Genomic DNA, 144,179 nt, shown 5'->3' on the forward strand with positions numbered 1-144,179 from the left:
TGACCGATTTTCAAGTATGATTTGTTGATGAAAACATCTCACTGAGCTCTACAACATACTAAAATTTCAGATCTCTAGCTTTAAGGGAACTGATCGACGGTATTTCAAAATGGCGGACGGCGGCCATCTTGGATTTTGAAAATGCGAAAAAATGAAATTTTACACCCACATTTCTATAGAAAACTTCAAACCGGAAGTCTCTATCGGTTACCGCTCTTGAGTTATAAGGCAAAATGTGGAGTCCGGGCCGGCAGGCCGGCCGGATCAAAAATTTTCCACCACCATTTTCGTAATGTGGGATGTCTAAAACGTGCTCATACCAAGTTTGAGCCCGATCTTAGGGGGTCGGTTTTTCCGACGATTACAATACTTGGTATGCCACGATTGTGGTATACCAACTAATTTGCTTTTCAAAAATTTCTGTAACAATTACAAAGAAATTTTTATTTAATTAAAAACCAATTTCCCTTGTAAAATAGAAAAATAAAAGTTCAAAGTAATTAAAGCATATTATATACGAAAAAAGCTTTTTTTTTGTTACAAATTCCACTGAGAGGACTTTGAATTTATGCCTGATTTGCACATTGAAACACAAATACTACTGCATGGCAGAATATTTAAATAAAAAAAGTTCTATAATTAAATTCGTAGCTGCGTTAGAGGTGTTGAATGATAGAGCTGACAAAATGAGTTTAAATAAAATGGTTTGACTTTTAGAACTTTGTGTGCCATTCCCATTGCAAATTACATGTCAATTCGGTACCAATTCCTGTGGTTTCTGCATCACTGCATATTTGTACTTTCATTGAGCGCACGGTGAAAAGTTCATTATGCATACACTCTGAAATTTCAATTAAAAAAAATTAAAATATTCACTTTGCAGCTGAAAACAAAGTTTACAGAAGGAGGTTATTCATTTTGTGCTTGTCGAGGCTTTATGAAATGATAATTGAACGTTAAAAAACGTCGAACGTTAGAAAAGGGAATGTCAAATGTTTTCTAACGTCAAAAGTTGAAAAATATGTTAAACAAATGTCAAGTGTTAGAAAAAAGTCTGTTTTGAAAAAATATAAAATGTTAGAAAAAGAACGCCAAATTAAAGATTAAAAAATGTCAAATAATAGCAAAAAACGTCAAACGTGAAAGAATAAACGTAAACGTAAGAAAAGGAACGTCAATCTAAGAAAAAAAACACCAATAATTTGAAAAACAAATAGTCGTTAGAATATCACAAACTGTCAAAAGAAACGTCAAACATTAAGACGAATTCGTTAAAATCAAATTTGGAAATTAAAAAAAATTCTAACGTTAAAAGCTAAAACATTGAAGAGAACGCTTGAAAAATAATGTCGAACGTTAGAAAAGAAACGTCAAACGTCAGAAAAAGAATATCAATCGTTAGAATTTCACAATTAAATTGCCATAAACTGACCATTTGAATGAAATTTGATACACATCTATGAATAGATATTTGACTACGCCTCTGAATTGAAAGAAAAGAAAATATTCTTTAAAAAAAATTACCCCAAATAGTCAAATTTCTTCCAGACCCACAAAAAGCTTTGACAATTGAATCAAACTTTAAAGCTTGACTTTAGAATTCGACTCAATACAACAACAAAAAAGAGCTTTAAGTGAATTTTGCATTGATTTTTTTTTGGAGGAAGAAACTGCTTGAAAAGAACATCCTCTCGTGAAATTCTTTAACAATTTTTGTGTGTGTGGGAGGGAATAGTGGAGAAGAAATCTTGCAAGCAATACCACCCACTTTCCCGAAACCTCCCTGAAGGATATGGGCGTATACCAAAATGACACAAAAAGGCAAAACCAAAAGATGAGAAAAAAAATCCGGTGAGAACCTCCGGATTGTACAATTCATGAATTCACATCGTGCTTCAGTTGCTGAGGAAATGCAATTTCAGCAGCCACACAAAGAATTGTCGTATATCATTATTTGTGGCTGGGAGCTTTCCGGGTGGGGCTCACAGTGGTGCTTGTATGTGGTGGATGTTATGGAAGGAAAATCCTCGCAATGATCCCACAGATCGTATAAAGGATTCTCCACATCTTTTGTTGAGGGGTTTGGGTTGAGTTTTTTTTTTATCTGTGCGCCCCCTCTGTCGTTGTGGGTGGACTCTCCCCGCCCCACATCATCCATAGGGGGCACTTTAGCTCCCAGCAAACAGTGTGCGAGAGAGAGAGAGAGAGACGGAATGACTTTTAATTCAATTGTAGAGACAAAAGGGAATATATATTGAGAAGAGCTCTTACTCAATAAGTGTCACCAACGATTTTCGACGAATGTAATCTATTTCCACGCTACTTCACCTAATCCGATTTTCAAACGCATTCAACTCGACTTGTCCATGTAAATGTAATTTCATTAGAATTGCATCCGATTGGGATATTGTATGCATTTGTTCTCATTGCAAATTGAAGGAGTTTAAGTGAAGGGGTTAAGTATAGGAAAAGAACCACCTATTTAGTATTTAAAAGAACTGTGCAGAAAGGCTCCACCCTTTTATCAGTAAATTGTGGGTGGAGCTTAGTTCATTGACTGACCAATTAAATCGCCCCATTTACTTCTTGAAGTATAAATAAATAAGAAGAAGAATTAGGAGCTTTTCTGATTGGTTTATAAACAAGAGAACAGCTTTCATTGGCTAAGATCGGTTCGCATTTCCATCTTCCTCAGGTCTTCATAAATATATTTACAATCTGGTATTGGATAACGTCGCATGGGATATACTCTTTCCACTCATTATTATTAATGGGTAAGAAGAGTATATCCCATGCGACGTTAACCAATACCTGACTGTAAACGAAACATTTTAGAAAAAAAAATATTGTAAAATTTTCGAAAGTTCTAACAAGAAAAATAATTGACGAGAAAATAAAGTTAAAGAAAATCTCTAAATTGAAATTTCAAAGACAATTCCACCTGCACAACATTTCAGAACAAAATAAAATAACTCACAAATGAGCAAACAAATCCACTTCTACCCTTTATCATAGGAACTAACTAAAAATCCTCATAGGAAGTTTATCGACTTTTCTTAGAGAGACACACAGAGAAATAATCCAAAGGAATGCCAATTTGTAAGGAGTTGTTTGTCCTTTTTTTGTGCGAGAGAGATTTACAATTTATTTCACAGACTTCTCTTTGTATCAACGAGACAAGCACCCCTACCCCTCCCTCCCCATCTCAGTATGTAATCTGATTGAAAAGGAGTGCACAGGCGTGGGTGCAGGATGAATGTCGAGAAGAAAAAAAGAAAGTTGGCAGCATTGAAAAAGCTCAGCATGTGCGAATTTTTCCACAACCGTGACATAGTTCGTACTATGAAATGAGATGACACAACCGAGGAAATAAATATTCATAAAACGCATTCTTCCCATGCTCAAGTGAAGTAGTTCGTCCTCTTCCACCATTTCCTGGGCATTTGTTGTGCTTTCTCTCGGTGCATCTCATGAATGTCAAATGAAGTCCCAAATGCAATTTTTGTGTGACATTTTTTTGACCCATTTTTCAACATAAGTAATGAAAGGAAATATATAATTTTAGGAAAATTTGCAGCAATTTTTTCATAATCCTTCGTAATGTTGTTTAAGTGTAAAAAGAAATATCTGTTGTCTGGCTTTTTTTTTAAATTAATAAAGGACTTAAAAATCTAGGTTCAGAAAAAAAGAGGACTCAGTTATCTTAACCGGAAGCTGGCACCATGGATGGAGAGCTCTGATGAAGGAGGCGGGAATACCTTAATGATACGTAAAACTGAATTAATAATAATAATAATAAATCTTTATTGCCCCAGATAACACAAAGATTACATAAAGAGGGACTATACAGTAGATTTTACATTAAATAGCCAGAAAATTAAAAAAACGCGGATACAATAGCAAAGTGAGAGAGAAAAATTCACGAGAGACGGGATTACAATTTACGTTATTTTAAGAATTCGTTCTTCAGTGCTGTTTCCTTCAATACTTGTTTAAATTTAACAAAATTAACATTATTAACATCGGGATTTACAGACATAAAACTATTATACAATTTGATAGATGTGTATCTTAGGCTGTGGAGCCCGTATTTAGTACTTTTGGGTTTTATGTTTGCTATTGCCTGTGATTGCCTAGTGCTCTTGTGCCCTGTCTGTCTTGCTAAGTGTAAATTGGAGTGAGACAAATTGTGTATGACTTTGTGGATATGTGTGATCTTTTGGGAAACTATGAGATTTTCAAATCTGACTACATCCATGTCCCCATATATCAGGCCCGTGCTGCAACGGGCGTCAAGGTTCCTTATGATCCGCAGGAATCTGTTCTGGGCGATCTGCACCTTTTGCCTCAAGTCCTTCTTTGTCGAGCCCCACACCATAGCCGCATAGCTCATAATGGATTCGAAGAGCCCACTATAGATTTTCATCCTAACGGGGAGAGACGAGTGACGGTTATGATCACGGCGCATCACCCCCGTTAAAGCCGACAGCCTTCCGATGAGGTACTCAACATGAAGACCGAAACTCAGAGCATCATCAATGATGACACCCAAATATCGGAACTCTGTCACCCGCTCCAGGGAGACGCTGCTTAGGGCCAGACTGAAGCCAAAGTTGCCACCACCGAAGACCATGAACTTGGTTTTGGAGGCATTCACCGTCACCTTACTGTTCAGAGCCCAGCGATGCACCCTTGAGAGATCCCTGACTGCGGCAGATTGTATGCTTTCCACATCCTCAGCAGCATAGATGAGGCACAGATCATCAGCGTACATAAAGAGCCGACCTTCCAAGCCAATTTCTTCAATGTCATTAATAAAAAGGACAAAGAGAATTGGCCCGAGACGACTTCCTTGCGGGACTCCTGCCTCGCATGAGGCGATGGCTGATTGGTGATCACCATGTGCAACCATCTGAGTCCGCCCGCTGAGATAATCCGCCAACCAGTCCCTGGATGCGCCCAGAAATCCGTAGCGGCCCAGCTTGTGGATTAGTATGCTGTGATCAACAGCATCGAATGCTTTCTTCAAATCAATGAAGATAGCCAGAGCTGACTGTCGTGCATCTCGTGCCATTTGTATAGTGTCGATCACATCAAACAAAGCAGATGATGTGGAGGAGCGAGGTCTGAAACCATACTGTGAGGTGGACAGCACATTGTTCCTTTCAACGAACCGCATGATCTGATTGACTGCCGCTGCCTCGAAGATCTTGCCAAGGGTCGGAAGCACGCTGATGGGCCTGTAGTTGGAGAGATTTTTCTTGTCTCCAGATTTAAAGATGGGTGTGATCCTCGCAAGCTTCAGTGAGTCTGGGAATTTCCCTTCCCTGAAGCTGCTGTTCACAAGTCCGGCCACGGGCTGACAAAGATGCTCCGCACACATCTTAAAATGATTAATCCACGTATTGAACGAGATTTAAGTCATGAAAGAAAAAGAAGAATAAAAAAAAGACTCAATTAGAATTTTATTGCACACTTAAACAATAAATGAAGAAGATACATAGCTCTAACATAAAAAAAATATTCCTTACATAATTAATGTTGTTCATAATAGATTTTATGAACAAACGGTTTTAACAAAATTTCTTCTGTTGTGGAAGCAAGTCCTAATTTTAGTAAGGGTCTGTTTAGGTCTGCAGTCATATCAAACTTGCAAAAGTCTTAGGTTTTTAAACCAAATGTCTTAACCAAACTTAATGGTTTTTTAGGTAAAAATTTTTTATGTTAGTCAAGACTTAAACCCTTAGTCTTAATAGATTGCAACTTCTCTAGATTTTTTCAAATGTACTCTGTTCAAGCTAAGCCTGAGCAGTTCTAAAACTTCAAGTATCTTTACTATATCTTTTTCTTATGCAGTATAATAATACGTAAAAGTAAGTAAGATATAATGTAAGACGAGACTGAAGTTGTTAGTCATTAACAAACTAACTGCCCTAATTTATTCAGACGTAGCCTGTTAATTTCAAGCCAGTTTAAACTAACTAAGACTGTTTAGTCCTAAAGACTTAAGTTTATCCATTTTTTTTCATTCTTATGCGTTTAGTCATGTTAGAAGAGAATGAAGCGGTAAGATTTAACAGGCTAGGTTATAAATTATCTAGTCTATACAAACGTAGGGTGAAATTCACAAATCAAATAGATTTTCTTTGTTTTTCCTGTCGTCGCCAGGGGTAGAAAATTTCGTCCAAATGAAAGACGTACTTCCCAAAACTTTCAACTCCTATCCGGGCCTTCCTCAGTGGCTGAAACTTAATAGACTTAAGATAGATAGACTTAAGATTTCTTGAGGAAAACATATGTTTTCTTAAGATTTTTGAAGTTTTCTCAAGATTCTTTAAACTTTCTTAAGAATGTTTAATTTTGTAGGATTTCTTAAAATTCATTAAGAAAAAACTTAAAATCTCAGAAGAAAAATTTAAGATTCTTAAACTTTTTTAAGCGAAATTTAAGATTTCTTTATTAAATTGAGCAAAATGTAATTTTTTGATGATTTTTACGAATTTAGTTACCCGAAAGAGATGATAATTTTTTTGGAATAATGTGCATTTAGTTCGATTCAGTCTGATTAAAGAAATCTAAAGTTTTACTTAAAAAAATTGTGAATCTAAAATATTTCTTAGGAAATTTTAAGGTTTTTCACAAAGAATCTTAAGAAATCTTATTAAAATTTAAGACATTGGGCTTTATTCAGCAGCCAAGAAACCCTTGAAATTTGCTTGAAATCTTGTTTCATTGCAGTATTCAAAGATTTAAAGGGTTTCTTCGTTGCTGAATAAGGCCCATTGTTAAAAAAATTTAAAGAATCTTAAGAAATCTTAAGTCTGTCTGACTAGTGAATTTAATCCATATAGTCTTTATTTCTGGCCTATAGTCTGAAATCTTAATCTTAATCTTAGCTTAGACACACTAGAACTTCTCAGTCAGAAGAGTAAGGCTTTACCCTATTGTAAGAATTAAAACGAATAACTGCCAATAAGAGCTTTCTTCACTTGCTTTGCTCGCTATCGAATCCAAATTAAACAATTCCCTCCCAATACTTCATTCAATTTGGGATTCGACTGAATTCCTCAAGAGTCTCCTATAACCTACTTAATACTAAAAAAACAAATCTATAAGACGGAGCAAAGAGGAAAGCTCTCTCTGAGATTCTTCAGCTACGCATAGCAACCAATTGCAAATATTTGGTGGTATCGACGTGCATTGGAAGAAGCTTGTAAATTGGAATAAATGTAAATAACGTTCTGTTTAACTTTTGTGGCTCTTGCTATGTGTTTATGCACTCAATGCATTTTCCGTGGATTAGGCGTGGGTGTGAGAAAAGCTTCTCGAAGCTTTTGCCACACCACACTGATTGAGTCTTCAAGATACAGAGTGGTTTCCTGTTTGGGGGTTGGGGTGTCATATTCAAACATGTAGTGAATTTTTATTCCCTCAGCCCTTTTCCATGAAGAGAGAGAGGAAAGCCTCAACTGTATACGTGGAGGATTTCTTGGCAAACACTCCGAAAGCCCGGAAGCTCTTAGGGACATGTCTTTGCGGGGTTGCATTTTGCTGCCATTACCACCTGAGGGTTGGTGTGTGTGGGGCGTTCTGGGGCAGGCGATTGACACACGGAAGGGGTTGGGGATTTGAGGATGGCAAATTGATTGTTTATTGACGCGTTGTGGGGCGGGGGTGATGGGAAAAGTAATCGACAAAAGAGGGTGGAAAAAGGGTTGGGAATTGCCAATGCAAATTGCTATTACGGCTAACCCACCTTTGATTGGCAATCTCAATGTTCTCACGCACGCAATTCTCTGTCCAAAGGATGAAGCATGCGGGGGCGTATCGTATGAGGGAGGCTTGTTTGACGAAGGGTGATGGGGAGGAAAAGAATAGGAAAATAAGTGAGTGAGAGAGGCGAATGAGGGAAAATTGGAAAAGGGGCAAAAAGACAAACAAGTGTCTTATATTGTTGTTTGCTGATGTTCAAAGCATAAATTTTCACCCATCCACAGAGCTCTCATGAGAATGGTGAGTAAATAGAGAAAGAGAGAGAGGAGTACACCTCTGCCCAAATGACTAAACCCCCGGCGCAGTGAACTTAGGGATTCAGGGCATGATTGATGGCTCGTTGTCAAAATATGTTGTCCAATTATTAGTTTACCTTCTATGGCTCTCACCCACACAACACCCAACCCACCCCCGAAATATTCATTATTCCAGCGTGGAGTGGCTTTTTTTCGCGCGCTTCGGCCACTTCCGGTGTGGGTGGTTGTAAAAGTTCACCCCACACGCGACGTGGCTTGGATGGGAAAATTAATTGTCCTAATTAAAATTGACTAAGAGGCTCTCCGCGGGGAGAGATTAAGTGTTTGAGATGATAAAAATCCCCTCCATAATACGATCATCAATCAATTTTTCCGGAGGGCTTCATGCGGGAGGATGCGAAAGGGATTTCCTAAACGCACTTCAGCTATCTCCGCTTCCATCTCTCATCCACTAAATGTCGAATTGAGGGTTGCAGAGAAGAAAAAAAAATGTTGAAACGGAAAATCCGTCTCAATAGCGAAGTATCAGAGCATAAAATTTCATGACCATTCAGTGGAACAGGTGCACGTTTACTATTCTCACGATGAGCTGCTACTTTCATCCCCTATATCCTGCGCAACTCAATACTTCCCCATTTTTCCCCATTTTGTGAAGAAAACTCTCAGAGAAGCAACAAATTTCCCCGTTTTTCCCCTAAAGCTATGCTACAGAAGATGGAGCTTTTGCCTCAAATAAACTTCCAATGAAGGAAGAGGAAAAACAACAATCTTGGTATTCCATTGATGTAAATTCAGATCATTCCCTTCAGCATAAATACATAGAAAACATCAAGAACCATTCAATTTAAGTGAATTGTGGTGGTTCTTTCATTCACAAGACTTGGACACTGTTGATTAACCTTGCAGAAAGAATTTTCTCAATTTGAAATTTTACTTTAAACTACGAGAAAATATATTCATTTTTAAAATAAATGAAAGAATGGGGGCTATTTAAATCATTATTGAGTAAAATATTTTAAAAGTAGGAAAAATTTACATAATAAATCATATTTTGATGAAAAATTCCTTGCCTATAATTCTCTCAGAACATTTTTCTCAATCTCAATGAGAAATGTAATTTTTGAGCCTTGTCTGACCCTTATTTATTGCAGTTTAATAAAACAATCATGGGGCAAAATGAATCACTAGGGGCCGTAACTAAAATAAATGGATTAGAATTATATATCGAGGAAAATTTCTTCCTTTTTGGAAATCTTTGAGATTGAGCTTTATGCAAATTAACTTAAATAACCCTAAATTATTATTAACTTAATTATTAAGTTAAATAACCGTTTTTGAGACCGAAAATCCGACTTATGAGAAGCCCATTCATCGCCTACGGTCGTCCCTTTACTTGTTAAATAGTCCACGTCTCCCCTACTCGATTTATTTTTCATTAAAAAAGAATATTTCCTAGCAATTTTTCAAGAACAATGAAAATCATGACAAGAAAAATCAGGAAAGTATTAAAAATTCGTTATAAATTTTTAAATCCATTTTTAGGCACTTTTTTTATGGAAAATCTAACAAGGGCACAATACATTTTGTCCAGAAAGGGGGAGTTCATCGCTTTTTAAAACACTTTCTTAAAAATATAGAATGAATTTTGCACAATATTAAGAATTAGAATTTTACAATGAAATCTGTTAAATATGAACCCTATTCGTACAAGGCAAAATGTAACGAGCCCTTGTAAGATTTTGTAAGATTAGAATTTTATTTTAAATCCTTGACGATGCATAAAACCGCCATAAAATTCCTTTTAATGCATTTTCTTTGAATTTTGCCCAACTGCACAACACCCCTGCCCAAGACAGAACGTTTAGAACGTTAACGTTTAGAGTAGAGTAAAGGCCCCCAATTATTTTAACTGGTTTGTATAAATACTTAAGCAAAATTATTCTTTAACATTAAATTTTCCAAAGTTTTTTTTTCTTCCCTTTAACCTCTATTTAAATCCCTTAATATGTTTTTTTTTTGCTCTCTGGTGAAAGGTTAAAATAATCGGGTAAAATTGTAATGAATTTAACTTGAGTAAAAATCTATAAAATAAAACATAAAAGTTAGGTTTATAGCCATTTGGGTCCATCGAAATGTTTTGTGAGTTGAAATGACTCGGAATGACCTTCTTTTCTCCAATCCACTGAGCATACAAAAGGCGACCAAAACAGCCGGAAAATCTCAATGAAAATTCAATGGGGGTGACTTTTTGTTCACCCCCGGAAGGAATTGAAGAATTCAGGGGGGAGGGGTGCTTTGGATGGGAAGAAAAGTGTCTGGATACGGATGCGCCAAAGGAGTGTGCGGGGATGGAGTGAAAGGTACAAAAAAAAATAACTCCCATGATAAAAGAAAAATTCCATTGAGGCACAAATGTGCATATTTGTCGATAGAATGCCCATGGGGGGTAGGTGGTAGTGCAAAATTCCTCTCACAGGTAGATATCTTTTGATATTGATGCATCAAAGAACCCAAAATATGCATATAGTTCTCAATGCTGAAATATGGTTTCGACAATTTCACCATTTGTTTGGTTCCCTCGTGCATTGAACGAGGGAAGAGAGAGTTGTTTCCGTATTGCCCCATTGTCAATGGGTGAGGAATTTCAGCCATGTGGGTGGAAAATTTTTTAATCCACACCCTTTTGGAAAACCAAAAGCGATTTCACTTTGGAAACGAGAGAGAATTCTCGTGGGGATGGGGGCAGAAATGTTATATCTATTGCAACAGAATGGATTTGATATTTCATTCTTCTCTCCATTGCATTGTTCAGGAGGTTCGCCTTTCTGTTCCACCATCCTTCCTGTGTGACTGACTCGTGATTCCTCGAGGTTCTTCCTTTTCATCCTCAAACACACTCACAAAACGTTTAGTTGTTGCAAAAGCTGACCGCACGGAGTGATAGACAATTTATTGATTCACTGAACTCATCCAAAAAAAACTTACTTAAAGTTCAATAGAGAATTTTTATGTTTGAAAGAAATTTAATTTTTTACCTAAAATTCGATTTGAATTATTTTTTAAAACATTTAGAACACTACCCCTCGCATATATTTTATTGTAAATAACGCCCTTTTCCATATAACTACACATAAGTCAGTCGAAAGAATAAAATAATGATTACTATCAAAAAGCTTTCTTTGCGAAAACTTTTGCATATAACTTGTCAATAAATAAAATCCACTGTTGCGGAAAAAAGGTAGAGAAATTCAAAAAAAAAAAAATACAAATCTTCAGCAGGAAAAAGAGGAAGAAAATGGTCCAATCGTTTATTTCCTACATTTTTCTATCTCCCGGGAAGATCAGGAAAGCTTTACGGGGAGAAAAATCCGTCGTATTGAGCTTTTATTTGAGCGCAACAAATTCAACACCCCATAAGGCATCAAATGATACCATCGCGACCCTTCTACCCTTTACCTTTTTCTTATGCCCCACCCCCTGGTGCCAAAGAAGGAGATTAATGTGCAACAGAAGAGGCCTCCGACTGTATGAAAATATCTACATGCGGGGGCGTATGGCAAAGAGAAAGAAAAAAACGATAGGAAGAGGCAGCTCAATTGGATGATTTTTCAAAGTAAAAAGCTTTCCCATGTTGAGCTTAATTCCCTCATGATTTCTCATAGATCGGACTTTGGTTATATAGCCTCTCTGTGACTCGCTCTATCTCTCCTGTGGGATATCTATTCAAAATGTCAACGAATTAATGAGGCCATTCGATATTCAGGAAGATTGTTAGTTGTATCTGTTGGGGGTGGATAGGGGAAGATTGTCTCAATATGACCTTTATGTAGTCAAAATTTAATTAATTTTTTAAAAGTTGTTTAAAAGTTCTAAATCAATAAATTCAGTTAATAGATTATTTATTTAAAGAATTTTCCTTCATAAGATTTTTTTAAATTAAACAAAATTGCGAATTTTAATTATTTAATTTTTTCTATTTCCATTGACGTTTCGAACATTATATGAACTTCATCAGGGGCTCTATGCATGTCATAATATTTCTCCAAAAGAGTACAAAATCTCTTGTTTTTTTACTTAAAGGAATAAAGAATTCTTCCAAAAAATTCTTTAAACCAGAAAAATATTCAACAGGGTTATATTTGGACTACTCTCTCCTATTTTTCATTGCTCCTTCTTTACTCTTTATCCAGCTGTCTGAAACTTTAGGAGAAATTAATATCATCATGCCAATCTCAGATATCCCTCTTCAAAGTATAAATTCCCACCCATTTAGCTCTTTTTTTATCATTTCGTTTTATGTTAAATCCACCTAAAAAGCCAACCCTTTGCACTCCAAAGCAATCTCTACAGTGAAAAGGGGCAAAGAGAGAAAGCTCACCTGTTTGCTGAAAATTTCTTTTATGCAAATAAAAAGGGATAATTTAAATAAGTAGAAATGATTTTATCATGTTTTTATTACCAGTTCTCTTTGCAATTTATTCCCAACTTAGTAATGCTGGAAATTACAGAAATATCCCAAAATTACCTTCATTGCTTTAATAAATTTTATTACATTTTTGAAGATCCTTTAAGCCTTTATATTCTTAAGTTCCTGATCTTATTTTCTCCACTTGAATCTTGATAAATCAAAAAGCAAAAGATTGTTTATTAGGGAAATTCTTTATCAAATTAATTGATTAATTGATTGATTTCAGCCCAAGAGATACAAAATGATATTCTTCATTTAAACAAACATCTCATTTTACAAGTTTTATTCAAAATTCCACAGAAAATCCTCTAAATCAAACTCCAAAAGAATTCCTTTTGGATGAATGGAGATTTCTTAAAGTTAAAATAAAAAAGCTCAACCGGAGTACTAAACATGGTAGAATATGTCTTTCTTATGGCATTATATGAGGGGGTAGACAGACTTAAAAGCGGGCAGAGAAGAAAGGTATATGAAAGAGGATAAAGTTGCGGTGGCTTCTGCAGAAATGGAATCGCAGGTTGAAAGTTTTTTTTTTACCTTTTTTTGGTAACTTTATGTGGGATTAGTTGGTTCGCTGAATTGGAAGAATTCGATTTTGAAATGCTATTCTTGGCTTCTGTGTGAGATGAATCTCGTTTATTTCTCCATGGAAAGGGGTGAGCAACTCTCATGCCACTCAAGATCTAGTCTAGGAGCGAGATATGGGGACCAATCACCCCTTGTTGGCTTCAACCCCTTGGCTCAATAGAATGAGCGCCGTTCTTGAAGAAGCAGCAGCAGAAAAGCTCTCAAGGAGGAATGCAGCGATGCGATGGTTAGACGAAGCAGGGAGAATTTACTCAAGAAAGGTCAATTGTTAAACCACACACAGACCACAAGATGGGTTGTTGTAGTGCTTCGGTATGAAAGTTGCACAGGGCTATTTACACTCCAATAAATTAATATTATGTGCAATTTAGTTGGAAAATACACAACACCGCGAGGTTTGTGGGAGATGATATTCACTCCGTTGAATTGCTGCAAGTTCACCCTACGTGTGTGTGTGTGGGTACACATAGGGGTGGGTTCTATATCACAATGAATCATTTGAATTGTTCTGCTGTGCCCAGCAGATCCACCAAACCCCCATTTCCCCGCACTATAGATATGCGACAGAGTTGCAAATCACACGAGATTCCGTTTTGCAATTTGCACATTTCAGCGATTTTAATGCCGAAAATCATCCCCCAAATGTGAAAATTAATTTTATGAAATTATCACAAAATTGTCCAGATATAAATTCAATTCATTATAAATTTTTGTTTTTTGCTGATGCACGTGATTTACGATGGAGGGATGAAAAGGGTATGCGCAGGGGGTGAATTGGGTCACTTTTCATTAATGAAATATAACGAAAAAGAGTCTAATAAATTCCTGTAAAATATGGAATAGTGTCTGATGTCATGCTGATTTCAACCAAAAAAAAAACGAGCCAAAATGCGATTTAAAAATTGGGGTGATATTCATGACTTCTTTATGAGAATAAAGAAGCTTTAGAAATCAAAATTTAAGTATCTAGAACATTTTTAGACACGGAGTTATTAAAATCGTGCAAATTAAGAGAATTTTCTTAGATCTTTACTCCCTGAAAAAAAGCTTAGAAATTATTTTCTTTGATATTTCCTTTTGAAAATTCTGCAATATATTTTTTTTAATTTATTTTCTACGTAGAAAAATATTTGATATCATGCTGATTTCGATCAACAAAAATAAATCAAAATGCAATTTTAAAACTTTAACAATAATCACGATTTATATAAGAGAATGAAAGCAGTATTTGGTAATTTGGTATTTAGGAGTATCAATTTTTTATTAATAATAAATAATTTACCAAATGTACCAAATAACTCTATGAGCAGGTTAACATTCACTGGATAATTATTCAAAGGACTATATATCTACTTTTGGCTGTAAGAAATTGTCCTTTCAATTTATATGAATAAAAATATAAGGAAATATTATTTTTCTACGTCAAAAAATTTCTGATGTCGTGCTGATTTCGACGAAAAAAATCGTCTTAAATGAAAAATCTGAGTTTGTAGATCTGTCTATATTTTTGATGATTTCAAGAAAACAAATAATTTTTATCAATCATCTCTTCTAAAAAAAAATCATCAAAAATATCAACCAGAAATCTATGACCCAATGAACCTGAAAGGGTTAACAAAGGCTCGATTTTGAAAATGTTTCATTTTGTATAGTTATTTTATGAATATTGACTCCAAATTAGTACAAGACTTATATATTTTCAATTCTGACATCCCCAAGGACTCACAGGATCAGGAAGGACGAAAAACCGTAAATTTTTGATTTTGGATTATTTGCCAAAAATGTCTTATTTGAGCTCTAAGGAACCCATAAAAATTATTATTAGTTCAATCAGCTCGCTAGATTGATCGCGGACCTGAAAGGGTTAAAAAGGACTTTATGCACTCTAACGTCAAATTCTTTTTAAAAAAAATCTAGTAAATTCGTCAACTCTGCTACATTGTGTAGCATCCGAAAATGGGTGAATTTAGTTGGTGGTTTGAGAAGGTAGCGCACAATGATGTGGTGGGTTTTCGTTGTTTGTATTTATATCATGGAGATGAATTGAAATTGTCCATATTTTAGTAAATTACGGGGAAAACACTTCTCAACAACACACTCCTCATGCCATTTTCGCAATTGTGTTGGTACCGAAATGATAACAATACTGCGGCTGGGAAGTGATACCAGAGGAAAATATTCTCTCGCCAATTGCTTGTTTGTTTGAAACATTTTCCTCTCCATTCTCGCATCTACCACCAAAAATGCACCACGTTTAAAGCTTCTTTTCATTGTGTGTGCAACGAATACCATCATCCCCCAAAAGCTCCCACACACACTGCCTGCATGGGATTCATTAAAACAAGTGCACAGCAGTGTGGTATCTAAATGAAAAATTCACAATGATAGAGCTATTAAGTATGCCGAAAAGCTCTTGATTTATTTCTTTTTCTCGCTCTGAAAATTTTCATTTGAGAATTTTCTCATTTTGGTGATTTGTGAAAAACTTGATGTATTTTGATGTGAAAGCTTTCGTGCAATTGTTTCAAAATTTTCGCCTGCATTTTATATATAGTTCATCACATACATATGTCGTGTATAGGTATATCTTTCGATGATGTATCGTTGCTGATGGGTGAAAAGGAATGAGAAGGAGGAGGTAAAAGTTGCAGTAACGAGACACAATTACTTTCCCACACAAATTGCACAGATCGTCAATCAATGTCTGATTCGTGCAGGACTCCTTCAGGAACTTTTGATCAGGATTCTGTTGTGTGGAAAGCTGTGGGGAGTTGAATGTCCCAGATGGGGCTTCTCTTTGCAACCCTCAACATGGTATTCAATTGAAAAATACAAGAAGTGCTCTGATTGATTTTGTCTCGTTGGATTTTTGTGTATGTAGACAAATATTTACTTCATTTTATACTTCAGTATGGTTTCTTTTCAATTCTATGTTACAACGTTCAATATACCTACATAGGTTATTGAGTTCGAAATAATTGGGGAACACTCCATTGGAATTCTAAAGGGGATTGCGTAAGGATTAAGCGTAAGTTGTAAAATTTCTCTTACAATTTATAGGAATAAAAAGGACAAAAAAATTAATTTTACAACTGTTTGATTATTTTTTAGTGAAAGTTTTGAGAAAGGAGTTTATACACAAATATGTGGAAAAATTTTCACACAAGGAATTATTTGGGAAAAGGTTAATTTTATGGAAAATCAAAGAAGAACAAGAAACGACCAAAAAACTTTCCATTTTCCATTAAAATTCTCAACAAAGGTCGAAAAAAATAACGCGATTTTTTCTGTCGATTTCTTATACGTTTTTTTTGTAGGGGAGGGCGGGGCTAATAAAGTCACTTAAGGGTTTAGGAAAAGCCTAAAATATCATATTTCCTAGCTAGATAGAACAAAATGGTCTGAGAAAGAGTTGTAGGGCAGTAAATTTCCTAAAGAAATGAGCAATACATTTCGCTTGATTTATTTGGGAAATATGATATTTTGAGCTTTTTCTAAACCCTTGAGTGACTTTTTTAACCCCGCTCTCCCCTATTCCTTATAAAATTAACACATTTCCTGATTGTTCCCTTGAATGAGAAATTTTCTCATACAACAGTAACTAAACTCCTTTAGAAGTTCAATTGATAAACCCTTTACGCTTGTCTTTAAACTTTGCGATATATTTTAATAGTTTTTCCATTTTTCTCTTTTTTTTAAATTATAGTTAACTTTTCTTTCTTTTTTTATATATGTAATTTGGAATGTACAGAAAGTTTTGCTATAAATTTTTTAAAGCTTGAGCTTTAAAACTTAATTTAATTGAATTTATGACTATAAAAAGGTTTTAAAAGATGTTTTGTTGTATGTCTAACGTTTAACGTTTCTTGACGTACATTCTTTTCTTCTAACGTTTTATGTTTCTCTTCTTCTAACGTTTTAAGTTTCTTTTCTTCAAACGTTTGATGTTTCTTTTCTTCTATCATTTTATCTTTCTCTTCTTCTAACGTCTGATGTTTCTTTTCTTCCAACGTTTTATGTTTCTCCTAACATTTTAAGTTTCTTTTCTTCTAACGTTTTATGCTTCTTTTTTTCTAACGTTTGATGTTTCTTTTCTACCAACGTCTGATGTTTCTGTTCTTCTAACGTTTTAAGTTTCTTTTCTTCTAACGCTTTATGTTTCTCTTCTTCTAACGTTTGATCAAAGTTTTGAATTTTGATAAACTTAAGGAGACAACAAAATAATTATTTTACAAATTGAAATTGATTCACCTTGCCCGAATCTCCCCTAATTTCACCACTCAATACGTCGCGTGTGAGCTACTAAAATGTGCGACACTGAAAATGCAAATCGAGGAAGCAACAAATAAAATGCGTTCATGGCATGAGGAGAATATATATCTCATACCTGGCGTGTTGCTATATACATACGTATGCACCTATGTACATAAAAAAGCATGTCCCCTCGCGAGAAGGTAGCCGACCTTCAGTGACCGTGTCAGAGGGGGGTTCAAATGATACTCATTCTGCGGGGATTGGGGTAGAAATGTGTGGGAAATCACCCACTTTCCGACGCTCGGTTCCCGCGTGCTCAGCCATACGGAACGCCGGGTCCATCAGTGCGTGTCGTCATTCACGAGGGCCACCATCTGGTGTGCGATAGAAATGTGTGCGAGTGGTGTCTGCAGAGACGGAGAATGAGAGAATGCGAGAGAATGGAAACTCCGGGGAATGTGCGCGAATGTAACCCACCGTGAGATGTTTTGGGCTTCGAGAAGGGGCACAGCACGACCAAGTAGTTCAGTTCACGCGCGACCGTCCATCGAATCGGGCATAAATTTTAAAGCATCAAGGGACACGTTTTGAGTCTCTGTGAGAAAGTCTCATCTCCTGGCCACAGGATATTCTTAACAATTTTTCCGTTGTGTTTGATTCCGGCGACAGGTGGTGGGAATTTTGAATTTATTTTATTTTTTTCTTGCGAGAAAAGGCGAGTTTTTGGGGACAAAAGGTGTGTGGTGTTGAAGACAATTCTTCAGAGTGTTTGGTGGTGATTAAGATTGCAAAATTTTCGTGTTTTTCTTGGCAAAGAAATAAAGCCATTCATTTGGTGGATTAAAAAGAGCAACATTCTGCCCATATCCTGGATTAAGACCCACCCCCAACCCCCATCAACCCTTTCTTCTGGGACAACGGATGGGGATTCCATTGCGGTTGGATTTAAATTGAATGTGGTAAAGTGTCCTCCACATCCTTTTCTATATTATTTTACATGTAAAATGGTTATTTTTTCGTGCGTTTACCACCCCCGCATTTAAATGCCTCTCTGTGTGGTTTTTTCAACGTGAAATGGCCCCTTTTGTGTGACTATCGGGGGTTGAATTTTAATTTAGTCTCTCAGAGAATGGTACAAACAAGCTGCGGGAGGATTAATGAAGACACTATAAGTGCTTTTTTCACGCATGTTCTGCCCTCTGCCACCCTCCTGCCCAGTAAAAGCATATAAAACATGTGAACGATACAAAACCAGGGAGAGAGAGCTTTTGGTGTTCTGTGCAAAAGGTTCATGTTGGTAAATCCTAAAATAATCCCTTAGACAGCAACATCCAACTAAGTCGGTGGAGGTGGTTGTGTGCGGTGTGTTTGTGAAATGCCACTTGTAAATCGAGAAGACACCTTAATGTGATTACAAATGAGTGCTTCTGACTATCTCTCCTCCTCCGACTACGACGATCCTCCTACACAATCCCGGATGACCACACTGATGCTATCCACACAGTTGGACATCATTCCTCAACCCCCAGTGCTTGCTATATACAAACACACACGTCCTTCGTGCTTTCAACCCCAAACAACTGGGGATGTCCTCACTCATCTTTTTTTTTTCACCTGGTGGTTCCAACACTTTCCAAGAATTTCCGCTGATTCAATGAAAGTTAACTCCACCATTGCGAGGGATTTGCACCTCAACACTTCGTAGCAATGCTGGCTATGCTCGAGTAAAGCGAGTAATGTGAAAATTGCAAAATGCTACAAGAAGTGGTTGAGGGAGATTTTGTATTTGTCCATCCAACCCTTCTCGTTGAGATTCACAGATTATTTACACCAACGGAATTTTCATCAAACACCCACGTATGTGGATATAGGAACGTTTAACGCGAGTTCTCTGCCTATATTTTCAAGGAAAAAAAAAGTTAAATTTCTCACAAACTAGGGAGAATTGTTAGCTCTTTAAAATTAATGGAAAGTAATATTAACGGCCGTAGGTGTTTGTGGGAAGAATTTCCGGGAAAAAGGAGCAAGAAGGGTGCAGGAAAAATGTATCGTTTTGTGCTATTAGCTACAACCGAAGAAATATTTTAGAAATAAGAAATTTTGTGAGTTTTTTTTTATCATTTGGACTAGAGCTCCGTAAAATCAAACTTTTCGAAGCTTCGAATTGTTAGGGAAAAAATTGAAGTACTGCTGAAGATCTGCTTCGTTTTTAAAATGCTTCGATTATTCGAAAAATCGAATAAGATTCGAATAAGATAATTTTTATAAGAAAACTTCTTCAAGCTATGCAATTTCACAAAAATAAGCATAGCACAATTGCGCATTTTTTTAAACGGGTTGTCCATCCGCTTCGAATAATCATTAAATGCTTTGAATACCTAAGAAAGCTTTGAAAATTATTCGAATAATCGAAGTATTTTAAAAACAAAGCAGTACTTTTGCAATGCTTCGAACATGCTTCGATGCCTCGAAGCAGCGAAGCTTCGATGTTCGGTTCGAGAGTCCGAGCCCTTATTTGGACATTATTTTCTAACGATAATTGTCCGTTTAGAGCACGTTAGACACTTCTTAAAATATTCTAATTTACCGACGTAAGATAATACAATTTTTTTCCGCGTTTTCCATCAGTTAAAAATTAAATTCTCCCCCAGAAAAACTCACATTTTCCCATGTTGTGAGTTATTTTCAAAGGGTTTTTATCTGAATAAAAATATTAAGAGACGAACGTTTCTTTTTTTAGTCCTTAATCGGTATAGACTGAGGAGCAAAAGCTTAAATAGTACTAAATTCAAGTCGAAGAAGTAAAATTCAATTTAGTACTTTATAGGCTTAAATTTTGTACCTTTTCCCATTATATTCAACAAGAATTTACTATATATACTTTTGAATTAAATTTAGTGCTTTTAATTATTGAAGTTAGTATGGAATTATAACTGGATAAATTCCTCTGATCTGAAGTTAGTACATTTTCGGTTTGAATTTACTATTGCTTCGGCTAGATTTTAATACTTTTCAAAATTCAATGTTAATAAGTAAATTCAATAATTAAAAGCACTAAATTCTAATCGAAAACATACTAGATTCCAGCCAAAGAATAGTAAATTCTAACAGAAAAAGTTCTCAATTTAATAAGAAAAATTACTAATTTTAAGCTGAATAAGTACTAAATTTAAGTCTAAAAAGTACTAAATTTAATCTTAAAAAGTACTAAAAAAGTAAATTCTAACCCAGGACGTAGTAAATTCATGCTGGAGAAGTACTCAATTCTAGCTGAAAATGAAAATATTCAAATCTTCGGAAATATTGTGATTATTCGACAAAATAGTCCAAATATTTAGCAGATAAACACCTCTTGGTTTTTTTATTTCCAACCGACGAAAAACCCTGAAGAAAATTATTTAAAAATTCTTATGCTTGAGATTTAATGATAACAGGGTAGATTCTAATAAAAATCTTTTCTATTCTTTTCTTACAATTCATCAGTTATAAGATTGTTTGTATTCTTGGAAAAATCTTATACGATTTTGATATTTTTTTATACCTTTAATCGTATTTTTGAAGGAAAATTACTTTCCCAACCAAGCCTTTGGAGAGAGCTTTCTGACTATTTTCCTGAACAACAAATTTTTTGTTTTCCTTTTCTAGAACAACAAGAGAACGATTTGAAAACTCCATCTGTTTAAATCTTACAAAGATTTTTATCAGAGTTTTCCCCTACGTTTGATTTTTATTTAGGTACTTCTTTCTAATAAATTTTATTCTATAATTTCTTAGCCTTTGATGATCCGTAAATAGATAAAAATAAAGACAAATCACGATCTAATATTCGATCCTATTCCACTGATCAAGAAATCTTCAAAAATTCAAGAATTTCTTCTGAAATTTCAATTAATTCAAGGATGTCTTAGTCGCAGAATAGGGCTGATTATTACAATTTTTTTTTGCAAAATAAAGAAATATTAATTTGTGGTTTCTTACATCATCTTCTTTCCCCTCTCTCTACCTTAGATGTAAAGCAAATATATATGCTAAATCAACAAGAAAATCGATGATTTAAAACCAAGTTTCATAGAGTTGTGGTTCCGAACACGGTTCCGAGTCATTTGCATACGTAAATTGCTCCGTACACCTTTAGAAACATTGTATACCTATGTACATAGCATTGTGGTACATATAATAGTTATGGCTAGACTGAGGGTACATGGGCATTGAATGTTTATGAATTGCAATGTAAAATGAGTTTATTAACATAGTTATTTTATAAAATATATATGTACCTACTTACTTACTTATATGTAGTTCTGAATTTTAATTAGAAAAATATTCGATTTTTATAAATTTCCTTCTCATTTTTTTTCTTAAGGATTTTCCTTAAAGTCTAAGAAGAAAAATGAAAAATTTCTGCGCTCAAAAAAATTTGTAAAATTAATTTAACAAAATGAAATATAATTTTTATCACGTCTTAAGCTGGTAATCAGACATTTTCTCATTTTTTTGCTCTGTGTAGTGTCCCTCATTCAGCACAAGTTGAGATTAACGTGAAGTTTTCCTCAAAAAAAAAAACGTGCCCCAGACTCTTGATGGAGGGTTTGGGGGGTAATAAATGAGGTGGGTGGACCTGTGGCGAGTTGGAAGTTCTTTCTTTTTTTCTGCACCTTCCGTCACCACAACGTAGGGCGGGCGGGGGTGAGGTGAGGGGGCCTTGTGAAGGTACGACGAATTACGGGAAAAGTGTAACAATGTGCAAATGGGAGTTTCGTAGAAGAAAAATGAGACACGCACTGTGTACGACGTGTTTGTTGTCCGGAAAAGGTAAAAAAAAAAAAGCCGAGAACACCCCCCCTTGGAAAATTCAGCAGAAGATGGTGAACATATGAACAAATTGTGTACAAAGCTCATCTGCTGGAAGCTTTTGTGGGGTGACGAGGGAGGGCAGAGGGGTGTTGTGTGTGGCTCACATGATTTATGGGGTGTCTCTGTTGTCAAAAATATGTTGTCAATTTCAATGTTGTCTGCACTTTCTCACCCCCCGGAGGGCTCATCCCCCGCGCCAATTCGCAAGTTCTTCTTTTGTCGGGAGGACGCGCTTTCATGTCATCATCCTTCTTCACCATCATTCGTTTTCTTTTTTGCCTCCTCCAAAGCTCTCTCTCTCTTCTGCTGTGACGCGTTCTTTTCTCAATGAACCCATCCACCCCTATATTGTTCGCACACACCCCCTCGTGAATTTCAACACGTGAATAGAGGTGCGATATGTCCACACAAGGGGTGTAGGTGGTATACATATTTTGAATTTTTTTTTCACCCCCCCCCCCCTGTGTTTGGGGAAACTCAATTCTAACTCACGCGCGTACTGAACCGCTCTTTGCCAGAAGAGAGAAAAAAATGAAGCTTTTCATCCCATTCGCATCACTTTTTTTTCCCTCTTCGACGTCAATACACTTTATGTGGTTCATGGAGACAGCAGAAAAAATCATTCAATTGACGAGGTGAGTCCCAGTCAAAGGGAGGGGATGGGAAAAGTCAATATACTTCCGCGAGATGCGATAGACATTGTTGTAAACACCTTTCCCACGTTCCAATGTGAACTTTTTTCTGCAGAATAATCAGCATTTTTTCTCTCTAACCCAAAAGTGTATTCATCACCATAAACTCTCTTCTCTATGCTGCCTCTTTTATGTACCCAAAGGCAGACTCAAAAGGACTTAAGTCCCGTGAAATAAGTTCACTCATTTAGTCCATTTAAATCTGTATATAGGAAAGTCCTTTGTAGCAAAGGAGATTATTCATTTTAGGAGGCTTTTATGTGGTGACATTCGAAGTAGCTTAAAGCTCTTCAGGCTAAACGAGCTACATCAATAGATTTTTTATTGTGCACTGCAAACAGCAGGAGGAATTATAAAAAGAAATTGCACAAAGAATTCAAAAAGCCACGCCCCTATTGTTTCTCACATTTTGTATTTTAATCCATAAAGCATATGCATTTGTGCATGATGACCTTTATTTTTTAAAATAATTCTAAAAAATCATTAACTAAGCTATTGACACACATTTTACGTATCTGATGAAAAAATATTGTAAAGTGCGGGTGTGGCTTAAGGAAATAAGGAAATTTTTTTTCTTGCTGATATTAACGAGAAAATCAGCTAAATGGCATTAGGGAAATTTTAATGATTTTCTTTGTTTAATTTCATCAGAAATTATGCTGATTTCAATTTAAAACAATTAATAAAAAATCAGAAACAAAAATGTTAATAATTTCCAGTAAATTTTGTGTCTGATATTTGGCTAATTTCGACGCAAAAATTCATCCAAATGTAAGAGAAATCATTTAATAATTTAATCTACAATTTACCACATTTCCTTATTCAAATTTCTTGCAATTAAAATTATGTCATGTAAACCGAGGAAATTCTTTCATTTGGAAAACTTGACAAAGTATTTAAAAACTTTTCTCATTTTACCCTGATTTTATAGTCTTGAAATACTCGTATTTTTTTACCAAAACGAAAAAAAAAGAATCAGTTGGCAAAAACCATAATGATTTTTATGCAAAAGCACGCGATAATGCTCTTTTTTGTGCATCCCCCCATTGGGGAGATAATGTGAGAAGTTTTTTTCGTAGTTGAATTAATTTTCTTTCTTCTTTCGCATTTTCATGAAAAAAATATTACACTGATTTTCCAACATGAGTGGGGAGAATAATTTTGCTCCATTGTTGCAAATTAAAATGAAATTTTATTCACTACCATTGGCCATTGATTATTATGGGTGTCCATACTGCAAATTAAATTAATTACTTTTCAATCAATCACCACCTAAACAAATTATTTCATTGCTGTGAATTCATAGTAACAGTTTGTCATAAATTTTTCGTGTAAAGGAGTTTATGCACGGAATAGTGAATGAGGAAAAGTTTTTTGTTAATTTTCTTTAAGGATCTGATGAATGAGTCGTAAAAAATACGAACTGTTTGATGAGAAGTATTGGAAAATCTTGAAATATTATTTAACACTTGGAGGACTACCAAATTCTAGCAGTTTTTTACATAAATAAAATATCAGTAAAAAACTATAAATATTCAGCAACAGTCCCAAAAGATTAAAAGTCTATATTCTGTACAAAATCTTTCTTTTTGAACTGTCTTTAGTTAATGAGATTTATTCAAATATTTTAATTTCTCGAAGTGTGTCTTGGCTCAAATGTCAAAAATATCTGATTATCTGTCAAATATTTTTCTTCTTATTCAATTACAATGAATTTTTTAAAAAAATCATTTTTGGAATTGAGAGACATGACTGTCGTAAACTATTTAATCTTGAGGATTTTTTACAGAATTGATGCTTAAATTATAGTTAACACAGCCAAGACACATTTTGTACTATAAAAATATTAGGTATGTGTTAGATGGACGGCACAGAGGCCTGCGCCGCCCCTAACAGTTTTAATAGTAGATCAAAAAGAAACATTTGAACTTCATTTATATCAAAAGAACTAAAATAATTTATCAAGTTTTAATTTAGGAATTAATTAAAATCTGTTAAAATATTTATAAATCAAGCGAACCTACTGATTTTATAGCATGTGTCTACGCAGCTATAAAAAACAATAATGCATGGAAAAATGCAAAATATACCAGGGATCATTTAAATATAAAGAAGAATGCAAAAGATAATATTTTCTATAAAATCAAAACTAAAGTTTTATTTTGCAAAAAAAGAAAAATAATTTTCACAGCTTTTTATAGGAAAAAATCTACTTTTAATTAAGGCTTCACTGTGTCTACTCGGTATCCTTTTTCCAGCTTATTCATGAGCTTTTCAATTGTTTCAAAAATAGTTTCAATTTACCCCGAAATTTATTCAATATGTGGTGCATAATGTCCTTTTTCTGGAACCTTAGTTCAAATTGAATACTAATAATTTTTCAATAGAAATCAAATATAAAATATAATTTTGATAGACATGTGAAGTGTTGTGTAAATTTTGGGGAGAAAATTCGGATATTATAAATCAAAATGATTTGTTTTCTGGGTGGTAGATGGGGGAGGTTTTGTCTCACTCATGTTTGTATATTATAAATGTATTATGTATAACCTCTTTTATGTGTATATTTAACCCTTTCACAATACAGACACCCCAACATTTCACCCCAATTAATTATTCATCAAAGTGCCGATAATCTCCATTAATATGACATTTAAAATTTAAATTGAATAAACCATTATTCTCTCCCACATATATAGCACTTTTAGGTGGGAAAAACGTTACAATTTACTGCGGGATGTAATTTTAGTGTGACATTAACTATCCCGCAGAGGAATTTTTTTCTCTCTTACGCTGAATACTCCATGTTTTAGAGAAACAAAAATGTCTCTTCTTTGTGCTAAAAAAAACAAAAATGTCTCTTAAAGAAGAGACAGCACAAAGGTGCTAAAAAAAAAGTATTTTGAATTATTCATTAGAACATTTTGGGAGGCATGTACGCGTAGTCGCGGGAAGACCTTGTGAAAATTAACTATCTTAGCGAAAAGCGACGCGCAAAGTGAATTTTCCACGAGACACCATCACGTCTATGTTTAGATTTTGGATGTGATTTAAATATCAACAGAAAATTACTCATTTTCCGTTGCAAAAATTTTTCTCATCCACATTTATTTACATTTCAGCTCAAATTTGTTGATTTTTCCCAAAACTCACAGTGTTTTTGCGCTCTCTCTCTCTATTGTTATCACGAGGAGTTCTTTGTTGTGGGAAAACAGACTGAGGAGTGAGAGGGAGGATTTTCCAACACTTTCCGTGTGAAAGAAAAAAGAAGAAGAAAAAATGGGGTTTTGTGTTTATTTTGAAAACTCCATCATAAATTAAGATTTTTCAGATGAAAAGCAAATTTTCCGCAATCTGTGCATTTGTGTTGATATTTTCAGAATATAAAGGAAATTTTCAGAGGAAGAAATTTTGCATTATTTTTGCAAAGAAATAATGACAATTTTGACTAAATTTTATTATTTTATTTTTATTATGAAAGAAAATTGATAAATTGAACATTCGAAGGAATCTCTTGAAATTAGGGGAACGTGGCTTAATTCGGACCTCTTAAGGCCTTTTTCAATCCGCTATTACTTAAAACTGATAAAACTTTAAATGTAGAAAGTTATGGGAGTTAAAAGAGCATTAAATGGGCTTTAAAATGATACCAAATTTATGAATATTGCTTTTTATTTCAAACCATTTTTGCTAATTTTATGCAGACCTGTGGAGATACATATTGGGCCACGTTCCCCTAAAAAATAAAGGACTTCACGTTGAAACGATAATTTTTAAGCCATAAAAAACGACGTTAGAAGACAAATTAAACGTTCATAATAAATTAAATTAGGCATAAAAAATAAAATAAGTTGTAAACGTAAGAAATAAGATCTTGTTCTATCCGTATATTGATTATCAGATATATTTAATTTACTTCTGAACACTAAAACGTGTAGAAAATGTAGTTTGTAATTTAATTACACGAAAACATCGTGTAAGCTTTTGAGGAAAAGCTCCCTGAACCATGTCCGTGTTTTTTAGTTTTTTCATGCCAAAGTTGGAATTATGCAGATGAATTCCCAACACGAACATGATGCGAATGGGTGAGGTTTATAGGAAATTTGTGATGAAAATTCAAGATGAAGCTACACACAATTTTAGCGACAAAGTTAAATGCACTTAGTGGTGTCTTAATTGAAAATCCTTGAGAAATTCTCTCTGTGGTGAGGGAGCAGTGTCTCATTCAGTGACTTGTAAATCAATTCCAAACAGCAAGTGGGTCTTGCCGAGGAATGGCAAATGTCAGGAGAATTTGCATAAATTTCCATTGGGGTAGAACGGTTAGGAAAAGCTCTTCGGGGCGGAAGGAGGAGAAGATGGGAAAAAGCGTAAGAAGATTTTCTTTGGGGAGAAATACGAGAATCATATGGCAATTGTCTGTGATTTGGCAATCTCACTTGCAAGATTTCTCCTTTTTGCACAGAGAAAGGTGGATGGAAAATGCTAAGAAAAGCCAGAAGGGGCGGGGGGGGATTCCTCGTGAGAATTGTGCTTCTGTTTCTGTGTCTGTGGGTTAAGGAGTATGTTGTATTTTATTGTGTATAGAGAAGTAGCAACACTAAAAGATGTGCGGATTCTCTAACTTTATATACCTCAATGTTTGTCCGGTTGCCAAGAGTTGGATAAATTTACTTTATGGTTTATTGTAAAACAACCAGAAAGACCCCCCCCCCTCCTTCCCCACAAAACATTCTCCTGACTTTTCCCAGAGTGAGCATTGCTTGAGAAAATCAACACAGAAAGTTGTGGTGTGGCCCCTGAAAAGGGGTGGGTAAATGGTAGGGAAATTCCTGCCAAAATGGATTTTCTTCATTTTATTTATTTGATAAAACCATCGATATATTTTGCTCTGTGTGTGTACTAAAATGCAGAGAAAACTCCTCTAAAATGCCTCTTCAAATAAATTTAAAAAAAATTAAAGAATTTTCCCAACATTTTACTCTGGGAGAAAATTGCGCGAGCTATGCGTGTGTGGAGACATGAAAATTGTCAGAGTGTTGAGATATTTTTAGAGGATGAATAAATTCAATGTGTAATACACCCATCGTGATCTTCGTCACTTGGATAAAATTTCAATTTCTCAGCTCTCTCTCTCTGCCCCAACGTTCACATTTAATTTTCATCAAACACCACGTGATGGAAGGGGCGTAGGGGGGGGTATGATGAAATCAATTTGAATTAACCCCCACGCACAATTTTCCCGCATTTTCTTCACTTTTCTTCTTTCCCGTCACAGTAGAACTGCAAAAGCGTCACATGAAAATGACTTACGGCAGCTTTTAACTCTGATCTTTCGAGGGGCTTTTAAAGGTACTTTATGCTCTTTATTACCCTCCCTTTTCTCTTCTTTTTCTTCACCATCATCCTCTTGGAAGACATTCCAGACTAAACAAGAAAAAGAGCATGAGCAAAAAAGCTTTCATTATTCCCCCCATTTTATAAGGAATTCAATCAATTTCTCATTATTAAATTAAATTTTATTGATAATCCAGACACAATTGAAATTTTTGTGTCAAAGAAAGAATTCGTCAATTTAACAGAAGAAATAATTTAAATTTTCATTTTAACATAGAAATTATGTATGGAGCTTATTTTGTGCTTTATGATATTTTTGTTCATAATTAGCATTTAGTTGTTATTCATTAATTTTATTAATTAGTTGAAAATGTTGTATTTGCTATGTATACATGTAATTTTCAATAATTTTCCAATTTTAATTGATACGTTTAAAATCGATTATGCGTAAATAAATTGTTTTTTACGTGACGCGTAATAAAATGTCAGTGTTGTAGAAAAAGTTTACCCGGCTGGTCTTATAGTCTGCTTCTTTCATTACATTATAACGTTACATTTTTCTATTCAATATTTGTCAGTTAAAACTTAAAACTTGTGAATAAGACTGACAAAAAAATTGTCTATAACTAAATAATGTCTTCTGACAGCCCAATATTGATTTTGAATTATTTAAACGTTTAAAATTTTTAATTGCAAAATTTATTTAAAGATTTTAAAAATCATTTTAGTGCTAAAAACGATATAAATGAAAATTTAACAGTCTTAGAAGTACATAAATAAAGTTTCTTTTTTCTATTTTTTTACATTCTTATTATTGCGCCTTAAAAAAATTGCTAAATCGTGCCAGCCGGGTGATTGTAAAATGACCGCCGTGTAGTAATTTATTACAGTAGCGTAAAAAACTGTTAAAAGATTCCAGCTGTCTATTAGGAACCGATTAATTGAAAAAAAATTACCCAACTAGTCAGTCCTGTAGAAAAATCAACCCGGCTGGTCAACAAATCGCCTTCTTTTCACTTTAAATTTACAAAATTTCCTTCAATTAAAAAAATATGTTTTTAGTGAACATACAAGAAGAGATAAAATAGTTCTTCCCCCAAAGGGGTTAAGCAAATTGCAGTAGAGTTATACTCCCTGTACGCTCTTATGTAAAATGAAAAGTACTTTAGGAGTCAATTAAATAAATTACCTGTGTGGATTTTGGGGTAGAGAATGGGGGGCTCTTTTGGCTGCATCGAGAAGGGTTTTTGTGGGAAAATCTGCAGAATTTATATCATGCAGATACATTTTGGGGAAATTCATTTTCTTCTCTTTGCACATAAAGAATCATATTTTTAACGATGGCGCCCAAGACTTTTCCACAAAATCAGGCCATGTAAAAAAATATATAAAGGAAAAAGGGGCAGAGATGAGAATATTGTGGAGATGTGATCGCTATCTGGGAGGAAAATGCGTCCTTCGTGGGGTAACAAAAAAGCGCGAGGGGTTGAAAATTGTAACATTAAAAAAGAGGAAGTTTATTCATCTCATGAATCAACAAACTTTTTTTTTTCTTTGCTCAACTCTTCAATCGATTTGATAATATTTGTTGATTCTCAACTCCACACACACACACACCCTCCCACCAACCCCTTTGGGCCAAAACACATAATTCTTTTTTTTTGCCCTTCTTCTCACAATAAAATAGAAATTTAAACATGACGAAACGTTTTTTTTTGTTCTATGAAAGAGCAAAACGAATAAAATATCATTCCAGGCAGTTTAGCATTTTTATTTTAACGTGGGCGTATACACCATTTTCACAGCAAAGTGCTTTTGTCTGAGTGAGTAAATAAAAGTCTTGTTTAATCTCCCCAAAAAGGGTTGTACTCTGCACAAAAAAAATAACGCAAGGGGGTGGGAATTGATGGAAATGCTATAAATTTCAAAATACATATTTTAATGACAAATTCCATTAATGAAATGTTTAAATTACTCCCACCCCACCCCCACGCCTCCTGTACAGGGGCACACTGTAGGGCACTGATTGCAATGTCAACAGAATGGTATGCATTTATTATTTATGATTTACTCTTTTTTTTAGCAATTCTGAAAAATAAATAATCGCTTTATTTATTGGCCATTTGCCTTTTTTTCTGCCTCAGGATGTGTACCATGTATTTTTTTTTCGTTACAAATGGATGTACTTATGTTGTAAAAATGCGTGTAAATATTGAAAATATTTTTGGTTTATTCATGTGCTTTTTTGTGCTTTTCAATTATTCATATAATAAAACTAAAAACCATCAAAGTTAAATATTTCGATTTGCAGCATGAAAGAGCTTTATGTGATTTTAGTATTAATTTTTTGACTGAAACAGTGTAATGATATTTATTTTATATACAAAAAGAGATGTAGATTAATGTGTATTTTATATACAAATTTTTTACGGGGAATAAAGGGGTGATTTATAGTTATTACTTTCACATTTAAATGATTTTCTTTTACAAAAAACTGAATTGAATTTCATAAAAGATTTTCTAAGCCTTTTCCGGCCAGCTGGACGCTTCTAGCATCCATTTATTATATCCTTACAGAAATTGCGATATAAGTTTCATTTTCCCGGCTGGCAGAGCATTTTCGATTCTATAGGTCAGCTGGGTAAATTTTCTACTACATTAAATGGTCAATTTATTACACATTCGATGAAAAATAATTTATTATATTTTTTTAAACAGACTGATGGAGCCATTTAATACACTTCCAATTATTTTCTACGCCGTTTAACCGGCTGTCAAAAACTTTATAATTATTATTAGTTGGTATTTTTACATTTTTAAATTCAATTTTAATTTCTTATTTAATTTTGTTATTATTCAATTATAAAGATTTAAGATAGTTTCCAATAGAGAATAAGAATGATAACAACTGACTACAGGCCAGCCGGGTAAATTACCTCAACAAATTTGTCAATTTATTACACGACGCGCTGTTAATTTAATTACACCCTGAAAAAAATACGGTAATCCAAAAATAATGAAATACTTTGAAGTATTTTAATAGAAAACCCTTTAATGACTGCGTGTTAATTATTCCTGAGAACCTTTCAGTATTAAATCAATTTAAGTGAGTTAAAATAGGACCTTTGTTTGTTGAATAGCGACGTCTTGGAATTTTTTTTTAAGATATTCCGTGAAATTCTACGTAAATGACAAGACAAGACAACAAGGCAAAATAGCAAAGAAACATATTTTATTTGTAAAAAAAAGACTTCTCCATATAATTGTGCATAACCACCTTTCTCAAGGGATTCTCACTATTCAATTTTCTACACCTTATGACTCACATTTAGAGCAACTTTTTGAATGAATCACACCAAGTGCATGGCAATTTTGCTAAAATTAGATCAAACGTGGAAGAATTCATCGTGCGTCTCGCACTCTAGCCTAGAGAGCTCAATGATGCGTCGAAGGAATTTCTACGGGGAAGAGTTTTCTTCTATTCCCTTTGTTTTTCTATAAAATGATCTTAAATTTTATTTTTTTTCTCCTCACAGCATAAATGGGGGCGGGAATGAGGGGGTGTGTGTACGAGGAGTTTTTGAGCGATAAAGGGGCCATGAAGAATGGCAAATAGATCCATAAGATCGCCACAAAATTGGACAATTTTCCATTATTTTTACGACAATCGCACGACCTCGGGACGGGAAGAAAATATTTCCAACAAAATATTTGCATAACCACTCGCCCTCTTGTGTATGTGAAACACCACAAATCACAATAAATACGGTTTCCACGATACTCTCTTATACCCTTCATGGTGTACCCTCGTCCGGGGTTTTCTGCTTTCTTTTTTTATTCCTGCCGTAAAATTCTCCTCTTTCAACTCCAATAAATTCTCGTCACGTTGCAGTGATCATCTTTAAAAATTTTCTCCACAAACTCTAGCCCAATTCTATCTGTTTTTTGTTGTTGGTGTTGTCGCCCAACCACCCCCTGTGGCTCCCCCATTTTTGGTTGTCATTCTCTCCCACTTTATTGATTTGTTTCATGGCCCATGCATCCACCCAAAAGGGGGTGGTGGTTGAGCTTTCTCGACCCATCCGTACTATATGGAAATTCTAGTCCATATTCTTATGCTTTTTTTTAGTAGACTATGTATGTACATTGTACATACTTTTATCCATAAATTAACTCAATATTTTTGGCTTTGGCAAAATGTGTCTGCCTCTGGGGGGAGGAAGGCAGTAAGAAGTGCCATAAAAAATGAAGAAAAAGAAGAAAAAAGTTGTGGCAATAATTTACAGTGAATTGACTTGAAATTAAATTATTTCACTCTCCTTCATCTTGTCGCACATTTTCCATCGTTGCCGGCGAGAGAGAGAGAGTGTAAAGCTCCCGCAATGGAGGCGCCAAGTGGTGTACGTTGTACAAACTCACACCACCCGGCGCCTCCGCTGCAACTACACCACCCAATATAAATAGATTTTGCAAATGTTCGTTGTAAAATGAAATTTCACTTAATCCCTCGCGGTTCTGGCGCATACACATAAATACCCACGATGATGGAGGATGGCAAGACACTCCTCAGAGATAGAGAGAGAGAGAGAGAGGGAGACGGAGGGGGAGGGTGGAGAAAATCCACAAACAAATTGGGTGTCTTGGTGGAAGTTCACCAAAAGAAAATCATTTCTGCCCCACTTCCAACGAGCTCTCGCAGCACAAAATAACAACGATGGGAGAGAGTGAGGGGGTGGAAAAGAAAATTATTATTAACACAATAATAATGTATGAGGGATGTGCGGTGATTTAAATAATAAGAAAAGGGATGTTGGAGGAAGAAAAATGGAAGCAAAAAAAGACATTTGGAGCTGCCAAGGATGGAAAATTCGGCATTTCGCGCATCCAAAAATCTTCCTCCGCACCATCGTCCTTTTCTCACAGGGAAAACACCCAAAGAAACGATGCAGAAAGTTAGTCTGTGAATCAAATTTAAATAATTCATTCTTAAGTTCTTCAATGTTTTGTTTTTTCGCATTTTGTTGTTTTTTTCTCCTTTTAGCTGTAAATTCCATGTAAAAGCAAGAAAATCTGACTACCAATTCTCAGCCCTAAAAAGGAATTATTTTAATTTGTACAAATATTTATTTATTTTAATCTTCATTTGCATTAATTGCCTTAATTTATTTTATACTCTCCCGGAGCTTTAAAGAGAAAGCACTGAGAGGTGGAAAAAATGGTTTAAATTTTAATAAAAAACAAATATTTCTTGGATTTATTTTCAAACAATTGCTTGGCTTGAATGGAAGGAAATCAAGTGAATAAATTCCTGATTTCTTAGCAGAATTTGCAAATATTTTTTTTGAGTATTGGATTAAGGGATATTGGGGCTAATCAAGCCAGTCAAAGATTCAGTAAAAGCTCAGATAGACAAGATCAAAGAAAAAAATTGCTAAGAAACTTCTTTCTAAGTCTCTCCAAGGGGTGTTTATCTGAAAGATTTTCGAAAATAATTCGCAAAAAGGAATCAAAATATTCAGCTGATAAACATCCTTTATTTTTTAGTCATAAAAGACGCTGATTAAGGAGCAAGTGCTTTCAAAGTACTAAATTCAAGCTTAAAAAAGTTTTTTGCATTTTAGTCCTAAAGAGGCTGAGATTAAGTAGAAAAAGCTTTAAAATGTTATTTAATTTAACGCTTAAATGAGTGGAAAACTATCTTGTTTTTGTAGAAAATGTTTGTTAATAAATTCCTTCTTTCTGTAGCCACTGAAGAAAGCTCCGAACGGAGCTGAAAGCTCTAGAAAACGCGAGTTTTTCTGAGTGAGAAACCCTCATTTAGCCGACGAAAAACCTGGAAAATCATTATTAATTTAATTTAAGTCTAAAAAGAATTAAATTCAAACCGATAAACAGTTTTTCAATCTTCAATCCTAAAGAGCTACAGATTAAAGAAAAAAGCGTTAAGAAAGCTTTTAATTCAAGCTTGAAAATTACTAAATTCAAGCCTAAAATGAACAAATGAAAGAATTTCTTTAATGAAGAAAATATTAGGATTTGACAATCTTCGGATGATTCGCCAAGAAAGTCAAAACTTTGAGCTTTTCCAAAAGCTTTTTTAGGCTTTTTATGATTTTATCAACCTCGCGGTATCCCCTATCAAACTAACTAACCCTAATTTTCATATAAAAGAAAATATATGTAATATTTTCCAAAAATTATAAATTAAATAAAAAGTAGGAGTGGTTTGGTCTGTCCATTTCCTCGCAAATATGAAAATTTTACGTCTCCTGTGATGTATGATTATATATAATTACAATGTAGGTATCTACGTTATATATACATATATTAAGAAAACATATACATATGGTTATGCTACGATATATTTGCATGGCCAAAGCCCATAAAAAATTTCATCCAGAGCCAACCAATTAAATTCTTTTTTTTAGCTTTTGGGGAATGTAAATGAGTGGTGCGTGGGGAATTTTTCCTCCCAACTAGGGAAGGGAAGAAATTTTGAGGGTGGAAAAAAAAACAGAAGACTTTTCATTCTTTTGACTGTTTTTTAAGAAAAACAACAAAAAGAAAAAAAGCAAAACAAAGAAAACAATTTGATATCATCGAAGCGGCGAAAAGTACCCTCCATGATGGGAACATTATCTTATACAAGTGGGTGGAAATAAAAGAAAAGGCCACGCAAGAATCATGAAAAGTTTTGCATTTGGGGGGTGGGGGAAACACTGCGCGTCTAAACACCCCCTGCGTGGAGAAAAAAAATCCAATCGAGTGAATGTTAATTGTTTGTTAATTAAAGAGGAAGAGCTCTTTTTCCGGCAATTCCACGCTCTACTATTTTACTCCTTTTTTTCCTCCTTTTTTTTCCACCCACCCCCAGCTAGTGCTTTGGGAAATTATACGTTGTATGCGGGGGTGGTGAATGTGAATTGTAGTTGCAAATGCTTGAGAATGTTTTACGTGAAAAATCCACGTTGACAAAGAACCGAAAAAGAACCCCATAAGCTCAACAAAACATACATTTTCCTCCCCAACGGTGGTCTTTTTTTTCTCACACTGTGTGTGGGCTTATCAAGGGGTGTTTATCTGGTGAATATTTTGGCTTTTCAAGCGGATCAACCGAATATTTCCAAAGATTTGAATATTTGACTCTTCATGAACATTTTTTTGCTAAAACACGAACAACTCAAAACCGAAAAAATCATTCAAAAACTTAATTAGGACTTTTTGGTTTGAATTTGGACTTTTCGGGTTAATTTTACTACTTTTCAGCTTAAATTTACAATTTTTCGGTTTGAATTTAGTCCTTTTTTTTAGGCTTTAATGATTTTTTTTAAATAAAGTTTTGTTCCTCAATCTGTGCTGTTTTGGGAATGAAAATCCAAATATTTATCGGCTTGAATTTAGTCTTTTTTTGGGTTGAATTTACTACTTTTTAGCTTGAATTTAAAACTCTTCAGCTTGAATTAACACTTGGAGGATCGAAGTTTCTAACCTCAAAACTTTCACCTTAATTTTCTTTGATAAAGAAAATATTTTTCTAAGTTTTCTTTCGACGATCTTGAAGTAATTGAAATTTTTTATCTACACGGAATGTTCAATAGATTTTAGTTCTGTGGTGAATGAAAAAAAAATTAAATTGGCCACGGTGTCCAGCAAAATTCTTCAAGGGTTAACAACTTTTTAGGCTTCAATTTTAGTCTTTCTTGACTATAATATCTTTTAAAGCTTTTTGAGATTGGAGACTGTCTTTTTTTAGGGTTGAATCAAGCATGTTTTGGGTTAAATTTACTACTTTTTGTTCTTTCTATTTCTAAATTAAATATTTTTAAGCTTTTGTTCCTTAATCACTGCATTTTTAGGACTAAAAAAATATTTTCATGCTTAAATTGAATATTTTTCAGGCTTGAATTTAGCATGATTAGGGGTGAAATTACTATTCGGTTTAAATTTAAACTTTTTGAGGCTTGATTTAACTATTTTTTTAAGCTTCTGCTTCTCAATTTAAGCCACCTTGAGGCTAAAAGCCAATATTTTGATTTCTTTGGCAATTAATCCGAATATTAGCGAATAATTCGAATATTTCTGAAGATATACGAATAATTTTGTCCAGATAAACTCCTCTTGGGGCTTATGGTGTTCTACAACCCTCCCGACACGTCTTATTTACCAGCAGCAGCAGCAAGGAGCTCCCTTCATCCGTGTTAGTGGGTGGACGTGGGCGAGAGAATTTTTTTTTCGGGGGGTATTTTCTGGAGCGCCTTCATTTACATTTGGGCAAACGTACGAGTGCCAAAACGGAAGAATATTGAAAAGTGTGGTTTTTCTTGGGTAATTTAGCCCAACCAACAAATTTACGATCTGTCGTGATTTCCCGTTATAAAGCCACTCTCCATTTTCACATTTTCCTGGGAGCTTTCACTCCCCCCTCCTCTCTTGGCCCATTTTCATCCCCGGCAAACGACGGCAGAGAAGGAGGAAGAATTTGTAGAGGATGGGATATAAAATAATTTTTCCGGCTCTCGTATCACGTCGGTGTCCTGTTTATTTGGTCCCCTCCTGCGTACTTTTCTCATCACATCGGGTGAGTCCTGTGTGGGTGTGTGTGTATACCCACCCTACACCCCCGCACCACCTCATTCAACGAGAGAGAGAAAAAAACAGAGACCATCATACAGAGGCGAGTCTCTCTGCGATAATCCCAAAATTTCCCTCAAACACAAGCTTTTTGCGGGGACTGTTGCGAGATATGGCTTCAATTTTCCACTTTTTTTTCCAACCCCCATCCCCCACTTCAGGGTCCTAACACAACATGAGCACGCGGGGGTGGTGAGAGACCAAAAAAAAAGTGGGACAAAGAAGGGTGAAAATGCAGTAAAAGTTTAATGATCCATTTTACATGATATTCACCCCTTTCGCATCACCCTCAACGCGACGGAAGAGCTTCCTCCCTCAACAGGAGCTACCTACCTACAAAAAAAGCTCCATGTGTGTGTCACTTCATTTCCTGGTTTGGGGGCTGAGACGGAGGCTCTTTTATTCATGTGAAGGGTTGCGGAGCAGTAGATAAAATTACCCAAATATGTCTTGTTGCTTTTCCATCAAAGCTGAGCTTTTCCGCCTCAGCCGTTATCCCTCTCTCGCCGGGGAAAAAAACTCACCATGGAGTCTACCAGAGGAAAAAAAATTGAATAAATTCCTTTGCCTAGAGATTGAATTGTGTGAGAATTTTTGAAGCTAACTTACTTTATGTATCAGAACAAATTGAATAAGGTGTGGTGCGGTACATTCCAACAATCCACATGTGGGAGGTCTTATAGAATTCCACGAAAATGTAACTATTCAAGGATTCCTTCGTAGAATGGAAAAGCCTTTAATAGAGATTTTTTTGGGGGTATTTTCAAAGAAAATTCATTACAGGGCCATTGAAAATGGGAATAGGGTATTTTTTCTTGAAGAAAAACGAGGAAAACTTGTATGAAAAGGAACAAGTTTTGATTCAAAAATAGGACAGAATTGATAAATTATGAAAACGAACTTTAAGCTTTGAAATTGAATTGTAATTGCCTTAAGTTTTAATTAAAAAATTACTTTTTTCCAAAATTTTTGATATTTCCGATATTTTTGCAGATTTATTACAAAATATTTATTCACTAAAGAGCTTTTATTTTTTTTTCTCAAATACACGCCAATTAAAACCCTTATTTAACTTAGGTATTAGTTATTTTCTACGTCAAAAATTGACTGATGTACTATTGATGTCGGCGAACAAAATCAGCGAAATTGCAACTTTAACACTTCTACGGTGTTGCTAAGCTTTCTAACTGAAATTTGAGCAAGAGGTGTTTAATATCTAAATTAAAATATTCGGATTATTCGGCAAAAAATCTCAATATTCAGTAGATAATTCTAATCTTATAAAGGTTTAAATTAAGAAAGAAACGCCTAAAAAAATTAATCTGTTAGGCTAGTAATACTAAATTTAAGCCTAAAAAATTATTCGGTTTTAGTCCCTAAAAGGTTCCGATTAAGAAAGAAAAGCTAAAAAAGAAATACTAAAATCTGAAAAGAGTTTTTCGGTTTATGTTCTTAAAAGATTCAGATTAAGAAAGAAAAGCTTAATAAGTACTAAATCTAAGCCAAAAAGGTAGTAAATCTAAACCTAAATATAGTAATTAAAGCCTAAAAAGTACTAACTTCAAGTTGGAAAAAATAATTCACTTCTAAGCTGAAAGCTTTTACCTGAATGAAAGTATTCGGATCTTCGGATATATTTGGATTTATTCACCAATTTTCAATTAGCCAAAAAGTTCACAATATTGGGCAGATAAACACCTCTTGATTTTAAGCTTTAAAAGTTGCAATTTCAGTGAACTATAACACCCTGTTGAAACCTACACAGAGCAAGGAACTTTAAATGAAACATCAAAGTTCAGATCAATTTTGGTTTTATAAATAATTTTTCTTTTTTCTTTCTTTTCATTTCAGATACTTTTATGGCATTTCGGTGACTTCAGTAAATAATGAAAAACCTCCCACATAGTGTCATGAAACGTCGAATGAATGCATAGAGAGGGAGAGAGAGAGAGCTTGAAGCAATGGAAGCATAATTCATGCTATTCAGTGTCCGGATAAAAAGGCCACAATTATAGAGTTTCCGTCGTCGTCGTGGCTTTCGTGCTAAACGCGTGGGAGACATACTATCGATTGCAAATAGTGATTAAAGGTCTCGTGGCTTTTGTGAAGACTAGGGGAGAACACTCTCTGTGTAGCTAAAATACCAAAGAAAAGTTTCCCTTCAAGTCTCCTGTATAGGGGTTGAATTTTCAATGTAAAAATATCTCAAAGTTGCATTTCACTTTTCCACCACCACCCTCCCCAACCCTTTGCTCTTTCACTCTACTATATATAGCACAAAACTTCCCTTTAGAGCTTCGATAAATTGATAAATCTTCTAAACTTTCTCCCAACTTCTCCCAGGGACAGAGTTGAGAACAGATGCACAAAGGGGTAAATAAAAATACAAATAGAAATAAACTTCAAAGTGATGTGAAGTGAAAATGGGAAACGTATTCTGGGAAAAGTGGGTGTGAAAATGTCCATGTGGTATACAGATAAAATAAAATCAAAACAGTGATGCTATTTAGTTAATACTCTCTCTCTGGTCAATTGATCCCCAAAGAAAGGCAAAAGAGGTTTGCAAATCCATTAAAAAAGAGTGTTGCGTATCAGGTGAGAAAAGCATTTTGAATTTTCTCTCCACGTGAATCGGAACGAAGAGAAGATAAGAAAAGTAGAAAAAAAAATAGTTGTGTACTTAAAGATTTGAAAATATGCACGTGCGACGAATTAATTGGAGTGAAAACAGCTTCAGGTGGATTTTTTTCGCACTTACAATCATCAGCTTTTGGTGTGGAACAGAATGTGAAGGTATGTGACACCCTTTTTGTACCTCATTGCAATTTTCTCTCTGTACTCTACCTTCTCTTATTAACACGATCAATGGCCTTGCATTGAGGGGAATGTCATTAGATTCATTTAATTTAATGATTTGTTGGAGAAACTTTGGAGTCAATTTTACAAAAAAATTATAGAATTGTAAGATTTTATAGGAAAAAAATTTAGTACAACTTTTAGACCATTTTAGCTCTGACGCATTTTAGATTTAACAAAAAAAAAACATTAATTATTTCGCCTTGCAAGACAGGAAAAAAATATTTGAAGTTCAGTTATAACATTGATTCAATTAAAAATATTTTTAGTACATTAATAAAATAAAAATTCATTGTTTAGTACACGCCTTTTCAATAAACTAAGAGTTTTTAATATCATTTGTTTTTGTAATTTAATTCCTTTAATTTAATGACTTTGTAGTCGAGTTTGTAAAATTAATTAATAAAATTAAACAGATATAAAAATTTAGTACAAGTTTTAGACCATCTCAGCTCAGATGCATTTTTCATTTAACAATAAAAGACTTTATATTTTTTCCTTGTTAGACAGAAAGGACAAAAATAATTTTAAGTCAAGCTATGGTGTTGTTTTAGTTGAAAATATTTTTAGTACAGATTTTGAGCCAAAACACATTGCAAACTATAAATGTTTTAGTAGTTTAATTGTTAATTTTTTTATTCTAAGAAAGGTATTTTGAAGAATAATTTCAAACCAGAATGAAACTTTAAAATCAGGAGAAATAGATTTAGATTTAGATTAGATTTTAGATTTTAGATACAGATTTTAGATGTGTCGTGGCTAAATTTGTACTAAAAATAATTTTTATTCGAATCCATCCCACAGTTTGACAAAGAAGTCAATTCTGTACAAAATATTTGTTTTAAACGATCATGAAATTTTTTTTAAAGATCTATGCACAGCCATTTTATCATATTTTGAACGGTCAAAATATGCGGCATTTTTTAAATGTTCTTAATCTTCCGGACAAACCTTCCGGAAAATACATATTTACTCCTCTAAGGAACTTTTGAGAAATATTTCTTCTTGACATTTTGAATACTCCAAATGACTAAATAATAAAGAACAACGTTTCATTCAGAAAATACTGAAAATCTTTAAAAAGTTCTCTGTACTTTAGCTTCCGGAAAGTACTATAAGAAAACTTCCGGAAAAACCGAACTGATCAAAAAGTGGGTAAAATCGAATGAATTTTCTAGTGTATCTTTTTCTTTTGATTGAACGTAAATTTTTACTAAATGTATATAACTCAGGGAGCCAAAGAACTAATAAATCATAAAGCACAGAAATTGTTAGCCCCTAAAGCTTCATTTAATAAATAAATAGATAAATAATTTGTAACTTCAAAATTATTTTCTTTTGCAAACTATTCCAATAAATCAATATTAAAAATTGATTAAAACTTTAAAAATTATTATTTAAATAAAAACACAAAACTCCTGAACTTGACAGCCCCTAAATACGACGAGTATTCATTGAGATAAATTGGTTAGAATGATAGAAAATGTCTGTGTGGGTATATTCCCTTTGTCCTTCTGCTTTTTTAACTAAATCACGTGGAAAATTGGAAAAAGGTAGCCACACCTAAAAGGTTTTTCCCTCCCCCCACACCCTTTACCCCCTGTGGAGATGATTCCTCGTGGAAAATTTTCACAAATGAAATTAATTACACCCTCGTCGTTTTTTTTCTCTCATCCTCCTTCAACCATCTCAAAGAATTAAGTCAACATTTACAAGAGTGATTTGCATTTAGAGTCCTCGGAAGAAAGGAGGGAAATTTGAAGATTATCATCCGCAAAAAGGAGAGAGTGCCATAAAATTAACTTAATCCTTCGTGCTTTGGCCCTTTGCGTACGAAAGGAAGTTTTCTCATTGCGCGAAAAGCGAGAAAAGGCGCGCATTTGGGGGGTAAGGCACGGGCATTTGGATGTGGCCATTAAAAAGAAATTGTGGAATTCTCATTACACATTGCAAATGGAAAAGATGATGAGGAAGGTCAAAAAGACAGCCCCCCGGAGATTATGTGGTGGGGGTGGGACTGAGCTACCATACTTGACTGGGGGAATGAGAGCCGGATGAAAAAAGATAGTCCTACCTGGCCTCGGTAATTCAAGAGCATCTTCCTGGGATTTTTTTCACTTCTCTTCTTGTACGTTGAAGTCAGTGTCGTATTTCATCATAATTCTCGGCGAATGGCTTTTATGTACTCCGGGGCTGGCTCGTAATTTGATCATTTTATTGCTGAAGAATTTCCCAAACGCATGGCAGCATCAACGGGATGTAATTTAACCCCATCTCCCGGTGTCATATCAACATTTACTAATGACTCTCCTTGGTTGTGCCTTTTTGCCCCATTTGCACAGCCTCTCTCTCACTCACTTACTCACTCTCTGCTTCTAAAGGTTGCATAAAACACCTTCGTAATGTTTTTTATTGGAATCTTCTTTAATAAATTCGTTAATTAATGATAATTTTTAAAATAATTAAAGTTTTGCAATAAAACAGAGGAATCTATTATTTAAAAAGGACTCCATTCACTTTTATTTATTTCATGACTTACAAGGGCACGTTAAATTTTGTCGAGAATTCATTGGATTCATTCTTGTATTATTTTCTTAAAAAAAAATAAAAAGAATTTTGCCAAAAATATTAGAAACAGGACTACACATAGAAATATTTAAAAATAATTATTTATATTTATACCCGAGTTATAGCGTGTAAACTGAAAAATACTCATGGCAAGGTTGTGTATTTTTTTGAAATTTCCCCTCCTTGGTGTATTTTCTCAAAATTAATATTTTAACACTTTTTTCTCACAATTTCGGTCCAAATAGGTAATAGAACTTTCCTAGAACCGATTTCAGACCGACTTTGTGAAAAATTAAAAAGCCAAGGAGGAAGGCCTAAAAAGTACTAAATTTTAGCCTAAAAATACTAGGCTCGAAGCCTAGTAAATGCTGAATTCAAGCCGAAAAAAAGTTAATCTGATTTAATGAAATGTTAGATTGAGGAGTAAAACCTTAAAAAAAATACTCAATTTAAGCTTGGAAAAAATTTAAATCAGTAGTAAAAAATAGTAAATTCAAGATTTAAAAAAAAGTTGTTCGGTTTTCAGTATTAAGATGATTCGCTAAAAATATCAAAATATTCGTCAGATAAACGACACCATTGTTTCCCGAACTTGGCTGTTGTTTTATTTAAAATTATTTTTTTTACAGTAAAATTTTTCGAAAATAATACCTACTTTTTTCAATAATATTTTTGAAAAAATCTTGGTTGAGGGCCTTGGTTTGATCAAAACTTACCGTCACTTTTGCCAAAACTACCAACAAAAAGAAGTATTCCTTTAATAAAATATTTTTCGAGATTTCTTAATTATTTCAATTTTTTAAAATTATTTTTTATTTTTGTTTTTTTTTTTAATTTTTTATTTTTAAATTTACTTTTTCCTATTCAAAAGATATTTTATAATTATTTTTTCTCTTTATTTTCCTTTTATCAATACCTGATTTTCTGCTAACGATAGAACGCCTGCGAAAATCTCAAAATATATAACTTCTCTTAAATTATTCAGCATCATTTTCTTAGGAAAATGTTTCAAAAAAAAAAAAAAAAACAAACGAGAGATGAAAATGTTTTTATTTGGAAAATTTTCACAATGCCCTAAACCAGAATTTTAATAATAAAGTTCCCATAAAGCCCATGATGATGCTTTGGCAAAGTTAAAAATAACTCCACCCAATGTCTTCCAGTGTGGATTATATGGAACAATTCTCAAAGGAATGAGATATTCTGACAAAAATGCCCAAGGGTGCAAAATTATGTAGATATGTTCCGATATAAAGGGACCTTTAAATATTTATAAACAAGTCCATTTCCTCAAATTAGCCATTGTGTATTAGAATTTGAGTTTGTTGCTACGTTATTTGAGGGAGGCTCCTAAGAAGGAGCTCTCTACCATTTCCTCTCTCTCTCTCTCCCTCTATTATGTATGTACATAGTAGGGCTTTCCTCGGGGGAATATGAGCCCGGAGAAGGATGAGTGGTAATAGTGGTGCACAAGAGAAGCATTTCTCAAGTGTTCTTCGGTAGAGGGACAAATTGAGGTATATTGTGACAGAGTTTTGTCCCTCCTTCAACACAAAATACCATCGTACGGCAAAATGTATTCTTCTCCATTCCCGAAGAAGAAGAAAAAAATAAGAAAGAAGAATAAAAAGGGGGAGAGATCATCCCATTTTGGAAAGACACTCAGCAACGGAAAAGAAGTCTCAGAAGAATTGAGCGGAAGTGAACGAAACGGTTCGCTGCAAATCCAACATTTTTCATTCTCATTTCTCGCACACAGTTCTTCCTTTCGAAGTATATTGTTCATCCACTCTGAGGGTTACATTGTTGTATGCAGAAGAGACATGATCTTCCTCCTTTCCCGAAGAAAAAAAAATGTCTGCTATATTGGTTCAGAAGCCACGAAAAGTTCTTGAAGAAGTTCTTTGTGGGCCACAAAATTATGGGAAGTACTCAGAGAAAAATAAATCCAGTGAATTCAAGTCCTTAAGTGGATTTTTATAATGCTGATATTTTCATTCTTTATCTAAAGAATATTTCAAAATTATTATTCTTTCTTTGGATTTACAATTCTCTTCACTTTCTCAAGAAGAAATTATTAAAAGAACTCCAAATCCAATCAAAGTTTGAATTTTAACGAGTCAAGTCCTTCACGTTTGAAAAATCCGAATAATTTTTCTGTGTGTAGTGACGGTATTAGATTTAAAAATAACATTAAGAATCCCTTTGAATCACTCTCACACACACGGAGAAATCCTTCCCCAGAAAGGAAGACGACGACGGGCTGAAAACTTTCTCTCACACGGAACTTTATTGCACTCAACCCCCTTCCAACCCCATGACGTCACTTTATTTATTGTTCAGCAAACTTGAGGAATTTTTATTTGGTGTGATTAAATCTATTTCGAGTGATTCTTCTCTCTCCTCCGGTGAGCACAACCGGAAAGTTGATCTGCATTTTCGAGAAGAACTTCCCACGATTCCCCCACAAAAAAGAAACAAAACATGCACATACTTTGGACTTATAAATATTCCACATCTTATGTATTTTTCATATGTATATATAGTGCATAAACATACATATATAGTGTAGGTAAGTTCTTTTAGCAAAACTCCTTGTCCGTGGGATACTTCAAAAACTCCCTCAACTGTGACACACACAGCACACATCATGGTGATAAATTACGCGTAGAATTTATGAGAAAACATAGTCATGTAATTACATGCAAAAGTCCAATTAAGCAGCATTAGCAGATCATTAGTGAGATGGTTGATTTTCTCCTTTGAAATACGTTTAAGAAGAATTTTTTGGGGCTTTTCTTTGTAAGTGAAAGGATTCAGTAAAGTTAGTAAATTAGTTTGGCTAACTTGTGATCATCATTGAATTTATATATCTAATTTAGACATTTGTGCAAATTCCTAAATGAATAAATTACTTTTAAAAAATTCGCAAGACAGAAGAAAACAATAAAGTGTCATTAACTCACTAATGATTTTCATTTGCAAAAACATAAAGCATCAAGGAGATTAATTTTTTTAAGGATCTTTTTTCTTATTTATTTAAATAAAATGAGTTGAATTAGTAAGTGATGGTACATACTGAATTTCATCTTTTTCTGCAATGCATTAGCTCCAGTAAAAGCTTGAAAAGTTGTTGTTTTCTTCAAGATGACAGAGTTTTTAGACAGGAAATATTCTGATTCTGAGGCGATTCAAATATCCATGGAAACTTTTTGTATACCTTTATTCAAATCATCATTTAAAAAAATTATCTATTTTACATTGAACTACATCGAATTATCGTAAGCTTTTAGCTTTTTCGTGGGAGTTATCTCCAGTCTTTTTGACACGATTAACTACGGATTCCTCCGTGGCGGCTTTTGGGTCGAACACCCATCCCATTTTAAGGCAGAAATCAATGACATTTGCTGTAAAATTGAATGGTGTCCCTAGTTCTGCTGTTCGGTAGTCCCATGGAAAAGCATGATGGTAGTTGTGCCATCCTTCACCAATTACGAAAAAGCTGAGAAGCTTATTCTGAACTGGAAGGATAGTTCTATCGTAGGGCTTGGTGCCGTACGTATGAGCTAAGCTATTAACGAAGCACGTAAAGTTCAGTGAGAGACACGTACGGGCGCTATAACAGACAAGGAAGGATTTCAAGGGATCTTCATTCCATAAAACAACAGGGATAATGCAAGGAATGAGCATGGCGACAAGAACGTAGGCTTGACGATAATATCTGTAAAAGGAAGAAAGGTTTTCCTCAGAGCTTCTTAAGAAACTTCTTAAGACATTCCTGTCTTACTTCTTCTGCAACATCACCCAGTAGTTAGCTTCCATGTCAGCCATATTAATCCTCTTGCCGTACTCAATAACATTGGGATGCTTTTGAGTCATTCGCCACCCCAAGTGTGAGAAGAAGAATCCCCTTCGAGCATTATGTGGATCAGCGTCTGTGTCTGAATATCTGTGATGCTGCCGATGATCTTTGACCCATTCCCAGAGAGAATTCTGACCGCTCATTGTGAAGAAAATCACAAGGATCAGCTGTAGGGTGGGTGTTGCTTTGAAAGCTCGATGCGTGAAGTATCTATGAGCTCCCATTGTTATCCCCAGTTGTGCCAATAAGAAAATCATAAAAGCTGTTGCGAAAGAAAGATTGAGAAGTAGTAGGGGGCTCTCATTAACTACAACATAAGGGCCTTAGTATGATCAATAGTTTATTAATCAGTTAAAACAAAACTTGAAAACTATTTGAAAACAATGAAAATTTCTATATTGCAATGAAAAATTCAATTTTACTCACCGTGAATGACCGTTAAAAATTTAATTTGAAAAGTAACGACGAGAAAAAGGCCTATAAGGCCTGTTAGGTGATATCCCACAAAAATAATCACATTTTTCCACACAATTTTATGCTTAAACGTGAAATCTGTTCCAATATCCGTCGTTGATGATATATCCTTAAGATCCTTCCCAATCAGCACGTTAGAATTCTTTTCAATTAAGAATTTTTCAGTCTTGTCAATTTGATTATCACTCAAAATCATTTTCACTTTATCACGATTACTTTATCCTTCAATTCCACACAAATGACTGAGAGATTATTCTCTTTATTCTTGGTTTTATATGCACGTTCTGCTTATTTTATGCTTGATTTTATGGTAGAAAAAGTAGAAAATAAAAGTATTTAAATTACATTAATTGCAAGAAATAAAAAGATCCATTTAATTAAACTTCTTTGGAGACTTTAATTGTCTAAAAAGATCCATTACCTCCCGTACACGTGTTATTCATGCTTTTTTTTCATTAAGCAACCTAATTTACTAAGCATATATACAGCTTAGTAAATCACGGACATTATGATATAGGAGAGTTTCGGACGATTTTATTCAATTAGATTTGAAATTAAATTAAAATTAGAGAACAGAGTGAGAAAAGCGAATGTAGGTAGAAAATACTTCCTAAAAAATTTAAACAAAAAAAATAATAAATAAATTTAAAAAAATAAATAAAAATTTTAAATATAAAATAAATAAAATTACGTAATAAACTATTTACATATTTATTAATTTATTAAAATTTTTCCATAATTCAATAAGTTCCAAAAGTGCCGTCATGGTCACAAAGCAGTCACAATTAAGTTGAAAAATAGTTAAACTTAATTAGTAAAATGGTTATACTTAACCTATAAGTTCAAAGAAGTAAAATTAAACCGCTTTTTAACGAAATTTTCAAAAATTTGTATTGCTTTCAAGAAAAAATTAAAAATTAATTCAGGTCTCCTATTCTGTAACCATTACCTTACTTTTTACCTATTACTATAACTTTATTCATAAATCAGCAGGTGTAGATTATTTTTTTATTTCCTTTTGTAACTTTTATTTCATGTTAATGTTTCAATAAAAAAAGTTTCTTTTAATAAAATTTTATTTTTAATAAAAAAAATTATTTGAATAAGTCTCTTTAACATTCAGCTGTCCTCTTAACTTACTTCTGGACATGAAAGAATAAAAAAAGAAACGTATAAATCGAAACCCTCATCCGTGGAAATTGTTCAATGGGATTTTAGATAAGCTATATTCCTTACGTTAAAGTATATCTCCTAGGGGATAGAAGTAAAACTTCTTGACACAAATCCCCTGTGAAAGTTTAAGTGGAATGAAAAAGAAAAAAAAAGCTCTCTCTCCTCTCTCCGTTTTACTCTTTTGGAGAGTGAAAAGGCAGTGTGAGAAGGAAGTCAATTTTAAAAGCGTTTGTGTGTGTGATGTTTAAGTGAAGGGATCACTTTTATTTCGTCAGAGAAGAGGTCAAATTGTGGTAATATCTACACACATATTGTAGGTCTCTTTAAGGGAGCTTTTCAGAGTGCTATTTGAGAGCTTTTGTGCCCTTTTTTTTTCAGCTTTGCATGAGTCTCTTTTTAACCCAATATTGTGGAAATAAAATGATATATTGAGTCACACTGACCATTGGGACGTTTAAAGCTCATTCATAACATGCTCCAAAATTACAAAATATGTAATTATGAGAAGCTAGTTTATGGTGCGAGAGGCGCGAGAGCTTTTTTTTTTTTGAGGGCGTCCTTTCCGCCTGAACATCCCTTGTCACGCCAGAGTGGTCAGTGGGTGGTACGCCATTCACCAAATGTGTATTTCACGAAAACACCATAAATTACTGAATAATTTACTACTTTTTCCACACCGGAAAAACACTGCAACATATGAAAACACGCACCACCCACCACAAAAGCTCACACCTTCCCCAAGCTCTCCCTCCCTGTTGACGTACCACAAAGACACAAGATTGATGAAAACCTCTCGAAATTCGTATATATCCTTTAATGAATTCCAATTGACAATGCTTCTTCTCGCATTGAGTGGTGTCTCCAGTAGTAAACAATATTCCATTCTAAAGGCACGTCCACAACTTCACTTGAATGTCATTAATTTCAATTGGAGTACATACAGATCAACTGCCATACAATCTCTGAATTCAAATTAAATTTCCACACACTTAATCACATTATGTACATCACTTTCTTCAAGAATCCTTCAAGTCTGTATGCAGACAATCTATTGAGAATTTAAGGAGGTTTCTTCAAAATTCAATATGGAGGTAAGATCTCATTCGAGGAAACAATTGGGTCAAAAGGATCAAAAAAGAATAAGAAATCAACAAAAAAAAAAAAAATTTTTCAGTTCCACTGTGAAATGAGTTGGGAATAGACGTTAAATTTTACTCAAAAATGTAAATAATGACATCATAATTGTATTTTTTGTCTCTTTTTTGCATGAAACATTTATGTTATGCAATATTTCGTCGGTGAGTTTTAAAAGAAATTTATTTATTCATCATGCATTTAGAGGAACAATAAGTTCATTTATTTTTATAAACAATTTGAAAAAAAAATTAATTAAATAAACTTAAAATTAAAAATTGAAAAAGCTTACTAGTGACGTCATTGCTATTTAAAAAAATTGCGATTTTCTCAACAAAATTTTGGAATGAATAGTGAGAAGTGTTATAGGTGATTTCTGAATATTTTATATCCAAATCTACAATGAAATGTTTTTCCCTTCAGCAACGAATAAACTCCTTTGAAAAATTTGATTAACCCTAATAATTCTTGGCACATTCGGATTCATCTAAAAGAAAATTCCTTTAAAAGTCAAAAGCTCCCAACTTATTCGTAAAAAATGTGAGCTTTTCCACAGATAAAAGCACAGAAAGTTTACAATTAAATTATTATTTAATTGAGCAAAGAGAAAATAGTTAGCAAAGTTATTTCATAAAATGCAATGGCATAGAGTTGTGAAGCTTTGCTCTCTCTTTTGACATCAAAAGATGCGTATTTGTTGGGAAAACTTTTAAACCTTTATGAAGGATTTTTCCTTTTCAAGGGGAAAAGCTTCCTGCATATACACATAACATACAATATTTAGAACATATTTGAGGTTAAAAAAATTCATTTAAACCTCATGCAAGCTCCAGCTTTGTGAAATAGAGTGTAAAGTCACCCTGATAACAATACCCATTTATACATTCAAGAATAAAATAGTTAAATGACGTATTAAAATGGAATTTTCCAAACGTATAATTTCCAATTTATTTAAATCTCCTTCTTTGCACTCTCTACCCCCCCCCTCCCTATGCACTTATGCAATATATGGGGGCATATACCATTATAGAATTTCTTCTCATGTAAAGAAGATAAGACTTTTTGATGAGCTCTGAGCAGGAAAATTCCACTTTCAGAATGAAATTCAGATTGAAATCATAAAAAGGATATTGCGCGTCTTCGACGTCTTACGATGGGGGTGGATTCGATGTGTGTGTGTGTGTGTATTGAAGAAAAGAATATTGAAAATTGCACGTAATGGGTAATTTGGTGGATAATCCCTCAATAAAGATCATTTGAAAATCCAGCGTGGAAATATTGAAAAGTTCATGCCGATGAGGAAATCGTAAAGTCAAACATAAATGTGGAAAAGTTTAGTGTCATTCAGCGTAGCCGGGGGGTGGTTTGCAAAGAAAGCTCATTATATTGAACTTATCACGATGTTCAAACCATGAAAATTATTTTTAAGATGTTTGAAAATCTCTTATGACCTTTTGGCTAAAACTTTTTAGTATTCCAAGAGGAGTTTATTCATTTTTGTATAAGAAAACTTTTCGGTTGAGAAATTGCCTCATTTCCTAACGTTTGACGTTTATTTTTTAAGTGAATAAGAACTTTTTAAAAACTTTTAAAGTATATTTTCTCACGTTTGACGTTTCGTTTTCAAAATGATTGACATTTATTTTTGAATATTAACGTTTTACAATTCTTTTTAATGCTTGACATTTCTTTTGCAACACAAGACATCTGTTTTAACGTCTGACATTTATTTAATGTAAATCAACATATTTGATAACGTTTGACGTTCTTTTTCAAATTGTTAACAATTCTTTTTTTGAAACCTAACGTTTCCTTACGTCTGACGTTTTGTTTTAAAATGATTGACATTTATTTTTGACTGTTTAACGTTTTTCTTTCAAAATATTAACATTTCTTTTCTTACGTTTGTTTTTTTTAGTCTTTATTTTCTCTGACTTTTCTATTTGAACGTTTAACGTTTCTTTTTCAAATAATTGACGTTTCTTTTCAAATTTTTAACGTTTCTTTTCTCACGTTTGACGTTTCGTTTTAAAGTGATTGACAATTATTTTTTAATGCTTCACATTTTATGATTCTTTTTCATGTTTGACGTTTTATTTTAAAAAATTAACATTTTTTTTACGTTTAAAGTTTTTTCTGTCAGAATTTTCTTCCACAAATAAATGACGTTTCTACTCTAACTTTTCTGGTTGAATGTTTTACGGTTTTTTCAAATAATTGACGTTTCTTTTCTCTCGTTTGACCTTTATTTATCAATGAATTTGACATTTATTTCAAACGTTTTACTTTTCTTTTTAAGCATTTTCTGTTTTGTTTTCAAATAATTGTTATTCCTTTTCAAACGTTTAACTTTTCTTTTCTACAAATTGACATTTAATTTTACGTTTTAAGTTTCTTTCGCAAAAATCTGTGTTGTAGTGATTGTGATTATTATGCGTTGTAATTTACTTATTGTATATTGAATGTAAAAGTGGACAGATTGTAAAAAAAGGGTAAAGGGTTAGGATTTTATGGGGCTTTTTATTCAATATCGCCCGCAGTTTTTGTGTGGAGTGAAGTTCTATTGAACTCACTTTGATTTTGTGTGATTGTTTTTTGTGCGATTTTATTTTTTGTGTGTGTGCACTTCTCTGTGCACACATTATTTTGTGCGAAAGAGAGGAATGGGAAGGAAACCGGTATTAGGAAACGCTTGGCCAAGGAAAGGTAGAAAATCTACCCAGCAGGGAATCGAACCCGCTTCGTAGCGATATTGGGTGTGATCAAATCGGAGCGTTAACCGATTGACCTACCGCCACCCTGGACAGATTGTAAATAAAGGCTGTAAGGCAGTAAAATAAAAGTTTCTTTTCTAACGCTGAAAAAACTTCATTTAAAAATTATTTTGAGCCTGAAAATATTTTTATTTAAACCCTTTTAGCGAAAAAAACCTAAAATACCTGATTTTTTTCGCCATAGGACCCAAACGATCGCGGAATAATTAAATCAGTTAGAATTAGACAAAATTTAACGTCTTCAAAAGACATTTTAAGTATACGTTTAAGGAATCAATTTATCGCCAAATGTGACAGAGAGCCAAATCCCTTTTCTTTACCATTTTATCCCATATCTGTGTGCTTTCGACATGTCAAACTATTACGCTCTGGTGACTGCTATACCCTCTGCTAACCCCATAACCCCTCAGTACAACCCCCAAAAATTTCCCACGCAAAAGTACTCACAGAGAAGGGTGAAAATCTCAAGAGCTTTTCTAAACTCTTCTCCACCCCCGCTCATGTGTGTTTGCCAGAGTGATAATAAATTTTCACAGAGTGAGAGTTGGAGGAAATTTCTTTGGCAATAATGTATGCTAATTATTTCTCCGTATCACATGTTTATTCTGCTACAAATCCAGAAGTAGAAGTATATATCAGTCTTTTGCCACTGCTGCCTGATTTGCGATTCAAAGGGAAAATCAGAGACAACTTTTAGCACAACCTCCCCACACCCCCCGAAAGATTAATTTGCCATCATTGAAAGCAAGCCAACCCTCCTTTTACGAAAGGAGAGATAAATATTTCATCTAAAAGTCCCACGTCTATGTATATTTGAGATAATGTATGGAAAGTCAATGCATTTCGTATAAATAGACAAGTTTAATGAGAAAGTTTTGCATTTTAACTTTAAATTGCCATATATAGGGGAGAAGTTAGCTTTATATATATTACGAACTTTTTGCTATGTATAAGATAATTTTCAACTATAAGTCCTTCATTGCGAAACAGAGAGTGAAGGAGGTTAGGCTGCATCCTTCATGCTTAATTCCTCTGACACCCCCTGGTGTATATTGCAATTAAAATTAGAGGATGGGCCACTCTCAAAGAACACTCGCACCCCCAGGAGTGAGAAAATCCTCTCCCCTTTGGGAAAACATGGTGAAAGCTCTCTCGGTGCTTTGTACAATTTTATTATTAAATTTATTTCAAGAGGAAATTTAAATTAAAAAAAAAACGGCAACATAGCAGTGAAAAGGGACTGTCAGAGGAAAAGTATGAAATTTAATTTCCTTTCTGGTACTATGTGCTGTTGGTATTAATTGAATTTGGGTGAGTTGTGTCTGAGAATTACTAAACTGGAACTAGCAGCAGCTTGATTAAATAGACATCACACACAGAGGGCGGCAAAGGACTAATAAATAGAAATTAAATTTGTGAAGAAAATGAACAAAAATTGCACACTAAATGATTTTATCACACACAGAGCAATTTCTAAAGGTATTTTCTCATTTAAAATTAACCCCAAAAGTCATTGGAGTTGTTAACACGTTTGCCGCAACACCTTCACACATAAAACCACAAAATAGCCCCACACAGAATGATTGTCGTCGTCACATCGAAAAGACAAACCACACAGAGGAGGAAGAAGACCCATTTTGGAATCAACATGCGGCGTGATTTGTGGGAGAAAATTGCCCAATAATTGAGATGACAGAATTCATGTGAAATGGGACGAGATAATCATGCTGCTGCTTCTTCATTATTTTACCTTCAAAAAGGGGAAATTTCCAGAAGCAACCCAACACCAACATGATGATTTAATTTAGAAGTAGGTAAAGAAGATAGTTTGTTGACAATGACTTGATTACTTTTTTGGGATGATCTCGTGGGAAATTCTTGGAGAGGATTGTAAATAATAATTTACCCTTTCTGCTAAAGGAAATGAGTACACAGAGAGAGAGAAACTTATCCCTCACAAGCGGTGTTTATCTGAAAAATATTTTGGTATTTTAAGCAAATTGTCCGAATATTTGCGTTTGCTAAAAATAGAATAACTCAAAACCGGAAAAAAACCAAAAACGTATTTAGGAAATTTTGGTTTGAATTTAGACTTTTTTTTCTGGGTTGAATTAACTACTTTTTAGCAATGATTTACTACTTTTAGATATGAATTTAGTCATTTTTTTTAGGCTTTAATGATTTTTTTAAGTTTTGTTCTCCAATCTGTACAGTTTTGAGATTGAAAAGCAAATTTCTATCGTCTTGTTTTTTTTTGCGTTGAATTTAGAACTCTTAGGCTTGAATTTATTACCCTTCGGATTGATTTAAGTGTTTTAATGCTTGAATTTAATATTTTTGGGCTTTTACTTATTCCTTGGCGAATCATTCGAATATTAGCGAATAATCCGAATGTTACCGAAGATCCGAATAATTTCTTCCAGATAATTCCCTCATTGATCCCTTATTTACGTCAACAAAAATTGTTTTGATTGCACCTTTGCAATATTTTTATTCTCTTCTCTTTTGTACAAATTTTCCCAGGTACTCCTAAAAATGAATAAACTCCTTTCAAATATTTTTCCTTATTCTTACAAAACCTAAAAAAAATCAATTTATGCATTTATAAAGTGATGAAATAAATTTAAAAAAAAAAATTGTAAAAAGCATGTGTGGGTAGTTAAAAGGTTTCAACATTTTTCCCATGATGGCCCTTCTGAGATGGAGATTTCATTTCTTTCTTCACTCCTCGTGACAAAGAATTAAAGTGTCATTTAGGTGGGATGGATAGAAAAGAAAACGCAAAAGAAGAAAAAATGTATAAAAATGCTTTTTAATCTACCAATTTGCGTTGACAAAACTTTTCGATTTAGCGTTCAATGGGCGAAAGGAGCCTCAATCCGCCCTTTGACCCTTTTTTCCAACCCCTATTGGTACGTTCCTCTCTCACACTCTATTGAGAAATCCAACTCCTTTCCCAACATTGAAAGAGCTTGTACGTTGGGAAATCGATACGGGGAAAATAGGAAAAGTTTTGTGTTATAGAGTTGCTTTTTTCCACCCCCCACCCACCGTAAAGAGTGCAGAGAGTGCTTCCCCCAACCCATGCGAAGATTTACATTTTGATTAAATTACCATGCTTTTCAATGAGACGACGACGAAGTGGTTTGAAGGCGATGTATCTTTAGATTTATTATTAGATTTTAAAAAAAAAAATTGGAAAAAGGAAATGAAAATCTCATGATTATTTATTGTGAAAATGGACTCAATGTTCTCCTTTTTTTTTTGCCACCCGCTATACAATGTGCAAGAAGTAGGTGCGCATTCGGTACAATCATTCAGTAAATGGTGGCAGTCTCGGGTGTAATTAAGTTAATATCAATTCTTGTGAACATATAGAGAAGTTCTTTTGTTTTATTTCTTGTATTTATTCTTCGGTCTCGACACAAATCCAATAAATTCTCACACAGCCAAGTGCTCTGGTGCAGTACAACAGCCATTCTTCCCAATTCCAGGTGTATTAATTCAATTAAATTGCAACAAATACACCAAGACTTCTTTTGCTCATTCACTATTCACCTGATATTTTTCTACCTTGTTCACACAATTCTCCCCCTTCTCCCACTTCTGACGTAGACACCTACACTACCCGCAAAAATTTCCAAAAGAGTAAAAAAGGTGAATTTTTTAAGACAAATTTTATGTGATTATATTTTCGGCTGTGGTTAACCGATTTTCAAAAATTTACCATTTTTAGAAAAGTACATTTCTCACCTTTCCAAAGCTGGTAGATTTTTGAAAATCAGTCAAGCCGTTATGTTTTGGCAGTCATTTTAGTAAACCTTCGTGAAATAAATTGTTTTATAAATTTTAACTTTAGCTTCTTCTAAATCCGTCACTAGTGGACCGATTTTGATAATTCTCTTTCAAAATATGGTATTTGAAAATCGGTTAAGCGGTTCAGACGTGGAACACATTTTTCTGAACTCATAGTACACACTAAAATAATTTTAGTTAATTTGCTGGTAAATTCACCATAAATGTACATTTACGGGAAATTTTCTCTTTTTTAAACATTAAAGCAAACAATTTCCTAAAAAATAGTAAAATAAAATAATTTCCTTACTCTTTTTTTTACAATCATTTCGTAGAAAAGTCAAATTTAACAAAATTTTAGTCTTTTTGAACATAAACTTGGGAAATAGAGAAAATAGTTTATTTTCACTGTAAAAAGTACGAAAGCAAATTAAAAATTTATTTAAAGAAATTTTTAATAGGAAATTTAGTAAAAAAAAACAAAATTTAGTAAAAATTGACGGTGAACTCATATAGAAAAAAATTTACTGAAATTTCCTAAAAAAAGTAAAACAATTTAGGTTTGTAATCTTCAGTAAAATTCATTTAATTAAAATTTTAGAAAAAGAAAAAAAATAAGACGTTTACAGATAAAAACCGTAGAATGCCTATTCCGTAAAATTTACGGTGAAAATTTTTAGTGTGTAAATAGTTTGATTTTTGTGAATATTTCAGGTTGTGGTTGACCGATTTAAGCAAACTCAGATTAAAATAGTCGTTAAACATAGATACCATCTAACTTTTAAAATAAAAATTGGACAAATATATTAAACTGTCTCCTTGTTATGAATTATTTTGTGAAGCTATGATCGTTTTGTTTTGCATGAAAATTTGCCTTAAAAAACAAAACTTTTACTCATTCTGAAACTTTTTGAGGGCAGTGTATGGCAGGTTTAAATGTATTTCATGCCCACCTCCTTCAGCAAGTAGCTCCCTTTTGTCTCCTCCACATAGCACGGTGTTGTATATATTGGAAACTTATAGCCATTAAATATTTAAAAAGAGAAGAAGGGGAATCTCAGAGAATTCTCAAGTGTCGGTCGTTGTCATGATTTTTTACACGGCGCGTTGCTTTTTCTGCGGCTCTTTCTTCTCTCAATACCAAATTGTACATAATATGCATGCTATGTATGTATGTAATACTCACGGGTTTTTTTGCAAGAAGGAGGTGAATTGTGTAATAAAAAAAAACAAACACACACAGACATTCATTGGAAGTTGAAGAACAATTTATATATTATTCATTTCCACAATTTCAGCCATGCGTGAAGTTCCCACGTCTAATTTAATGCATTAGGTGATTGGTGGTGGAAAAATTTACCCACAACATTATACACGACGAATGGTAGGTTGGCCCCTGTGTCTGCCAGCTGAGAGAGCAAAAGAAACAGCAACAAAAACAATTTATTCTCTGGTGAGACAATTGAGGTGTGTAGGAGAAGTTTGTTGCGGAAGAAGCAAAAAAAACGGTCCATGAAAATTATGATCTTTCTACCAACACAGAGAATTTTCTTTCTCTCTCAAGAATTTAGAGATTTAATGTGAAGTTCATTTCCGGTAAGAAACACCTCGAATGAAGAAATCCTCCAAGGAACCACCTGTTCCACCCACACACCTTTGTGGTTTTTGCTGCATTCCCAAGAATCGATTTTCTGCGGTTCACCTTCAAATGTGCTCATTTTCAACCCCACCCACCCCCCTAACTGATTTTCCAATCAACTCTTCCCGCCCAAAAAGCTTCCCAAATATGCATTCCTCACCCGCCCAAGGAAAAGCTTCCACAGAGGCCAAAAACACGAAGGAGGGGGGGGGAATTATATGTCTAAAAAACATAAAAATTCCACATTGCACTTGGCCACAGAAAAGCAATTCGAAGCTTCTCTTGAGTACCTTCTGCGATGGTCTACAGTCTCTCTTAAATTGTTAATGCAGAGCACTCTCGAGACGTCCCATCCCATCTTGCATTGCCGCCTAGAGAAATGCTACATTCTAGATTTTTATGGGACACCCCCCAATGGGGGACAGGCGTTCTCAGCATACATCTGAAGGGGGAAAGGAGAATCATACTTTGCATTAAAATTGAATAACATTGAAGGAGATTCATAGAATAGGAAATTTTATCCATCCAGATGAGAACTTGGGAATTAGGAGGAAATTTTTGATGAATATGAAAGATGATTTGAGGATTTTTTTTATTACAATCACGTAGAGCTATATGTGGGGTAAATGAAAGAGTAACCATATTACCGTATGTCGGGGTTATTTTTGAAATTTTGAGGCACTAATTTGTATGAAAGGTTGTAAAATATTTTTTAAGGCTCTTAATTGAGCCAATAATTAAATGTTTTTATAGGCAAGGATAGGTATCTACAAAATATTCTCTAATTGGCTGATTAACCCTTTCACGATAAAATAAACCATAGGAAATATTAAATAAATCATTTTAGATAGAAATATAGAAGTAAATGCACAACAAAAATCCGGCTTAGTCGGCTTAATTCGTTTTTAAAGCAAACTTTATTTTTTTAAGGCTGTTCTTATGTTTTTTAAGGTCAGACCTCTAAGTTTAGGACAGTCTGAATCGGGACCAACTGCACTAACTATTCGTCAATTTTAATGTCCAAAACTGATTAGAATATTTACCTGACCGCCTTTGGGCATCGAAATTCATAAAAATCATCCAAAAATAAATGCAGTCCCGATTAAACTTGACCTAGCTTTAAAGCATCAAAAATCCTACATTAAAAACTAAAATCCTAAGCTTAGATCTGGTTTAAGAATCTAGACCAAGCTCTAGAAACTTAAGAATTTGGAAAACTTAGGAGAGTCTTAAATACCTTAGGCTGGACTTAGAAATCAGTTCCACTAAATTCTTTAATAGGATATTTTTCACCTTTAATCACTAAGTTAGGAACACTAATAACGTAGATTAGTTTTATTAAAAAAAATTGCAATTTAACAAAATGACTGTTAATAAGTATTCAATTCACCCCATTGTACAGTACAGAAATATTCAAAGAATAGTTTTTCATCTTTTTAAAATTATTAATTGAACTTCCAACGATATTTTTAATCAGAAGAATCTTATCTTTCTCGTTTCTCTTGCTTAACCCTTTAACGTCCAACGTGAAACATAAAAACATTGAAACATGCGCTCTTTTATCGCGATTTTTATTCTATGATTTTTTTTAGAGGACTTTTCTCACTCAGAACGTCTTCTTTGACCCCTTATGCGTGAATTTGATTCATTTGTAACAAGGAAAAACAATTACATTCATAAATAATTGAAAAAATAAAATGTTTCACGTTTGGGTCAGCGTATGACCCAAAAAACCTTAAAGGGTTAATTCTGAACCAAAATAAATTAACTAATATTTTTTTTACTAGAAACTAGAGCTCGTGGAAATTGAAACTCCTCAAACTATTTAAATTGAAATATTTCCGTCATAAACCCCGTGTGTGGTTTGCTAGACTATCTAGAGTCTGAATTGGAGTTTGCAATTTTAAGTAATACTTCTGCCATATTTTTTTTCTCACCGAAAGCATCTCTTTTCCCACTAGAATAAATAGAGGAAAGAGGAAAGCGAGGAAAATTCAGGAGAAAAGTCTAAAAAAATATATTATACCAATAAAGGCAAATTCTCATTTGGAAATAATTGAGAGTTTCCGGTGGTGGGTGCTTTGGATTAGGCTGTGTACAGTTGAATGGCTCAAAGAAAGTTTCAACCATCACATAAATATCTTTGATAGGAAACAATTTTTGCAATAAAAGGTGAAAAATTTCCCTTTTTTTCTCCGCTTCTTTGGGGGTTCTCACACACTCACAAAATGAAATCAGATGGGAAAATCTTGTTCAAAACATTCTTTTTTTGGGAAAATAAATAAATAAACACAAACTTTTGCAAAAGATTGCCAAACACGTGGAAAGTCAATAGAAAAAGTTAAAGGAAGAAGATGTAAAAAAAAACTTTTAAATTGCTCAAATTGTATTCTATATAGTAGAGATACTGTTGAAACTTTCACTCTATTGGGTTACTTTTAGCTTTTGGCGCTTTACTCACGTGAATTTTTTTTGTGGAAATTAGGAAGTGGGAAAAATTGTGGAAGAGCATGGAGTGTGTGTGATTTAGGTGTAAATGGGTGGATAAAGTTCATGCGGAGATTCCAAAATATCATCACAAATGTTATCAAGAAATTCTATGCGAATGGAGCATTGCAAGGGGGGCAATGGGGAGATCCTTTGCGGCTGTTGGGCCATGATCCAATAATTATTGACTTTCTGTCGTCGTCGTAAAACATGTGGGCCGAACTTTTTCCACTCCACTTGGAACATGGCCAGAATTCTCATCTCAAGACGTTCTCTGTTATGTGAGTTTTATGGATATTGCTTGAGGTGGCTGCCACTGTGGGGCTCACAGAGACGCCGGAGAAGGGGACAATTTACAGTCAGACACTGCATGGGAGGAGGAGGTTGCTGTAAACCAACATTATATGTAGCATATAGCATGGGATTCATACAAATTCTTCACAATCAATTCGGCATTATATATATCGAAACATATCGCGCATACTGTGCTACATATCAAACACCCAATAATGCTTTTCCACACAAAATTTTCCAATCTATCGATGATGAAGTGAAGCTTTTTCTTCTCTCACTTTCTGTTTTACTCTCTCGCCTAGAAATTTTCATCCAACAGATGGTATAAACACGCAACCGAAAAATCATCTGCAAGGTTAATAATTTTTTTTTCAGAGCGCAATCATGCTATAAATATTGTGTGTGCGGCGGAAATAATAAATCCCATCTCCGGGATAATAAAATTATTGCGTACGTTCGATTGGCTTTTCCTCCTCCATCCCAAAAATGTGCCCACCACAAGCCCTCCTCATCCTCATAGAGCGTTGCCGTTCCACGCAAAATATGATAATGAGATTATTGGTGGAGGCGAATTCTTCTTGAAATTCCGCACCGAAGATGACACTCTAATTTACAATTTTCCCCATTTATTGAGACTGGGTGAGAGCACTTGCGGTGAAGTGGTGTACCTCTGTAAATTAATCTGCAATAGCTAAAACTTTTTCAATCACAAGGGGTGTTAATCTGCCGAATATTTCGATTATTTTCTCGAATCATCCGAATTTTAGCAAAGAGAAGAATCATGTAGAATACATAATCCGAAACTTAACGAATAATTCTAATTTTGACGAATAGTTATAATGTTGACAAACATTAATTGTTAAAAATTAATTGAATTTTTTTTAAATTAATTGTTAGAAACTTCTGGACAAATAGTTCTAATCTGTTAGACCAATAATCTGAATTTTGGCAGGGTTCTAATCATGACAAATAATTCGAATCTTAATGATTAGTCCGAAACTTGACGAATAATCCGATTCTTGACAAATAATCAAAATTTTAGGGAACAGTCCAATTTTCTTGACAAATAATCCGAAACTTGACGAATAATCAGAATATTTACGATTATTTTGAATCTTCTCAACGATTAATCCGAATCTTGGTGAATAGTCCGACTTTTCCGTGTGAATTATCCGATTCCTAATGAAAAATCCGAAGATTCTCATTCAGATAATCACCCCTTGTTCAATCATTTTATTTTTTCAATTTATTTTCTTACAATCGGGATTTTCCATTGTTGGATAATCCAAGAATCCAGAAATGTTTAGAACTTATTTGAACGATTATTGAGTTAGTTTTAAGACTAAAAAAATTTTTTTTGTAATTCCCTTTATGATCTATTTCATTTAAAATTATCAATATATTCTTCAGTCAACTTGCTTATTTTTTTAAGCTAAGACCAAGAAAATTTTCACAAAGGCCATTCTAAGAATATTGTCCGATTATCTGTCTTTGTAATTTTTATGTATTAAAATTAAAGTTCATTAATCAATTATAAAATTCACTAAAAACTATTGGTTAGTCCGTATGTTAAGCTTGACCTAACATATGGATTAAGCAAGACTAAAATCTTGAATCCAAATTTTAGTTTTTTTACGAGATTTGTTTATAATAATTTTATGGTCAGACTTTTATAATTTTAAGTTTAGATTTTTAGGTTAGGATAGACTGAATTGAGACTGAAAGAATTTTATGATTAAGCTTAAATTTAATTTAAACTTATTTTATCTAAACTATTGACCTAAAATACTCTGGCATAAACATAGGCCTAGCTTAAAAAACCTTAACATTACTTTAAGAACTTCGGCCTGGTTTAAAAAAAAACTAAGCGAGGGTTACATTGTAAAAACGTCAAAGTCGGTTCGAAGCTCATACAAAGATAGCCGGTTTTGCAATGTAGCCCTAGCTTAATTTGTCTTAAGGAACTTAGAGCTAGTATATTAAACTCAGGCTTAGCTTTAAAACCTTAAGCCTAGATTTAAAAACTGAAGTCTGATTGGAGAAATATTAGGCTCAATTTAAAATGTACTGGTAAGCTGACCAAGCTTACGGGAGCTGTATTTCTTTCAGTGTATCAATTTTGTGAGAGCAAACTAGAACGCGAATTAATTTAAATACGCGCAAAGTCGGGAAAAGTTGAAAAGTCATACCCTAAGAAATGTTTGGAAGGCCATATCTCGAGAACGGATCCATAGATTTTCATAAATTTTTTTTTGTTTGAAAGGTCTTGAAGTCAGCTATAACATATCGAAAAATGAAAAAAATTTATGTCGCCATTTTCGAAAAATTCGAGTTCGAAATTTTCGAAAACTTTGTTTTTGACTTTAGCGCCTCTTGCGGTCATTTCTCGAAGTTGCAATGTTCTAGACATTTGTAGGGTTTCTCGAAACCTTTCATTTGCGCTTGAGTTGATCCAGATCGGACTTGTAGAACCCGAGATATGACATGCCAACTTTGGAAGGCTATATCTCGAGAACGGATCCATAGATTTTCTTCATTTTTGGCATGCAGCTAGATAATATAGTCAGCTACAACATATCAAAAAATGAAAAAAATTTATGTCTCCGTTTTCGAGATATTCATCGAAAACTCATCGAAAATTTTGTTTTTGATTTTTGGCCCCCTAGCGGCCACTTTTGAAACTTCGGATGTTCTAGAGAGTTGTAGGGTTTGTTGAGATCTTTCATTTGACCCCGGGTTGATCGAAATCGGTCAAGCCGTTTTCGAGTTATGGTCGATTTTCGATGAAAAATTGTGGCGGCCATATTGACTAAACGGCTTGACCGATTTTCGAAAATGAGGTATCGTTGGAAAGGTCTTGATGGCCCCTACAACATACTAAAATTTCAGATTTTTAGCTATTACAGGGACTGAGATATTGGCAAAACAAAATTTTGGGGTTATTCAAAATGGCGGACGGAGGGGTGGGGGGTAAAATTTGACGTCATAATCGGACGTCTTCCAGTCGACTTTTAAACTTTGCCGTTTACCGCAAGTCTCTATCTATTACCGTTCTCTTGCAATTTATGGTTGAACTACGGAAGGACGGCCGGCCGGCCGGCCGGCCGGACGGCCGGAAAAATTTTTTTTTGGCGCATACGTTTTTTGGAATGTGGGGACCCTAATTCGTGCTCATCCCAAGTTTGAGCCCGATCTGACGACTTTCGATTTTGCTCGGTACACAAAAGCTGTGTCTGAAAGAAACACAGCTAACACCTAAACCGGACTTAATAGAGAATTTCTCGTTAAGAATCAATTGAGTTATAGAAATCAAAATCATGCAACAAATATCTAAAATATTTTGTCTTAAAAATTTCATTAAAAACTAGAAAAATTAATTCATGAAATTTCTTTAAAAAAAATAAGTAGAAAAAATAACTATTATACAGTACACCAACAAAGGATTTGTTTTTGATAGTTTCTTCACCTTGTTACCGGCAAATTGCGTCCTGTGAAGAAAGTCCCATTGGCGCATATAAGCTAAGAAAGTTGGAGAAATGGTGAAAGAGGGTCTCTTCTGGCACAATTCGCGTCAGTGAATTTTGTATAAATAGCAAATTCATTTTATAAATATCTCCTCACACACATTCGCGTAGCCAAAAGTCCCCCAAAAATACATATGCTGTGCATAAGTGGAGGAGCGAATGTTAAGAGGATGAGGCTGGGAAAATTGGAGGCAAATAGCCGTGTTGATGCTATTTTTACCCACTCACATTTCCCACACCCGCACTTTTTTCTCCTTCCTTCATCATCTTCTTCTTCCGTTGTTGGAGAGAGCGGTGGAGACACAACGAGCCAGAGAGAGCAATGTGTCTGCATGGGATTGTTGCGCCAAATGAGTTTTCCGAGGCAATTTGCCCCACAAAAACCACCAAGGATGCCTTTGGGAGTGTTTTTCAAGTGTGTGGAGCTCTGTTTGGTGTGGAATATTTGGGTTAAACACTCAACTTTAGGCCAGGCCAGGAGAGACCCCAACATTCGCCCCAGCATCAAGAATATAACAGTAGAGTGATCAATTTTCCAAGATTGTCGTCAAGGGGTCAATTTACTCACCCCTCATGTCTTCTGTTTGTAAAATGTTTTCACTCTAAAGTTGGTAGAACCACTAAAAAAAATAAGAAGAAGAAAGCAATTGGCCATTTGTTGTAAGATTCCTTCGAGAAGGGAATTTTGCTTTCTCGACAAAATTTATTGTTTCCCAGGGAAATGAAGGAATTAATTTGAAAAATCATACTTATTTATGCTGCTTTAGGTTATTTTATTTAAATTCTTAAATGTTCTTAAGAAATGAAGAAATTCTTTCGAATTCTAAGAAGAAATAAATGGAAGACGAACGGTCAAAAATTAAGTTTCAATCATTTTACTAAAATTATCTAAATTATAAAAGCTTTAACGCTGGCAATTATGTAAAATAATTTGAATTTAATTTTTAACCGAAAGTCTGCCTTTCATTCATTTCATATGCAAAAGGAAGCTATTTTAGGGATTTTTGTGTTAAAATATTTCATTTTAAACATATTTTTTTACCCACTGCATTGTTATTTTAAATGAATCACATTTTGGTGAATATTTTGAAAAACATTTCTTTATATTTCCCCCAAATATAATACTAAAGAATTGATTATTTTACGTCAAATGTAATAAATTATCACACGTGTCGAAAAATGTTACCCGGCTGACCCTTAATGTGCTTACCGCCGCCATTTTGAATTCTTTTTTCCCCTATAACGGGAAACTATGATAAGAGCACTAACCATACTTTTCCTTGGGAGCGGTGATTTTTATTCAATAATAAATTATTAATTTTTATATTTACGCAGAATTTTAAATTCAAAAATCCACATGAAAAATCTGAAATGTATGAAAAAGCAGTCTGCGTAAATATAAGATGACCCAATATTTTTCCACCATCAAATATACAGCAGTCATCTTGAAAAGTAATTTATTAATTTTTCCCTCAATATCTTGATTTTTTAAAAGAGCCGCAAAACTGAAATTTTGATATTGTGACTCAATAATCAATCAAACAATTTATACTGCCATAGGCAAAAATGTAAGAAAGTAATTTAGAAAGCTTAATGGATGTAAAAGAATTATCTTATTGACTTCCAACGTTTCCTGATTTTCCTCTGCTGGCCCCACATTAAAACTTTCTCTTCCATCCTGCGGCAACTGCCACCTGTGCCGAGTAAATGTTCTCATTTTTCTTTCTTCTCATTTTTCCACAGATGAATCCATTTCGTCCCTTCGTGGCCATTCTGTGGTTCTCACGTGCCCCATGGACGTCAGTTCCTGCGGCGACTTGCATTCAGTCAAGTGGTTTAAGGGTAGCGATCGAATTGCCGTGGTATCCGGTAATGGTGAGGTGGTCAACATCTTTTCGGATTACAACAGCAGGTGAGTTGGTGGATCTTCTTCTTCCTTTTTTTCTCTCCCTTTGGCTTCCTCTTCTTCCCATTTTTTTTACTCTTTATCTGAGTTTTTTTTTTCCTCTTTTTTTGGCGAAGCAGCGAAAGAAGACCCATTTTGTGGCTGATCGATTGAGTTAATTAATTTAGTGTCATTCGCAGGCAAAGGTCACGCCCCCTGCTATATAATTATTTTCCCACCTTTAACGACTTTTTGCCCCGTCGTGTTCTACCATCGCTCCAACCCATCAATAATGCTTTGAAATAATATAACATTTTTTTTGTCATTCCTCGAGGGTAAATTCCACCCACACACCGTTGAAGAAACATTTTCCATATAAATTTTCAATTTTATCTATCTTCAGCAGTTTAAGGAAAGATGAAATTTCAATTTATCTGCCTATAGCAGAAAATAAACGAACCCCATCTCGTCTTGGGTGAAAGTAAAAATATTTACTAATGGAATGAATATCTTTCTCAGAAAAAAAAAAATAAAATGAATTCTCGCTGTGAAAGAATTCTTCGCATCGCGGCATAGATATATATAGGAATTTCCATTCAAGTGGAAAGTCAAATTTCATCCTCAGTCGATCCATCGAAGAATAAAAATTGCTATGTACATACATATTAGAGAGAAGAAAAGCTCGATATGGAATAGATAAAAGAAAACAACCCCCAAATGGATTTTCAAGGAACAAAAAAAATATACATACGATTGTGATAATTTTTTTTGTTTGTTGTTCTTTGAAGAGGCATTAAATTGCACGGCATATGAGGGGGGGGGGGGGGGGAGAGCTAAGGAGAAGTCTGAAGGAAAATTGTGCAAAAAAGTTTCCATTATTTTCTTTAATGATTTTGGTTAATTTTATAAATTTAAGAAAATGAAAGAAGATTTTTCATTCATTTTTGGTCCTGCAAGGTAGAAATTTTCTTATACTGAAGTAATTAAATTCTTTTACTCAAGATTTTCAAAAATCCAATTTCGTTTAAAAGTTCTGATTGCGCAAAAGGGTTAAACTTTTAACGAATAATAAAAACAGTTTTCTTCACAGAATTTTTCTTTCTTTCTGAAAGAATTAAAGGGTTATAAGATTTTTGGTATTCTGGGAAAAATCTTATAAGATTTTGACAATTTCTTTCTTTCTTTAATCGGATTTTGGAGGGAAAATTACTTTTCCAGGGCTATTTAATGGTTTCTCAGGATGTTTTCTAGAATAACAAATTCATAATTTTTCTTTTATAGAACGACAACAGATTGATTTAAGAACTCTATCTGTCAATATCTTAGATATCTTATAACAAACTTTTAAATTGGTAGAGAAGAAAGTTAAAACAAGAAACTATTTTTCAATTGTTCCTAAAACTTTTCCAACCACTTAAGAACGTTTTTTAAGAGTTAAAAAAGCAAAGAACAAAAGACAAAAAAAATTTAAATCAAGGAGGGTTTATCTAGACGAAACTATTATGATCTTCGGAAATATTCGGATTATTCGCTAATATTCGGTTGATTCACAAAGGAAATACAAATATAAGTCTAAGCCTGAAAATGCTCAATTAAAGCATAAAAAGACTTAGAACAAACCGAAAAGTAGTAATTTCAACCTGAAAAGTTGTTAATTTAAGCCAAACAGAACCTGAAGAAGGCCCAAAACGTTGGCCGAAACGTTGTTATGTGATAAATAAACAACACCTGAAAACTGAAGACTGCGTTCGAATTTCTTTGCATATTGCATACAAAAAGTAGTAAATTCAACTCAAAAAAGACTAAATTCAAGCCGATAAATATATGGTTTTCAGTCTCTAAACTCCATAGATTGAGGAACAAAACTTAAAAAAATCATCATTTAGATTTTAAAAAGGACTAAATCCAAACCAAAAATTCCTAAATACGTTTTTGAATTTTTTCCGGTTTTGAGTTATTCCGTTTTTAGCAAAAGATGTTCATGTAAAGTCAAATATTCAGATCTTCGGAAATATTCGGATAATTCGCTTAAAAAACTAAAATATTCGTCAGATAAATACCCCTTGAATTAAATAGTAAATAACTTTGATAAAATTCAACTCATTGAATTGAATACGTTGAGGTTCTTAAAGGGTAAAAGAAACAGGGTCAATACCTGCAGGAATGCACTCCCCAACAATGAAATCAATTTGAGAAATCTCTTCTTATGGTGGACATTCCATAAATTCCTCAGAGAAGATCCTCATATATGGAAAAATTCATTGCTAATAGATTTTCTTCGGGATGTGCGTGTGGACAATGAAGTTGAATTTCTTCCTTCGAATATAGAGAAAATTCCTTGCATTTGCCCAAGATCTCTTCTCTTGTGTGTGTCCCCTTTGTGGGAGGAGGGGGGGTGGGGTGATAAGGAGGTAAAGGAAAAGAAATCCCTTCAGTGTGGGGTCACGTATCCTCCATCATTGTTCGATGAAAGTATTTTCATCTGCGAATGAGGGCGTGTGTCGGCGAGAAAATGGAATATTGAGATGAAATTGAATGACTCCTTTCTTCCTCTCTTTAGGGAGGGGTACGGAGGAGGGGTAGAGGGAGCTTTTGGAGCTCTTTTGCTCCTCATGAGCCACACATACATACATATGTACGCACACCCATAAGATCAGTTTTCCGTTTATCCCCAAAATCTCGTCATTCCCATCATGACAACCTCATAGCAAAGGATTTGACTTGAGGATGGGTGGATAGGATGGGGTGGGAGAAAGCTCCCAACCACCCACCGTCGTACACAGCCCCATGCTCCGTGCGGAAAATATATATGTGCCGAATCTAATGAACTTTACGATGTTGACACAATAATGCGATGAATCCAAATTGTGTTACTCGTACATATAATACGAACAAATATTGGGTGCCATACACACGTCCAACATTTCTGATTGGGAAGTAAATTTGGTGTGTGTGTGATTTATTGACAAAATTGCTTGTCAATAAATTATAGAGAGCATGTTTCCACGATATATACATACTTTCGACGTATATATACAAGAAAATTATGTATACGCATGGCATAGTGAGATGTTATTATTTATGCAATCATAACTTCTCTCCAACCACACTCTTTCACCTCACCGCATGTTAGTTAATTCACCCAATGCGCGTATATTCCCACCGTACACAGTTTGTTGCGATACATCCACAAGCAATGGGCTTGAGGAGGGGGAGTGGGTTGGAAAATATACTTTGGGAATATGACAAAGTTGGATGAATAACAGAGACATTGTTGGGGGGAGAGAGGGCAGAATGACATGGGAACGACAACACTGCGAGATGACAAGTGAATTTTAATTCTAAAATAACAAAATACTTTGCCAGGAAGCTTCAAACTCCAGCAGAACCATTTAGAATTTCCCCATAAGAGAAGCTGGGGGTTGTTTTTGATATATGCTATAATAACTTTTTCCACCCTTAACACCACCCCTGAGGAGGATTAATGCACTCCTTGTACTTTCCGAATTCCTCCATTGTGTGTATAATGTACTGAAGGATTAAACATAATTATGGGGATTCACAATGAAAATTTAATATATAGAAAAATTTAGGGTAGATCTAACCGAGATCAAACCATGTATGGTGTAAATTATTAAGGTTTCCTTGCTTTCAGTTAATTTGCAAGGGGTGATTAAGTGTTGAATATTTTGTTTTTTAGGCGAATAATTCGAAGATTGGGGAATAATTCAAATAGGGTGGCCAGGAAATTAGGGCATGATTTTAACCGAGAATAACTTTTGATTGGATTGAGATATCTCAAAACTTCTGTCACCAAAAGGTGCGTAAACTCAAAAAGTTTTATTTGCATTTTATTTCAAGTCGATATCTTAAAAATTGGAGCCGCTAGAGCAAAAAATGTAAAAGTTATCATTTCTATAGATTTTCTCAAAATCCATTAAAAAGTTCCAAAGATCGTTAAACAATTGAATATTTGACTAAATTTGAATAAAAGAAGCCTTTCCTGACTCTATGCGACCAAATATTCAAACATTTTAAGAATTCTTTTGAGTTAAAGCAGATATTGTCATTTATTGCTAAAAACCGAATAGCTCTTTTAAGCTTGAATTTAGTATCGTTTAGGTTTGAATTAAATTCTCGTTAGACTTGAAATCACTAGCCGAGAATTAAGTTCTTATTTTAGGCTCTTTTATCTCAATCTACAGTTCCTCGACTAAAATAAAGCAAAGGCCTTCAGTAAAAATATTTTGTCCGAAAAAGTAGGAAAATATTTTTTTCTCGGCAAAATTTTTCTCATCAATTTTTTTCTTGAAAGCTACATTCATCCCCTTTCCAAATCTGCCAGGGTGACCAAAATCTTAAGGGTTGATTGAAGAGAAAATTGTACTTTTTGCAAGGTTCTACTGGATCGACCGCCAAAAATCAGCCCTTTGACCGATTTTGATCATCTTGGATTCTTTGGAAAGAGGAAAAGTGCAGCTTTCAGAGTTTTTTTTTATTTGTCAAAATCGGTTGGCGAGAAAGGAAGTTAGACAAACTTTTTTTGAATATTTTCCTAATTTTTCAGATAAAATATTTTTATTGAAGGCCTTTGCATTATTTCTGACAAGGGACTGTAAGCCTTTGTAGCCAAAAACCCTTTTTCAACTAGAATTTAGTTCTTTTCAGGTTTTTGCTCCTCAATTTAAACCATTCTTGAGCTAAAAGCAAAAAGGTGGTCATCTGCTAAATATTTCGATTTCTTTGGACATTGTTTCGCAAATTGTGTTAAAATATTTAAAAGAAATTAGAACCAATTTAATTTGTAGGGTTCTCTTCAATGTATGTCTCAGAAATTAATGAATCAAATAAAAAAAATTCGTCCCTTCCCCTAAATCACTCTCCTACAAATAAGCTATTAACTGCAGGATAAATATAATTTTCCTGTAAATGGATATTTTTTCAAAATGAATTTAATAAAAACTTCCCATTATCCTCTCAATTTAATTTAAAAAAAAAAAGCTATAAAATAATACATTAGCGAGTGAATAAAATATAACTATATGTATGTTAAAAAATACATAATATACTACATACATACATATGTATACATAGGCAAAAAACAGCGATACAAATTGAAGTGTCAGAAACATGCAAAAAAAAGAATTTGAATGAATAAATCTAACTGACTTGAATTATGTGAGTTAAATTTAATATTTAATGCGACGTTATCGGAAATGTTGCTGAAAATTTTAAATATATTTTTTGCATGACATTTTTAATGCATTTCATGAATTTTTTGTCTCTTTTATTTTTGGTTTACCATCCACTGAAATCCCCCGCATAACATATTTTTTTTTTTAAATCAATTTGCGGGCATCTCTGCAAATTATTACTATTCATACCTATGTGAATTTTTCCCAATGATTTTTCCATTCCCCTCTCCTCGGAAAAATTGTAAAATATCTGCTATGAAAGGGAGCTTTCTGTGCTCGTTATCGGTGCATGGTGATTTTTTTTTATATTTAATAAAATCAATTATGCATTACTCATTAAGCCCCAGCTCTATTTATCACCATTGATATTGCATGAATTTTTAATGGGAAGGCCTCCACTACACGATATTTTCCAACAATGAAATATTTTCTTTCACATTGCTGAATTTCAATTAATTTGGCCGAGGATTGTAAATAAAATAATTATTTTCATGAAATATGACTATTATTTTGCATATTAAATTCATTAATGAGGCATAAAGAGGAGTCAGCAGAAAATTATTTTGCAGCGCAATATTCAAATGTAATTTTTCGGAAGGAGTTATTAATTAAATTTATTTTATAATTTTTGAAATATAGATTTTTGCGGGAAATTCCTCACACTCTGAGTGGATGAAACTTTTTTAATGTCCTCCACACAAATTATTCGTGCTAAAAGTTAAATTCTCTGCTCATTTAGAAAGTTTCTCATGTGAAATTTTTCATTGTCCCAATGATGGGTTAATTGCAATCAAACAGCTTCTTTCTCCTCACCCCCCATCCACACACTGAATAATTTAGGTGACATTCTATTTCCCCGAATTAAGGGGATGTAATTGCCAAGGAAAAGTTCATTTCGTTTATCTGCAAGTCATGTCCTTTGGATTTAATTGAAAAGTCATTTTGAAACTTTAATGACTTTCAATGAGCTCCATGAATTACCATAGATAATTTTTTAAAGCTCCACATATAAAGGCTTTTTATAATGCTTTAAATTGGAGTTGTAAAATAATAAATTTGTGCCGTTAAAAGAGTCTTTGAGAAGCATAATAATGAGCTCTTCGTCATTTTTCAATTTTTAAATATTTTAGAAAAATTAGAGTTTAAGATAATTCATAAAAAAGAAAAGTCAGAACGTCGCTTGAAAGGAAAAAAATGCTTCCTCTTCAAGTGTATCTGTTTCTAATAAATATGAATAAGATTTCTTCAATCAACGCTTTTTTTTTAATTAAAAAAAATTAAATTTTTGATTTAAAAAAATTAGTCTGAATAAAAAAAAATTAAAGAATCGCTTGAAAAGAAAAAAAATCTGTTTAAAAAAAAATAAAATTTTGTTCAATCCACGTTTATTTATGTAAGTAAATTTTATTTTCTGTTTTCTTTTTCTTATAATAAAATTGAAACCTTAACATTAAAAAAAATCATTGAAGCGTCGCTGCAAAACAAAAATGTGTATCTTTTCCAAGGGGTGATTATCTGAATGAAATTATTTGTATTATCGCAAATATTCGGATTATTCGTTAATATTCGTATAATGCGCCAAAGAAATCAAAATATTTGATTTTAGTCTTAAAACGGCAAAGATTGAAGAGCATCAGTCTTAAAATTATTTAATTCAATCCTAAAAAGGATTAAAATCAAGCCGAAAATAGTAAATTCAACCCAAAGCGTGCTAAATTCAAGCCTACTAATGACTAAATCACAGCCTAAAGGTTTTCATTTCTGCACTAAAAAGGTAGAGATTGAAGATCAAAAAGCTTAGAAAAGATAAAAAGTAGTCAATTGAAACTGAAAAGTAGTAAATTCAACCTGAAACGTGTTAAATTTAAACATAAAAGTATTATTTGGTTTTCAAACCTAAAAAGACAGAATCTTCAATCATAATACTAGTTTTTTAATTAGGGTCTAAAAAGGACTAAAATTAAAGCCTAAATAGTAGTAAATTCAAGCCTAAAAGGGCTAACTTTTATTTCAATTTTTTTAAATTTTTTTTTTTAAATATTCAAATCTTCGTAAATATTCGGTTGATTCATCATAAAAACTAAAATATTCGTCAGATAAACATCCCTTGATCTTTTCTCATTATGTGTGTCATTAAAAAATAGATTGTGATTATTTTTCGATCTACGAATACTTCCAAAATACAATTTCAAGTAAATTTCCTTAAAACTGAAACCTTAAAAAAAAAGAAAATTCCAATCCGTCGCCTGAAAGCATAAAAGCTCACCTTTCTCAATCAATGAATTCCTCAACAAAAAATCCTATTCTGTTAAATAATTTATCAAAGCTAATTCCTTAAATTTCTAATGATTCAGGAGAATTTGTTCTAATTAGAATTTCTATTTATTCTTTTAGAATATCAATCGATCACTCACCACATGGACCTGCCACAAGACTCCACCTAAAGTCAGTTCAGGTGTCAGATGAGGGTACTTATGTGTGCGAAAGTACGTTCTTGGAACCACTTGAGACATGCAAGAATCTCGGAGCTTACAGCATAGACTTTAAAGTTTTAGGTGAGTATAATTTTATTTATTTTTTTTCTTTTTTTTACGTCATTTTTATGCTTCTTAATGATTTGTTAAATTTTATTATTTGAAATTTACCTACATAAAATGATTAAGTTAATCGAAATAAAGTTTATTTTGCAACTGGAAATAAAATTCGCCATAAAAGGGGCTTTGAAAAGTGTTAAGAACTTTACGAGATACTTCCCTAGAGAGAAATGAAAACTCTGCATTTCATCCATCTTTTAGTATTTGATTGAGTACTGGAGATAAATCCATGTGATTGGCAATAATTCAGTGTCTTTTTCTCGCGCAATTTATACTCAACAGTTCCACCATCGGCAATACTTATCCTGGATGAGGAGGGTAATCAGCTGAAAAATTCCACTACGTTAGGTCCTTTGCGCGAGGGCCACACATTGGGGGGCACGTGCGAGGTCCGTGGAGCTCGTCCAGCTCCAGTTGTTGGATGGTATCGATCGGGAAAGAGGCTCACAGGTGAGTTTGATTCTTAATAAAATAGCGCGCTAAATTTTAAAGTTTAAATTTCTCCCGTTAAAATAACCAAAATCCTTTCAAATAAATTTAGATACCGTGACAATTGATGAAAGCAATGGACTCTTCTTGGTCAAATCAACATTGTCCCTTGTGCTGTCACGGCAGGAATTGGCCTCCATCATTGAATGTCGCGTGGAGACACCAGCCCTTGAGCACATTGTTAGCAATCAATTGGTGCTAGATCTACAAGGTAAGGCAAAACTCCCCAATCTAGATGGACTAAATTCAATCTAAATTTAGGCTTTGCCACTTCCTCACACGCAGAGAAAATCCCACAAAGAATGAAATATTACAACGTTTTGAGCTTCTCAATTTGTTGACTGTGTGATTTATGAGGAAGTTGCAAATACTCATTTTACACAAAATTCCACAAGATGAAAGCGGAAACCCACAAAGGGGGTCAATTTACAACGACTTTTCCTTCCTTTTCCCACCTTTATCTCCATAGAAAATGAATGAAAGAATGTTTAGGATATTTTATAAATAAAATTTTGAGACTTCCTACACACTTATCAGTTTCAGATCAATAGAAATTTTTTTTTGGTTGCAAAAAACGACTTTACAAAAGGAGATTATTCATTTTTATGTTATCAAGTTCTTGATAAAATTTCAGGAATTTCATGATAAATAATTTAAAGATTTATTTCAAAATTACGACTAAAGCTAGAGGCAAAAAAAGCTAATGAGAAATTTATTCTTTAATTGGAATCAATAGATAACGAATATTACCAAGAATGAACCGAATATTTCTGAAAAGTTCCCGTTTCGAAATATTTTAATTCACAAAAACTCGAGAAAGGATTTATTTAAAAAGTCAAAAAGCCATCACAATACACTTAAACGTTGATTTTTGTATAAAACAAGGCACGAAGCATATGCGCTATTGCTTCATTAGATATATTTTATGAAAAGGTTTTTTTTCAGTCAGTCACAGAAGACACATGTCCATTGTTGTACAATTACTTAAACTACGAAGTTAAGAGGCAAAAAGCATATGCAGCATTGCTGCAGTTGTTGATCTGTGCAAAAGAGAACTGGGTTTTGAACAAAACAAACTTAGGGGCAGGAATGAAACTCATTTATTATTTCTTCTATAAATTAAACTGTTATGATAAAAGGCAAAAAGCATATGTAGCATTGCTACAGTTGTATATCTGTGTTAAAAGAAAACTCGGCTTTGAACAAAACGAACTTTCAGTGGGAGAAAAGATAGTCATCCATTATTTTTTTTTTCAATTTATTTAACTGCAATGTTAAAAGCAAAGAAGCATAGGTATGCAATGATTTTATGCCTTATTTGGCTTTCATAATGCATCCAGAAAATCAAATGAAAGAAGATCTCCTTTGTGTCTTTCACCGAGATTTCTGCATTGTTTTTCCATAGAGCTTATGCATCATTAGAGATACTATTGAGGGCGGGGTTAACGCGTTTTAGAGTCATTTGTTGTGTTTTTTTTCGTCAATTTCACCTAAAAGGAACCGAAAATAGTATAATTCTTAAATATTTTTTGTGGTTTGTTTATTGCAACAATGCCACTAAAAAATCTAAATATGCATAAACTCCTTTTTCTTCAACTATAACTACTGATAAACCTTTCCTTTTAATTTTCCGAAAATCTTCACAATAATCTCTCCTTTTCTTTTCATTTAAAAAACATCTGAGAAGTATTTTCTTATAGTTAGGATTTTCTGCAGATTTTGATTCTTCCTCCTATTCTAATTAATTCTTCCTTCAATCGATATATTGCTTTTTCGTTAATAACTAAAATATCCCAACGTAAGAAAACTACTTGGAGGGTTTTCGATTGCAATTTACAAATTAAAGCTCCAATTTCACTTGAGAAAACTTTCCAATTTACTAATGAAAATCTACTTCTGGAGCTTTTTTTGATACACCACACGGAAAGACTATATTCGCAAGAACTTTCTTAAACCAAAACTGGCTGCAACTTTAATCATCTTTATACGAAAATCTCGTAAAACTTTTCAATATCTCCCAATTATTTGGTGAGAAAAGTTTTTTGTAAAAGAGCTTCCAGGATAAAACCCATAAACTTTGTTGGAAAACTTTCACAGAGATGAAAACTATTCCATGAGCTGAGAATCCTCATTAAAATATTTGACTAATTGAATTTACATGTAGCTGGGGGGGGCGTAGCGGGGAGTTTTTTGAGGGGAAAAATCTTCAACAAGTCAAAAATCTTTAACAAGATAAAAAGAAACTTTAAACAATTTGAAGAAGATCTTCCATAAATTCAGTTTCTTGCAGTTTTGTTTAACTTATTCGATGTGGTGAATGTTTGAGGAAAAGTTTTCTGTAGGGGAGAATGGTGCAAATTGGACGTTTAACATTGCTTTTTGTTATTTAATTTATTTTTTTGGGAAAAATATTTTATTAATTAAAAGATGTTTACAACAATTTTTTTATTAAAAAAAATCATTTCGACGAGAAAAGAATGACAAATGATAAAAGAAAGAAGACATAATGCTAGAGAAAGAACAAGAAATTTTAGAAAAGAGACGTCAATACAAATGTCAACTATTACAACAGAAACGTCAAATCCTAAAAAGATACATCAAATAAATTAAATGTCAAACATTAAAATGAAAGTTCAAACTTTGAAATAAATGTCAACTGAGACAAAATAATTTTCAAACGTTAAAATTAACGTCAATCGTTATTAAAAAATGTCAAATGTTGAAACAAAAATCTCAGGTGTTAGAAAAAAAAACGTTAAATTTTCAGAAAAATAAGAATTAAGTATTGAAGAAAGCGAAAACGCCAAACGTTATGAATAAGAACGTCAAATGTTCTGAGAGACATCTAACGTTAGATTGAGAAACGTCTAACATTTATAAATGAAACTGTCAAACGTTAGAAAAGAAACATCAAACATTGGGCCTAATTCAGCGACCAAGAAAACCTTGAAATACGCTTGAAATCTTGAAATTTCAGTAAAAAATTCAAAGATTTCAAGGGTTTCTTGGTCGCTGACTTAGACCCATTAGAAGATAAATGTAAAATGTTGAAATAAACGTCGAACGTTATAATAAGGAACGTCAAACGTTAAAAAAATGTCAAAATTCCATTCCATTCCTAAGCTGTTTTTAGCTGTGATTCTTTTCTTCAAATCTTTATAAAATTTTCAGAATTATTTAAATTGAGAAAAAAATGTTTTCCTAAACTCCTCCTTGACTGGGTTTTTCTGATTTTCAAACTGATCGAGCGTAATTTACGCCAATCTCCCCTATGCAATAAAAATTGAGAAAAATTAAAACAACTCATGTTCTTTTTTCCATCCTTCTCTTTCAGTTCGTCCAACAAAAATAAGCCTCTCGGGGGTTAAGCATCACACTGTTCAGGGTACAAAGGTTCTACTGCAGTGTCAGGTAAGTGCCTCTGGTGGGAAGATTTTTGAGGTAATTACAGTATAAAACAACTGAGGATTTTCCTCCCACTCTCTCTCTCTCTCTTGTTTTCCCCTGAATGAACCTTAATTTAGGTATTTGGTGCCCGACCAGCCGCCAATGTGACGTGGTACAATTCAACACGAGCCCTCAATCCCGACCACGAGCCTCTGAGTACCATCAGTACGAAAACGGTATGATGTGTTGGTCAGAATAACCACCACTCCCGCCCCCCCCCCCCGCAAGTACAATAAATTTTCCTCACCAATTTTCCTTTCTCTTCCCACCCGCAATATAATGAGAATTTTGGGGGATGCGCGGGTGTGTTGAAATTTAATTGAAATTCCGGAAATACTCACACAACCATTTTCTCCTTTTGTCTCAAACATTTCCACACCACCCTCAACAGTATTTGCAGAACGATGGCACTTTTGAGACAGTCAGTCAGTTGATTTTCACAGCGACACGCTATGAGAATGGAGCAGCAATCCGATGCGAGGGTGACAACATTGTGATGAGGGATGATCTTGAGAAACCCATTCATGAGACGCTCGTGTTGGAAGTTATGTGTAAGTTTTTGCATATATATAAGTTTCCTCTATGCTTCCTATATGCAGCAACATTGAGCCAACATTGAGCCAACATTGAGCCAACATTTTTTTTTTAACTAAAAAAGGAAATCATCTGAATCCTGAATCTAAATTAAAGATTTTCCGTTGCTCTGGCCACCTGAGATAAGATTTTTTTTTCTTTCTTTTAGAGAAGAAAATTCAAAGAAAACCTAAAGGAAATTTTTTTGATTTTTCTTTAATTTTATACTTAAAGGAATATTGTATTTTTTGGGATCAAATTTAGTACTTTTTTTTTTAAGCTTTATCTCTTTAATCTGACTGAGCTTTTATGGAACTAAATTCGAATATTTTTTAGGGTTGAACTTACTACTTTTAAGATTAGAATTTAGTATCGTTTAGGCTTGAATTTAGAACATTGTAAAGCATTTCCTCCTTAATCTGAGCTTTATGAGTTTACTTTTCAGTTTTACTTTTAGTCTTGAATCAAGTACTTTTTAAGCTCCTTATTTCTTTATCAAAACTTTTTCTTTATTAATTTGTACAATTAACTAGTCAGAAAGTCTTAAGATTAGGTTGTCTTTATATTTTTCAAGAATACCTTAAGTCTTCTTAAGAAAAACTTACGATTTCTTATTAAGAAATTCTTAAATCAGGCTAAATCAAGCTTAATGCATATTTATTGATAAATTTAACGAATATCGATGACAAATAACGATCAGAAAAATTTTTAGAAATTTATGCATTCAGCCTGATTCAGTCTTTTTTAAGAAAACTTAAGTCTCGCGTAAGAAAACTTAAAAAATAATAAGCTTTGTTTAAGAAAATGAAAGAAATGTCAATCATAACGCGTCCAGTTATAAGAGTTGGTGTCCCACAACGTGTATAAGTTTGTTTATGCGTTGTAATACTATTTTTGAGCAGAATTAGTAGGCAAATTTAATTTTTTTTGTAAAATTCGGCAATTTGATGGATAAAAATGGTCATATCTTTGGTTCTATAAGACCTACAGAAATTTCTTGACTAGTTTTGGAAAGATATTAAATCAGGCTATAAATTGACATAAATTTCAATAATTTTCAAGGTCATCTCTAGAACACAAAATGGCGGCTTTTTGTTTTACTAAAACAGTTTTTGGCATTTTTTGTCTCGAAGAAGTGGTTCTAGAGGGTTCTGATGTTCTAGAAAGTTGTAGAGAATTGCAAAACCTTTAATTTGATACTAAGATGAGCAAAATCGATCAAGCAGTGCAGGAGATATGGCTCTTAGAACTTTTCAAATTCAAGAATTTTTCAAATGGCCATATCTTCTAAACGGCGACATAGAATTTCTTCATTTTCGGACTGGTGAAAGATATTGAGTCAGGCTACAACATATCAAAATTTAAAAGATTTGCCTAATGGGGATTCGGAGATATTGCCCCTTAAAGTTAGGCAATTTTTGTTTTAGAATTTAGCGCCTCTTGCGGATGTTTTTGAAACTTGAAATGTTCTAGACAGTTGTAGGGCTTATCGAAACCTTTCATATGATACCAAGATGGTCAAAATCGGTCAAGCCGTTCTCGAGATATATCGAAAAAACACTTTTTGCTTTAGGCCGCCATATTTGCTAAACCGCTAGACCGATTTTCAAGTATGAATTATTGATGAAAACGTCTCACTGAGCTCTACAACATACTGAAATTTCAGACCTCTAGCTATAAGGGAAGTGGTTGACAGTAGTTCAAAATGGCGGACGGCGGCCATCTTGGATTTTGAAAATGCGAAAAAATGAAATTTTACACCCACATTTCTATAGAAAACTTCAAACCGGAAGTCTCTATCTGTTACCGTTCTCAAGCTATAAGGGAAAGTTTGGCGCACCGGCAGGCCGGCCGGCCGGATCAAAAATTTTCCACCACCATTTTTGGAATGTGGGTTGTCTGAAACGTGCTCATACCAAGTTTGAGCCCGATCTGAGGTGGTCGGAAAATCCGACGATTACAATACTTGGTGTTGGCCACGAAGTGGAACACCAACTAAATGAAGATTTTATTAAGAAAACTTAAGTCTTTCTTAATAAATCTTTAAACTGCTTGACTGGTTAATTTCACCCATTAGTACCTATCGAATATTTTGATTTTTTGCCGAATATCATCCTTTTTTTTCATTCAGATAAACAACCTTGTCTAAAAACGTAAAAAGGGGTGTTTATCTAGCGAATATTTTGGTTTATTAAGCGAATCGTCCGAATATTTTCGAAGATCTGAATATTTATCTTCACATGAATATCTTTTGCTGAAAACCGAAAAACTCAAAACCGAATAAAATTCAAAAACGTATTTAGGACTTTTTGGCTTCAATTTAGAACTCTTCGGTTTGAATTTACTACTTTTAGGATTAATTTAAGTGTTTTTATGCTTCAATTTAGCATTTTTAGGCTTAGACTTATATTTCCGAATAATTTCGTCCAGATAAATTCTCTTTGGTTAAGAAAGGATTACGTATTTTAAAGACAATAATTGCTGAGTTTCTCAAAGAAACTCCATTTCGAACCTTCTTAAATGCAGCTAATGGGCTTGATTCAGCGACCAAGAAACCCTTGAAATCTTTGAATTTTGTACTGAAATTTTAAGATTTCAAGGGAATTTCAAAGGTTTCTTGGTCGCTGAATAAGGCCCAATAAATCAATTTACAGCGCAAAGACAAAGTCTATCAACTAACTTCTTTCTTTTTTAATGTAAATTCACTCCACAGATCCACCTGTCGTGACGGTAAAACCGGACAACATAACCATCAATGAGACTGAGGATTTCCTTCTATTTTGCGAATACGAAGCAAATCCCGCGAGCCTGGAGAGTGTTCGGTGGAAGCAAAATGGAAAGGTGCTACGTGTTGGGCAGATGAGTCGCTATGAAGGAGGCAATCCTGAGCAGACGGCACTTCTCGTGAAGAATGCCTCCCGCACAGATATTGGCTCCTACACGTGCGAACTCTCCAACGCCATTGGCAATGACACGTCCGACAACGACATCAGCGTGGATGTACAATGTAAGCTTCCTTGTAGCTGAGAAGAGCTTATCTCTCCTCCACGATATACTCGAGATTGTCGCGTCCTATTATCCTCCATTGACTTTCCCTTTGGAGGAGCTTCATTGTTGAAGAGGGACTCTCCTTCTCCGTTCACCGTTCTACTTATATTCAACCCTCGCTACACATAGTACATATAATGCCACCCCCCTGTTTTCCTCACCCTCTTTTGTCCCACACAATGTCTGTGAGAGATTTTAAAGTCTTTTTCCTTCAGGGATTTCCCGCATTTTCCAAAAGCAATTCAATTATGGCGTTACAAGAAAAGGAAATGCTATTGATTGGGAAAGTTTGTTGTGTTGCAGCAGGGAGAAATATATGTACATATATATAGGGGAATGTGGCCCAATTTTGGACCTGTAAGATTTATTTTTTAATTCACTAAAACTTGAAATTTATGAGACATTAAAAGTAGAAAGTTAGTGAAATAAAAAAGAGCATTAAAAGGACCTTTAAAGTGACACCAAAATTATGGAATATTGATTTTTTTTTTATCTTCCTCTCTTTGTGTATCTTTGGAGGTCCGAATCAGGCAACGTTCCCCTATATATAGTACTAAATTCCTCTTTTTATAATCCTTTCTTCTTGCATAGATTGCCAATAGATTGTTGACAAAAAGGAATTAAATTTTAAATTAAATAAATTAAATAGAGAAATATTTGTTCTCTAAAGATTTTTTTTATTGTTTAAAAAAAACGTTTGAGGAAAGTTTGGGGATATTTAAACATTAATTTAAAAAAAATTTCATGCAACCTATTCATGGGAAATCTTTAAGAAATTCCTTAAAATATCTCTTTAAAAAATTCAGTAACCAAGAAACCCTTGAAATCTTTGAAATTTGTATTGAAATTTCAAAATTTCAAGTGAATTTCAAGGGTTTCTTGGATGCTGAATAAGGCCCGAGATATTCGAAATATTTTTCAACTATCACGAATATACGATTCTAAGGAGTATTTAAAAATTTGAAATAATTTTATCAAGGATATTAAAAATTAATCCAGAATATTTAGAAGAAAATATTAAAAATTATTTCGAATTAATTTGATGAGTTGAATTAAAATAAATTCGGAATATTTTAAAGAAAATGTTAAATTAAATTTAGAACAACTCTAATTAAAAAAAATCAAACATTTGGTTCTATTCAACGACCGAGGAGTTATTGAAATTTAAAGAATTTGTTCTAGAATTTTAAAGACTTCAAGGATTTCTTGGACCCATTTGAGACAATTTTTCAATAATCGTCAATTTTTTTTTTAATTTTTTTTTAATATCCTGTTAATCCGCTACGAATGCCAAAACAAGTTTAGAACCTTCGAATATTTCAAATTATTATTCCAATAATCGAAGCATTTTGAGAACGAAGCAATTTTTTGCAATGTTTCGATTTTTCCTACACTATTCGAAGCTTCAAAAAGTTTCATTTTGCAGAGCCCTAATTCTTAAGAATATTCTTTTATGTTTTTTTTTTCAAGATAAGTATTTAACAAATATTTCAATTTTAGGGAATATTTTTTTTTTAATATTTAGCGAATATTCCTAATATATTTTTTAAAAATTATTTAGCAAATATTCCCAATATTTTGCGAATCTTTGTAAAGCTTTGCTAATATTTTTTTTTCATAAACTTTCCAAAAATTTTTGAAAAAAAGATTCTAATTTTTCCATGATTTTTATGTTTCTTTTCCATTTTGAATTCTTATATGAATATCATGAATACCCCTAAAAAAATATCCCGAATATTTATCTTTTAAATTCAATTCAAATAACTTAAAATTCCTCTGAACACATCAACAGCTATCATTGCACTTCTAAATAGAATATAATCCCTATTGAACAACCAACGAATATTTGGAAAATCCTTTTCTTTTGGAAAATTCTGTTCCACTAAACCCCTTTGAAAAAAAAAAGCAGCTTCACAGCAATTTTGCTGATGCTGTGGCTGATGCTGACATTTTGCAGATATGTCTGTATATATAGCAATGTATGTATATAAAATTTATGCCCCCGTTTTATGCTCGAAAAGACTCACATCTGAAAAATTATTCTGCATCGTATCGAAATCAGGTGAAATGGTTTAAAACCACCCCATATTGACCTAATTTAATGGCTCAAAGTGGGAGGCTGGGGGGGGGGGAGCTGGAGCATATCATGTTCACTCCAATTCCCGCATGGTGAGCATATCGATTTATCCTCCGAAAAGAGCGATGCATAGATTCACTGGGAGAGATTTATTGCAAAAACTCGTGCAGAGACTCCACTCCTCCGTGTACCCTGCAGAGGTGCATTGAAAGTGACTCATTGTGCCCCACCCCCCCTCACCACCCTGTTCCCTTCTCCATTCGACAGATGTGCCCACCGTGGAATTGGACATGGATCCCGAGTCGCCCATTATTGAGAACAATGAGTCAAATGTGACGCTGTACTGCAATGTGGCACAGGGCAATCCGACGCAATTGCTCAAAGTACGTTGGTACCTCGATGGGCAGCTGCTGAAAGAGCTCCCGGAGTGCATGTCGGCAACACAACAGGACGCAAATGGCGATGATGATGATCTGTGTGGCATTGATCCGAGTAAAATGTTGCTGCAGAATGTTGGGCGTGATTTCCTTGGGAATTACTCCTGCGAAGGACTCAATGCTGCCGGTTGGGGGCAGCGGAGTCACGAGGAGGAGCTCATTGTCTACTACGAGCCAGGGAATGCCACAATAATGCACCACCCGCATATTCCCGTGAAGCGGAAAAGTGTCACGCTGTCGTGCACGGTGGACGATGGGGGGAATCCCAATGCCACGCGCTATCGGTGGTTGCGTGGCGATAAGTCCGTGATGGACGTCGTGACGCCCATGTGGACAGTGGATCCCGTCGGATTGGATTCACGCACAAATTTCTCCTGCTACGCCTACAACGAAGGTGGCGAAGGGAACCCAGCTACGGTTCAGCTGGATGTCCACGCGCCACCGGCATTCATCCAGAAGCTCCCACCCTACACAGGGGCGCTCTTTTCCACGCCCGGAATTTCCCTTTCGTGCCGCGTTGAATGTGTCCCCCGGTGCAATATATCGTGGTTCAAGGATGGAATGGGAATTGAGGAATTCAGCGAGAGGTACTACGTGAAGGATTCCTACCTACCAGCTGATCCGTCCACGGGGGATTTTGAGAGCACGCTCTCCATTTTGGTGAGTAGACAAACCAATTTTTCTTTCTATTTATATTTAAATAAAGGGCGAAATTCACCATTCAGACAGTCTTAAGTTTTCTTAAGAATTTTTAAGTCAGACTGAATTACGCTAAATGTAATATTTTTATTTTATGATTCCTAAGATTTTCGATGTTTAAGAGCATTTTTTTAAACTTAATTCTGAAGGATTTTCCGCGCTTGTTTTGGGGAAAATCACTCAGGAACATATTTTTCCAATTTTTTCCATCAGTTTATTAAAATTCTTGCTGGAAAATTGGCGGTTTTTTCACGAAAAAAAACGAGAAAATTAGCTTTTAAGCAAGTCATCATGCACTGATGCCAGTCTTAAGATACCTTAAGAATTCTTAAGACTAGCTTAATGCTTCTCAGGGATTTTTCGGGGTGTGTTGAGGAAAATCACTCAGGAAAATATTTTGGGAAAATTATTATATTTTTAGCCGTGCTTTTGAGTGCCTGATGTCAGCTCAATTCTTTAGCGGAAAAAATGTTATAAAAATGAAAGAATAACACCTTACTACACTTGAATTTGTCTTGTAAAGTAGCATTTTTTCTGTGTTTTAAATTGATAAATACAATTTTCTATTTCTTAAGTTAAAAAAAATGCTCTTGATCATCTTAAGACATCGAAAATCTTCAAAATTATCAAAAAATATTACATTTAGCCTAATTCAGTCTGACTTTAGAAATCTTAAGTTTCTTTAAAAAAAAACTTTAAAAATCCTAAGTTTTTTTTAAACTTTTCTTAAGAATTTTTAAGAAAACTTAAGACTGAACGGTGAATTTCATCCAAAGTTTGTCCTAAAGCCCCGCCTTTGAGTTTAACTTCGTTAAAATTATGTTGTTTTCAATGAAGCTTAAAAGCTCTCTGTTTGAAAATTGAAAGATTCAAACTTAAAACATTTTCATTGGCCACCCCTTGTATTTTATCTACATACGTCAAAGAAGTGGGTGGAGCTTCGGTGCAAGACTTATTTGAACATCAGCTTATAAATTGTCTTCGTTTTACGTTCATTGCTTTTCATCAAGAATATTTTTCTGAACACAATTACTCAGCTCTCTGTATTGTTTACTGAACTCGAGATATTGGAAAATAACCAGTAAAAATTCAAAATGGCGACTACTTAATATCCGCCATATTTTTTTAACACTTTCGCAATTTTTTAGGAGCTAATTAGAATGCCATTACTTCCCTGAATCTTTTCTTTAATTCTTATTTATTATTTTTTTAATTCTTAAAAACAAAATATTCAGACATTAATTTACTAAATCTTTCAAGAAAATTTAAAGAGTTATATCTACGTTAACTCATTTATAATAATTTATTAACCCTTTTAGGACAGATCAAAAAGTGATTAAAATTATGTAATTCAATAATTAGAATTAACTGATAATTGAGAGAAAAAAAAGATAAATAAATTTAGAAACGAAAATAATATCAAAGATTGAAAATATAAATTTTTTTTAGAAAATCCGGAGTTTTGCACAAAAAAATGACAAAAATGAGGGATTTTTTATTCTGGAAAACACAAGAAAGACCAGATTAAGGAAGGACTCTACGTCAGATATAAATTACATTTAAACATAAATTGAAATAAAATTAACACTTAAAGGATTTTGCTGGACACCGTAGCAAATTCGAATTTAAAATTCGTCACAAAATAGGGAATTCCATTTAATTTAAATTAGGCAAAAGAAAATCTGGTTTTTAGGTTATATTATCATATATTTTTCAAAAAAAGCCCTAATTCAATATTCTCAATGAAAAATAGTCAATTATTTTATATTGGTCACGGTGACCAATTAGGTCCTCCTCGTAGATTAAAACGTTTGTTTCCTCAAAGTATTAAAAAGATTAAAATATTTTTCTTTAGGTCAATCATACATTAATGTCCTTATTCATCAAAATAGGTACTCTACTGTGAATTATGTTGATTTATAAGAGAGAGCGAGAGAGTTATTGCGTGGTTGAATATTTGTTTTTGGCACTGTGTGACACATGATGAAAATTTGCATTGTTCGTACAAATATGCTAAATTGACTTTTATGAGGGAATTATTCAAATATTTGCCATGTTGATTACGCTATGACGAGATATAAAGTTCCACATTCTGTGAGGGTTGGAAATAATGTTAAAAATTCACTAAATTACTAACTTTAAATCCCAAAACCGGTGTGTGTTTGGGCGGATTACTCGCGTGGTATTTAATTTAGAAAGCCACAAATCCTGGCAATGAGCTCCCAAACGATTCCCGGGTATTTTGTGCTCTTTAAATGAGAGTTTTTGAACAAATATTGAGATTTATTTTACGTATTTTGCCATTATTATTTACACTTTAACTATATATTTTTAGGGAGGGGGGGGGGGTATTAACCCTTGGAGGATCCGATTTTCTAACCTCAAACTCTAATCTTAAATTTCTCTCAAAAAGGAACTAATTCTTGATCTCCTTCAAGCATTCCTGCACCTAATTACTAAATATTTAATTGAGAAAATCGTCACTAAAAAAAAATTGCATCCAATCGATGCAAAATTGCCAATTCAAACGACTTTTTTAGCTACAATTTTGCTTAATTTATTATTGCGCCTAAATCATCACAAACTTTGATTCTTTTAGTTACTTTTTAGTCAGTTCTGGCAATAAAATTAGTCCATATTAATGATTTTCACTGGAGAAAAGTGAACAAGAGTACTTTATTTGGAAAATATGGGGAAACATAACCTCAAAACAATGGTTAAAATGTATGGGATTTTGACTGGTAGTTATTACCAATTTGATCCTCCACGTTGGATTCTGACTTTGACCTCAATTATCTTCCAAAGAAAAGACTTTTCCCGAGATTTTCTTTTTGCTATCTGAAAGTAATTGAAATTCCCTACACATAGATGCTAAATTCATCCAGATAAGTCCAATAGATTTTATTCTGTGATGATTTTAAGGTTCAAATTGGTAGAAAGTCCCAGTAAAGTCCTCCAGTGTTAACCAAAATTTTCCCAAGATTTTTTTATTTAATTTCTACGTCGTCTAACTTCAAAATTATCTTGAAAATTCAATTTTCAAGCAAAAAATTGAAGGTTTTGTACAAAGAATTCTAAAATCCATTTTTTCGTGAAAAAAATAAACTTCTTATTTCATTTTTTATGCACTCAAATATTGTAGAATGGGTTAGGGTGCTATTCACGAATCTCATGTAAGCAAAAAATGATCATGACATTTTTTTAAGCGTCACTGTGGGTAGAAAAAAAATTTCGAAGCTTTTTATTGCAAAATATCCCAAAAAAACAAGATGTTTGAAACGTCCTCAAAGGGTTAAAAAGTTTTTTTTTGTATTGAAGAGAATTAAATATTTTCTTAACGTAATTTTGACGAAATTTTCATTTTATTTGACTTCCCTTTTCACTGGATTTCATAGCATTTCAACATGTCCGCGTGGCCAGATGAGAAATTGGACATTTTCCGTGATAGCGCAAATTACTCTTGTGTCTCATCCAACAATTCCGTTGGGGGTGGTGTTCGGAGTGCCACATATTTCGGTGTTGAGTACCCCCCTGAAAATACAACTGTTTCCAATGTGGAGATTTCCGTAGAGGAGGGCCATCAACCCCAGAGGATACTCTGCTCGGCTAAAGCTTATCCAGGTGAGTCATGAAGCCCCCTGTCTCGTGGGAAATTCTGGGAGGGTTTTCCCTCTCACTCCTCCTCATCCCCCAAAGCCCTCACTATACATTTCCAGATGAAATCTCATCCAAAATTGTCTCTGATTCTGTTTTTTTTTCATGCTCAATTCTTTCATCCCCTTGAGGGGAATTTTTAAGGGAAAAATCTTTTTTTTTCCTCTCAAAATATACATTAAAGATTTAACAATTTGAGAGCTTTTTGCAATGGTTTGAGTGGGATGGGATTATGTCACATTGCTTCATCGACTGCAGGGCAAAATGAGAGATAATCCCGGGAGGAATTGGAAAAGATTTTCTCAGAGGATAATTTTGAGTAATTTGTTGAAGAAATTAAGAAGATTCCAAAAGGGATTTAATCTGTCACACTGGCTGCAAGACATACCACCCTTTATTGGAATGGAGGGAAATTCCATGGAAAAATCCCAGAGAAAATCACGAAGAAAAATTTAATTTCAAACAAGAAGATTTTTCTTTTTTTTTTTTTTGCTTTAATCAGAACCAACGTACGAATGGAGACGTCTTGGGAATGTGATTGCAAAGGGTAATGCCTTGATCGTCAATAAGGCGATGCAGAGATCAGATTCAGGGCCCTATACGTGCATCTCGTTCAATCGCCACGGGAATCATAGCGCCGAGACGGTCCTGAATGTTCTCTACCGACCAAATTGCTCAATTTCGCGCCGTGAAATCGAAGATGAGGACACGTTGGTGTGCACGGCGTACGGGAATCCCGAAGCCGTGGACTTCCATTGGTCCCTAAAAACCGAAAACGACACAATCGATGCGTACAATGTGCGCCAGGATGGAATTGCGAGCTACCTCATCCTCGAGGATGATGTCCTCGTTACACGAACCTATCGCTGTGTAGCCAACAATTCCGTTGGTGTTGGCAGTATTTGTGAAGTTGATGTGGCTGGTAAGTTAATTTTATATTTTTTTACATCTCTATTTATTGCACCAAATATTAGGGGGGATTCACACGAAAGGCGTAAGAGAGAGACGTACAGAGCGTAAACGTATAATAAGAATTTTTTCTAACAATTTACTTTCAATGATAATTTTTTCCATGTAAACCATATTTCAGCTTTGGTGAAGATTTTCTACTTAATATTTGAAAAAAAAAAACATGCAGAAAGATGGAAGAAGCATAAGCTGCAAGATGGATTAAGTATAAAATAACAATACATATAATAAAAGCGTTAATAAGCGATTTCTTGTCCTACTTTATAACGTCTTAATACGTCTTTATACGTATTAATTTTAAGGCGAAGGAAGCATAAGCAGCATGATGAAATAAGCATTGTTAGAAGTTTTTCATAATGATAATTTTTGCCAGGAAAACGAAATCTTGTGTTTGGTGAAGATTTTTTTCTTGAAAATTATAAAAATAGTAGAAAATATGCAGTAGGATATAGGAAGCGTATGCTGCAAGATGGAGTAATCGTACATAGCAAAATGAATTGAGCGTAATCAGGGACTTCTTTTATATATTTTTTTCAATAGTAAAAATAGCAAAGAAAACGACATTTTGGCTTTCGGGAAGATTTTTTTTTACTTAATATTTGAAAAAAAAACATACAAAAAGATATAAGAAGCATAAGCTGCATGGTGGATTAAGTGGAAAAGAAAATAGTACATAAAGTGTAATAAGCAATTTCTTTTCTTTCTTTATAACTCAAAGTTTTGGTTTCATTTTAAATAAAAATACGTATTCATTTCAAGGCGAAGGAAGCATAAGCAGCATGACGAAATAAGCATTGTCAGAATTTTCGTATTTTTTTCTTTTTAATAAATGTAAAGAAAGAAGAAGTTTTTGCATAATACTTTCTGTCTAAAATTTAAAAAAAAAATAAAGGAATGAAAGCAACAAAACTCAAGCATAAATAGCAAGATTAAACTTAAGCTTAAATAACAAGGAGTAAGTTGAATTAAGCTTAAGACCGATTTTTTTCTTTTTATCTATTTTCTTAAAAGTTTGAACAAAGAAAAGTTTTGGTTTCAATTGTTTTTTATTCAACGGAAGACAATAGTTTAGCTTTTATTCTGAATAAAAAAAAAATATGGGTTAGGTTTACGCAATTACGTAACAGTTGTTATCTATTTTACGTCTCTGTGTGAATTTCTCATAGATATGTGAGTGTTACAATGCTTTTCTTGTTCCTTTTCATGCTGCTCGCAATATATTGCGTTGCACCATTTTGAGAAGTGAGGGCGAAACGTAAGAATTTACTTCATACTTACTATACATATTTATTGAAAAATAAAATAAGGGAAAATTAGCCTAAACTGGTTATATTGCAAGGGGTGTTTATCTGGCGAATCTTTGGATATTTTAGGCGAATCTTCGCGAATCTTGACGAATCTTAGCGAATCATCCGAATCATGGCGAATAATCCGAATCTTCACGAATATTGGCGAATATTGGAAAATATTTACAAATATTTGCGAATTTTGATTAACATTCTTCATAATTAGTTAATGTCGGAATAACTGACTACCTCAGACCGCGTTCAAACTTCATATAAGTTATGTTTTAAGTGTATTATGTGTTTTAGTCACTCCACATTACGAAAAAGTTGGAATGACATTTTTGTTCCACCCGGCGTACCGATGGTGATAGTTTAAACTTTGCTTTATAGCTCGAGAACGGTAAAAGATAGAGACTTCGGGTTTGAAGTTTTCTATGGAAATGTGGGTGTAAAATTTCATTTTTTCGCATTTTCAATATCCAAGATGGCCGCCGTCCGCCATTTTGAAATATCGTTAACCACTTCCCTTATTGCTAGAGGTCTGAAATTTTAGTATGTTGTAGAGCTCAGTGAGACGTTTTCATCGATAATTTACACTTGACAATCGGTCAAGCCGTTTAGCAAATATGGCGGCCCAAAGCAAAAAGTGTTTTTTCGATATAACTCGAAAACGACTTAACCGATTTTTACCAACTCAAGCTCAAATGAAAGGTTTCAAGAAGCCTTACAACTGTCTAGAACATTTAAAGTTCCAAAAATGGCCGCAAGAGGCGCTAAAATTAAAAACAAAAATTGCCTAACATTAAGGGGCAATATCCCCGAATCCCCATTAGGCAAATCTTTTAAATTTTGATATGTTGTAACCTGACTCAATATCTTTTACCATGCAAAAAAATGAAAAAATCTATGTCACCGTTTAGAAGATTTCGCCATTTAAAAAATTCTTGTAAGTATTCTAAAAGTTCTGAATGAATGCTATATCTCGAGTGCTTTTAAGTACAGTTTGGCCCCAAAGTTAGAAAATCGAATTTTCCGACGATTTGAGAACCTTTTACTAAAAAAAAAGTTGTTCTAAACTTTAAATCAAGTTCAAAAAATTCAAACAAACACGTTTAGATACTTTAGGTACGTCTATAATACGCGAAATACTTAAAAGCTATAGTTTTTTGCTTAAAAAGTGTTATTTGTGCACCAAAAATATAGGCGAATCTACCGAATCTTAGCGAATCAACCGAATATTGGCGAATCAAGCGAATCTTGGCGAATAATCCGAATCTTGGCGAATAATCCGAATCTTTCGCGAATCATCCGAATTTTTGGCGAATAATCCGAAGATCCGAAGATTTTCATTCAGATAAACACCCCTTGTTATATTGTGCTTAACTATTCAATTTTAATTAATTAAATAATGAATGATAAAATTAAATTTAGGCCATAATTTCCTCTAAAACAGAAGAGAACATTAATTATTAAAAAAAAAGATTTTCTTAGGCTTAAAATGTCATTCTTAGTTTGTTATAAACAACTTGCCCGATTTTGAAGATCAGAACATCGAATGATTAGGTTAAATTTCCTTAAGAAAATCTATCTGAATTTTTAAAACAAAATGGCGGCTTTGCTGCGGCCATTTTGTGTATTTTCCAGACTTTTTTATTTTGCTTTTTTCTCAGCTATTCTTGAATCGATTTTGATGATTTTAGGTTCTTTTAAAAGCTAATAAAGCACCCAAAAACTCTTTTTGTAAAATAATAAAAAATCAAAATTAATTCATTTTAAAAAGCTTTCTGATAACTTCTCTAGTCACCAAATTATGTCCACATGAGTAATCAATTTTGCTGTCAATTAGGCGAAATAACCAAAATTCTCTGGAGGATAATTCATTTTTTTCTCTCCACTGGAATATTTATTTGTATTGGAAAATTTCCATTTTGGACCATGAAGAGGAATTAATTTCATTTTCTCTTTACGTGAATTCCTCAGGGCATGTACTGTGGTGGCAGCGATGGGATCGAATGACTTTAATCATCCTAATTGCATCGGTATTCGCATTGCTGCTGGCTGTAATAATTGTGTGCATCATCATTATCTGCATTTGCCGCAAGAGGAGGCGCCAGGATAAATGTAAGTCCATTTTATCTTCAAATACTCAATAACACTTAATCACTTTATCACGACAAAGAATAAGAAATCCTCTGGAAATTATCCAAATTATGTGTTTTTTTATGTTGATAAATCAATTTTTGTTCCACTATTATTCTGTATTTGTTTTAATATTTCTTCTCTATTGTTATTTATTTATTATTTATGTTGTTTCGTGTTTGTAAGAGGAATTTTAGTACTAAAAGATTTTGGATTAAAATATTTACTTTTCTTAAAATCAAGAGTTAAAAAAATGTTGATTCGGTATTTTTTGAAAAGAAATTGTAAAATTTGACAGTACTAAAAAATTAGTACAACTTTTAGATCTCATAGATCTTTCCACTTTTAGGCAGAAAACATTAAGATGAAATAAAGAATTTTCTACAACATCAAGCCTTTGGACTATCTTCTAAATCTTACTCTTTGTTTCTGAATAAAAATTAGTACTTCTTCTGTTGTGTTGATTACGACGTGAGAAATGTTTTTTTTTTTATTTAAACTTATAATATTTACGTTCTTCTGAAAAACTCAGGGGAATACTTTTTCAACTAATTAAATTATGACATCAATTCATTTAATTTATTTTTAGTGCTAAACTTAAGTGTGAAACACTTTAACAACTTTTTAGTACTTTTTACTGATTTTTAGAACTTGTGGAAGTATTTTTAATTGTTTAATTAATCATTTCCAATTAAATGAAGTTTTTACCTCTACAGAAATCACTTAGGGCTGTGTAGGAAATCTCAAATTTGTGTCTTGACTAAATTCTTGTACTAAAAAAAAATCTTAGGGCATACTTTGCTGTGAACATAACGAGTAAAATTTTAAAGTTAACTGAAGGATTCATTTTGCAAAATATTCTTTATTTCAATCTCAAAACTTATAGGTACTATAAAATGTGTCTTAGCTGTGAAGTGTGAGGATGTTGTTCTAATCTTTTAGAACTGTTAAATATTACAAATCTTTTACACAAAATACCAACAAAAAAACCCTAAACCATTGATCTATTATTAATATTTTGGCAGGAATTTTCAGTGAATAAGAAATCCTTTTTTGGTGAAAACTATGAAAAATCTGGGGAAATTGTTCACTGAATTTGACCCATAAAAATAAAACATTTTAATTTATATCCAAGATTAATGGATTGTTATTGCCCGAATGTGCTCTTTATTTAAAATTATATTTTAACATGCAGAACGCATAAAATACAATAAAATTTATACACTGATTTTTCATTGAATTGAAATTATTAGCACAACAAAACCCCCATCCCTTTTTATCTTTTTTTTGTTTATTTTTTTAAGCATGCACATTAAAATTTGGCAAAACTTCTGTAGTAAAATGAGAGAGAGAAAAAAAAGTTAATTCAATAGTGAAATTTTCAACTCAACCCCTCCGTGGACGAGAGAGACGATTATCGAGCATTACGACTCTCCATCCCCCTCACAAAAAAACATGAGTTGGTTGTAAATTTTTTTGTGATGTTTTTTTGGGTTTTAAACTAAAAAGAAAAACAAATATTTTGTAGTTTTTTTTTTAATAACTTTTTCAATAAATTTGCATTTTAGTTAGATTTTAGATAAATTTCACAAAATCCCTCAAACTCATTACGAGGTTTGATTGAAATTTTAATTGGCGCAGCTCCCATGCCAACAACACCCTTAATGAAGCAGAAAAATCATTTTATTGCAAACTTCCGCCAAAAATTGCGGATAAATTTAATTAAATATTAACATAATGGTGACATTTTTGTTGAAATTGATTTCCCACAGAATTAATGATGAATGATTTTTTTTTAATCTTTCCCACACAATTCTCATTAATTTACAAAATAGTTTGATTAACTATGATGATTTTTATAATTGAATAAATTTCATTTTGTAAATGTTCATGACAGTTTCAGCTTTTTTTTGTCGTTAAATTAAATATCAAAGAAATCATTTAATATATCAAATTGACACATCCAACTAATAATTTTTAATTATAATTTTAATAATAAATTATAGGGTAAGGTCAAGAATTATGGGGTGTAGTTCGTGTAATAGGGGAAATTATTAATTATTTATTTTCAATCGAAATTGACATGAGTTTAACTTCATTTGAAAGTGAATTAACGAGCCATTTTTAATTTAATCACTGTGATTTAGAACATTGATTTAGTACACGAATTTAGTACACTGATTTAGTACGACATTTAAATACAGAGTGATTTAATAAAAACTCAGTTTAGAGATTTAGCACAGTGTTTACGTGAAGAGACTTAGTACAGTTATTATTTATCACATTGCTTCGCTTTAGTACAGTGACTTAAGATGGAGATTAAAATCTTCAGCGATATAGCATTGTGATTTAGTACAAGCGGTTTAATGCAGAGATTTAGTACAGAGACATTATAAAGTAATTATTAACACTTATTTAATACAAGTGGCCTAATACAGCAATCAAAGAGAATAATTTAGTACACAGATTTTTTACAGTGAAAAAATACATAATTTTAGTACAGTGATACAGTAAAGTCACTATTAAGCACTGTGATTTCGAACGTTAATTTAGTAAACTTACATTACCTATGTTTGTGTTAATTTTTAAATTTTAGAACAAGACTAATTTGATAAAAGGTTTATTGTTTTTAAATGTTCTTTTTCTTCTTTTTTTTTTACTTAATACCTGAATAAAGCGCTTTCAGATTATTAGTTAGAGAGCTTTTAAAGCTTTTAAATATACAGAAAATTGGGGAAATATTGATCAAAGTAATTTCTAGGTAGAAAAAATAGTATTTAGGACAATTTTTAAGTAAATTGTTTGAGTAAAAAATGCCAATTTTTGAATTTAAAATTACATAAAAATCACTGGTTTATGCTGATTATAACAGAAATTTTATTCTATGATGAACTTATTTGAATTTTCACTTAATTCAATTTAAAAAGTCTATTATTTATACATATATATAAGGTATACTTACCCTATAATTTGAATTGGACAAAATCGACAATTTATTTTTAATTAATTTCGTCATTTTATTTGCTTTTCTGCGAATCTTTTTTTATTTCTCAAAATTCAATTTTAATTAATTTTATTTATTTATTTCTTATTTTTATTTTTCTCCATTTGATTGTTTATCTACAAATTTTATTTTACATTTTCAATGATTAGTTTTTCATCCCGTTTGATCTTATTCACTTCAATTGCTGCTAAGAAAAAATTCAAAAGAAAATAATTATTTGAATTTATCTTATTTTATTCCCAAAATTTTATTATTCTGTATGTTTTTGTTCCTTAAATTATCTCAAGTTTTTCAATGTTCTAATGTTGCTATAAAATATAATTTTTATATTAAGTACAATTAAATTTTTTTTAATTAAAAATTTATATTAAAAGAAAATAAAGAAAAAATATCTTGAAGAATTTTCTTCTCACTTCTCAGAAAAGATCAAAAGTTTCATATAAGATTTCTTTGAAAATTTATGCGAAACTTGCTAAAAGAAATAAATTTTAAAGAAAAGAGATGAAAGTTTTCACAACAGCCCTAAGGCGTAAAGCTCCCTCCCTTAGCTCCAACATACCCTATATAGTTATTTTTTGTTTGAGAATTTCGAAATCATTTTAACGATGTTTTTTCTCTAATCTGTCTTGTTTTTTTGATACTAACGCATTTTTCTGTTTGTCTCGCTTCTTTTATCTCCAATCAAACCACAGATCATACGGACTTATCAAATAGTGCAGCTCACAGGTAAATTCATTTCTTTTTTTTTTCATTTCATCATCCACCCTCACGTTCATTCATTTATTTTTTTTTAATTGTGCTTTTTTGTGCATTTTTCCTCTTTTTTTGCATGAACTGTGTGTAATGTGTGTGTGTTCAATTCATGGCTCAGTGTGTTGACGGCACCATCTTCACCGCGAAGTGAGGCAAGAGGGAGCGTTTTGGAAGATGAGGGTGCACAGAATCCGCCAGAAGTTCCAAAAAGCCCCCCAAAATGGCCCCTAAGACCGGGAGTTTTGGTTCACATAAAGGGTGATACGAAGCAAAATTTAGCAGCTTCACGATCACAAACCCCATCAACGGGGCGACCGGAAGTAGCTCCGGGCACACCGTCAAAATCCCCCGAACTACCCCTGAGAAATTCCACCCCAAAGTCCGATGTTGAACGGGCAGAAGGAGTAGCCCCAAAGGCCGAAGAAGAACCCACAGATGATGGGAATGATGAACTCATTACATTTACAAATTCAGGATTTATTGAGCGAATCCTGCGGAGACTGAGATGGCGCCGAGAGCATCGGGGTGTCCGGCAGAGTCCGTCAATTCTCACCCAAAACTCCCCTAGTCAGAGTGGGGTACAGAAGAAGGCGGCAAGTCTCCTAAGAGCTGCCGGATGGTTTGGAAGTGGCAAATCTACGGCTTCCAGTTTGGGGCTTTTTGATTCGCGACATCGACCAAGTGGCATAAAATACACAGATGGTGGTACGAATAGTTTATTAAAAATCTCCCAACTCAGAGGAAATTGGGGGAAAAATTAATTTATTTGAATGATTTTTAAGTTATGTTGATATTTTAATTCTTTTTTGAGAGATTTCGGCGAGGATAAGTTAATTTATTTTTGAAAAGTCGTAAAGAAACTTCGTAGAAGCTTTTGGGATCCTTTCTGAAGCTTTCGGATTTTTCCTTGAGCTTTTAATTTCAACCCAGAGCCTTCTAATCTTTCCAGAAGCTTTTTAGATATTCTGAGAAGCTTCCAAATTCTTTCTGAAGCATTGGAAAACTTCCATAAGCTTCCGGGTAATTTAACGAGCTTCCTCTTTCTTCCCAGAGCTTCTGAATTTATCCATGAGCTTTCTAATTATTCAAAAAAACATTCGGAATGTTTTAGGAGCTTCCTAGTCCTTCCAGAAATTCGCAAATTTTTCTAGGAGGAAATCCGAATATTTTCTGGAGTTTTCTAATCCTTCTAGAAGCTTTCTTATTCTTTCTTGAGCTTCCTAATCATCAAAGTAGTTCCCTATAATCATTCCCGGAGCTTTCTAATCCTTCCCGGAGTTTCCGATCTTTTTTCCTGAAACTTTCGAATTCTTCTTAGAGCTTTTTCCTTCCGGGAGCTTCTATGTACTTAATTTCAGAAGCTTTTAAGTTCTTCCAGAAGTTAAGAATTTTTTCAATGAGCTTCAGGATGATTCCAAGAACTCCTTCTTCTTCCAGGAGCTCTCGAATTCTTTTAATAACTTCTTTCTAATCATTCCAAGAGCTTTTTAATTTCTCCAGGAACTTCTAAGTTCTACAATAAACTTCAGAATTTCTTCCATGTGCTTCCCTAATTTTTTTTTAAGGTTTTTAATTTTTCAATCGCTTTCAGATGATTTCAGGAGCTTTCCAATTTTGCCAAGAGCTTTTTAGGTCTTCCAAGAACTCTTCAGTCTTTCCAGAAGCTCCTGAATTCATTTAGGAGTAGGAGAGGTCGTCTGATTTCAGGATCTTTCTAATCCTTCCAGAAGCTATCTAATTCTTTCCACAGCTTCTACATATAATTTCAAGAGCTTCTAAATCTTCACAAAAACTTTCATTTTTTTTTCCACAAGCTTCCTAATTTTTCCAATAAACTTCCGAAGGTTTCCATACGCTTTTTAATCTTTTCAAGAGATTACAAAGTCCTCAAAGAGCTTTCAAAGTTTCCGATCTTGTTCAAAAACTTTCTACACTTTCGGGAAAATTCCGAATTTTCCAGGAGCTTTCTAATCCTTCCAAGAGCTTCTGGATTACCTTAAGAGCTCCCCAATCCTTCCAGGAGCTTTCAAATCTTTCCAAGAGCAACGATTTTCATGGAATTGCCTTCAAATCCTTGTCATTTATCGAGTAATTTCAAGTAGATTTTCTTCTGCATCAATTGAAAAACATTTCTTTATTTTTTTTCCTCAATTTCCTCTGAATTTATATCAATTTCAATCTATGTGCGCAATTGAAAGGAGTCACTGCATTTATATGACATCAGCGAAAGCTCACAAACACTCCCACATCAACATCTCACTGCAGGAGAGCTTTTGATGTTGAATGTTTGTGCTTTGCACTGCTTGTCACCTCTTGCACAGTTTTTTTTGTTATTCTCGTTCTTTTCCTCATTTGCCGAGTACTTTCTTTTCTTTCCTAAAGCGTTTTTTTTCTTTCTTATTTTTATTTCCACCCTTACACCCACCGTTGAATGCTTGTTTATAGTTGTAACGTACAGAAAAGCTCCACAGAGTGTGAATCAGAGTGAAAAGCGAGAAATCACGGAGGAGGAAGACGCCCAAAAGCCCACAGATTCTTCCCGGAAGAGGAAGAAAGGTAGTGTTTCCGGTATGTATCTTCCACACATATTTTTATTCGTTTGCATTAACATATTTTTTTTCTTTTGCCAATTTTCCCCCCATTTGAGTTTTTTTTCTCCTTCTCCCGATCCAATTTTTCGAGCTTTTTGTACTCCGTACCCCATTTTTTTTCCTTTGCGCATTTCTGGAGGTATTTTCCATCTGTATACAAAGTGAAAAGAAATCAGAATAACACGAGAAAAATAAAATATTTTCCCACGTGGAGTACTTTTTTGTTAGTCTAAAAGAACTCCGTCGCATTTTTATCTTTCAGTTCACGACAAATCATCGGCGGCAGGAGACCCCTTAACCCTCACAGAACCTGGAGAGTATGAGAATCTCCCCTTCCACGGTTTGCAGAATGCTCCGAATAAGGTGAGTCAATCATGATTTTCAATTTAAACATCTTCAAGTATTTTTTTCTTCTTTTGATTCCATTTTTTTTTTTGCAAGAAATTGCAATATTTTATTTGCTTTGTTATTCCATTTTTATTTTTCTTTATTTACTTCACATTTCCACAAAATGTTTCATTTGAGCGCACACAGAGTGCAGAGGGAATGGTAACAAATAGAGGAGAATGGGGTGAATGTATTCAGTAGATATTAGAAGTTTATTTTGAATAAATTCTAGCCAAAAACATAGTAAATTCTAACTGAAAAAGTTCTGAATTCAATCGAAATAAGTACTAAATCTAAGTCGAATAAGTACTAAATTTAATACTAAAAAGTACTAAATTGTAGTCGAAAGAGTGAAATTCAATTTAGTACTCTATAGGCTTAAATTTAGTACTTCTTTTAATTGTATTCAGTATACTCAAAAGTATTATTTTTCATCTAGAATTTAGTATTGTTTCTACTATAATTTAGTACTTCTAACTATTGAATTTAGTACTTTTTTGGCTTGAATTTATTTCGTCGACAAGATTTTAGTATTCTTTGAAAATTTAATCTTAAGAAGTAAATTGAATAATTAAAAGTATTAAATTCTTGTCTAAAATATAGTAAATTCTAACTGAAAAAGTTCTAAATTCAATCGAAATAAGTACTAAATCTAATCAGAAAAATTACTAAAATTAATCCTGAAAAGTAGCAAATTCAAGCCGAAGGAAGTACTAAATTTTAGATAAAAATGAGAATATTCAAATCTTTGGAAGTATTGTGATTATTCACTAATTTTCGGATTATTCGCCAAAACAGTCATAATATCCGACAGATAAACACCCCTTAAAGAAATAAAATGTCAAAATATTAAAAGATTTTTCCCAGAATACCAAAAATCTTATAACTGACGAATTGTAAGAAATTAAAAAAAAAAGATTTACATCAAAATCTAGCCCTAATTCTAGATAATTAATTTATTAATTTTAAAGATATTGCTCTTTACCAACTAGCCCCATTTCCCCAATTTTTTTCAATTTTTAAACATAAATGATTTAAATTTTAATTTTCTTTAATCTCAAAAAGCTTTTACGAATTTCAGCTTATTATTTATTGCTCTTTTTGATCAATGAAATTAAGTAATTGAATACACAAAAGAGGCTCAATGCTCAAAAAGCATTTTGTGGATTGTTGAAGTGTAATTATATATAGTTTATTACACAACAAAAAGCTTCCCTTTGTTGATAAAAGCATCAAAAGATTTATTTATATTCTCTTTCACATTATCATTCATCCATTTCGCAAAAGGATATTTATCCTATTATTTTGTTGGTTAAAATCTATTTGGTTTTGTCACATAAATATATATTATGAACTGAAAATTAATAATTTAAATTTGAGTGATTTGTTTTTGGGAAAATTGTGTATTGTAAATCACGACACAAATTACTGGACTAGTGTTTATTTCGTTTATTTCACAAAATCGTTTATTAATTTATAAATTAAATACACGTACATATTTTATTACTTATTGTACATAATTTACAAAATACTGACATATCAATAAAATGTCCCAAATGTCATTTACACATTCCCCATTATTTTCAATCAAACATTTATTAGGCTTTGATTTACAATTTCCGCAAACCTTTATGAGGAAAAAAAATTAATTAATTAACAAATTTAATTCAAAAATTAACAAAAAGTTCAAACAATGCATGCTCTGTGAAAAAAAAATCTAAGGCTAAAGAACAATTCTAGGGCTTTGTTTTAGCTGTGATTTTGCTATTTTTTTCGTTTTGTAATAAAACTTCAGTGAGTTTCAATGGAATTTCTAACAACAACAAAAGTTCATTTCCCGAGAGTATGTAGCTGAAAAATTTTTCCGAGGGCTTTCCAATTAAGTGGCATAGTTCCAACGAAATTTGAGTGCAGCATTAAGTGCAACAAAAAATAAATATTTTGTTTAAGCGAGAAGGGAAAGTCACATTTCATTGTATCCAATTTACCTAATTTCCTCGACTTTGTCGCTAAAAATTAAACAATTTGCCAAAATGAGAGCTTTTTTTTTGTCCTTCTTATGCTCCAGAATGTCACTCAGAAGGCAAAAAAAAACAAAGAACTATACCTACAATTGCTGCAATTACATTACAGCCAAAAAAGCTCCCGGAATTTATGCAAAAGCTCCACACCAGCATCTTGACTGAATTTTAATTAAAACCCACGGAGAGAATTATTTGCAGTTTAGACGCAAATTCATTTAGAGCTTAAATTCACTGCCAAAAACACGAGAATTTGTTGATTTTTCAACGCTCGATGGGACAGTAATTAGCATTTTTGGGCAACAATAGTGTGGAAAATAAAAATGAAATATTTTTTTGGGGAGGAAATAAAATACAGAAAAATTCACTTTATATTTCGACTGCAGCAAGAGGCTTTCTGGAATAATCAGAGAGACAGAGAGAGTGAGAAGTGGCAGATAAACAATGCCAAAAAAACAAGCAAGAGTGTTTTTACAAAATTTCCAGTGAAAACTATAAAATGCACAATATTAGGAATAAGGTAAAGTGGTCTAATATGGGGCGAGTTCCCTGGCATGAATCATTTTTCGTGAAGTCAAAGGAAATAGTGGAGGATTTTTAACCCTTGGAGGATATTGCTGGCCACAGAGTGGCCAATTCGATTTTTTCAATCGCTTAAAACTAAAATCTATTAAATCTTAAATTTAGTAAATTTTTTTTCTCTTTATTCTCAATCCACATTTGAATTATATAAATAAATATTAAATAAAAAAAATATTAAATAAATTCTTCATCTGTGTGTAGGGAATTTTTATTATTTCAAGATCGTCCAAAGAAAACATGGAAAAACATTTACTTTTATTTAGAGAAAATTAAGGTCAAAGCTTTGAGGTTAAATAAATTTCGATCCTCAAAAGGTTTAATGAGAAAATTTCATGAAAAGTTCGTAACCAAGTTTCGTTATTTTAACTTAACACTTGGAGGACGAAAAATTCTAACCTCAAACTTTGATCTTATTTTTCTCACAAAAAAAAACGTTTTTAAAATTTTCTTTCGAATAAATTGAAGTAGGTAATTAAAATTCCTTAACGTAAGTCTAAAATTTATCATAATAATTTAGATAGATTTTTTTTATTATTCCCACCCCTCTCTCCCCGCCAACAGATTTTATTTTGTGACGATTTAAAAAAGTTTAATTGGCAGCAATTACCAGTTTTATCCTTCAAATTTCTTTGTAAGTTTTTTTTTATGTAATATTGCGGTATGAGAATATGGGGAAAGTTGGAAAAGTTCTACATTATACAATTTTTGGGTTGTTAATTTTACAAACTTTTAGATTATTTACTCCTTTTAAAATGAAGCTTCACTTATCTCCGTATAAAACGACACGACCACAGGAGACTTTAGATATATGTATGTATATTTAAAGGGTAGAGAGAAAGGAAAATTGTTCGGAATTCGGTCAGCGGGGGATGATTAAAAATGCAATTGTTTGCATTCAGCGACGTTTCGGAAATGTTTATTTCCTGTTGGATATTGGACGTTTTCAGCGATTAAGTGTTTTTGAGCTCTTGAGAATTTTCTGTTCCAAGAATTATGTTGTTGTGTAGTTTAAAATTAATTTATTTAATTTTAATGATGTGTAGATTGTTATGGAGACTTTCCCCTCCCTTTTTGACGAAAAATGTGATAACTGCAGAAGCCTGAAGAAGGAAATAAACATTTCCGAAACGTCGCTGAATGCAAACAATTGCATTTTTAATCATCCCCCGCTGACCGAATTCCGAACAATTTTCCTACAATTTGCACGGTCGTAAATCTTGTCTACAGGTAGAGAGAAATGCTAGTCTGAAATCTTTTTCTTTTAAATATTCTTCAAACTAGAAAAAGTTATATATATATATATGTATATTAAAGTTAGAAAGATCAGAATTTAATTTCAATGAAAACCTTTAATTTTCAGAATTTTTTGAGTTTTCTTTTAATTTTCAATAATAAAATGGTCTTTCTGGTGCAATAAGCATTTTTATTTATTTTTCAACTATTATTTTTAATTTTTAGACTTTAGGTTAAAGTTTCGATTCTGCTTCTCTTTGAAATACAATTTCTGACGAGAAATTTAACTTAAATCTCGGTTTTGAATAGATTTTGAAAGGATTGTCTAATATTTCTCTCAGGATTTCTCTAGAACAATTTTAACAATTTTTTTTTATCATTATCACGACTGTTTAATCGTTAAAACAACAAGATTTTAAAGCATTCATTAATAACTAATATGTAAAAACAATCCACAAGAGATACCCTATATTGTCACACTCTACCCTATATCCCCTGCATTTTATTGCTGATGAATGCAATATTAAAAAAAAAAATTGTGGAAATTTAGCAAATTATGCAAATTACAAATAAAATTAAAGCTCAAAGCTCTAAATGAGGCGACTGTCATGTTCTATTTTCCCTTTGAATTTCCTATTTTGTAGATTTTTTCTGGGAAATATTTCACTTTTTTAGAGTTTTTTTTCACATTTTCCGAGCTGAAAAAAAAAGAATTGTCAACTTTCCCGTGGAAAAAAAACTTATTTAAAAGCAAAGAGCATTACAGGAAAATTTTTAAAAGTTTTCCCTTAAAACTGTTTGAGAACTACATACTGTACTATATATAAATACCTAGTTAGGAAAGAAAATTTTATTACACATTTATTTATTTACTTTTCACAAAAGTTCTTCATCATTCTGTGCTACATACTTCTTGTGCTGAGAAAAGCTTTCCTTCTCTTATTTCTTTCAAACACCTTTTTAATGATTTTTGCATGAAATGTTGTACTGTACCACACCTACCTACAATGCAGATTACATAGCATTTTACCTACCCAATTGGTATGCATGAAAATTTCCGGAGTCTCAATTGCAAATAGGGGGGCGGGTGTGTGTGTGGTTGCGCACACAAATTTTGCTTTTCCTTTTTCCAAGGGGAAGAAGGAAATAATGCTTAAGAGGTTCATCTAACCACGTGAAAAATGTTTAGTGTTTTTTTTTCTCTTCTTCTCTTGTGTGATTTTGCAGTCCACCCACCTAAATGCTAACAGTACTACCACCCACTTGACTAGCAATGTTGTTCGTGTGGCGCCACGTCCAAAAAACCCATCCACCCTCAATAGTTGCTTACACTCGACAACTTATCCCACATTCACCACCAACATGTACCCCGGAAATTCCGGCTATCCCCACAATTTCACCGTCAACACCCTCAATTACCCAACGTACCCCAGCGTGGCTACCACCACGTCCCTCAACAATCCCTTCCTCGCGAAACGTGAACGGTGTCAGGGGCATGTGGAGCAGCAGCGGAAGCCCGAGAAGAAGTTCAGCTCCCTCAAGTCGCTGGGAATACGGAAGTCACCCCAATTCTATTCGATGCGCATCAACAAGTCCTGCAAGAGGCACAACTCCTTTGCCGGTGCCGACACGCGAAAGCCCTCCCCACAGCCGCCCTACAATAACATTCACCGCGAGAAGTACGAGCAGCAGCAGCCACTCTATGAGAATCTCACGGATTCCATTCAAATTCACGAGTCATCGTTGCAGAATGAAAGCTCCTTCGCCTCTGTGCTGCTGAGTGATGATTTTGGGGGGAATTTCGAGGGGGAACGCACTAGTATCTACCGCAGTGATTCAGGAATCTCAAATAGCTCATATGAGTGCATTACACCCGTGCCAGCACCACGGACAGGTCAGAGATCCTGCCAGAGTGCTCCAATCTACATGAACCTACCCAATCAGCATGCATCGAGGACGCCGCATCATCCCAATACGGCATTTGCCAACTATGAGGTAGGTTTATCTATTTATTTTACAATAATTTCCTTATCTTATTTCTTGCCCTAGTTTCCCCTAAAAGAGAATCATGGAAAACAAAATGAATTTTCAATGAAATTTCTCTTTTCAATATTCAATTTATTTTACTTGAAGAAATATCGAATTTTTATGGGTGTATAAAAACACAATTTATGCCTTGAGAAAAGGAGTTTATTCATTTTATATCCAGGAAAGGATAAAAATCATATTAGCATTAAAGAAAACTAAACAAAAAGTTTAAAAAAAAACGGAAGGAAGAATATCCAAAAACTTCTAAATTGAATTTCTCATTTTACCGTATTTTGTACATAAAGCATATGCTTCAGTTGATAAAATATTTAGTTAAAAATATAAATGAACAAAAAAAGCTAACCATATTTCCCTTGTTTGATCATTTTATAAAGTTTTTTTTTTAACGAATCTATCCAAAGAGAAATATTTTATCAATTTTCCCTATTTTACTTTACATGAAACATATGCTTCATTACATATTCAGACGTGGACATTTTTTTTGTTAAGTTCAACATACTTTACACATTTTCAACTGGGGTCATTGGGGGAAAAACCTCCTGTTTTTTTTAAACTTTATTTTGTACATAAAGCATATGCTTCAATTAATAAAATATTTAGTTAAAAATATAAACTAGTAAATACAGTCGTGATCGTGCAGTAGGACCGTCGTCAAAAAAAACTTTTCCGCGGTAAAACGGCTTCAAAATGAGGAATTTTGCCTTCGTAGTAGGACAATTGGTATCCTACCTTTCCAATAGTACGATCACGACTGTAAATAAAAGAAAGCTAAACCGATTTCCCTTGTTTGATCATTTTGTAAAATTTTATAAAGAATATATCCAAAAAGAAATTTTTTATCAAATTTCCCTATTTTACTTTACATGAAACATATGCTTCATTACATATTCAGACGTGGATATTTTTTTTGTTACGTTCAACATACATACTTTACGCATTTTTCACGGGGATCTTTGTAAGAAAAACCTGCTGTTTTTACTTTATTTTGTACAAAAAGCATATGCTCCGTGCGATAAAACATTCATGTTGCTTGGTAGCAGTTGAAGAATTCGTGTAAAAAACAAACAAAAAAAAATAAGTCAAACAGATTTAACGCATCTTTCATTAACTTACACTATATACGTCCTTATTCTCTCTTATTCCCAATGCCAGACAGAAAGCAAATGCATCATCAAAATTATTAAGGCTTATTATGAAAAATATTTTTTTTTGAAAAATATTTCAATTACTTAATCTTGTGAAGAATAAAAAAAAATCGAATGTTTTCGAAAGTTTTCTCAATTTTTAATAAGTTTTCTCTGGTTTGTTTCATCGAGGGCCCCAAAGTGAATAATCTCCTTAAAGTATAATACGTATAATGAGACGATAAATATTGATTTAATTGCTCTCTGTGATTGTCTACGTCACTCATTGGATATTTGGCTCAATTGAAATGTTCTTTGATGCTCCAATTAGCACTGTGCGAGCATTACGTTTGGAGCCCTTAAGTATCTTTAACGCAATTAGATATTTAATTATATATCCACCCCCATGAAGATTTTCCCACGCTGATACTGATGATTCAAGCACACCAGCAGGGGGTTGGGGGTGGATGGGGAGGACGTTCGACAGTGCCACGCAAGAAGTTTCAAAGCATGGATAAACTTTGAGGATTAATGAGTGGGAAATTGGGGTGCGAACTTCAGGGGGATTTTTTTCTCTCTTCTCCTCCCTTCCTCCCCCTCCTCAACGCCCCACTATCACTTTGTCGGGGATGTTGGCAGGAATGTTATGTCTCTTTGGTGCTATATAGGGGTGGGGATTTTTGGTGCACAGGACAAGCAGGAAGCCAGAAGGAGAGCACGCGACAACACCAAAGTGCGGGTAGGATAATTAATGGCATCGTCCTCTAACGAGCCTCTTTCGTCATTCCCACACCCCCTCACCCCCCGCCCTTCCCCACCCTCAGGGGTAGTCTCTCTGTGTGTATTGTGTGTATGTAATGTGGCTCTCTTCAGTGCGACACAACGTCACAAATGGTACCCAACAACAATCGAATTTGTGGGTAATTAATCATATTAACGCGCCCCGGTGCCACTTAAACGGGTTTAAAAGGGGCCAACAGGAGGGTGGGGGGTGGGTTGGTGCCACAAAGCACGGTGAGGGGATCAAGTACAGGAAGTCCTTTTAATTTATTTTCACACGAAACTCCTTCATGTTACGCACTTCAACCATTTAATCCTTTTTCCATTGGACTCCTGGTCACCACCCTCCCTCCTCATATTATGTATGTTTCTATGCGGGAGTGGGAATGTTGCTCTCCTCCCCTCCTCCCATGAAAAGCTCGCTCTCAGAGAATTAAACTTTTCCATTGCAGCTTAAGTCTCCTTGAATGGGAAATTCTCGGGAAATCCCCTCTTGTGTCCGACAATTGCAAAATTGGGAAAGCGAGAATTGTTAATTTATTCGTTGAACCAAAATGGAAAGCCCTTTCCCCCCACACCCCGTCATTTCCACCCAAATTAAAGATAAATTTCCCCTCGTTCTCTACACACGCCAGGAGTCAGAGAAAATTGGTGCAGCAATGCGCAACAAGTGGTAACGAATCATTTGGAGGAATTTTCTCACAAAATACGATTTTAATTGTTCGAAAGTTCCATTTGAAATGGGGGGGAAAAAGAATCATCGCGTCAATCGGTATTAAATCAACCCCATCAGTGGGAATTAAGGGGCTGAAAAATCACACGGAAGTGCTAAAATGTGAAGAGTAGGATGGAGCTTTAGTAGACATAATTAATCCCGAAGAATTTTCAAAGCTCATCCTTCGTGTGGATTTTCAGGGTAAATTTTGTCAAAATTTTTAAAGAAAATTGCAGGTTTTTGCTAATTTTTTGTTAATTTATATAGAGAAAACCGTACTATAGAACAAAATTAGCGTCTCAGTTCATTGATTTTATTTTAAATTCAATTTTAACGTTTTTCTTAACTGAAATTCTTAAGGAATGACTTGAGAAATTCCTCAGAATGAAGAATATCAAATTGTTGAGAAATATTTCCCTAAACGATGACTTTTGAATGTATATTTTACATGGAATTTTCCATAGAAGCATGATAAATCATATAATATTGCATAAATTCCATTTATGATTAAGATGGACTTCAGGAATAAAGGACAATTTATGTCTTGTTAAATAACAATGTGTTCCATTTGCAATGACAATACCTCTGCTTATATGAAATACTAAATTTTATATGTTGCGTCAATGGTGCATTGATGCACTTGCTGCATGCATAGAAATGCAAAGAAAAGGATCTGGTTAACAGATTTAATCTTTTTAGCTATATTTTTTTTAAGTAATATCATAATTTGGCTAAAAAATACTTTTCAAAAATTAATTTCTCAGGAAAAAAAGCAAAATCTCTTAAATAAAGCACTGAAGCATATGCTATACTATTCTTATGCTTCAGCTTAAGAGTCGAAAGGAGACATTGAAAAAGGGTCTATCGTATGATGTTCATACACAAGCTTTACTCCGCCATTAATTAGACGCACTATGACATATGCTCAATGCACCAGAGAAACCAAGTGAGTTACAATGGGGGCGTGGTTTATGCGTATTCGCGTTAAATCTTGTTTTTTTTGTTTACCTCTAAAAAAAGAAATTAGAAATTCGTCAATAATTTTTATTATTTCTTCCAACTTTAAGGAGAGATTTGGGACTTTTTTTTTAAAAGGTTTGAAAATTAATTTTACTTGATTATTAAACACGAAGTTTTCAGATTATTTTTCACTTATTTACATGGAATATTTTATGGATTTTATGCTTAATTGCCAGGATTTATATTGGGTTGTCCAATATTTATTCGGATTTCTAACCTAACTTATTTACCATTATATTCAATGGGGATGAATGAGACAGAAAATCAAAATTGTACTGAATCTACTGAATTTATGTGAATTTCTTAGGTTAGAAAATCCGTGTAAATATTGGACAAACCTATGTTATATAATAATATATTATATCATAGCACCAAAATGCATAAGCTCCTTCTAATAAACGAAGTAATTTATTAGTTTCTACTGCAAAAAATCGATATTTTTTAAATTCAATTTTAGGGAATAATTTCTCATTAATTTTTACGTCAAATCAACCGTTTAACAGTCATTTAAAAATTTTCTAAAGAATTCATCATGTAAATTATGTTCAATGACGTTAAAATGTTAATTATATTTTCTTTTTCAGAGAACATCTCAGACAAATCCATTCGTTCACAATCAACGTCGGCAAATTTTAGTGCCGAAGGAGCTTTTTCCCGCCACAGGGAGAAAATCATCAAGTAGACGACTGATAAAGCTACCCCTACGGAAGCATCATAGTTTCCATTTTCAGCCCACCCCCACTGGGACGGAGACCCCACGGGGCAGGGAGGCGGCGTACAAGCATGGGGGCCCGCTGGTGTTCAAGCCCCTCACGGAGAAGAATGCCTTCAAGCCAATCACACCCGTGCCCAAGAGTCCGGGTACACCGCCCCGGATATGCGGGACGAGCCTCAAGAGGCACGTCTCGAATGCCGAAGTGCGCGAAGTGGAGCAGAGACTGTGCAATGGGGACACAAAGAAGCGCCTCCACTATGCCGACTTAGCCCCACTGGGGACAAAGCACAGCAAGGGTAGCAGCAGTAGTACGGGGAGTAGTGAAAGTGCCACAAATGGTGACAGTGAGGGGAGCATAAAGCTCGTGAATCTCACGGATAAGTGTGGTGCAGTGAATGGCAAAAGGACTACCCAATATGCTACGCTAAAGTTCAATGAAGTTAACATTTAGGACGCATTCCTCGGGCATCAGGAGGGTGTCCTTTGTGTGGGAGTTAGTTAGGCAAAACACCAGTCCAGTAATTTTTTTTCGTGACATTCGCGTGAAAAGGGATGATTTTTAGCATACACGAAAGAATGAAAAAAAAAGAACATTTTGTCGTGACACTAACATTCACGTCATTCTACCCCACTGTTCACACACAATTTATGTCTCTCTTCTGTCTCCGTGCTCAGTTAGTGAGGAATCTGTGTCAGAATTCATGAGCCACCCACCCCCCGTTCTTGTGCTGAGGGTGAGTCACAAAATATAAAAATAAAAATAAAAATTCGTCAATATTTTGCAGAATATTTTAATTAATTTTCCAGGAAAAAATATAGATGATTTTTTTTCTAATTTTCCACAAACAATTTCCACCGAATACTTCATTTTCCTTTTGTACATTCATTTTGAGAGAACAATAGAGTTGAAATGAAAATTTAGATGAAACTTTCAAAAGGTAGTTTTGCCTTATATTTAGATGAAATTAATACGTAGAAAGGAGCCCATGCGCTTGATATGGGCGAAGTACCTAATTGAAGGAAATGCAGAAAACAATTTTAACCCACCCAGTCTTGTAGGGAATCAAAAAAGGATAAAGAATCGCCAAAAATATTCACCATTTTCCACTGGGGTCACAACGAAAAAAGGCAATAAAGTTTTGGAAAAAATTCAAAAAAAATTGACCGCCATTCGCCATTTTGTCTCTTTCAATGCATCAAGCAGATGTTTCAATGCTTCGTCATGAGCTTGTCGATGGGAGTTTGACATTTCATTCATTTTTTTGAGAGAAAATAAAAAAAATTGCGTATTTTTTAGTTTAATTATCGTGGTAAATGTGTTTTACGTGTTGTTCAAGAGTGATTTTTATATCTGAATACCTGGGATGAATTCCGGACAACTTGTGACCGTCTCAGCGAGCACATCTCTCGTTACAAAGCAAAGCAATCCAAAAACATTGGTCGTGGATCGTCTTGAAGAAGGCTTTTTCACGAATTGAGAAATCCTCTGCGCTGGAATCCTTTGCGTTTCACACCACCACGACGGACAAGACGATGGATTGCTTGGTTTTGTGATTCCCTAGATGTTATCATGCAAAACCTTACGATGTTTATTGGCACCACCTTTCCCAAGACCTTTTCCACGACCAATGATGTGCTCGCTGAGACGGTCACAAGTTGTGCGGGAATTCATCCCAGGTATTCAGATGTAAAAATCACTCTTGAACAACACGTAAAACACATTTACCACGATAATTAAACTAAAAAATACGCAATTTTTTTTTTATTTTCTCCCAAAAAAAAATGAAATGTCAAACTCCCATCGACAAGCTCATATTGACGAAGCATTGAAACATATGCTTCATGCATTGAAATGAACAAAATGGCGAATGGCGGCCAATTTTTTTGAATTTTTACAAAACTTTATTGGCTTTTTTCGTTGTGACCCCAGTGGAAAATGGTGAATATTTTTGGCGATTCTTTATCCTTTTTTGATTCCCTACAAGACTGGGTGGGTTAAAATTGTTTTCTGCGTTTCCTTCAATTAGGTACTTCGCCCATATCAAGCGCATGGGCTCCTTTGCCTGATGTTGTGCTGATTTCGACGAAAAAATAAAATAAAATTCACTTTTTTATTTAATATTGTGTTATTGCTAAACTTTCTGTGATACAGAAAGAAATTTTAAGGCTTGATGTGAAGCTAAATTAAAAGTTTAAAACAAAATTATTAAAATTTTAATATTTAGATTATTCTAATTTTTAAAAAAGAAATTGAAAAATTCCGTTGATTTCTTAAAAAAATAATTCAAATAAAAATTATCATTTAATTATCAACAACGTGGCTTTAAAAAAAAGTCTAAGTCAATTAAGGTCTGATGCGCGACTGATTTGGACGCAAAGAATTCGCTAAATAGTCACTCTTGGATTAGGGACATTTAGACGATATTTTTTTTTACAAAAAAACAAAATTGAAATTTAAAAAAATTAGGGATTGAAAATCTTAGGGCCTTCTGCAAACCTAATCTTAAAGAATTGTTTGATAATTTTTTATTTATTTAATTGAAAAATTAAGCGCCAAGTCGGTTTAGATTTCTTGAAATTGTGATTCAGTACATTTCAAAAATTGCCTGAAGGAGTTTATTCATTTTCAAGCACGGAATAAAACATTCCAGAAAATCCAAAAAGATTTTAAATATTCTTTTAAAAAATCCCGGAATAAATTGGAAAAGATTTATTTAATAATACCTACATTTAAAGAAATATTTCAATATTTCCAATTTTTCTGAATGCAGCATATATGCGTATATGCTGTACAGAACAGACCAATTCACATCAATAAACAGAAAATGTTGCAATCACAAAAGACGAGAATTTGTGTAAAAAAAATTCCAACAAAGCTTTGTGCTAGGAATATTTCATTTCTGTGCATAAGCTTATGCATCATTGCTTTATTGATGTAAATTATCTCGTACACTGTCAATTTGAAAAGATTTTATCTTTTCAAACTTCTCAGAGTTTTCTACGTCATTTTAGTGAATCAGTTTTTTTTTACTTTCGTTTAAAGGTGTTTACTAAATAAATATTTCATTAAATGAAGCATAAGAGCATATGTTTAATGTTAAAAAAAAACTGTAATAAATTACAATGAAGTAATATTTTGAGTAATTTTTGCTAAATCTTCTTAGTTTTCACAGACATTTTTTTTCTTTGATTTTAAAATGTTTTATAAATAAACATTAAATCGATTTAGGTATAAGAGCATATGCTTAGTGTACTTAAAAAAAATCAAAATGTTGTCGGTGTGGTTTATTTACAAATTTTTCGATAGTTAAAGCTAGAAACTGTTTTATTTGTACATCACATAGTATATCTTAACCGCAAATTCCACCTGTTGAAGCACGCAAGCATATGCTCTATACTGCAAAGGAAAAAAGATTAAATTAAATTAAAATGAAGGCGTGGTTCAAAAATAAATATTTGTGTCTTTTCTTACCTGTTTTGTGACTTCAACGATATATTTGTATTTGTTTCATTTTTTTTACGCAAGCCTTAAAATGAATAAACTCCTTCAGAAATCATTTATTTAGAAAAATTCTATCAAATTTTGCATCAACTCTGCATCAGGCTTTGCTTTTTCATTCCAATACATTTACGTTAGAGAGAAATGCTGCATATCGTATTTTTGAATAAAACATCAAAGGGTTGCCGAATGTATAGAAAAAAACTATATATTCTAGCCGTATATTGAAAGCCAATTTTTGTAATATTTCGTACCTACCTATTAGAAAAAAAAAACATTCGCAAAAAGCTCAAAGAAATGGCGGAAATTCTGACATAGATTTCTCTAAAAAAAATGTTTTTTTTTGTACTAAATAAAATCTACATTTAATATTCTTTTTCAACTCCCACTTTCTCTCTCTTTTTTTCTTATTTCACCGGCACAGATCGAAGAGGATGGTATCAAAGGAAGTGATACGTATATTTATTAAAAGAACATTTTAATGAAATGAAAAATGTAGATGAAAAAGAAATGAAAAATTTAATACAAAGGTAAAACCTAATAATGCAAATAATCTATTTTTTTAATTTAATTTATTATTCCTAAAAAAAATAAAAACAAAAAACTTAAGAATGTAGATTTTATTTTTAATATTTAATTGTTCTAATGTCGTCATTAACCCAAACATCTTCCAGAGTTTAATGTGTTTTGAATTATTTTTAAGTGGAGGTGCACTTTAACATAAATTCTTTGGGACAGTGTGGGGGATGAGGGATGATTTTTATTTATTTATTTTCTTTACTCTTTTAATGGAATATTTGCGGCCTAACTGCATGCTAGAAAAAGCAGCAATAAATGTTTCGAAAATTCCTTTTTATTTTAAGGGATGAAGGTGGTACAAAATGGGGGTTAATTTGTTTTTATTTTCTTTCTTTTTTACTTATAAAAACATCTAAAAAATCCCCCCTGTAGCCACTCGGAGCTGATGATCTTGCCGATGATCTAGAATATGCCGATGTTGATTTTCGCTCATACGGACCGATTAACTACAAAGCAGCCTCAATATATGCGCTAGTCAAGAAGCAGAAAAATGGAGCTTTAAAAGAAGTCCAATAAATGAAATCCTTTAAAAATTTCCCTGAAAGAAAATTTAAAAAAAAAAAGAACAAGATGCCAACAATTCAATTAAGCCGTGGAAGATTTTATCAATGAATGAAGAAGAGTTTTAATAAAAGAAAAACAAACTAAAACGCTAGCGAACACTTTAGTGGACTAAATAAATTTAAGAATTAAGAAAAATGCCGAAGAAATAAACGATCTAAAAATAAATATTTGTACATGTTGACCAGATTGTAATGTTTTTATCGATTTAACCAAAAAGAAGATGGGAGAAGAGGGAAACTCGAAGGTGAAATTTTATGATAGAAAATATATATTAATGCAACTTTGCCAAAATCACAACTGAAAAAAAATCTTTTAATCTTTTTAATGGAACGAACAACTTAAAAAATAAACTGTTATATTCGATTAATAAAAAAACTAAAGAAACCGAAGGAATGTACTGCAACTAACTCTTTTTGCTGTATAGATGGAAAACCAAAAACTAAAGGCGATGGTATATATCTAATTTTTGTTGTTTCGACGTTTTATATTAAGTTTAATTTTTTTTAAATGAGAAACAAAATAAATTAAAAATCCTGAGGTTATGCAATTTAGCCGTTTTAGTCTATCTTTAGGCGATGTTTTTTCGTTGTTTGTTTCTCTCTGTTCTGAATTCAGGAATTTGTAGTCTTCAGATTGATCTAATCCAGATAGGAGATAGAGCCCGAACCGTATTGCTCTTTTTGTGATCCGTCAGTTATTCTTAAGAGCAAACCTTTGTTTCGGTCCGTTTTGATTTTAACGTCTTCCTTCTTCGAAACGATTCTAATTTTTCTCTATTCAGTCCTAGAACTTTTGCATTCTGGCCATTTCTTTTGATATTTAAAAATAAGAGAAAAAATAATTTTACTGGACTTGAAATATTCCTTCCGGGCCGTTTTTTGGGCCAGAAGTTTAATAAAATGAACATTTTCTTAATCTGAAGCTTTTTCTAGTTTAGAAAAAAAAAAGAATTTCCATCTCTACGTCAATTTTTGGGAATCCAGAAGTATAACAACGTAAGAAAATTTCTTAAAATTTCATAATTCTTTCGTTTTTAGATTCCGATTTGACCAATTCGGTTTATTTAATCCAGAAGTAAAAAATAAGTTTAAAGAAAAATATTTTGATGGTTCTAATTCTTTTTAATAAAGAAAAGTAACTACGATATTCAATTTTTCAATTTTTTAATTCTTTAATTTTTTTTAATTTTTCAATTTTATAATTTTTTTAATTTTTTCAATTTATTATTAAATATTCATTCCAAAATACCTATGGAAGAAATTCAGAAATATTCCTGATCAGGCACAAAAAATTAGTTTTTCCGGAAATTTTGAAAATATTCAATAAAATATTCAGAAATTTCATTGCATTTGTTACTTCTTCTACTCTCTTTTAAAGAATTGAAGGAAATATTTCTAATCCGGATTTATAATTTTTACTTCGTAGCCATTTAATTGAGTTTAGAACTCCTTCTATATCCGATTCGAATCATTCCGGACAATAAAATTCCAGAATTCAGGACAATTAGTTACAATCAAAGACAAAAGCTCCTAAAAATGGATTAAATTGACTAAATTGCATAATTTTAGGCAATTTTTAAGAAGCCGTAAAACAGCCAAAGTTAGATTTGTACCTTCGCCAATAAATAACTATATTTATATGTCAACAGGGATAACTTTAATAAAAATTTCATACATGTTAATAGACAGAGAAAAAAGAGCCCAAGGATGACAAGACTAATAAGAAAATATCCAACCATTTTTCTCTCATTAAATAAAATGAAAAAGAGAATTAAAAAAATGCACATCGCAGGGTTTTTTACCTTAAAAAAAGTCTTTTTCATTAATTATAAAAAAATCTATTAAAAAAAACTAATTAAAAGAAATATTTATGATTTATTTACTCCATGTTATATCATTGAATATTGAGAGATTTTTCTTTTGATTTTTTTCTCCTCGATATCGTTGTCTTTTCACTTGATGATGATATATTGTACATGTATATAATATGTTATTTATTTAAGAACGTTGAGAGCGATTAAAAGGTGATGAGAGAGGGATGTGAGACAATGTACTGGATAATTTTGTGAATAAAGTGAATGAGGGAGGATGTTGAGATCATATCAAGTTTTTCTTTTTTCCTCTCTTGCAACTTTAAACGCTCCACAAGGCGAGAAATTTAACGTCTTCTTCGGTTCTTGAAAGTTTTCTCAATTAACTCCGTGTCAAAGTTCATCCCATATCGTTTTTTCCCCGTCAGAGCTTTTTTGTTTGAACCATTTTCAGCTCATGGAAATTATTAACGCTCTGCACGGAAAGATTTTCTTTTTAAGGAAAAGGTAAGTCTGCGTGGAATTTTATTTTCAATTTTAAAGGATTTTTAGACATTTAAATTCAATTAAAAATATATATTACTAATTTAATTTCCTAACGTATTACCTGGATGGTGTAGTAACCCATAGATTTAGCCAAAAATAGAAGGGAGCTTTTTGGAGAAAAAAATAATTCCCAATTTTAAGGTCAATTAAAATGGATAAAAGAAGAGTTATGTACAAAGTCGAGTTTAATGAAGATTAATAGTATTAGTCAATTTTTCCACGAGTTTTTCATAAAAATCAGGTGCTTTTTAATCTATTTGTTAAGTTTTAACATATGTGCTTTTCTACATTTTTGCAACGTTGTTGTAATGATGAAAAAGCTTTTTTTTACAATAATAAAATGTTTATTTCATTAAATATTTAAAAATTCTTATAAGAGTCCACAAATCTGTCTTCAACTTACAACATATAGAAAAAAAAGAAAAATGTATTAACAAAATATAGTACAATAAATGAAGAGAAAATAATGAAAAAAACTCTTCCAAAATTGAAAAGAAAAAATCTTTTTTTTATAGATAGGGGTGGGCGGGGCTAATAAAGTCACTTAAGGGTTTGGAAAAAAGCTTAAAATATCATATTTCCTAGCTAGATAGAATAAAATGATCTGAGAAAGAGTTGTAGGGAAAGAAATATTCTAAAGAATTGAGCTATACATTTCGCTTTATCTGTTTGGGAAGTATGAAATTTTGAGCTTTTTCTAAACTCTTAAGTGACTTTTTAAACCCCGCTCTCCCCTAACTTCGTGTAATTTATAAATTGTAAATAAGTTCTTTTAACTCTAAATGGTTTCGACCTTCTAGCATGTATATACATAGTATGATATTATTCATGAATAATTTGGAATAAAAGAGAGGTTCTAACTTGAAAAATTATTGGGCTAAAAATTGTTCTAGATTCAAACTTAAAGAGAATTGTTATGGAAAAATATTCCAGTTTAGCCTAAAAGAAAAATACAAAAACAATATAAAGAGAGTTTAAATGGAAAAATTCTATGAAAAAAATAAAAACTCTCCACATTCAACAAGAGTGGCGTTCATTTTATGAAAAATATTGTTCCCTCAAATGGAAGAGCTTCCTGCTGAAGTCTGTGTTGAGGAGAAATTTTCGTTTTTCATTTCCGTCAATGCACACAAACTAGGTTGAGTTTGAATGCTCTCTGCGGCGCTTGGGTGCATGTGGGAGCTTAATGGAAGTGTCAATTTAGCGGATGTTATAATAAATTTTTGAATGAAGTGTCACAACAACCGGCAAAGTTTTTTCATTTTCCCTCCATCCTTGATATGCGGTTTAGAAGGATTCCACCCCCGCGCGCATCCTCACACGTATATATAGTTCTATTTTCATTTCCTCTTTCGGTGCTCTCTCTTCGCTTTTTTTTGGTGCACCTTCCCCCATCTCCTCAAAGGATCAACCCCATCCCTGCAATCCTGCCATCCTGTGTGAATCGTTTGTCCCATGCCATCCGGAATCATGTCATTTATATCGCCTTCCATGCGCTCGTAAAACTCCTTCATATCGTCGTGGGGGCACAGAGAGAGAGACTAGGATGGAAATTTTCAATTTCCGCCCTCTCTCTGTGACCATACAGGGCTGGGAGAAAAGAATGCAAATTCATCCCTCTTCCGCCACATCTATTCTTATGCTAAATTTGTGGTCTTACTGTGCGGGAAAACTTGTTCAAATTAAAGACCAAAGACTTTGACCTCAATGAAGCTCCACTATTACCTACCTACCTACATAGCGAGGGAGCTTTTTCCGTGGTTTATACGACAAGAATTGCAAAGGGTCACAATGTGATTCTATTCCGAGTTGAGAAATTATGCAGCACATTGTCTGTTTTAGACAAACAATGCTGTGTGTGGGTGTAGCGAGGGGAGGGGGGTGTTGGAGGGACTCCTCGCCCGGTAGCAGCTTCTTTTGCAAATGCAATGTGAAGTGCAAAAGCTCCGCAAAAGACGATGATTTTCCCATTTTCCATGCAAGGTGTGGGGGTGGGTTGATTTTCAACTGCAATCATTTGTGAAAAACATTGTTCAGAACCACCTCAACCTCCCCCCCCCCCTCTTGCTCTTTCATCTCAGTCGTGATTTTAATTTTATCTCCCTTTAACGATCCTTTAGAAAGTTTGGAAAATAACTTTTCCTGCGACATCCGGAAGTAGGTTAAAGTTTTTGGGGTGAAATTAAGAGACGTTTGTGAGATTCATAGAGAAGAGTCTTTCTAAACTATAGGGTAGATTCTGATATAAATCTTTTCTTTTCTTTTCTTACAATTCGTCAGTTGTAAGAATTTTGGTTTTCTGAAGAAAAAAACTTACAGGATTTTGACATTTTATTTCAATCTTTTTTTGGAGGAAAATTACTTTTTTAGGCCTCTTCAGAGAACTTTCTGACTATTTTCCTGAATGACAAAAGCTTTGTTTTTCTTTTCTAGAACGATAATAGATCGATTTAAAAACACCCATCTGGCAAAATCTTACAGAAACTTTTCAGTTTTTTATCAAGATTTTATTTACCCCTATATCTAAAATACGAAAACGAAGATTTTTTTTCATTGTGCATTAATTTAAATTAGAATCAATTCTTGAAAAAAGATTTAGGAAGGGAGTAAACGTCTCCAAAAAGTTGTGTGGAATATAAAGAAAATATTAAAATAATTTCAAATCCTGTGATTTTTTCTTCAACGATTTTTTTTATTCTTGAAGAAGGATTTTTAAGAAAATTTATTTAATTCAACTTGAGTATTTTTTAATGATTTAAAAAATATTTGCCGTTAAAAACAAACGTCATCAAGTATTAAAATATGTAAAACTTTAATAAAGCAAGGCAAATTTTGTAAAAATATCATCAAAATGCATGGAATAAGGGTCAGATGTTACAAAGAACACGTAAAACGTTCTTTTTAAAAACATTTCTAACTTCTTTTAAATTAAATATGACATTAGCATAAGAAAAAAAGATTAACTAATGAAATTATATAGGTACAACTTTTGCAAAAAAAAATCGTCAAGAACTAAAGAAATTTATTTACCAACTAGGTAAATTTTCGCTTTGCTGGTTTTCTAGAGTTCGTAGAACAAGGTTAATAAAAAAATTTAAAAAAAAAGCTGATTATCCTTACCTTTCTTTCGTTAAAATATTTTTTTTTATTGAAAAAGTAGTCAATTTACTTTTATTGGTGTTTATAGTTTTATTGGAAAATCAACATTATCCAAAATAAAATTTTAAGTATAGTTAAATATAATTGAATGCTCAAAAAGCTTTAAAAGCTCTCCATCCTCTCCATATTTTACTGCAATTCCTTGTGAAATTACGAATGAAATGAAAGTAAAGTCACGCCACAATTAAACATTTCTCTTTTCATTAAAGACGTGAAAGATGTGTGTCAATGTTTCACTTAGAAGATTTTGAATCTTAGATATCGATCTTGAGGATCCAGACACCGACAGATTATGCTTTATGTTCTTAAAGAGATCGTCAGAAGAATAAAAAAAACTAATTAAAAAAAAAACTAAACGACGAAGTTTGCAAAATGAAGGTCAAAAGTGAATTAAAAGGGAAATTAAGATCAATAAATTACAATAAAGCTTTCAATTCTTGTCGTGAGAACTCAGGTAGAAAAAATTAAGAGAATAACTAGAAAAAACCAGTGGCAGCGCATTTATTAAACAACATAAGATATGCAAATGTTGTTTACAAAGAATTTTTGGAGGAAATAGTTTTTACCCGGACCCAGAGATTGTCACAAAAAGTAAGTTCTCAAGCACTTTTTTGCTCATAATCATCCAGAGATTCTTGTTGCGAGTATATATTTTCTTGAATTCTAATTTGGTGGGGACGAAGGAATAACAAATTAATGAAAATGAATAATCAGATTCACAGAAGATTAACAATTTGAGTTGAATAATAAATAATTTATTATTATTTATTACGCTTATTTTGCTATTTATGTAGATATATGAGTACAAGTTCAACCATTATTATCTGTGGATTTTCCACAAGTCAATGTACTCTCAGAGGCATAGCCGCATAATTACCCATTGAGAATACTTCAGCCAAAATTATACGTACGCCACTTTTGCTTTCATTACCACGTGCTGTCTGAAGTATCGAACAAAAACAAAATCTTCTCTCACAGGTCTGCTGGTTGCGCGTGGAAGGGGACTGGGGGGAGATTAGAATTGAATTAACTTGGGAATTTCCTCTGTCCTTTAGAGTCTCACACAACACAACACCCGGGTTCAAGTTCAATGCAAATGTAAACAATATGCGAAATTTTCAGCCATCAAAAGCACACCCAAAAGCTCCAATTGCTATGTATGTTATGCTAAATATCAATGGTATATGTTTCAAAGAAAGTTCCGCAACGGAAGGAATTGTTGTGGTCAGTGATGCGTGTAAGTTAGAAAAGAAGAAACGTTGAATTTCACACACATTGAGTCACACTGCACAGGTACGCCGCAGAGCTACATATATATTAATTACATCCGACCATACTTCAAGGCAATCAAGGTGTGGATTAGTCGTGAAATACACGGAAAACGTGTATTTCTTTCTCACACCTTCTTGCCCATAGTCTTCGTCATTTTCGCGTGTGGTGCTATATAAACCCCCCAAAACACTGAATTCTACCCAAAATTTACCAAAAATTCGCAGTGAAAACATCAAAATAGAGAATCACACCAAGTCTCAGAAAAGTTCTTTTCTTTGTAGAAGAAAAACAGCAGAAGCTGTTTTAACATTTTCTTTGCAATCATGAAGGTACTTTTGTGTCTCTGTGTTGCCATTGCGGTGGTGCAAAGTGTTCCAGTTCCAAAGGATGCAGCAAAGATAGAAGCTCCGGCCAAATTTGCACCAGTTGCGGTACGTTATTTTTGCAAAACACCCTCCTCTGTGAACATTCAGGGAATTCACATAAGAATGTAGGAAAATGCGTAATAGGACATAGTGCAAGCGTAAGATGGAAAATGTTTTATTTTGTGATTTTTTAAGTGGTTTAACGATGTTATTTAACTTTGAGTGAAATTCGTTAGTCAGATTCTTATGATTTCTTTAAAAAAAATTGAGTTTTCCGAAGAAAAACTTAAAAATTCTTAAGTTTTTATAAGTTTTCTTAAGATTTCTTTACAAAAGCTTATAAGATTTCCGAAGAAAAACTTAAGAATTCTAAAGTTTTCATAGGTTTTCAAATTTCTTTAAAAAAAATTGAGATTCCCGAAGAAAAACATAGGAATTCTTAAGTTTTCATAAGATTTCTTTACAAACGATCGAGATGTCAGAAAAAAAACTTGCGAATTCTTAAATTTGCTTAATCGAAACTTACGATTTCTTCAGTTAAGCTGAATGGGGCTAATTGTTTATTTTTCGATGATTTTTCTTGAACGTATTGGAACAAGAAATCATTAGAAAACTTATGAAAACTTTAGTCTTTCTTAAGAAATATAAGTCTGCCTGACTAGTGTACTTAAGCCTTTGTTAATAATTCTATTTTTAAAATTTTTAAAAAATTTTATTTTACGCTTACGCTGTTTTATTTATTGCCTACGTATTTTTGTAATGAATTAGACAGTGTATGCTTAAACGAGTAGGAATTTTCAATTTTTTACGCTTTTTATGCGTTCTTCTCTCTGCAACTTTATCGCGTAAAAAAAAACAGAAACATCTTATTCATTACGTTTACATTGTCTTATTCACTACAAAAATACGTCATAAATAACGTGGCGTAAGCGTAAACTTATTTTTTTTTAATTTTATTTGTTATTAAAAAAATACATTTAAATTTATAAAAAATAAAGGTTTTATTGTAATTAATTGCTTACAACAAAAAATCCTAATCCATTGAGATCCAATTAAAATTCTCTTTTGATTCTATCCGGAAGTGGCGTTTTAGAACTTATCCAGATTCTCATTTAAGTACTCATTTATAAATTTTTCTTTAGTTTTGCTTAAGTGTAAAAAAACATAACCTCAAAATGAAAAGGTTTTTCCGACTATATAGATGAGAAAATGAAAACAAAACTCTTCTTAGACAAGAACACTAAATCTAATCTACAGTTTTACTGAAACATTAAGAAAATAATCACGAATTCCTAATTTAAATAAAAATTTGAAAACTGTAATTTAAGGTTATGTTCTTTATTTTACTGTGTAAATAATTATTTTTACTTTTAAGATTTAATCCGTGAAAATTTATGAAAATATTTATCACATCGCTTCAGAAAACGTCAGAAATTTCCTTTTCTTACCCTTACTTTGGTCCTGTATTTAAGCATTTACTTACTTACGTTTTTATAATAATAATAATAATATGTTTATTCTCTCAAATCTTTGATTACAATATTATTTACATGTCCAGGCTTATTTATATTTATTTTACAAAGATTTGAGGTAAGTGTGGCAGGAGCAAAAGTATGCTCGTGTCGCCAACACTGAGTTCGACTCTACTCTTCTATCAATTTACATAAACAATAATTTCATTCAAATATTACTCTATCCTCTAAATTGCAAATCCTATGATAATAATGACACAATGAATTAATCCAGAAAAAAAAAAAATTTTTTTTTTCCCCCATACTACACCAGCAAACAGGTTCATAATTGATTCTCATATTCGATATCCGCGACAGAATTAATTATTCTTTTTTTACCATTCTCGGTCTTGCGCAAAAAAACTGTCCCATTGCGCATCCACACGTACTTCCACTTGTTCACTTTTGCTGCATCTCTCGCTGCGTTGAAAAGACTTCTCACTGAGCGGCTGACTCTCTCGGTGACCCTGATGCGTGATCCCGTTGATCCTCCAGAGTTGGAGGTTTTTTGACCAGCTCTATAGAACTCTCGCCAGCGGTTTAATACCATATCTCTCACTCTTTTGGAAGTAAAGCGAACAATTAGCAGCTCTCTCCCAACACCTCGCGGAGCAGATGATAGAGATGACGATGGTCCGGCCTTGGGTGGTTCAGCATTTTCTCTCTTTTTTATATAAGTGCACTGATCTAAGTCACGAATGTCAATTGGGCATTTCACGAACGTATTGATGTACTCCTGTACGACATCAAATTTACTCTCATCATTCCCCACGCACAACCCATGAATCTCAATGGCATTCATGTCACAACGTCTCTCAGACTCCAATTGCTCCTCCAGAATTTCCACTCGATCTTTTAGATCTTTATTCTCCTTGGTAAGATCATCCATTCGTTGATTTACTTCTTTGAAGGCATTCTCCATACTCTTTATACATTTCTCCATTGCGTCAAATCGAGCATCAAATTTAGCATCAAATTTATTAAAGCCAGCGCAGATTAATGCCTTTAATTCCTTGTATTCACTGCCCTGATCAGTATATGAGCTTTCGGGACGCTCAACCTCTGCCTTTTCCATCTCATTCTTTCTTTGATGTACATGACCATCAGCTCTCTCACTTTCTCTCATGAAGCTCTTTCGGCGAACCGTGCAGGAACGGCATCTCCAGGTGGATTTTTGAGCCGGAGACAGTGCCTTATAAGCCTCCAAATCCTGAATCGTCATCCCCTCGCAGGATGAGTGATGAAGCTGTCCACAAGTTCCACATTTAAGACAATCATTTGCAGCCCGTACAAAACCTTTGCTACACTTTGCACAAAGCGACATTCTCTTTTTGGCAGAGGACCGAAAAAATACGTGCACACACTGAGAGCGTTTGAGCCGAACTGAGAGCGTTTGAGCCGAACTGAGAGCGTTTGAGCCGAACTGAGAGCGTTTGAGCCGAACTGAGAGCGTTTGAGCCGAACTGAGAGCGTTTGAGCCGAACTGAGAGCGTTTGAGCCGAACTGAGAGCGTTTGAGCCGAACTGAGAGCGTTTGAGCCGAACTCAAGAGCGTTTGAGCCGAACTGTAAGGGACAATGTAAATTTTCTTCAACCCTTTCAAATTAAAATTTAAAATAAAAATAATAATTTATTACGTTACGTTACGTTAAATGGGGTCCAGAGACTTTCGTCTTCTGTGTACTGCGGTCCATGTAGGCCTATTGTGCATCCCCTTGATTAGTAATAAAATTAATTTTATTCCAATGCAGAAAACCGAGGACCATGCTGGTGAGGAAGAGGTTGATTTGCAGCCAGCGGAACAATTCTTCGGCGGCTGGGGAGGTGGATGGGGTGGCGGTAGCTCTGGTGGATGGGGAGGTAAGTTCACTGTTTCTGGCTCCATTTTTTAACCCTTTAATCCTCTTAAATTTTTTAGTGTAAAGAAATTATATTTTTCACCTAAAATCTTGTCTAAAATTCTCATCCCTTGATTCTTCTACAAAATTCAATCCTTTCTCAAAAAAAATCAACCCCTTGTCCGATTTTGCTCAACCCAGGAGCTATAGAAAGGGGATGATTGTAGCCACAGAGAGAGAGAGAGAAATTATTCATTGAGAAAAGCCCTGAGAAAATTTTCCTGTTGATTTTTCCTTCATTTTAATTTATTGATCCTCATTAATATGATGAATTTTCAATAAATTATTTTGCATTTATTTTTTCCCCCAGGTGGTGGTAGCTATGAGAGGGGCGGTTGGGGCGGCGGCGGTTGGGGAGGTGGAGGCTGGGGAGGTGACTATGGCGGTGGCTGGGGAGGCGGATATTCTGGCGGCAATGATTACTGGGGCTAAATTCATAAGCTAAATTCACTGTTGCAGACCCAATCAACCCCCTAAAGGACGAAGCTGAGGGGTTGAAAAAAAATCCTAAATCACAAAAAATGTATTTTTTAAGCAGCTTTAAATGACAAAGAGGTGGAGTTCCCAAAATGTGTGAGATACGCAAAGTTATTGTTTAAAAAAAATGCCACATGTAATTTTTTTCTCAATGAATAAACTATCAAGGACAATCTTTTAAAGAAGACAAAAAAAAATAACGAAAGAATTAGTCTCCAGACGTTGTTAGATTTTTGTTGTTGTAGTTGTTGAGTGTTTCTTTTACGACATAATTACCTAATATATGCGTCTCCAATCATGTGAGATTAATCAACATATTCTTGATTATTATTTGAGAATTTATTCAAGTTCTTTTAGCTTGGTTTTCGTCGTTTTCGTCACACTTTTTTGCTTTTTTTTCTTCGTCTTCACGTGATGTTTTCTTGTGAAGATACGACCTGTGTGGTGCTATATAGAAGCTTCTACTTGTGTTAAGTTTTCATCAAAAGTGTCTGGGGTAGTTCTTACCATTCGTTTGAATTCCGCAATATTAAAAATACATAGTTGCCTGACTCCCATTATGTACATGTACACTACCCGCGAAAAGTTTCCAGGCAAGGTTAAAATGCGATATTTTTGAAGGCAAAATTTAAATGGCTATATCTCCGGCTGTGGTCAACCGATTTTCAAAAATTTACCAGTTTTGGAAAGCTACATTTCTCACCTTTCCAAAACATGTAAATTTTTGAGAATCAGTCGCACCGTTATGTATTGACCGCTATTTTTGTAAACCTATATGGAAGAGCTTTTTTCCAAAATTTTACAATTTTAATTTTTGATCTGTTGCAAATCGGTCGCTATTGCACCGATTTTGAAGAATAGAGTATCGTTGGAAAGGTAATTTAATTCCCTTTCCAAAGCTGGTAAATTTTTGAAAATCGGTTGACCACAGCCGGAGATATAGCCATTTGAATTTTGCCTTCGAAAATATCGCATTTTAACCTTGCCCGGAAACTTTTCGCGGGTAGTGTAAGTTCTGACCAAACCTTCTACTATTTCATACGAAAGAGAGATTTGTGTTGGTAATAGAAGAAGTAAAGTTGAAATGGCCTCTTGCAGTGTGGAAGAGCATACTTTCGTATTTTATTCATTTGGTGAATTACAAGAAAATATTTAATTTTCCCTCCTTTCTGCCATATCTCATACTCAAAAGCTCCTTTTCCTGGAATGGGGAAAGTATTTCTCAGTATTTTCCAGAGAAATAAAGAGCAAGAGTAGAGCGCAGTGAGAGTCCTTTTGGCTTTGTTGGCCATCAGAAGAAGAGCTTTTTGCGGGGGAGGCAGGCAGGCCAAAAAAAAATGGAGAGAGTGGAATTTATATTAAGTACAACGATGCTCCATGGAAATTGTGGTAAAAACACCGCAATGTTGCATGAAGAATCTCAACTGAGAGTGAGAAATAATAATAATAAAGGAATAAATTTTGTAACATTGCAAATTATGGCAAGAGCAATTTTCCTCATGAAAAATTCAACCCCCAAACCACCCCCACATTGGACCTCAATGGGTAAATACGGGTGATTTCTGTTTGTCGGCAGTGGAGACTTGAATAATTTAGCATGGACTGAGAGTGTGCCGCTGAAATTTTATATCTGACACAGAAGGTTGCGGAATATTTACCCCCGAGATGGCTTTCCCCAGGTGAAATGTCTCGGATGGTGTGTTCCATCCTCTTCTCCTTCGACGGAAGAAATGTAATTTACTGATAAAATCACACAAATATTTGCAACCAACACGGCCTTTTTCCTTCTCCTCACTTCACTCTTTGACGGCGCAAATGCCAAAACTGAGTGCTGTAACCCACTGGTCGTTGAAATTTTCACAAGAAATTCATCAATTAAGTCACACCACTCATGTCTTCTACTTACCTGCGAGGAATTACAGGAAAAAAGCCAAGGGAGGGTGGCTAAATGCGGGGGAGATGAAACACAAGAAAGCTCTCTTGAGAAAATTGAAATATTATTCCAACTACATACCTACATAGGTATACATATCTACATACATATAAAATTTTAAACTTAATTGTAAGTACTTCCAAGCACTCCAAGAATCATCCAACAGCATTACGCAGACGAATAATCTCGGGGAAATTCACATGAGAACGTAATAGAATACGTAAATACGTAGTAGGGAGAAGGGACGTGCTTGAAAAGGAGTTTATTCGTTTTTTTTAACTTTCCGAAAATTTCCCGGAAAACTTAAAACGGATTTGTAAATTCTTGATGGAAATTCGCAAATGCTTTTGTAGGAGTAATGTGTTCCCAGGAGGGGAATTTCTATGATTTTTCGAACAGCAGCCGTTTGGATGTTAATTTTTTTATTGGTTACTGTGCGTCTCTTTCCATGGAAAAAAAAGGAGGAAAATTGAGAAAAATCTAGTGAAAACTTTCCAATCCGGTAATTATTGTTTCTTCCCATAAGTGCTGTTTTTGTATTTCAACTAGAAATATAATTAATTTTTATTGTTTTTAAATTAATTTAGATGTAAAATGCCAGAGAAGCAAAAGGAGATTGTGGACAAGGGTTCAAATAATTGACAAACTGTAAGTTACACTCAGAAAAATTCATGTTCTTAAAAATTAAAACTAAAAATTGTAAATTCTTGTCACAATTGTTGAAAATAAATCTCTCTCCTCTTTAGTACCACTAAGCCTCACTTCCAGATCTGACAGTTTTTGCGCACTGAAGAATGGATTTCTAGGCGAATCCCTGCGGCAGGAGACTGGTAGAATGTTCTGGGGCTGTATTCTCTAAAAGTGAAAAACTCTCATGATAAACTCCCAAGGCTTTTTGCAGGGTAAAAGTGAGGAAAACTTCACGTGGGAATGATCCTCTAAGAAAAATAATGCATCTATGATAAACTCCCGTAAGATTTTCCCGGTTTTCACGTTTCTTTTAAAAGCTAAAACCTTTAGGAGTTTATCACGGGAGTTTTTCCCTCTTAGAGAATTCATGCCCTGGATAGGTTTTAACTACAAGTTTTGAACTTGACTAACTCTATATTTTTAGAAACAAAATAATTTCACAGAAAGAATAATTCACGTGTCAATTCGAATAGAAGGATTTAACACAAGAACTTTAAAATAAACTTCCGCTACCCAACAAAATAAAATGAAAAACTCCGAGGAGTTTCCTCGGACATTAATTAAATTTCTCAAACAAATTTTTATAATTCTTTAATTCAAATACATCGCTAAAATACCACCGAACTCATACAGAAATAAATAGAGGGAGAATTTTAATTACTTACAAGAGTTATATGAAATTTTTTTACTCACCTGTACTTCTTTTACTTTCCCTAAAAGTGAGATCCACTTATGACTATTTTTCTTGTTGATCCAGCAATAAAAAGCATTTTCCCCTCAATCAGCTATATAGTCAAGAATTCAGTCGTGTTTGCAATATTACTGTTGTACGTAATAATGCATTAAGGAATGGAGGAGAGTCAATAAATGTAATATTGATGAAAATGGATTTGGTTGGAGCTTATATGCCATTGGAATTTGGGGAGAGACAATATCTGGGTGAGATTAAATTTATATCTGATCATGAAGCTTCTTCATTCATATGGGGTAGAATTAGAGGGGATGTGGGCGGAAGGGGATGAAATTATTGTTTGACGATAGGCTGGGTGCGATGGAAGAGCTAAAGCACTCACCACCTTTACCCACGGAACGCCGATTGAATCTCAAATCACTTAAGGGTGGTATATAATCGATCAATTGTGATTACCCCCAGCGCGAACAAAGCCATCTTCTCACCATGATTCCATTATCGATGGGTTTGGGGTGGATGCTGTGCGCTATATATACCTTGTGGTCGCCTCGAAATCTTGTCGAGATAATGCAGCTTAACACGGTGGATGATTCAAGTGGTTTCTCCCAGTCGCCCCTCTGGGGATGGAAGAAGAAGAGCTTCTGGGAGTTTTAGGGGGTTAGAGTGGTTGGTGGTGAAGTGGAAAGCACCCTCAGGGGATCCAATCCAAGAGGGAGAGAGAGAACATCCACATACGCAGATTCACGCTGGGTTTTGTACAAAAGACATGATCTCTTGGTGTGGCGGAGATCCCATCAATTTCATTATTGCAAAACTCACTCACAATTTGATGTGGGGTCGATCAACACCCACCCACACCCTTTTAACAAACATGCCTGCCGTACACATTGAGCTTTCCATCCGAGGAAGAAGCATACAGAGAAAATCCACAGTATGGGGTCGTTGCAGAAGACACACATATTCAGCGAGAAATCTCCCATATCGCAGTTATAACATGGATTAAAGCTCAATCCATGGAATTATGCATTGCATGGAAAAGCTCATATGTGGAGTTGTGTCCTGCTGTGCTTCTGACATTTCCTCAATCCCCAAAAGGCTCATAACTTGTACGTTACACAAACCCACAATCTCCTTGTCGTCAAAATAAGAGAAGTCCTTCCCTTTTGCCCCTACAGAAGGTTTTCTTTTAATATTTCCCCCATTTCCCCCAAAAGACCCTCAATCTTCATTAATTAATCAATTTCTCGTGTCATTGATTTTTTTTTCTTCTCCAGAACTCGACACTTTTCTTTCTCTCAAAGCTTCATGAGAAATCTTTCTTCAACACCTGTCACGAACTTTCATCAATCCATTTACTAGATAGAGGAGAATAAGAGATTTTTACAGAGAATTATTTATCTGGGAATTCTCTTTTTTTTCCACCGAGAAGAGAGAAAGTTTCATTTATTTCCTGAAGGATTCTTTCTGGAATTAAAATTCTTAATAATGATTTTTTCGCACTAAAAGCTTTAAGCGCTTAACTCTTGGAGGATTTTGTTGGCCAATTCGACTTTTTTTCAATCGCCACAGAATTAAGATACTTGGTGTTGGTCACGAAGTGGAACACCAACTAATTTATTTAACTTATCGTAATAAATTCTACATCTGTGTAAAGTGTAAAGAGAATTAACGTTTGACGTTTCTTTTGATGTTTCATTAGTAACATTTGACATTTCTTTTCCCACTTTATCTGCAACATGAAAAAGCGACAATTTTTTTTACAGTTTAACTATTTTTTTCTAACGTTTGTTATATCTTTTCTATCGTTTGATATTTCTGTACCCACGTTTGACGTTTCTCATTTATTGAATAAAATTTTTTTGTATTTTTTGACGTTTATGTTTCTAACGTTGAATGTTTTTTGTTAACATTTGACGTTTCTTTTCATGCCGTAATTTTTTTTTAACGTTTGACATAAATCATTATATCTTTTCACAAAGACAGATTCTTCTTCTTATTCATTACAATTCATTTGAAATTTATTTTTTTTACGCGTAATTGAAATAAATTTCTTTTTAAAGGCCGAACTTTGGTGCAAAGAGAGTTTAAAAAAACACCCCGCGTATCTCAAAACACTCCTTCTTACGGTATAAAATTTAGTTAAAACAATTTTTAAAATATTTCTTTTATTTTTATTTTTTTTTAATATATCAAGCAGATTTATAATCATTATTACTTTTGAGCATTTCAAACATCTTTGTGGCATACTTCTCAATTTCTCTCTTCTTGTGCTTCCCCGTGGATGTCACCTGGATATCATCAACAAAGTAAATACCTCCACGAAGTTTATGACTATCAGGGAGGTTCTTTGCAACAATTTCATAAATATCATTTGCACTGATTGTAAAGTTCTTCCTTCGTGCAACAACGGCAGCCGGAAGTTGGTAGCATGTTGCATCGGAAATACCCACAACTGTCGCATCGCGCACACCGGGAAGGGTCTTGATGACTTTTTCAATTTCTGAACATGACACGTGGGACATGAAGTATTTAATGAGATCCTTGCACCTTCCAACAATGTGCAAGAACCCATCGTGGCTGTAGAAGCCAAGATCTCCCGTACGGAAGAATCCGTCATTTGTAAAAGAATTCTTTGTTGCTTCGGGATTTTCAATGTATTCCTAAAAGAGTTAAAAATGTTCTAAATTAGTTCTTATTCAATTTTTTAAAAGTCTAAGGTTAAATCTAATTTGCGTTAACAAAGTTTCTAAAGAAGACGCAATGAGGCTAAAAGAATCTACAAGCAACAAATTTATCTTAAGTGAAGTAAAACTAACAATCATTTGATGAGGAGTTCGGAAGCAGAGCTCTCCAGTCTCTCCTGGTCCTAGCCTGTCTCCATTCTCAGCTATGACGACACTTTCATTCCCAGGTGCCAAAATCCCAACACAAACTTTCTTTGGTGGCTCATACAGGTAGTTTGCAATTGAACCAAGTTCAGACATTCCATAGGCAATGAACAGCTTCCCATGCAGAGCGTAGATCCCTAATTTCCTTACCAGATCATCTGTTGTAAGACTCCCAATACACAGGATAGTTCTCAAGGATAAAAAACTCTTTGGAGTAATTCTTGTGGACTCAAGAGCACTGTTGAGGTAGATTGGGGATATCAAGGTGTGCGTAACTTTATACTTTTCAACAATATTAACGTAGATTTCAGGACTAAAGGGAGCCGTTGTTATAACCCGAACAACTCCTGATAGCAGGCATGTTAGAAGATTAACAAAGAAAAGGGACCTAAAAAGACGAATTTCGTTTAATTAGGAACAATTTCTTAGAGCAAAGAATGAATTAATACCAAAAAGGTGGACAAAAGCTGAAGAAAACGTGAGAAGGATCGGAATTTATGTCCGTAAACCAATGCCGGCGTATTGCAGAATGATATGGCAGAGCTACAGCCTTAGGTGATCCAGTTGTTCCAGATGAGCAAACAATTATTTGGTATTTAGATTCAATATCCTTTAGAGATTCTTCATAGATTTTCCTTGAAAATTAATAAGAAATTAGGGAAATTATTAAAAAATCAAAACTAAGAGCAGAATAAACGTTTTAGTTGGAACGGTTGTTCATGCTCGATAAAATAACTAAGAAAAGTTCTTTTTAGGCTGTATAAGATGTTCTATCGATTTCTGAGAATTCTTTTTGGGTAAAAAAATATGAGAAATATCCAGGAAATAGATTATTTAACTTAAAAGTTGATTTTTTTTATTTTTCTTACAGACAGCAAAATGGATCAAATATTGCTCAAACGTTGAGTACAATACACAATAGCATTTAAAAGCAATGCTGTGGCAAATTGTTAAACGTGATAAAAATATGCAAAATATTTTCTTTGGATGTACTTCAATATCACTGAAGAAGGAAAATTGAAAATGAGGAAAAATCGGATAATCTATTGAGATAAAATAAAAATTGGACGTTTTGATTGATTTTTTTGTTTCAATTTTCAAGTTCTGCTAATTTTTATTCAATTTCAAACACTGCAGTCTATTCAGTATTTAGCAGTAGAAAAAAAATTCCGGGAAATAAGAAGTTTGAGGAAATATATAGCAATATTTGGGTAATGTTTGCATGATATTTGATCAATATTTGTTCAATGATTGATCACAAATTTCACTTACCGATTTTATTCAAAAATGAAGGAATAACTATCAAATTTTAGTTCATATTTTTGATATTTTCAAATCAAGGATTTGATGAATATTTCATTGATCAATGTTGTAACAAATATTGCTCAAATGTGTTATTGAGTGACCCAATTGTAATTTCGTCTGTGTGTGAACCTAACACAGTAAACAGGGTCAATTTTTCAATAAATCAAGTGCATGATTGAGCAAAGTTGCATCAAAATTTGATCAAATATTTTAAATGACAAACACGGAGTCAAATTCTTGACAATTTTGAGGCAATATCTGCTCAAAAAGTACCAATTCCGTGCCAATTTTGTATCAATTTTAATTCAACGACGTTTTTTGTCGTTATAACGTTCATAAGCTAATTGAATACTCACTTTTTCATGTCATCTGAATCACCTTCCTGCATTAATTCCTCAATATTAACATCACCACTCATATCATTACCAATTACTACAATATCTGCGGAACTTTGAAGTCTCTTCAGTATTTTATGCGCAACATAGACCATGTCGTCGTCACAAAAAATAAATTTGGGTTTTGTAATTCGGAAAATGGAATAAATTTCATCTGAAAGGAATATTTTTGAATGAGAATAAAATTCCTTTAATCCCGTAATTCATCACACCTTCATTCTGCGTAACATCCAATGCGTTTATTGGTAAATCAAGGTAGAAACAGGCAATTAGAGCTGTCGTCAGGTAACTTCCATTTCGAGCTACAAATCCCACAACATCCCCCTGTTTGGCACCCCTCTGATGCAGCCCCACAGCAATCTTCTCGGCATCTGAAGCAATCTCACGGTTGGTCATTCGAACGCCACTATCATCACTAATTTGAATAACTTTCGGTGAATGGCGATTAAGGACTTCCAGAATAATTCGTCCTAAGTTTGCTTTCTCACTGAACATCCAAGTATGTTCCGTAGGACTCCGCCATATTTTCTCTTCAGCAAAATACTTTGTAACCGACATCTCAACTCATGGAATTTATCTTGAAGACTGAAAAATTCGTGGATAATTCTTTTGTTTTTAAATTAGGATGGAAAAGAGGAGAAGATATCTTATCAAAAAAAAACATCAACTTTGAGGGAAATGACCTTCTAGGCCACCGAAAAGAGTCAAAATGATTTTGCAAGAACGTAGTTTCGTCTGTGTTTATTATTTAAATTCCACATCTTGAGCTTTTAATAATGCATAAACGCGATGATTTTATTTTTATAAATTCATTTTTAGATTTCTACATTAACCCACATCATGCTAATAAAATAATTGATTTGAAGAAAATAATTGTCAATGATTGTGCATATAAATTCGCTAATAAAAGGGACCTTCACTTTGGAGTGTAAACAACTAGAAAGTATGTATTTGCGTAAAGAATATAACCTTAATATATAATTTTTCAAATACTTAGAAGGCTGACGTGAATATAAGATTGAGAAAAAAGAGGAATTTCTGGAATCCTCCCTCCGGTGAGCGTCGATTAATATTAATTCTGCAAATAAAACATTCGAATTTCCAGAGCTTTCGACACTGCCTGTCATCCTCAATTCCTTTTTTTCTTAATAATATAATTTTTCGGTCAATACACTAAGAAGACTTAAAAAAAACTTTAAAACCTCTTCAAAGCTGAACGAAGGATGAATAAGGACATTTAAGACTTGAAATTAACCCTTTTCCTGTTTAGATTTCTTACTTACGTAGTTTCTTTCACACATTCTAATGTGAATTCCCCCTAATAATTCTTCATAGAAGGATAGTAAAGCTGCGTGTAAGCATCCGGCGAATTTCATTCCATTCTAATTATTTCAAATTACCAAACATTTTAAATAGGTGTATTAGCATAGGTTATGAAATATGATGAAAAAATGCGTGCTTAGAGAAGAGCTTAAAACTCACAGTCATGAACGAATCTATTTGCAAATAAATAAACAGAAGACGATTATCGTGAGAGATGATGATGGATGGGTATAAGATAAGAACATCGGTGTTACCTTCTATAAGGTTAATGACTCTTGCAACATTTATGCAAATAGTGGGTGGAAGGAAAAGAGAGTAAAGTTAAAAATTCTTTATTAATCATTACTTTTATACTTTTTCTTGTAATTAAAATGATAAAAATTCAATAATTTTTATTTTTAAGGTTTATTTTGTCAAATATGGTACAAATTTTAAAGTCTTATCATGCATGAAATTCACTACTAAATCTGGTTTAAACTGTTTCTTAAACCAAGTTCAGAATTTTAAAACAAAATTGTAATGTCTGTAGCCGAATTAAGGTTTTTAAGGTGAGGCTTTAAAGGTTTTTAATGTTAGATCCGACTAAATCGGAACTGAATACATTTTTATACACACTTTTACCAATTTAGCCCGTTTAGCTTGTTTAACCCAATTTGCCTGACCAAATGTAAAAGTCTAAAAAGATTTATTTAAAAAAAAAATTTAAAAACTTTTTTTAAAATCCTTGACTTAGCATCAAAAACTTAAGCCTTGTTCAAGAAATTTAGGTCTAATTTAAGAAAACCAAAACTTAGTTTAAGGTTTACTAATTCCTTAACCTTTAACTCAGGTTAAGCTGAAACAGCTTTGGGCAAACTTGAAAAACTTAGTCCAAGAATTAAAAAAAAACTTAGGCCTACTTCAAGAAAACCAAAACCTGATTTAGGAAACTGAAACCTAGTTGATGAAGACAAAAAATTGTTTAAAAAACTTAGCCATAGCCTTAAAAATTTAAGTTTTGCCTAAAAGTCTTAGGCCTAATTATCAAATTTTTAAAAATCTTGCAGCTAAAAGAACGTTGGTCTAATCTTGAGTCTGATTTAAGGAACTTAAACTGTGCTTAGTAATTATTCATTAATATTGATTTTTTTTTAAAACTCAACTTCTATGTACTGTTTAAAACAAAAATGAAAATTTTCATTTAAAGGGCGTTTCTTTTACTTCCCTCCTATATTTAATTTCTCATACATTTCCCTGCAGGGCATGATGGTATGATATTAATTAAAGAAAAAGGGGTTGTGCAACATAGATTTAATTTACATAGAAGCCCCCGTAGCAGGTGAAATTGTCATTTATTCACCTTCAGGCCATCCTCCGGCTCTGCTCTGCTCATACAACAAACAACAGAGCGGGAAAAGAGCTTCGTGTATGGTGTGTTAGTCAATCTCTCGAGAACATATTCATATTTCTTCCCTCGGCACTTGTGCAAATTAGCCCTCTCTCGTTATTTTCGGGGAAAATTCTCTGCCGTGTTGCGCTGCCGGAAATTGCGTACCGCCTCCTAAATGGGCCTCCATGGCGGCTTATTTTTTCTATAATAAATGACCATTTTCCCCCTGGGTCGTGCGGAATAACCCGCGAAATTTTACCTCTTCGCTACACCACGCGCTAAAAGTCTGTCTGTCCCATCAATTCAGCCCCGCAGCCACGTGGTGGGAAATGGGAGAGTCCTTTAGCACCGGCACAGGAGGGAGTTTGAATTATTAAAATTCAATATCTGCACCCTCATGAATTTCTCATGGCGCATTTATCTGATGTGGGTGAAATTAATTACAAGGAAAAATCTGAACTCATCATTGCTAATTTGCCGACAAGAAAGCTCGCGCGCGTGGGAGGAACTGTTCCCCCTTTTTTCTGAAAATCTCTCTGGCGCGCTCTGAAATTCAATAAGGACTTTGTTTAAAATTTCACTTCATACACAATCCGGGCCGAAACTTTCTTTTCCTTTGATGGTACCAACAAGGAAAAAGACCTCGCGGGATTGCATCACAACAAAGCTAAAGGTAGGTACAAACTTATTTCCATCAATAAACCCCCTCTCTCTCTCATTCTCTCAGTTAGCAAAGTAAATTCTTGACTGAGAGTTTCTGGTAAGAAAAAACATCCGATTTTCTCTCCAATAAATTCACGTATAGGGGTAACTGGGGTAAAATGGTGAATCGGGAAAAAATTAAATTCAATATCTCATGAAATACTTTGTCCTAATCATTCGTATTCAGTTAACAGGTGCTTCTTACACCTCTTAATAATCCCAGAAAGCTTTAGACATGTAAAACGAATAGGTACTTTGGATTTTATTGAGGAAAATAATTTTAGGATGTCTAAAGTTACTTTTACCACGTTACCATATTTCAATTCTTACCATCTTATTCTGTTTAATAAATTATGAAAATGCATTTTTTTAATAAAGCAATTATTGCTGAACACAAACCTATTCTGATTTTTCCCACAAATTTTCCGAGTTTTCTATTATAAAGTTTTCACTAAAAGGTAGCACTTGGGGCAAGACGGTGAATATTTTTTGGGGTAAAATGGTGAAAAATTTGCCTCCTTCCACTCATATAGTGTTTTCTCTTTCTACCCTCTATTTTTCTATTGACGCGTAATTGAATAATCGCCCAAAATTTTCGCCCTACAAAATCAATGTTTTTATTCCATTCAATTCTTCACAGATAATATATATTAGGGAGATTTGGTAATATAAATAATTAATTAACTCGAAATAATGTTTTTTTCCTATTTTTTCTTAAAAAAAATTTTGCTTGTTAAATAAATTATCATATTGATTTTGCTACCAAAGTAGCTACGAGTATTGAATTCCTTGTCAGCTGGGTTTTTGTTGCACACAGATCTGACGGGAAGTTGTAGAAAACAAACAAATGGAGGTGCTTTTACAAAAACTTTGTGTTTTATCAATTTTATAGAACTAAAAAGTGAATAATCATTACGATATGAAGTGAAATCTCTAAATCGAAACAGGTAAGTTTATCCCAATGCAAATCAATAACCTCTCAGACATGGATTTTCAAAGAAAAACGCATTTGAAATTCATTCACCATTTTACCCCAGGATTTTTGGAACAGGCAAATGTGGAAGGGTTTGGAAAATGGCCTGAAAAAGCATTTTCCCGTTAAGATAGAGAAAAATCGTCTGAGGCAAAGTTGTAGCCCGGAAAATTTCCTATAAGATAGTTGTCACGGGAAATCTCAAATATTTCCACGGAACTCAGGAAAAATTGTCTCTCAAAAATTCACCGAATTACCCCAGGTTCCCCTATAGATATTTTTCAATAATTTCCATCTTCGTGAAAAGCATCTCGTTGCCTTTTTGAAGGATGAAACTTTTATGCTATGTACTTCCTTAAATAAGAAAATTCAATCTTCTGGATAACATAAACTTCCAAAAGGTATCTACGTTGCTGCTAGACTTCACTGCCAGTAGTGAAAGTTTCACAGCTTGTCACTCTTTTGATAGAGAGAAAAGCTTTAGCCATTGAATACAAAATATCTCCTCCGTTGCAATCCATATTATTGAAATTTCCTGAAAATAAATAATTTGTATTGCATTGAGAGCAGAAAATGTAAAGAAAATTTTACTTTTCATCCTTCAAAGTAAATTGAAATTTTTTTTATTGATTTAAAAATTAATTTCTTTGCAGAGAATCTTCCTTTTTTTTCAATTGGCAATAATGGGAAAAAAAAGAAAAAGAAAATGATAAATATTCGTAAGAAAAATTTGAAATATACACTGTCCTCAAAAAGTTTCAATCAGAGCAGCATGAAACATTTTGAGTCGAGAAAGTAAAATAACAAAAATTAGAAATTTTTATTTTCAGTGATTTTAAAATTGAATAAATACTGGAAAAAACCTTAAATACAAGACAACCATTGTCCAATGTTTCCTCAATATTTGCCCAATTATTGCTCTAAAATGCAGTCGTTGATTGCTATAGTATTGTGAGCTCAAAGTTTCATCAAATCCCAGTCAATTTTATTCAATGAGAGTTTGTGTTATACAAAGAGCTCTTTTCTACATAAATGATATGTACAATACATTACATATCTATGTAGCCTGATCTAAAGGAAAAGCTGTCAAAATGTGATTTACATTATACTGAATTTCTAGTTCACTGAGCACAGTAATTTGAGGGAGTGATAAGCCCCTAAGGGTTGTCTGGAACTGTGAAACCCACACGAGCTAGTGGCCCTTGAGGGGGGGGGGGGTCTTTAGCAGGAAACACAAACGATTATATTAGGCAATTACAGCACATTTCATCTTGTCTTATGCAAGTTGGTTGATTGAGGAGTTTTCGCCCACAGCAACACAACTAAAATGCAAATTGAATGCTTGAAGAAACATCACATATAGAAGGGTCAAGGGGGATGATTCTCATGGTGATTTTCGGGGGGATTTTAGAGGTGATGATGTCTTCGTGACACCCTCAACAACATTCCGCGTCATTATTCATCAATGCCCGCTCCAATATTGTTGTTTTGTTAGTCTCACACGCGCATACCCACACCCATTTTTGACCTTATTAGCATAAACAACATGTAATTTCCGTGCCCTTACCCACCACCATTAAGTAATCCATAGAGTACTGTGTGTAGGGGGGCTGGTGACATTATTAAATTGAAATCTGATTTGTCCTGAAAGGGTTAATACCCACCCACAATGCCAAAGATAACTTCTGAAGCTTTTGAATATGTTTTCTTCCATTTCAGGGCGGATTTTTCTCCTGATTTTTCCCTGATTTAATTCCAATTATTAAAAAGAAAGTATTCCCTGGAAAATATCCTTGTCACCGAATTACATATTTTTATGGAGAAGTTTTCATTTCATTGAATCACTTTTATTTGAGCATCTCAAGAATGTTATACATTTTTTATAACTCTCAAAAGAACTTTACAGTGAAGGGGGTTTGTGGAAAATTCTTCATCTTCCAACAATAAAAAGGTTTCTCGAGCAAATATATTTAAAGGAGAGATTTTCATTTTGTGAAAAGAATGAATTTGTATTTAATTGTGATATAAGTACCTGAGGAAGGAGACAAGCATCTTCGAAATTTTGTTTGATAAGAATTGTTAAAAATCATAACATAAAGGAAAATGATCTTATTCATGTAAGAATATAAAGATTTTGGGCTTACTTTTTTTGGTAGTTCAGTTGGTTGTTTCGGTTGTTTCTGGTTTCTCCTACGTCCTCACTCTTTCGCAACTCCACTCGTACTGCTTCCTCATCGCTTCTACTCTTCACTCATACATCCGCACTACTCCATTCTCACATTCATTTTTATTTAATTGAAGTTTATTTTCTTAATTTTGTTCTTTACAAAAATTCTAAAAAGTATCCACCATTTATCTCATTTTCTGCTTTAATTAAATAAGTTTATTCTTAAAAAACTAAACAATATTTTGTTAAATTACTGGATTTTTAAAATTATTTTAGAATATTTTTTTATTCCGCGAGCTTATCATGAAAAAATCCGGAAAATCATCAATTTTTCTTAATATTTTCACAAGAAATTTCTTTTTCAGTAATAATTTTAAAATTAGGAAATTGAAAAGAAAGATACATAGAAGCTTTTCCGGGACTTCCGTTAAAGGATAAAGTAGTTTTTCTCTGAAGTTAAACTCAAGTTACAAGTCAGGAAAATTAATAAAAAATTTCTAAAAAATCTGGAAAATATTTACTCTTTAGCTATTTGAATGAAAAACAAATAAATTCTAATTGAAAGTCAATCATAACGCGTCCAGTTATAAGAGTTGGTGTCCCACAACGTATAGAAGTTTGTTTATGCGTTGTAATACAATTTGTGAGCAATATTAGTAGACAAAGTTGATTTTTTTTGTGAAATTCAGCAATTTGATGGATAAAAATGGTCATATCTCTGGTTCTATAAGACCTACAGAAATTTCTTGACTAGTTTTGGAAAAGTCTTGAAATAAGCTATAATTTGACATACATCTCAACGATTTTCAAGGTCACCTCTAGAACACAAAATGGCGAACTTTTGTTTCACAAAAAGAGTTTTTCGCATTTTTTGTCCTGAAGGAATGGTTCTAGAGATTTCTGATGTTTTATAAAGTTGTAGAGAATTGCAAAACCTTTAATTTGATACTAAGATGAGCAAAATCGGTTAAGCAGTGCAGGAGATATGGCTCTTAGAACTTTTCAAATTCAAGAATTTTTCAAATGGCTATATCTTCTAAACGGCGACATAGAATTTCTTCATTTTCGGACTGGTGATAGATATTGAGTCAGGCTACAACATATCAAAATTTAAAAGATTTGCCTAATGGGGATTCGAAGATATTGCCCCTTAAAGTTAGGCAATTTTTGTTTTTGTTTTTAGCGCCTCTTGTGGATGTTTTTGAAACTTGAAATGTTCTAGACAGTTGTAGGGCTTCTCAATACCTTTCATTTGATACCAAGATGGTCAAAATCGGTCAAGCCGTTCTCGAGTTATATCGAAAAAACACTTTTTGCTTTAGGCCGCCATATTTGCTAAACCGCTTGACCGATTTTCAAGTATGAATTATCGATGAAAACGTCTCACTGAGCTCTACAACATACTAAAATATCAGACCTCTAGCTTTAAGGGAAGTGGTTGACAGTAGTTCAAAATGGCGGACGGCGGCCATCTTGGATTTTGAAAATGCGAAAAAATGAAATTTTACACCCACATTTCTATAGAAAACTTCAAACCCGAAGTCTCTATCTGTTACCGTTCTCGAGCTATAAGGCAAAATATATCGCACCGGCCGGCAGGACGGCAGGCCGGCAGGCCGGCCGGAACAAAATTTTTCCACCACCATTTTCGTAATGTGGGATGTCTAAAACGTGCTCATACCAAGTTTGAGCCCGATCTGAGGTGGTCGGTTTTTCCGACGATTACAATACTTGGTGTTGGCCACGAAGTGGAACACCAACTAATTCAGTTAATTTCATGAAAAAATACACTTTAAAAAATTTGTTAAGAGTTTTTAATTATTCTTAACTTCACTTGACTATCTAAAATATTTGTAAAGCTAAAGGAGACGTAATCTGAATAAGATAACCAAATTATATAAAAAAAAATTTCTTAGTAATAAACCTCCAAATGAATAAACTCCTTTTCCAAAGAATATATTTTCCCAGACTTTTCACATTCGCATCAAGGATAAAATATCAGACATGTATCAAAATATATTACATCCCTTTTGTTTATAACTGCAATACAATTGTAAATTCCTCCCACACCCATAATCGAATATGATGATCAGTGTAAACATTAAACAGGAGAGAAGATGTTGCAGAATAATTTGAAAATGTAATTGAAAATGGAGATGATTAACGTTCTTGTCAGGAAATGTGAAAATGTGTATTTTCCCGGACAAACAAAGGCGGGGTACGGGGATGGAGATCAAGTGTGGAGTCATAGAGGAAAACAGCAAACAATTTGTAATTTAATGTTTTCTCATGGCAGCGCAACGAAGAGAAGCAATAAGATGCGAGAAAAGGTGGTTCAAGTGACGTGAAAGAATGAATTGGAAGCTGGTTGTGAAATAAAAGAATGTTTCTCGTACCTCGCGGAATTGTTAAAATTTATTCATTCCACCCCCATCACCTTCTCTTACCCTTCTTTCATGCGAAAATTACTACAGAGGTAAGTTTTATTGCTGTGTGCATCCTCCCCCAGCCCCCACTCACACAATGCTATATACAATAACATGAAATTGTACCCACTTTAATTGTGATACATTGTGCACATTGTCAGACAAAAGTACCTACCCGTGGATGAATCTCAGCTTTCATTTCATGTCCCTTCATCGTTCTTTTCCTTGTTTCATTCTCCCTTCAACGCCAGAGTCTCGCCATGTGTACCTACATATAGTATAACTTATAAAATATTCCACAGTGAGGTTGTTGAGTACCGTCATTGGGGGCTAAAATGGTCTTTGGGGTGAATTGGGTCAACATTCATTACACATTTTGCTTGATTTTGAGGTTAATTATTGTTTCAATTAATTTTTTTCTCATTCTAAAGCTTCTAAAATTGGCATAAGGTGCAAGAAAGATATGAAAAAGGATGCTTAAAAGTCAGGTAAATTCAAAATATTTTTTTTCACAAATGTTTAACCTAAATTCATGTTTTTAATTCTTGATTTTAAATCATCAAAAAAAAATGTTTCTAAAGATGATTTTTTTGTTTTCTTCTTTTTAACGATTTTACAACCCTAAAAATAGAGAAAATAGAAACATGGAAGCTCACACGACGAATCTTTAGAAATGAAACATCAATATAATTAGGTTTCTAGAGAAAGGAGTGGGACGTAGAAACAAATGACGCCTATTTTGGGCTTCCTTGGGAAATTTTAGTAAAGTTGTTGGAACATTCCAAGTTGTTAACTCTCTTTGTTTAGCTGTAAATAGCAGTGAATCAATTTACCCCATATACAAAATTCCTTTAGCCCCTTCGAGAGCACATGAAACATTGAAACATCCAGTAAGTTTGTTGCAATATTTATTCTGCGAATGCTTTCAGAAAATATTTTTTCACTCAAAACGTTATTCATTGGTCTCTGCTACGAAAATAAAATGTATTCCTAATTTGGAAAATATAATCAAGTCATTTAAATTAATTTGAGAAAATATAATGTTTCATGTTTCACGTAAGAAGATATTTTTTTTATTCTTAAAGAAATTGCAAAAATCTTCAATCAAAAAGAGGATGAACCTATTCACCCCCATAAATAGCATTGATAGCAATTTTACATTAAATTTCATGAAAAATTTATATTTAATATTTAATAGAGAATTCTATATTCCGGGCGAATTTATGGTAATTTCTTACAATTTAATGCATCATCCCTTAACTCCAAATACTACAATCCTTAATAAACAATTAAAATTCAGTTTTTAAGACTTTGGAAAAATTGTTTTAATAAATTCGAAAATTAATGATTTTATACAGCAAACTTTCAAATAACTCATGAGAAAATCTTCGAAAAATTACAAATTTATATCACAAAAGATTTTCATGGGGGGAAAAATGAGGAAATTTCAAGTATTCCGCAAAAGCTCCCATTCTTTGCACTTCTTTTGCGCTTGAAGGTAATTTTTGACGATGCATCATGCTCATGGGGTTGAATAAAATACAACGAAGAGGGGTTTCCCGACATTTTTTACCCTTCATACTTTTATATTATTTAAAGAGAGCTTTCTCCGTTTCAAAGAGGCAAATGAGGGTGATGTAGAGTTAAGATGGGAAGGGTAGAAAGAAGAAAAGTTGCAAAAAAAAGCTCAAAAAGCTTCCTAATGGGTAAAACTGCTGTGCATCGTCTAAGCGAATTTTCCATGCTCATATCTCAATCTCTTTCCTCGCGGAAATTCTCCGCCATGCTTGGCAGACAAAGTGACTACGCTGGGTGTGTGTGAGGGGGAGGAGATTCATCAGGTGTGGGTGGGAAAAATATGAAAATCATGTATTTTATGGGGACAACGGGCTGGCGTGGAGGGCAGCAGCAGTTTGAGACAAAAAAGATATGCAGACAAGTGCTTCAATTTTCGGAGCAAAAAGGCAGCGCGGGGGCGTGTGGGGGTGTGAGACATTTTATGCAAGACTGTGCAAATTTATCTTCACGATGAAATATACATTCCATTGAGGACTTAATTAAATTTTATGAACACAGCGATTTACCCATTAAAAATCATCTATAAGACTTCTCCTGGGAACTTTCCAATTTTCCCAACCCTAAAATGAAAAACTTTCTTCTGCCCATAACTCGAGACTTTTGAGTTTGAACTCTTTAACGATAATTTTCCTAATCGATCACCCGAACATATATCGGGCGAACATCATAATTTTGCCAACTTGACCATTCATTCACGAAAACTTTGTTTCTCTGAAAGCTTCTAGTGTGCTTTGTGTGTATATATAATAGGGAAAGCTTTAATACAAAGAGATGCAATTGTTTGAGTTTAAACTACGTACACAATACAGATGAAGTTAGTTTGTGAAGTTTTGTAAAGTAGTTTCGTTCAATTTCTTGCACTTTCACCTCAAAGAGCGTTATTCACGAGACATAGTGTAAGTCCCCCGCATGTAACCAAAATTGGTTTTTAAATTATTGTAGGGGATCCTTAAAGGTTCAAAATAAGCGTGGTCATTTCCCGGAAAAACGCTGGGAAATATACGAATTTTCCGGTTTTTGGTGTAACCTATATTGATTTATTTCTCAATTTCTAGCAATTGTAGAATATTGCGATTGGTGTCAAATGAAAGCTATATCAATGCTTAATATTATATATTAAAACCATTTTCCAAAATGCACTAGAAGGTGAAAATTCGGAA

At 33.6% G+C, this 144,179-nt stretch overlaps 3 protein-coding genes across 13 annotated transcripts; 2 read left to right on the forward strand and 1 right to left on the reverse strand.

The window, feature by feature from the left end:
- The first annotated feature begins 17,862 nt into the window (after positions 1 to 17,862).
- Positions 17,863 to 115,641, forward strand: LOC129795425 (hemicentin-1). Of its 11 annotated transcripts, XM_055836667.1 has the most exons (21): positions 17,863 to 18,299; positions 38,706 to 39,647; positions 65,178 to 65,346; positions 72,909 to 73,069; positions 73,391 to 73,558; positions 73,650 to 73,808; positions 76,932 to 77,008; positions 77,122 to 77,220; positions 77,436 to 77,595; positions 80,331 to 80,624; positions 83,010 to 83,839; positions 87,274 to 87,499; positions 88,035 to 88,454; positions 89,742 to 89,756; positions 91,768 to 91,908; positions 95,623 to 95,656; positions 95,802 to 96,388; positions 98,129 to 98,251; positions 98,537 to 98,637; positions 103,725 to 104,492; positions 108,770 to 109,810. In XM_055836667.1, the coding sequence occupies exons 2-21, from the start codon at positions 39,551 to 39,553 to the stop codon at positions 109,349 to 109,351; spliced, it is 5,211 nt and encodes a 1,736-aa protein (XP_055692642.1). In that variant the 5' UTR covers positions 17,863 to 18,299; positions 38,706 to 39,550; the 3' UTR covers positions 109,352 to 109,810. The 11 variants fall into 11 exon arrangements, with proteins under 11 accessions (XP_055692642.1, XP_055692647.1, XP_055692643.1 ...); XM_055836672.1 differs by lacking the exons at positions 103,725 to 104,492; positions 108,770 to 109,810 and adding an exon at positions 113,351 to 115,641; XM_055836668.1 differs by lacking the exon at positions 89,742 to 89,756 and having other exon boundaries at positions 108,770 to 109,809.
- Positions 115,642 to 120,407: 4,766 nt separating this feature from the next.
- LOC129796681 (neuropeptide-like protein 32) lies at positions 120,408 to 124,776 on the forward strand. Its single transcript, XM_055838803.1, has 3 exons — positions 120,408 to 120,760; positions 123,956 to 124,064; positions 124,413 to 124,776. Exons 1-3 carry the CDS (start codon positions 120,653 to 120,655, stop codon positions 124,532 to 124,534), a joined length of 339 nt encoding a protein of 112 aa, XP_055694778.1. The 5' UTR covers positions 120,408 to 120,652; the 3' UTR covers positions 124,535 to 124,776.
- A 5,265-nt stretch (positions 124,777 to 130,041) lies between these two features.
- On the reverse strand, positions 130,042 to 133,068 carry LOC129796693 (uncharacterized). Its single transcript, XM_055838815.1, has 5 exons — positions 132,694 to 133,068; positions 132,443 to 132,635; positions 131,231 to 131,416; positions 130,710 to 131,169; positions 130,042 to 130,553 (listed from the first exon to the last, which is right to left on the reverse strand). The coding sequence occupies exons 1-5, from the start codon at positions 133,037 to 133,039 to the stop codon at positions 130,083 to 130,085; spliced, it is 1,656 nt and encodes a 551-aa protein (XP_055694790.1). The 5' UTR covers positions 133,040 to 133,068; the 3' UTR covers positions 130,042 to 130,082.
- Between the last annotated feature and the right edge of the window lie 11,111 nt (positions 133,069 to 144,179).

Source organism: Lutzomyia longipalpis, chromosome 4, assembly GCF_024334085.1.
Source record: "Lutzomyia longipalpis isolate SR_M1_2022 chromosome 4, ASM2433408v1".
Classification (NCBI taxonomy): Eukaryota; Metazoa; Arthropoda; class Insecta; order Diptera; family Psychodidae; genus Lutzomyia; species Lutzomyia longipalpis.

Bases quoted from the DNA above. Each gene is read 5' to 3' on its own strand.
- LOC129795425 (XM_055836667.1), top strand. From the start codon at position 39,551: ATGCACGTGCGACGAATTAATTGGAGTGAAAACAGCTTCAGGTGGATT. The intron at 77,009-77,121 runs GTAAGTGCCTCT...ACCTTAATTTAG, and splicing joins AGGTTCTACTGCAGTGTCAG to GTATTTGGTGCCCGACCAGC. The intron at 87,500-88,034 runs GTGAGTCATGAA...TGCTTTAATCAG, and splicing joins CTCGGCTAAAGCTTATCCAG to AACCAACGTACGAATGGAGA.
- LOC129796681 (XM_055838803.1), top strand. From the start codon at position 120,653: ATGAAGGTACTTTTGTGTCTCTGTGTTGCCATTGCGGTGGTGCAAAGT. The intron at 120,761-123,955 runs GTACGTTATTTT...ATTCCAATGCAG, and splicing joins CCAAATTTGCACCAGTTGCG to AAAACCGAGGACCATGCTGG. The intron at 124,065-124,412 runs GTAAGTTCACTG...TTTTTCCCCCAG, and splicing joins TAGCTCTGGTGGATGGGGAG to GTGGTGGTAGCTATGAGAGG.
- LOC129796693 (XM_055838815.1), bottom strand. From the start codon at position 133,039: ATGTCGGTTACAAAGTATTTTGCTGAAGAGAAAATATGGCGGAGTCCT. The intron at 132,636-132,693 runs GTGTGATGAATT...TATTCCTTTCAG, and splicing joins GGATGTTACGCAGAATGAAG to ATGAAATTTATTCCATTTTC. The intron at 130,554-130,709 runs GTTAGTTTTACT...TAACTCTTTTAG, and splicing joins GAACTCCTCATCAAATGATT to GAATACATTGAAAATCCCGA.